General features: G+C 39.0%; 3 protein-coding genes and 1 pseudogene across 20 annotated transcripts in view; 1 reads left to right on the top strand and 3 right to left on the bottom strand.

Annotated features, from left to right (window-relative positions):
• The window catches only part of LOC144309681 (ankyrin repeat domain-containing protein 26-like), a 157200-nt gene extending 153830 nt beyond the window's left edge, over nucleotides 1-3370 (bottom strand). For 9 of the 13 annotated variants that reach the window (XM_077890769.1, XM_077890780.1, XM_077890770.1 and 6 more), the window contains exons 1-2: nucleotides 3218-3369; nucleotides 2887-3060 (exon numbers count right to left, since the gene is read on the bottom strand). In XM_077890769.1, coding sequence (XP_077746895.1) covers nucleotides 2887-3060; nucleotides 3218-3292 — 249 coding nt within the window. In that variant the 5' untranslated portion in view covers nucleotides 3293-3369. Of the gene's footprint in view, nucleotides 1-2886; nucleotides 3061-3217 lie in introns of all 13 variants that reach the window. The other 4 variants (XM_077890777.1, XM_077890781.1, XM_077890778.1 and 1 more) reach the window with 1 other exon arrangement.
• Nucleotides 3371-34548: 31178 nt separating this feature from the next.
• LOC144309683 (DNA (cytosine-5)-methyltransferase 3A pseudogene) lies at nucleotides 34549-39643 on the bottom strand (annotated as a pseudogene).
• Nucleotides 39644-50566: 10923 nt separating this feature from the next.
• On the top strand, nucleotides 50567-79196 carry LOC144309684 (WW domain-containing adapter protein with coiled-coil-like). Its single transcript, XM_077890783.1, has 9 exons — nucleotides 50567-50679; nucleotides 51242-51354; nucleotides 55657-55965; nucleotides 68289-68534; nucleotides 70034-70156; nucleotides 71284-71432; nucleotides 74745-74863; nucleotides 76334-76520; nucleotides 77501-79196. Exons 1-9 carry the CDS (start codon nucleotides 50570-50572, stop codon nucleotides 77618-77620), a joined length of 1476 nt encoding a protein of 491 aa, XP_077746909.1. The 5' UTR covers nucleotides 50567-50569; the 3' UTR covers nucleotides 77621-79196.
• On the bottom strand, nucleotides 71646-135081 carry LOC144309685 (homeobox protein Mohawk-like). 6 transcript variants are annotated; one of them, XM_077890785.1, is made up of 5 exons: nucleotides 134792-135081; nucleotides 127442-127595; nucleotides 126695-127030; nucleotides 94901-94992; nucleotides 71646-71866 (listed from the first exon to the last, which is right to left on the bottom strand). In XM_077890785.1, the coding sequence occupies exons 1-5, from the start codon at nucleotides 134906-134908 to the stop codon at nucleotides 71846-71848; spliced, it is 720 nt and encodes a 239-aa protein (XP_077746911.1). In that variant the 5' UTR covers nucleotides 134909-135081; the 3' UTR covers nucleotides 71646-71845. The 6 variants fall into 6 exon arrangements, with proteins under 6 accessions (XP_077746911.1, XP_077746914.1, XP_077746913.1 ...); XM_077890787.1 differs by lacking the exon at nucleotides 71646-71866 and adding an exon at nucleotides 83908-86416; XM_077890788.1 differs by lacking the exon at nucleotides 94901-94992 and having other exon boundaries at nucleotides 134792-135079.
• Nucleotides 135082-144179: the final 9098 nt, after the last annotated feature.

Here is a 144179-nt window from a genome sequence, read left to right as displayed (position 1 = left end):
ACTGTGATTCACCAGCACAAGTCTAGCTGAGAACTAGTACAGTACACAACCATGCCAGTCTCCCCTTTCACCTATGTGGCCAATTCTCCCTATCACTTGAGGATTCAGCCAAAAACAGAAATGAGTCACTTATCAAACCTGCATTCAATTTCCATGGCTAGAGGTAGAACAAGGTCTAGTAAACTCAAAATGCAACTTGATTCCATTATTTACACACTCCTTACTTCCTTCCCATCAAGACATTCTAGATTTGCAAGCAGAGTTTAGACTCGTATCTAAGTGGCTATAGCTGCAAAATACTATACTGTGTTCTTTCCTCTGCTTGTCCACTTTTTGTTTTTTTTTTAAGATTTCTATTTATTTATTCATGAGAGTCTGAGAGAGAGAGAGAGACAGGCAGAGACATAGGCAGAGGGAGAAGCAGGCTCCTCCATTCAAGGAGTGCCATGTGGGACTCGATTCGGGAGACCATGGGATCATGCCCTGAGCCGAAGGCATATGCTCAATCACTGAGCCACACAGGCGTCCCTTTTCGTGCCCATTCAACCACCAGTTTACTGCCAATCTGATGTCCTTAGAGTCCTCCTAGAATTGATCTCTATATAAGTTTACAACACACTCACGGGTTCGTAAAGTAAGAATTATTATCCCTGAAAATTGAAGACTCCTTACCTAAACATAAACACTGAAGAAAAACAAACACAATCCAAAAACCTTGTCTTGATATTTCCCCTCACTTGCCAAATGTCTAAATCGCTCTGCATGTTCCTGACTGCTTTCTCCTTTTCCCCTCTTTTGTCCCTCTTAAGTCAAGGCTGATAAAAGATAAACTCCGACCGTGTTAATAAATCACTTTTTGATCAAATAGGAACTTCTCAACAGCAGCAAGATTTGATATTGTAAAATACACTTGTTTTCTGTTTTAAGTCAAAGCCTATTTCCAAGGCAAATTTTGCTTTCCTCTGTTGTTTGACACTAAATAAGAAACAAACTGGGTGAGAAAACATTTTTGAAAATAAAGTTTCAGAACACATTCTGTGTTCTCATAAATATTTGCCATAAATACATAAAAGAAACTTGCCTTCTCTAATGCTTCTTTAGAGGTATCATTATTTAGGGGCAACTGAGTGGCTCAGTCCGTTGAGCATCTGACTCTTGGTCTTAACTCAGGTGATGATCAGAGTTATAAGATCCAGCGCTGCGACAGACTCAGCGCAAAGTCTACTTCAGATTCTTACTCTCTTTCTTTTCCCTCTGCCCCCACAACATCCCCTGCTTGTACATGCTCGCTCACTTCCCCCAAAAAAATAAAATCTCACGGCTGAGTAATACTCCATTGCGGACATATACCACAGATTACTCAACAATTAGAAACAATAAATACCCACCATCTGCTTCAACATGGATGCAACTGGAGGGTATTATGCTGAGTGAAGTAAGGCAATCGGAGAAGGACAAACATTACATGGTCTCATTCATACGGGGAATAGAAAAGAGTGAAAGGGAATAAAGGGGAAAGCAGAGAAAACGAGTGGGAAATATCAGTGAGGGGGACAGAACATGAGAGACTCCTAACTCTGGGAACCAAACAAGGGATGGTGGAAAGGGAGGTGGGTGGGGGGTTGGGGTGACTGGGTGACGGGCACCAAGGGGGGGGCACTTGACGGGATGAGCACTGGGTGCTGTGCTCTTTGTTGGCAAACTGAACCCCAACTAAAAAAATTTTTAAAAAGAAAAAACTAAAAGATAAAATAAAATAAGTACATAAACCCCAGAGTGTGAGGTGAAAAAATAAATAAATAAAAAAGCTTAATTAAAAAAAGGAAGGCAGGAAGGAAGAAGTATTATGGTAAGCCTGGGGGGCTCAGTGGGTGAAGCATCTCTCTCTGGTTATGGTCACGATCCCACTCCTGACATCAAGCCCCGTGCATCAGGCTACCTGGCTCAGTGGGAAGGCCTCTTCTTCCCCTACCTCTGCTCTTTCCTCCCTACTCATGTTTGCTCTCTCTCATATAAATACAATCTTCAAAAATAAAAAGTGTTGTTATTTAAAGCAAAAGCTTAGACAGTTATTTCAAAATATTTTCATCCAGGAAATGCTTGAGCTTCCAAATATGAAAAATCGACCCTATCTATGGCACACAACAGTGTTTCTGCAAGGGCAGTGACTGAATGTAATGCACGTCAAAGAAAGCACAGGGAGACTGGCAAGTGTGGTCATCACCAGCTCCCCATGCACACCTACCACCCTACTGAGGAACTACATAGGCTGAGCAGGAGCTACTCTCTGGAATGGGAGGCCTCACCGTGGTACATGGCTGGCAGAGTGGCTACCAGCACAAGCAGATACCACCTGTAGGATGTCATGACCTGATCCCCCTGCTCTCATCTTCTGAACCTTAGGGCCTAGAGTGCCCAAGGCCTATTACAACCTGCTGCTTTCTCCTCCCATTTACATTCACCCAAGCTACTCCTCTGGGTCACGGTCTCCTACTCATCCCCAGAAGCATCCATTTCCTAAGCCCCTGCACACCTTTCGGCCTCCATCATCACCACACTCCCCTCTAGGCCTTCAATCCTTTGTGGGCTCTGAGGGTACCATCTACTCCCAGGCACAAAGGGGAAGATTTTCTTTCTGGGGTGGAAAGGTTGCTAGCAGACAAAATGTTGCCTTTCTACAGGCATTACTTTTCTCTTTCCCTGCCCCTGCCTTAGTTTTCCAGTTGTTTCCAGGATGACAGGACCTGCTGTATAAAATTCAGTGCCGATGTCTTCATATATATATGTACATATACAAAGAAAACTTTTGCAGCTATTTTTATTTACTTATTTATTTATTTATTTATAATGTAAAATACGTTGTAAAAAAAAAAAGTTGACCTGTACCTTGTTTCTGATCTCCATATTTACTTTCTTTAAAAGTAGTTTCTGTGCTATTGTGACATTGTCCCCTAATGCTGCATAATGGAGAGCAGTGTTGCCCTTGATGTCTTTTAGATCAGGATTAGCACCATGTTTCAGCAGAATATCTACACATGCCTCATCTTGGGATTGTACAGCCTGTGAGCATTACAACAAGAAACAGAATGTAAATTCTGGGAACTGAAAGGAAACATGCCACAAGTTTCACCAATGAGTTATGTTTAAATGCAACAAATGTTCATTCCAAGGACTTCAATCCAATCCATCTCAGGCAGATATACCTGTCACCACGCACCTTCAGTAGAGCGGTCGTGTTTTCAACATCACGGAGGTTTAGCTGGCATTTCCGATCTACCAGGAGCTTCACCATATCTTCATGGCCATTGGCACAGGCCAAGTGGAGACAACTCCTGTGAGTGTGAAAGGGCTTGTCAGGATTACAGTGTACCTTTTCAAAAATTGCTAATCAATTCATAGAATTGTAAATGTTAAATACTGCTTATTCTCATGACTCCAAAACAAAGAATTAGTTTACTTCAGACTTCTCTGTCCCACCTTCTCATTACTACCTCATCATCATTTAGTAATTTTTTATATTTACTTCCACTGTTTAAAATACTATGTCATATCTGTCTTCCGATTGGACCCAGACTAATATAGAGGCCAGGGAGTTGCACTCTTTGGATTTGTCTTCTAGAGGATCTACCATAGAGAGCACAGTTGAACTGCAGCTCAAAATGTAGACAGCTGCTACATTTTCATATCCACCGTAGCACTCACACCAAGGCCTTGTGTCTCTGCTAGGCTGTGTCCAGCCAATGACTTAGCACAGAAGGAATACAAGTCATTTCTGTCTCCCGTAGGACCCCTCTACAGGCAAGCTTCTGATGGGGACTCAAGATCAGAAAACCCCGAGGGCCTGTGCTCTGATTCTCCAACAGGGGCTTGCCCTGAGATCCACGGTACAACTTTTCCCCACCACTGACACCATGAATAGCATAGGGTCTACTGGATCCTGCGACCAAAGCAGTGAGGACTCCTAAGCACAGCCTGCACCTGCTGCACAATTCATCTGCTCTGAGACCACTGAAGTCTTGCATTCCTTAGTTTCACCAAGGTGTATGGATGAAACGAGTACTCAATGTAGGACAAGGTTTCCCAACCTTGTACCATGGACATGGTGGATTGTTGTGGAGGCCTCTCTTGGGTATGTTTACCAGCACTCCTGACATCGACCCACTAGATGCCAGCAACATCCTCAGTTGTGAGGATCGGAAATGTCTCCGGACGAATCTATTGTTAGCAGTGTCTATAGCTAATAATACTGCATTGTATACTTAAACTTTGCTAAGAGGGTAGAGCTTATGTTAAGTGTTCTTACCAATTAATTAATTAATTAATTAATTAATGAGACCAGGAAGAGACTTTGGGAGGTGATGGGTAGGACTATGGCTTTAAGGCATTGATGATTTCACAGAGGTCTATACTTATCCACAAACTCACTGAATTCGATACATTAAGTATGTACAGCTTTTGACATGTCAAAAAACAGGTCTCCAGACACTGCCAAATGCTCCCTGAGGAGCAGAATTCTTCTCCCACCACCCCACCCCCAACGCATTGAGAATTAGTGGCGTAAAATATGCTACCTCCAGAACCCAAAGAGGTCTCCCAGTTTCTGTCTTTGTGAAAAGGTATTCAAAATGTGGCAATTTTTCTTTCACTCCTGCGAGAATATCCTGGCATGCCCACTGGATGCCTCAAAACTTCACGGATATGTCAATTCATGCCGTCTTACCAAGGGCCCAAAGCGTTATAGCCTCTTACTGATCCTCATGTCAAATTAGCATGGTGTCAATATGATAGGCCAATGAGATATTCTGGGGATGTTCAAATGGTCTAGCTCCATGAGTTAATAAAACGCTGAGGCAAATTAAATGAATGAACACTTTGCCTATACTCTATGAATATGAACTATTTCTGATTCACTAGCGGACTAGAAAAGAATGCATTTGCCAAATCAGTGGTGACACATACCATGTACCTGACGTCTTATCAATCTGTTCTGGAAGCAATAAGAGGCGCACAATAACTATGACTGGAATTACTCTTTGTTTAAGTTGACAGTAACTACAGATATTTGCCACAATCTATCTTGTCTCTGAATGGGCCAGACTAGTGAATCAAGCAGAAATGTGATAGAGCTCACCAGCCTTTCATCCTTTAGCACTATCCCACTGCACCTCTGCTAGGGTTGTTTTTGGTATACCCTACCAAATGAAGGCTTGGAGACAGTTTCAGAGGTTTCTGCTTGGACTCTCTAAATTTTTTTTTCTCAGTTATATTTCCTTATTCAGGAGAGACACAGAAAGAAAGGCAGAGACATAGGCAGAGGGAGAAGCAGGCTCCCTGCTGGGAGCCCTATGTGGGGCTCAATTCCCGGACTCTGGCATCAAGCTCTGAGCTAAAAAAGAAAAAACTCACAATTTCAACAAGAAACACTTTTAGCTACTGTAAAATCATACAGAAAAAAAAAAACTATTGCAAATGACATCAATCTATATTACAAAGGATTCTGAATTATACTATACAATGGGGATCCCTGGGTGGCGCAGTGGTTTAGCGCCTGCCTTTGGCCCAGGGCGCGATCCTGGAGACCCGGGATCGAATCCCACGTCAGGCTCCCGGTGCATGGAGCCTGCTTCTCCCTCTGCCTGTGTCTCTGCCTCTCTCTCTCTCTCTCTGTGACTATCATAAATAAATAAAAATTAAAAAAAAAAAATTTATACTATACAATGTTCTTCACCTTGTCCTGTCAGAGTAATTGTTTTCTACCTAACCGATCACATGCTGACATTTTTCACTATACTTATAAATACTCTTCTTATTAATAAGTTAAACTTTCTGCCTTGAGAAATTGTTACCACTCTCGACCAAATACTAAGATTCACCAAAAAAAAAAAAAAAAAAAAAAACCTTATCTGTTAGTGTAGTCAACTGCATTTATATTTGCTTCTTCTAATAAAAATGCCACCATTTTCTCTTTTTTTTCATTTACAGCAACTAGAAGCAGTGTGAGGCCATCCGGTAGGAGTGCAAACAAAATTTATAATTTACAAAATTACATATTTGGATAATGAATCGTAAAAATTCTGAACGATCCTGTAACTTAAACATGTAACATAGAAAGTAAATAAAATTAGCCCTTTCATTCTCAGCCCTCCATGGTTTCACCAGCTGCTCCTTCTTTTTAAAATACTGCTTTCTCACGGAGCGTGGGTGGCTCAGTTGGTCAAGCATCTGCCTTCAGCTCATCAGCTCAGGTCATGATCCCAGGGTCTCAGGATGGAGTCCCACCTTGGGCTCCCTCTGCAGCAAAGAGTCAGCTTCTCCCTCTCCCTCTGCCCCTCCCCTCCACTCGTGCTCTCTCTCCTGCTTGCTCACTCTCTGTCTCTCTCAAAAACATAAAGTCTTTTTAAAAACTAAAATAAAAATAATAAAATAGACCTCCTCTTCCTCTTCAACAGATTACCTGCAGTCATTCCACAAACTCGCTTCAAACATTGCCTGGCTCCAAGAATCTTTGCTTCTCTCACAATATATATCATGGTATACCCTAGTTATTTTATTCCACACCATCTAAACCAAAAGATTCTAGAGGGGAGGGGTTATTTTTTATCTCTGTATCTCCACTCTCTAAAACATAGTAGTAAATATTTAAAGTATCGTTACTGATTTTAATGGATATCTCCGGAGTAGTGTTTCTTCAATTATATTCCAAAGAACACATGATTTGCAAGAGATACTGTGCCCCAAAAGAAAGATTCAATGATTGGGATCCCTGGGTGGCGCAGTGGTTTGGCGCCTGCCTTTGGCCCAGGGCGCGATCCTGGAGACTCGGGATCGAATCCCACGTCGGGCTCCCTGCATGGAGCCTGCTTCTCCCTCTGCCTGTGTCTCTGCCTCTCTCTCTCTCTCTGTGACTATCATGAACAAATAAATAAAATCTTAAAAAAAAAAAAAGAAAGATTCAATGATCATCTATGTTTGTGAAACATTACAAAACTGCACTATACATCTAGCACAAATGAACCCCATTTACATTTGCTTATCCCCATTTGACAATTCCTTCTTTTGTAGCAAACATTAATACTTGAGAAACAAGAGTTCCCAGGGATATAGTTTTAAGAACTTTCCAATAAAGGTAAGGGTTTTCTCCAGGTTGTACAAACTTGCTGGATTCTCATCTATCAATGGTATGGGGATCCCAGATGTCAACATAAAACACTCCAGCTCCAAATGAGTCACTAAGGAGATGGACTCTGAATGAAAAGAGCTAGGTTTCAGGGCAGCTGGGTTGTGCAGGCAGTTGAGGGACGCTTGGTTTTGTCTCAGGTGTGATCTCAGGGTCGTGGGATCCAGCCCCACATTGGATTCGGGGCTCCCCTGGCACTGAGCACCAAGTCTGTTTAAGACACTCTCTCTCCCTCTCCCTCTCCACCTCCCCCACCCCCACAAGCCTGTGCATGTGTGTGCTGTCTCTCTAAAATGCATAAAGAAACCTTTTAAAAATTAAAAAGAAAAGTAAATAAATAAAAATAAAAGAAAGAAGCTTCAAATGAATTTTGACCACTTAATACTAAATAATCTTTGGTTAAGGTGGGCCCACAATGAGATGAGCACTCGGTGTTATTCTTTATGTGGGCAAATTGAACTCCAATAAAAAATTGTGGGTTTTTTTGTTTAAAATAAAAAATAAGAACAATAAAATATTAAAAATAAATAACTAAATAAATAGTCCTTGGACTTTCTCCTATTATACCATGATAAAGTTTTTTCTTAACTGTTAGAAAGCTCAGTATGAGATTTTTCTCATTTTTACCCTTTTATTCAAATTCAGTTCCATATAACATACTATTAGTTTCAGAGGTAGAAGTCAGTGGTTCCTCAGTCTTATGTAACACCCAGGACTCATTCCATCATGTGCCCTCCTTAATGTCCATCACCCAGTTATCCCATCCTTCCACTCCACCCCTCCAGTGACCTTCAGTTTGGCTCCTATGATTAAGAGTCTCTTAGGCTTTGTCTCCCTCAGTCTCTCTGGTTTAAGTTTTTCTCTTCTTCCCCTTCTCCTCTGTCTTGTTTCTTAAGTTCCACATATGAATGAGATCATATGATAATTGTCTTTCTCTGACTGACTCAGGGTATTACGCTAAGTGAAATATGTCAATGAGATTTTATTCTCAACTATACTCATTCTGAGAACCTAATGCACATCTACTTCTAAAAAAACCGGTTTGTATTCTAGTTTCTATTATCATTGCTATTTTTGATTATTTATAATTTAGACTAAGTGTAAATCAGAAATAAAAATGTCATGACTTACCAATAAAAATTCTAATACTAGATGAGCACTGGGTGTTTACATGTTGGGAAACTGAGATTAAGTAAAAACTATTATTCAAAAATTCTAATACTGCTTTATACGGATTATTTTTAGTATAATAAAAGCTACTATATAAATTGCGTATTTAGGGAATAATACCAAGGAGAAAGAGAATACTGTCTGAAATATGCATAATCTATCCAAGTAGAACCAGGATTAACTTCACATGGCTTGCAGATATTCCAAAAGGTACATGATTACTGTACATATATAGAAAAAATGTTTGTGAAAAAAAACGACTTTCAATTCTTAACTTAGAAAATTCATCCCGAGGCCCTGGGTGACTCAGAGGGTGAACATCATGATCCCAGGGTCCTGGGATCGAGCCCATATCAGGGTCCCCATAGAGAGCCTGCTTCCCCCTGTGCCTAGCTCTCTGCCTCTCTCTGTGTGTCTCTCATCAATTACTGAATAAAGTAATGAAAAAAATAAGGTGACAAAGAAACAGAAAATTCAATCCCAATCCTAAGAAATTAACATAAAATACAAAATATATATTACAAATTAAATATGGAGTGTCTTGAAAATCTTGAAATCTTTGTCAACATATACCATAAAACAGTAATTGTAAACTCAGTGCTTATGGAGGCAAAGCAGGTGACACGAGTCAGTGAAGAACCTAGGCGGGGACACGAGCAAACTGGAGACACACGCCTCCTATAAAGGGACAGCCTCTGCACAGCATACCAAACAGCAGCATGGGCTCAAGGTACCAGAAGTGATCTGTAAGAAAAGCTCAAAATCCAGAGTTCTACATGCGTGCCATAATTTTAAGTGTTAGCTCAACTGACAGTGGAAACTAAATACATCCGGGGGCCACATTTAGTCTATAGCCTACTTGTGTTTTTCTATTTGCTGTGACTGTTTCCAATGGCCGTGCGTAAAACAAACACTTGGACATCAAACCTTTCCTAAAGCATCAGGATCATGTTTTACCAACAAATTAGGCCCCACCTTCTAAGGAAAATTGCTGTGAAGACTCATTAACACCTACTGTCAGAATTTTCCAATGCTTGTTTCAACTACAATCTATTTGTATTTACTTCCCTCACATTGCTAACCGAACAGACTGGAGTTCAGAGGAATGCTGAAGCAAAGTTATTAAAACAATTACCATCTGTATTGTCACTAACTACATGCTGAATGTTTAACACAGTAGTGATTATGCACTATGCCAGGGCCCTATGAATTTGAAAGACATCCTAAGATAGTCTATCCCACAGCTTCAACTAAAAAAGAAGGTTCACGGATTTCTACTGCTGCAATTGGGAAAACCCTGCTTGTAATAATCAGAATGGTAGCAAACCACGTAAAATCTTTAAAGGGTCAGACTCTACTTATTAAAAGACTACTCATAAAGACTTCCCATCTGGGTGCCGGTGAATGACTGATAGTTGGAAGAAAAGGTAATTATTTTTCAAGCCAACAGAGATGACCAATAATTTTCATCTGTAATTCTCAAAGAGATACAGACAGATGAAAGGCTAATGTTGGAGAGAGTGGAAGGAAGTAGCCAGTATCCAACTTCAGTTAAATCTCTTCCAGAGATTTAATATTTTTACATCTCTAAATTTGTATATGTATACCTACCCATTCAGTAGTTGTTAGCCAAGAGTTGTAACAGAATCTCAAAACCCTATTTCCAAATTTCTGCGTACACACGTTATTGGATTCACTCCATCGAAATCTTCACGGGACAGTTTAGGCTTGTAAATTCTTTTAAATTCCCTAGTTGACTGTGATTCACCAGCACAAGTCTAGCTGAGAAGTAGTACAGTACACAACCATGCCAGTCTCCTCTTTCACCTATGTGGCCAATTCTCCCTATCACTTGAGGATTCAGCCAAAAACAGAAATGAGTCACTTATCAAACCTGCATTCAATTTCCATGGCTAGAGGTAGAACAAGGACTAGTAAACTCAAAATGCAACTTGATTCCATTATTTACACACTCCTTACATCCTTCCCATCAAGACATTCTAGATTTGCAAGCAGAGTTTAGACTCGTATCTAAGTGGCTATAGCTGCAAAATACTATACTGTGTTCTTTCCTCTGCTTGTCCACTTTTTGTTTTTTTTTAAGATTTCTATTGATTTATTCATGAGAGATGAAAGAGAGAGAGAGAGAGAGAAAGAGAGAGAGACAGGCAGAGACACAGGCAGAGGGAGAAGCAGGCTCCTCCATTCAAGGAGTGCCATGTGGGACTCGATTCGGAGACCACGGGATCATGCCCTGAGCCGAAGGCATATGCTCAATCACTGAGCCACACAGGCGTCCCTTTTTGTGCCCATTCAACCACCTGTTTACTGCCAATCTGATGTCCTTAGAGTCCTCCTAGAATTGATCTCTATATAAGTTTACAACACACTCACTGGTTCGTAAAGTAAGAATTATTATCCCTGAAAATTGAAGACTCCTTACCTAAACATAAACACTAAGAAAAACAAACACAATCCCAAAACCTTGTCTTGATATTTCCCCTCACTTGCCAAATTTCTAAATCGCTCTGCATGTTCCTGACTGCTTTCTCCTTTGCCCCTCTTTTGTCCCTCTTAAGTCAAGGCTGATAAAAGACAAACTCTGACCGTGTTAATCAATCACTTTTTGATCAAATAGGAACTTCTCAACAGCAGCAAGATTTGATATTGTAAAATACACTTGTTTTGTGTTTTAAGACAAAGCCTATTTCCAAGGCAAATTTTGCTTTCCTCTGTTGTTTGACACTAAATAAGAAAACAAACTGGGTGAGAAAACATTTTTGAAAATAAAGTTTCAGAACACATTCTGTGTTCTCATAAATATTTGCCATAAATACATAAAAGAAACTTGCCTTCTCTAATGCTTCTTTAGAGGTATCATTATTTAGGGGCAACTGAGTGGCTCAGTCCGTTGAGCATCTGACTCTTGGTCTTAACTCAGGTGATGATCAGAGTTATAAGATCCAGCGCTGCGACAGACTCAGCGCAAAGTCTACTTCAGATTCTTACTCTCTTTCTTTTCCCTCTGCCCCCACAACACCCCCTGCTTGTACATGCTCACTCCCCCGCAAAAAATAAAATCTCACGGCTGAGTAATATTCCATTGTGGACATATACCACAGATTACTCAACAATTAGAAACAAAAAATACCCACCATCTGCTTCAACATGGATGCAACTGGAGGGTATTATGCTGAGTGAAGTAAGGCAATCGGAGAAGGACAAACATTACATGGTCTCATTCATACGGGGAATAGAAAAGAGTGAAAGGGAATAAAGGGGAAAGCAGAGAAAACGAGTGGGAAATATCAGTGAGGGGGACAGAACATGAGAGACTCCTAACTCTGGGAACCAAACAAGGGATGGTGGAAAGGGAGGTGGGTGGGGGGTTGGGGTGACTGGGTGACGGGCACCAAGGGGGGGGCACTTGACGGGATGAGCACTGGGTCCTGTGCTCTTTCTTGGCAAACTGAACTCCAACTAAAAAAATTTAAAAAGAAAAAACTAAAAGATAAAATAAGTACATAAACCCCAGAGTGTGAGGTGAAAAAATAAATAAATAAAAAAGCTTAATTAAAAAAAGGAAGGCAGGAAGGAAGAAGTATTATGGTAAGCCTGGGGGGCTCAGTGGGTCAAGCATCTCTCTCTGGTTATGGTCACGATCCCACTCCTGACATCAAGCCCCGTGCATCAGGCTACCTGGCTCAGTGGGAAGGCCGTTTCTTTCCCTACCTCTGCCTTTCCTCCCTACTCTTGTTTGCTCTCTCTCATATAAATACAATCTTCAAAAATAAAAAGTTTTGTTATTTAAAGCAAAAGCTTAGACAGTTATTTCAAAATATTTTCATCCAGGAAATGTTTGAGCTTCCAAATATGAAAAATCGACCCTATCTATGACACACAACAGTGTTTCTGCAAGGGCAGCGACTGAAGGTAATGCACGTCAAAGAAAGCACAGGGAGACTGGCAAGTGTGGTCATCACCAGCTCCCCATGCACACCTACCACCCCACTGAGGAAATACATAGGCTGAGCAGGAGCTACTCTCCGGAATGGGAGGCCTCACCGTGGTACATGGCTGGCAGAGTGGCTACCAGCACAAGCAGATACCACCTGTAGGATGTCATGACCTGATCCCCCTGCTCTCATCTTCTGAACCTTAGGGCCTAGAGTGCCCAAGGCCTATTACAACCTGCTGCTTTCTCCTCCCATTTACATTCACCCAAGCTACTCCTCTGGGTCACGGTCTCCTACTCATCCCCAGAAGCATCCATTTCCTAAGCCCCTGCACAGCTTTCGGCCTCCATCAACACCACACTCCCCTCTAGGCCTTCAATCCTTTGTGGGCTCTGAGGGCACCATCTACTCCCAGGCACAAAGGGGAAGATTTTCTTTCTGGGGTGGAAGGGTAGCTAGCAGACAGAATGTTTCCTTACTATATGCATTACTTTTCTCTTTCCCTCCCTCTGCCTTGGTTTTGGAGTTGTTTCCATGATGACAGGACCTGCTGTATAAAATTCAGTGTCGATGTCTTCATATATATATGTGCTATAGTACAAATATATCTACATATACATGTTGAAAAACCTTTTGCAGCTACATTTATTTATTTATTTACTGATTGATTTACTGATTTATTTATTTATTTATTTATTTATTTATTTATTTATAATGTGAAATACGTTGTAAAAAAAACTTGACCTGTACCTTGTTTTTGGCCTCTATATCTCCTTTATTCAAAAGCAGCTTGCGTGCTATTGAGATATTTCCCTCATAGGCCGCATAATGGAGAGCGGTGTTGTCCTTGAAATCCTTAGTATTTACATCAGCACCTTTTCTGAGAAGAATATCTACACATGCCTCTTCTTGGCATTGTACAGCCTGTCAGCATTATAACGAGAAACAGAATGTAAATTCTGGGAACTGAAAGGAAACATGCCACAAGTTTCACCAATGAGTTATGTTTAATTGCAACAAATGTTCATTCCAAGGACTTCAATCCAATCCACCTCAGGCAGACATAGGTGTGACCACCCACCTTCACGAGAGCTGTCCTGTTTTCTCCATCACGGAGGTTTAGCTGGCATTGAGAAAGTACCAGGATCTTCACCATATCTACACTCCCAATGGCACACGCCAAGTGGAGAGCCGTCCTGTGAGCATGAAAGGACTTGTCAGGAAATTACAGTGTACCTTTCCAAAACATTCAAATTAATTCACAGAATTGTAAATGTTAAATACTGTATTATTCTCATGACTCCAAAACAAAGATTTAGTTTTCTTTGGAAGAAAGTACAATATTTATTAGTGATTCTTCACCGCTCTATTAAAAGAGCAGCCTATCTGTTTAGGAAGAGCATGACCTCAGGAGGCAGCTCAACCTGGGTTTGATTCCCACTTTAACTCTGTCGCTTCACAGTGACCATTTAGCCTTATCGCAATTTCCTCATCCACAAAATGGGCATAAAAATAGTTGTCTCAGGTCGCCTGTCTGGCTCACTCTGAAGAGCATGTCACTCGATCTCGGGAGCCAGGGGTTCGAGACCCCTGTTGGTTATAGAGGTTACAAAACAATAGTAATAATAAATAAAATAAAAGGTACTTATCTCACAAGACCTCTTGTCGTGATCCTTAAATGAGGATCCATGCAAAGTTTTAGAATACTAGTTCCTAGCACAAATATTATTATAGCTATTACTACAACTTACAAAGACCCACTACAATTAGGGAAAACAATCCAATTATGCCCACTTTGCAGCTACGTTTAAGGATGAGCAAGAATACTCTATTTCAATGATTCCAAGATGCTCATTTTGTCACCTTTTAATATCTCTGACATCGGAATCCAATTTCTAATTCAAAATGTCTTAAAACTATAACTGGCATGATTTCTAAAAATTTCTTCTTGGTACATAAATAGTGGGGCATCATACAATCTACGGTGTGTCTTAAGTGAAATAATAGTGACATATACAACAGGTCTGTTGCACTTCTAGTCCTATGCTTGGAATTACATTGTTCAAGAGCTAAAATAATTTTCAGTAGTTGAAAGCATTATGAGAAGAGAGGACTAAAAGAACAAAAGAATGTTTTTAAAGCAACCCTTACTTTAAGTTTCAAGGGATTTTAAGTCAAAAGAAACTCAGGATTCAAATAAACGGGGAGAGTTCTTTTATTTTTGGGGGGGGTGGTGGGAAGCTCATTTTACTAAGCATTTTAATTAATAGAAAATGTTTAGATTCATAGAAATCAAGTATTTTCAATTACCAATATTAGTATTTAGTATTATTGCAATGTCAAAAGGGCAGGTAAAGGTAATCTTTTACAATTTCTGATTCAGAAATGTTTTCCTTTGACAGGAAGTTCCAAGGAAAAGCTTCACGTGAGATTAAGTCCTAATACTTCCATTTAAAATTTCTCACCTAGGGGCACCCGGGTGGCTCAGTTGACTGAGTGTCCAACTTTTGGTTTTAGCTCCGGATGATCTCACGGTCATGAAGACAGACGCCCACATTAGGCTCCATGCTCAGGGTGGATTTTGCTTGAGATCCACGCTTTCCTTCTATTCCTCCCCTCCCATGACCTTCTCTTTTTCTTTTTACAATAAATACATCTTTTATCATATGTATACAATGGAATATTACTCAGCTATTAGAAATGACAAATACCCACCATTTGCTTCAACGTGGATGGAACTGGAGGGTATTATGCTGAGTGAAGTAAGTCAGTCGGAGAAGGACAAACATTATATGTTCTCATTCATTTGGGGAATATAAATAATAGTGAAAGGGAAAATAAGGGAAGGGAGAAGAAATGTGTGGGAAATATCAGAAAGGGAGACAGAACATAAAGACTGCTAACTCTGGGAAACGAACTAGGGGTGGTAGAAGGGGAGGAGGGCGGGGGGTGGGAGTGAACGGGTGACGGGCACTGGGTGTTATTCTGTATGTTAGAAAATTGAACACCAATAAAAAAAATAAATAAATAAATAAATAAATAAAAAAAAATGTAAAAAAAAAAAAAAAAAAAAAAATACAAAATAAAATAAAATCTCTCATCTTAGGAGTGCCTGGCTTGCTCAGTCTGTAGAGCATGTGTCCTTAAATGTCCAGCCCCATGATGGGTAGAGAGATTACTTAAAAATGAAAGCCTTAAAACCTAAATACATAAAATTTCTCATCTTGCTCATACTGGGCAACATGGAGTCTTCTTTTTTAAGATTTTATTTATTCATGAGAGACACAGACAGAAAGCACAGACATAGGGAGAAGCAGGTGCCTCACGGGGAGACCAATGTGGGACTCGATCCCAGAACTCTGGGATCACTCTCTGAGCCAAAGACAGATGCTCAACCACTGAGTCACCCAGGAGTCCCTGAAGTCTTGTTAAAATTGAAAAGATCCTGAGTAGACTATGTCTGCTACATAACTTGTGTTCAGGTTTGTCTGAGAAATAAATGGACTGAAAGAATACATAAATTTATTTGGAGAATATAAATAATAGTGAAAGGGAATAGAAGGGAAGGGGAAAAAATGGGTAGGAAATATCAGAAAGGGAGACAGAACATGAAGACTCCTACCGCTGGGAAACAAACTAGGGGTGGTGGAAGGGGAGGAGGGTGGGGGTGAATGGGTGACGGGCACTGAGGGGGGCACTTGACGGGATGAGCACTGGGTGTTATTCTGTATGTTGGCAAATTGAACACCAATAAAAAATAAATTTATTATTAAAAAATTCATTTGGAGAGCTCTGTAGTTTTTAAAGATTTATCTATTTCTTGGAAAAAGAGAGAATGCAGGAGTGCGGTGAAGGGCAGAGGGGCAGAGAGATAGGGAGACAATCTCAAGCAGCCTCCCCATTGAACATGGAGCCCAACAGGGTGCTCAACCCCACAATCCTAACATCATGACCAGAGCCAAAATCAAGAGTCTGATGCTCAACAAACAGCCACCAAGGCACCAAGAAAGTTCAATATTTTTAAAGAAAACTTTTGTGAAGTAAACTAATATTTTTGAAATAGCAATAAAATGTGTATTTGCTATTTTTTAATTTTTTTTCAGAAGAGGGATACAACAAAAATTCTATAAGGTTTTGCAATACCATTTGTATTTTTTATTTTTTATTTTTATAAGGATTTAACCAAAATAAAATCATTAACCGTTCACTTATTAGATGTTATAAAGCTGCACATAATAAAAACATATGTATAGGTCATCCCCCGTGGCGCAGCGGTTGAGCACCGCCTGCAGCCTGGGGTGTGATCCTGGAGACCCAGGATCGAGTCCCACGTCGGGTTCCCTGTAATGGAGCCTGCTTCTCCCTCTGCCTGTGTCTCTGCCTCTCTCTCTGTGTGTGTCTCTCGTGAATAAATAAATAAAATCCTTAAAAAAATAAATAAAAATAAATAAAACCGTATGTATATATTTAATGTATGCGTAATACAACCTACAATACAGATAAAAATATTCCCCTTAGTTCTGAAGAGGCTAAAGGTTGTTAGAAAATACCAATCCTCTCCCATCAATTTTTTTTGAATAGGAAGAGGGGCGCTTAGGTGACTCAGTTAGGCATCTGCCTTTGGCTCAAGTGTAGGGGTCCTGGGATCGAGCCCTACATCATCAGGCTCCCTGCTCCATGGGTTTCTGCTTGTTGTCCCCCTGCCCCTCCCTGCTGCTTGTTTGCCTGGTCTCTCTCTCAAATGAATCGATAAAATCTCTTTAAAGTAAATAAGTAGAAACTATTTTTTGTCTACACAAGATTCATATTCTTGTTCTCCTGGATTAGTTCATTGATAATAAACCTTTCTTAGAATTTTTATGTATCTTTCCTATAGAAATCACAGATTTTAAGAAAATGAAAAATCCACTTAGAATCCAAATGTTTGAAGATAACTAATTTTATATTTGCACATCTTTTTGGCTAACTCAAAACCATTGTCTGCTTATATGTATGTATCATCAAAACAATTTTTCACTCATTTAATGATCCAAAGTACAGCTTTGCATGTTAATGTGTATCAATTATCTCTGCCACATTCAGTGGTCACATAGTAGTCCAGCCTCTGGATACACTGCCATTTACAAATACAGGCCATTAAGTGACTCCTTAATACACTGCTATTGTAAATAGTGCTGAGAATAGCATATTGTATATTATTTATTTCTAATTATTTCCTAAAGATATTTTACATCAATAAGCTTCATGGCTCAAGGAAATACTTATTTTTCAATGTGGTACATAACCACCAAACTATCTGAAAAGTCCAAAACAACTTAAATTTTAAGTAGTATAAGTAACATCATTCCTTATCTTCACAAAGCTTGAGATGGAAAATGGGATTTTATGCCTCTTTTTAAAATATTTTATTTATTTGAAATTAAGAACACCAGCAGAGGGGAGGGGGAAAGAGAAAAGCAGACTCTCCACTGAGCAGGGAGCCTCACCAGGGGCTAAGCTCCAGGACCCAGAGATCATGACCCTGAGAGGAGGTCAGAAGAGGCCAACTGACTCAGCCATCCAGGGGCCCCTATCTCATTCCTGTAATAACTTCCCTGTAAAACGAAGATGTTCTTTTTCTCCAAAACATATGTTGTAAATATTTTGCAAGTACATTCTCTTTTATTTTGCTAATATTACTTTCTGATTCAGAGGCGTTTTTTTTTGTGTCTGTGGCTGAATCAAACTCCAGAATTTTTGCTTTTAATGTCATGAGCCCCTCTACTGCTCGCCCCGACTCCTCCCGCCCGCCTCAAAAGCCCTGTTACCTGTTCTTCCTGTCCCTTTTATTTAAGTCATGTAAACCAAAAACCAGCAACTGCTGTATCTCCTGCATTTTTTCTGTATCGCCCTCAATCACAGCTCTGTGGATTCCCCGGAGATCTTGATATCTGATGTGGTATCCGGGACCGGGGCTGTGGAAGCTGTCAACAGTCATAGTCATAGGTGGCGACCTGACCCTCAGAGGCCTGAGGTTGAAGCCGAAGCGCAGCAGGCCCCACCCATTCCGCGCTGTAGATCTCTTTTTCATAATGAAGCCGACAGGCTTCAGTGACACAGGTTTCACCGCCTCTAGTGCGATACACTCCCGCGCCAGCAATAAGGCAAGTGGGCCTCGCCTCAATGTCTCAGGGACTAAGCCCAACGACTTAGAATCTTCCTACGCAGAACCAGTGTAACCTAGCAACGCTGCTAAATGCGAATGCGCCTGCGCACCTCAGAAGCTGGCATCCCTGCGCATGCGCACAGAGGGCAGTGGCCAAGGGTGCCCAAAGCATATATGCGAGGAGGCCCAAGCCTCTCAAATCTCTGAGATCCCCTGTGAGCTGGCTGGCTTCCCTTTAGAAGTTGGTGGGATGACTGAGAATTTGGGGACATTTGCAAAATCCTCTGGGGTGTGGAAATGTAGTCTTCTGGGCCTGTGAGTGGCTCAGTGGTTGAGCATCTGCCTTTGGCTTCGGTCATGATCCGGGGTTCCTGGGATCAAGTCTTGCATCGCACACCCCACAGGGAGCCTGCTTCTCCCTCTGCCTATGTCTTGCCTCTCTCTCTCTCTCTCTCTCTCTGTGACTATCATAAATAATAAAAATTTTTAAAATTTAAAATAAAAAAAATAACATCACTCATTGAGCCCTGCACCACGCAGGGGGCTGATCAGCTCCCCCAAGTGCCCACACCTGAAAGTCAGCACAAAGGCCCCTCCACCAGAAGAATTGATATCAATCAATTAATAACCAAATTAATAACCAAATTTAAGACATACTTAGATAATAATACACTTATACTTGGTGACTTCAATCTAGCGCTTTCTACATTTGATAGGTCTTCTAAACACAACACCTCCAAAGAAACGAGAGCTTTAAATGATACACTGGACCAGATGGATTTCACAGATATCTACAGAACTTTACATCCAAACTCAACTGAAAACACATTCTTCTCAAGTGCACATGGAACTTTCTCCAGAATAGACCACATACTGGGTCACAAAACAGGTCTGAACCGATACCAAAAGATTGGGATCGTCCCCTGCGTATTCTCAGACCATAATGCCTTAAAATTAGAACTAAATCACAACAAGAAATTTGGAAGGACGTCAAACACGTGCAGGTTAAGAACCCTCTTGCTAAAAGATGAAAGGGGAAACCAGGAAATTAAGGAAGAATTAAAAAGATTCATGGAAACTAATGAGAATGAACATACAACAGTTCAAAATCTTTGGGATGCAGCAAAACCAGTCCTGAGGGGGAAATACATCGCAATACAAGCAGCCATTCAAAAACTGGAAAGAACTCAAATACAAAAGCTAACCTTACACCTAAAGGAGCTAGAGAAAAAACAGAAAATAGATCCTACACCCAGGAGAAGAAGAGAGTTACTAAAGATTCGGGCAGAACTCAATGAAATCGAGACCAGAAGAACTGTGGAACAGATCAACAAAACCAGGAGTTGGTCCTTTGAAAGAATTAATAAGATAAACCATTAGCCAGCCTTATTAAAAAGAAGAGAAAGAAGACTAAAATTAAAATCATGAATGAGAAAGGAGAGATCACTACCAACAGCAAGGAAATACAAAGGATTGTAAAAACATATTATGAAAAAAAAACATATTATGAATAGCTATACGCCAAATGGACACATTTCTAGAAAGCCACAAACTACCAAAACTAGAACAGTAAGAGATAGAAAACCTGAACAGGCCAATAACAAGGAAGGAAATTGAAGCGGTCATCAAAACCCTCCCAAGACACAAAAATCCAGGGACATGTGGCTTTCCCTGGGGAATTCTATCAAAAGTTTAAAAGAAGAAATCAGGGGATCCCTGGGTGGCGCAGCGGTTTGGCGCCTGCCTTTGGCCCAAGGCGCGGTCCTGGAGACCCGGGATCGAATCCCACGTCGGGCTCCCGGTGCATGGAGCCTGCTTCTCCCTCTGCCTGTGTCTCTGCCTCTCTCTCTCTCTCTCACTGTGTGCCTATCATAAATAAATAAAAGTTTAAAAAAAATTTTTTTAAAGAAGAAATCATACTTATTCTACTAAAGCTGTTTGGAAAGATAGAAAGAGAAGGAGTACTTCCAAATTCATTCTATGAGGCATCACCTTAATTCCAAAACCAGACAAAGACCCCACCAAAAAGGAGAATTATAGACCAATATCCCTGATGAACATGGATGCAAAAATTCTCAACAAGATACTAGCCAATAGGATACAACAATACATTAAGAAAATTATTCACCATGACCAAGTAGGATTTATTCCCTGGACACAAGGCTGGTTCAACACTCGTAAAACAATCAATGTGATTCATCATATCAGCAAGAGAAAAACCAAAACCATATGATCCTCTCAATAGATGCAGAGAAAGCATTTGATAAAATACAGCATCCATTCCTGATCAAAACTCTTCAGAGTGAAGGGATAGCGGGAACCTATCCAGAAAAGACCATATACTGGGTCACAAATCAGGTCTGAACCGATACGGAAAGATTGGGATCGTCCCTGGCATATTCTCAGACCATAATGCCTTAAAATTAGAACTAAATCACAACAAGAAGTTTGGAATGCACTTTGCAATATAATTCAAATTAGAAACCAAAGATGCATATCAATTTCGTTAACTAGTGACACTCAAATTTTTGTCTTCTGTAGAATTTGTAACATACCAATTTAAATGAAATTTATAACTAAAATTTATTCTTTTCCCTCATTTTTTAAAATAAATTTATTTTTTATTGGTGTTCAATTTGCCAACATACAGAATAACACCCAGTGCCCATCCCGTCAAGTGCCCCCTCAGTGCCCATCACCCATTCACCCCCCCCACCTCCCCTTCCACCACCCATAGTTCGTTTCCCAGAGTTTGGATTCTTTATGTTCTGTCTCCCTTTCTGATATTTCCCACACATTTCTTCTCCCTTCCCTTCTATCCCCTTTCACTATTATTTATATTCCGCAAATGAATAAGAACATATAATGTCTGTCCTTCTCCGATTGACTTATTTCACTCAGCATAATACCCTTCAGTTCCACCCACGTTGAAGCAAATGGTGGGTATGTGTCATTTCTTTTTTTTTATAATAAATTTATTTTTTATTGGTGTTCAATTTCCGAACATACAGAATAACACCCAGTGCTCATCCCGTCAAGTGCCCCCCTCAGTACCTATCACCAATTCACCCCCCCACCCACCTCCCCTTCCACCACCCCTAGTTCGTTTCCCAGAGTTAGCAGTCTTTATGTTCTGTCTCCCTTTCTGATACGTCCCACACATTTCTTCTCCCTTCCTTTATATTCCCTTTCACTATTATTTATATTCCCCAAATGAATGAGAACATATAATGTTTGTTCTTCTCCGACTGACTTACTTCACTCCGCATAATACCCTCCAGTTCCATCCACTTGAAGCAAACGGTGGGTATTTGTCATTTCTAATGGCTGAGTAATATTCCATTGTATACATAGACCACATCTTCTTTATCCATTCATCTTTCGATGGACACTGAGGCTCCTTCCAGAGCTTGGCTATTGTGGACATTGCTGCTAGAAACATTGGGGTGCAGGTGTCCCGGCATTTCATCGCATCTGTATCCTTGGGGTAAATCCCCAACAGTGCAATTGCTGGGTCGTAGGGCAGGTCTATTTTTAACTCTTTGAGGAACCTCCACACAGTTTTCCAGTGTGGCTGCACCAGTTCACATTCCCACCAACAGTGTAAGAGGGTTCCCTTTTCTCCACATCCTCTCCAACATTTGTGGTTTCCTGCCTTGTTAATTTTCCCCATTCTCATTGTGGTTTTGATTTGTATTTCCCTGATGACAATTGATGCAGAGTATTTTCTCATGTGCGTGTTGGCCATGTCTATGTCTTCCTCTGTGAGATTTCTGTTCATGTCTTTTGCCCATTTCATGATTGGATTGTTTGTTTCTTTGCTGTTGAGTTGAATAAGTTCTTTATAGATCTTGGAAACTAGCCCTTTATCTGATATGTCATTTGCAAATATCTTCTCCCATTCTGTAGGTTGTCTTTGAGTTTTGTTGACTGTATCCTTTGCTGTGCAAAAGCTTCTTATCTTGATGAAGTCCCAATAGTTCATTTTTGCTTTTGTTTCTTTTGCCTTCGTGGATGTATCTTGCAAGAAGTTACTGTGGCTGAGTTCAAAAAGGGTGTTACCTGTGTTCTCCTCTAGGATTTTGATGGACTCTTGTCTCACATTTAGATCTTTCATCCATTTTGAGTTTATCTTTGTGTCTGGTGCAAGAGAGTGGTCTAGTTTCATTCTTCTGCATGTGGATGTCCAATTTTCCAGCACCATTTACTGAAGAGACTGTCTTTCTTCCAATGGATAGTCTTTCCTCCTTTGTCGAATATTACTTGACCATAAAGTTGAGGGTCCACTTCTGGATTCTCTACTCTGTTCCATTGATCTATGTGTCTGTTTTTGTGCCAGTACCACCCTGTCTTGATGACCACAGCTTTGTAGTACAACCTGAAATCTGGCATTGTGATGCCCCCAGCTATGGTTTTCTTTTTTAAAATTCCCCTGGCTATTAGAGGTCTTTTCTGATTCCACACAAATCTTAAAATAATTTACTCTAACTCTCTGAAGAAAGTCCATGGTATTTTCATAGGGATTGCATTAAACATGTAAATTGCCCTGGGTAACATTGACATCTTCACAATATTAATTCTGCCAATCCATGAGCATGGAATATTTCTCCATCTCTTTGTGTCTTCCTCAATTTCATTAAGAAGTGTTCTATAGTTTTTAGCCCACAGCAAATATAATTCTCAATGGGGAAGCACTGGGAGGCTTTCCCCTAAGATCAGAAACAAGACAGGGATGTCCACTCTCACCACTGCTATTCAACATAATACTGGAAGTCCTAGCCTCAGCAATCAGACAACAAAAAGACATTAAAGGCATTAAAATTGGTAAAATTTATTCTTAAGGCTGACCGTGAAGACCATTTAATTTATTAGCATTTGGCTGAACTAAACACAGAAAGGACAAGGAGAAAAAAAGAGTTGTGGCTGCAATACTACAAAAGAAAAGAAATCCTGCAATCTGCAAAGGAAACAAGTTACAATTAAAATGCTAATTGCAAAAAAAGTGAAATGCTAATTGCATATGTAATACACTGTTTGATACATGATAGGTCACTTCTTTTGGCTAAAAAGGATATAAATCAGACGATATGGCGGGGGTGTGTGTGAGTTACATGTTATACTTTGATACTGAAAACCCTTGCTTGTTAAGTCAAAATAAGCTCATGAAATTCATTAAGAAAACAAAGGAATCTGAAAGTAACATAGAGATACTGGCCCTCTGTCTTATTAGTGCTGAGAGAGAACACGAAATGGACAAGGTCTGACCCAAGATGGCACACTATCCTGCTATTATATTACTCCAGAATAATCACATCAAAAAGTGAGATCTGGGGATCCCTGGGTGGCTCAAGGATTTGGCGCCTGCCTTTGGCCCAGGGCGTGATCTTGGGAGTCCTGGGTGATATCAAGTCCCACATCTGGCTCCCTGCGTGGAGCCTGCTTCTCCCTCTGCCTGTGTTTCTGCCTCTCTCTGTATCTCTCTCTCTCATAAATAAATAAATAAATAAATAAATAAATAAATAAATAAATAAAATCTTTAAAAAAACCATTAAAAACCAGTGAGATCTTTTAGTTCATGCCAGCCTTTCTCAGGCCTCACCCCAGCAGTTAGAAGGGGAGTACGTGTCTATCAAGAAAGACCTAATAAAAGATACATAGTTTTTTACAAGAACATAAACCTTAACTTTTTACAGTGCAACTCCCAGACCAAGAGCAGCCACTTAAAAAGAACTACATGGAAAGTTAATTACATCTGCTTTACCCTCTACATCACTAAGCTATACTGTCAGAAAAACAGATTTAAAATATAACATGGTGAAGGCACTCATCAGAATTAAATAGGGGAACAATGGTCATAAACAACTCGCAAATGTTAGTGGCACGTGACACTGGAGATTGATTACCTCACTCCTACTCTGTGGACACATGTCCTCTGGGAACTCTGCTCCCCATTTCCACACTCCTGGGCCCCCGTGCGAGAGCTTCTACCATTTGGAACAGCACCTGTGACCAACGGGGAGTGCACGGGTGGAGAAATGTAGCAGACAGTGCGCTGGCCCTCAAAGACTTCTGCCTTGCAGTGACACACTTTACTTCTTTTCACATTTCATTGACTAAAAAGTCACATGACCATAAGTAACATAACCTTATATGTGTCTGTGAACAGCAAATATCAGACAGTATACAGCAGGATGGATAGATGCTTACAACAATATACAAAATTCTTTTTCATTCCAAGTGAATCGTCTGAAAGAAATTTTAGGTCATACACACAAAAGCCTATGATTTCACTTCTGGCATGCAAGGTAGGTACCACTATTATCATCATTCACATATAAGGAACAGAGGTGCCACGAGGTCAGACAATGAGGTATTATCATCACACTGTTGGCATGATATTCTTGGCACAGCCAGAATCCAAGTCCAAGCAATGTAGCTCCACAGCCCCGGCCCTGAACTACCACCACAGATGTGTGTGCACCAGAATGGAGAGCCCGGGGATCTGCACACACGGAATACTCCTTACTACACCCAATTGACCATATAGCTAAGGCACTCCAAGAGAGGTGACTAGACAAACATAATGACAATGAAATGACCTCAAGGATGAAAGACAAAGGAACAAAAGAAAAAAGAAAAGAGGCAGCGAAAGGTCCACACTTGACCTGGATGAATAATGAAAGGTGTCCTGGAGGTTGCAGGATCCCTCCCTCTAGAAATTACCTTTAGTGCCTTGAGCCTCACACCAGACTCTCACTCATTCAATGAGTGGTAGCTGAGTGCCTAAGGGACCAAACTAAACTTCAAGGAGTACTACTCAGTCCCTCCTCCACCGAAATCAAATGGAGCTGGTGACAAAAGTTCACTTGTAATTCTATGCTAGATTCTGGGACACATATTCCTGTGATACTGTGAATATGGTGGTGATGTCTCCAAGTCAGCCCATAAAAGCAGGTTTCAATCCATCCTATGAGGGGTGTCTGGGGGGCTCAGGCAGTTAAGCATCTGCCTTCAGCTCAGGTCATGATCTCAGAGCCTCAGGGAGGAGCCCCACATCAGGTGCTCAGCGGGCAGTCGGTCACCTTCTTTCTCTCCCTCTGCCACTTCTTACCTGCTCATTCATTCTCTCTCTCTCTCTCTCTCTCTCTCTCTCGTAAATGAATAAACTGTTTTAAGAAAAAAAATCTACCCTGTGAGATTCTACCTCAACCTTGACTTTTCTTCCAACAGAACTTGTGTTTCTATAGCCCTTTTCACACAACTCAGAGAAGCGTGGACCTAGCCTCTGTACAATCGCCACATCCCGTTCCATCTCGGCCCTGAGGAACAGGCCACTCCCTTTTACCATCTGGGTCCACAATGAATTGTGGTCAATGTACTCTGAGAACCAATGCAGAATGTCAGGCCCACGCTCATGACCAAACACCTTCCCGGCAACAGGACATGAACTACCACCTACCCTGGCAATAAAACAAGGGTTCTGAAAACCACACAGTCCAGAGACTGAGGAGATAACGAGAGATGAAGCGGGGTACTGCTAACGCCAACACAAGGCTCGGCAAGCCAGTCACCTCTGGTCACGTACAATCACCTGTAGGATGATTTGGCAAAGCTGAATACAGTGGGAGACACATGTTCATGCCCCAACAAATCCACTGTTAGGTAGAATAGCTCAGGAGCTTGTAACTTCCCTACTAGAATTCCTGGTCTCTGGAGATGGAGAAAAACAGGAATCACCTCCACAAGGGAAGTGAGAACTGCCTTCCTGCCTCCACTCATTCCAGGCAATCAACTACCTGCTCTTATGTGATGCTCAGGAGGAAACATCCCACGTGCATTTTTGTAGAGCAAATAGACTCCTGTTATTAAATTAGGAATCGATCCAAAAGTAAGGTGACTGTTCTGCAACGAAGCATGGTTGAATAAACACTTAAATCTCACACTAACTTTCAGAAGGCAGCTGATGTGTTACGCTGAACACAGACTACCTCGGTAGGAGACAGCCCCATCAAGCAACCATTTCGGGACATCTGTAAGAAGAGAAACTGAGCATTTCCAATGACAACCTGGCTCCTAATCACTCAGCCCCAGTCCCACACAGATCTCTAAGAAGGGCTACATATGGTCTCTGTCTTGAGAGTGTGAATTACAAAGGCAACTGTTTACTCAGGGTCTCAGGAATTCCTATCTTTGGCAGACTTTACCTGTTTCTGTGCCAGAAAAAAATGTCAACTATAACGTAAGAAATAAGGTTGTCTGCTTCCTCCAACACAGCTGGCTGAACAATTACCTTGGACTGCCCAAGGAGCATTACCAGCTTCTGATGCCCAGGTCTCCACTCTGTCAGACCAGGTGGCCATGGATCATTTGCAACATCTGGCTATCTTTTCCCTTTCCTCCCACCAAGGCAAATAGGACTGCAGAGGCAAGTAACATAACCACCCCAACCGGGTTACTCTGAACCTAACACCACCTCTCCCCTTTCGAACAGTACAATTTGTTTCTAACAAGCCCTGTACCCCCCCAAGTATCTTATAAAATATTCTTTTGAATCTCACTTACTACTATGTAAATCTCACCTTCCCTCCCCCACTACTTTGCTTCTCGTTGCTTCTAGACTCAAATAAAAGAGGAAACCAAAGGCCTGCACAGAAAATAAGTTTATAAAACCACTGCTCAAAACATGATCTCTCTGTCTTTCTCTCTCTCTCTTTCTCTCTTTAATAGCTTGGCTGTATCAATTATCTTGGAAATAACTTTTTTCCAAGCAACACTCATGGTGCTAATTAGTAAGAAAATTGGAATTACTGAAGGATGAAGATCACACATAAACTTCAAATTGGTCTTTCATTTTCTAATGTTTCCTACTTGGAAATATAAATATAAATAAATTCTTGTTAATAGGTTACCTTCTGAGCATCTGTTCAAGACTTACTTGTAGACTCAGACAAAGAAGACTTCCACTTTTAAAATTCTACCTAAATCGCAAGTATTAAAATCTTCACAAATTCACATGAATATCGAGATTTAAAATAAACTAATTATCCATCATATCTTCCTCCCTCTGGTCAACTACCCTGTCCACAACTTTGTGTGTTTCATTAAAAACAACATTCCAGGCTATCTTTTCCAAAGGAGAAACTGAATATTTCCAATTACAAATATAATTTGGCAGGGAGTTGGTATTCAAAATACACAACGAATTCTTTACAAACCAGCAATAAAAATAAGAACCAAATGATAAAACTAGGTAAAGCGAGACTTTTGGTTTCAGCTCAGATCATTAGGGAGAATGAAAGTCACAGAGCAAACTGCCTCTCGGAAATCAGAAAAAAACAGAGGAATAGAGAGATTCATGGCCAAGATCAGCTTAGCAAAGCAGAAGCCGGTGGAGCCAGAAGCTTGTAGGAAAACAAAAATGGTAACTCTGATGAATTGATGGTGACTGGATGCGGAAGTCTGAGAGTCAAAAACCTCCTGAGCCCCAGTCCTAGGGGAGGAGGCCCCTGCACGTTCCTTGCACCAAATTCTCATAGTGAAGACTGGAGAAAAATCCCCTTGGGTTTGCAATAGAAGAATAGAGAAACAATCATTTTGAAATACGTTAAGTCAAGAGCTTTTTCCGTAACCGAGGCCTGCCCTCTGAGAAAAGCAGCTTTAAATAGAGCCCTATTGGACCTGGGGAAAGAGCTGTAAGGTGAACTCCAGCCCCTGCTAGCCTTCCTGACCCAACTAAGGAAGGAGGGGAAAAAAGGAGGCTAAGAAATGCTTATAGGAGTCAGCAGAGCCCAGGACTCAGGCCCACTAAATAACGGACACTTAACCATCAAGATCACAAGAACAACTCCCCACCAACGGGGTGCCAGTGAAACCACAGTGGTCATAGCTGAGAGATGCACATCAAAGACCTCAAGAGAGTTCCTTAAAGAGCCAGAGGAGGAGGCAGGGAACGGGAGAGACACGAAGGTTTCCGAAGCCTCTGACACTGACAGCTATAGCAAACATTCAACACAACCTAACCTCTAGCTGGCTTAACATAAAAGCTCACACTAAAAGCTGGATTATATCAGTTCCTATTACCCAATAACTATGTCCAATTTTCAACAAAAATAATTACAAGACATGATAAGAGAGAAACACAGTTTGAAGAGATAAAGCAATCATAAGAATCAGACTCAGATATGACACAGATTTATGGAAGCAGGAGAAATACGGAGATTAAAATAAGTATGATGAATATGCTAATGCCTTAGCGGATTAATATGCTAATGTGAGATGGAAACTCAGAGAGAATTAAAGTGAAATGCGAGAAACCAAGAACAGTGTAACAGCAATGAAGGCTGCCTTTGGACGTGGCCAAGGGAAAAATCAGTAAGGTCGAAAATATGTTCATGGAAATTCCCAAAAGTGAAATGCAAAAAGAAACAAAATATCCAATAACTGTGGAACAATGCAAAAAGGATAGCAAACACATGATGGAAAACACCAGAAGGAGAACAAAGAGAGGAAGGAGAAGAAATATTCAAAGTAATAATAGCTGAAAATTCTCCAATATTAATGATAAAACACCAGACCACATACCCAGGAAGCTCAGAGAACACCAAACAGAATAAATGCCAAAAAGATCTACATCTTGCACTAATACTCAAACAGCAAAAACCAAAGATAAAGATACTGAAAAGAGCCAGAGGGGAGAAAAAAGCACCTTATCTACAGAGGACGAGGATAAGAAATACATCAGACACCTCATCAGAGATCATGCAAGCAAGAACAGAGAGGGTGCAGGTAAAAAAAGGTTAAAAAGAAAAACCCACCACCTAAGAATTCTGTAGCTGGTGAAATTGTACTTCAAAAGTGAAAAGAGGACCCCTGGGTGGCTCAGCAGTTGAGCGCCTGCCTTCAGCCCAGGGCGTGATCCTGGGAACCCGGGATCGAGTCCCATGTCCGGCTCCCTACATGGAGCCTGCTTCGCCATCTGCCCGTGTCTCTGCCTCTCTCTCTATCTCTCTCTGTCTCTCATGAATAAATAAATAAAATCTTAAAAAAATAAAAATAAAAAACAAAAAAGTGAAAAGAAATAAAAACAAAACACTCAAATAAACCCAAGGAATTTACTGCTCAGCAGACTTGTCTTGCAAAAAGTATTAAAACCAGCGTGCTGAGTTCTTAAGGAATATGACAAAGTGAAGTCAATTAAAGCAATGTTATAAAGGATGGGGAAAAAAGGAATTGAATATATTCTCCTATAAGGCAACTGCACTACCTGTGAAAAGGTGTAATGTTATTTCAGAGTGGACCTGGATTAGTTAGAAATGAATATAACAAACTGTAGGGCAAGCACAAAAAATTCTTTTAAAGAAGTATATGGGGATCCCTGGGTGGCGTAGCGGTTTGGCGCCTGCCTTTGGCCCAGGGCGCGATCCTGGAGACCCGGGATCGAATCCCACGTCGGGCTCCCGGTGCATGGAGCCTGCTTCTCCCTCTGCCTATGTCTCTGCCTCTCTCTCTCTGTGTGACTATCATAAATAAATAAAAATTAAAAAAAAAATATTTAAAAAAAAAAAAAGAAGTATATGGACAGGGTTGTCTGGGGGCTCGGTTGGTTCAAGCGTCTACCTTCAGCTCACGTCATGACCCCAAAGTCCTGCAATAGAGCCCTGCATTGGGCTCAGTGGGGAGTCTGATTATCCTTCTCTCCTGCAACTTCCTCCCCCTGCTCCTTCTCTCTCTCTCTCTCAAAACTAAAATCTTTAAAAAGAAAAAGTATATGAATATGCTAAGAAAGAATGGAATCCCATAAAATGTTAAACTAAAAGCAGAGACGGAAGAGAAAGAGAGGGTGATAAAAATATAAAAAAGAACAACTGTAATGAGTGAAAATCAGTTGCAAACATGGTGAATATTAACCCAACTACAGCAACAATTACCTAAAATGTGGATGGTCTAAATATGCCAATTAAAACAAGAGACTGGAGGTGCCTGGATGGCTCAGTGATTGAACATCTGTCTTCCGCTCAGGTCGTTAATACTGGGGTCCTGGGATCCAGTCCCACATAAGGCCCCCTGCTCAGTGGGGAGCCTGGTTCCCCTCTGCCTAGGTCTCTGCCTCTCCTTCTATGTCTTTGGTGACTAAATAAATTAAATCAAGCAAGCAAGCAATCAAACCAGAGACTGCAAGAGCAGATAAAAAGATCCAACTATATGCCGTCTACAAGATACCTACTTTAAATAGAAGTACAGGGATCCCTGTGTGGCGCTGCGGTTTAGCGCCTGCCTTTGGCCCAGGGCGCGATCCTGGAGACCCGGGATCGAATCCCACGTCGGGCTCCCGGTGCATGGAGCCTGCTTCTCCCTCTGCCTGTGTCTCTGCCTCTCTCTCTCTCTCTCTGTGACTATCATAAATAAATAAAAAATTTTAAATAGAAGTACACAGGTAGAAGAGAAGTAAAGGAAGGGGGAAAGAAACCAGGCCTACACCACCCAAAAGAAAGCTGAAGAACTCATATCAATTTCAGACAAGGCAGATGGCAGAATGAGGAAAATTCTCAGGGATAAAAGAAGGTATTACACAGTGAAAAAGGGATCAATTCTCTGAGAACACAGAACACTCCTTACTGTGTATGTATGTGCCTAACAAGAGAGGGTCAAAATACATGAGGCAGAACTGATAACATCCAAGGAGTCATGGATAAACACACTAGCACCTTTAGAAACTTCTATAGCCTTCTACACAATAATTGACAGACCCACTAGGCAGAACATCAGTGCGGATACAGTTGAACACAACAGCACCAACTAGTCTAACACTTCATCTAACACAGCACTACACAGTCTTCACAAACTCACGCAGAACCAGACAGACCACATCCTGGCCATAAAACACACTGTAACTATCTAAAAGAATGGAAATCACACACCATTAGCTTAGACCACATGGAGTTAAGTAAGAGAAATACAGCAGAAGAATCTCCATACATTTGGAAATTAAATGAGTTAAAGTTGAAGCACTGAAATTTTTAACTATTCTGAACTAAATGGAAATACAACTTATGCAAATTTGTGGAAGGCTGCAAAGGAGTGGTTAGAGGAAGATTTCAGCATTGAAGGCATATGTTAGAGAGAGAGAGAGAGAGAAGAGAACACTAAAATCAGTAACTTAAGCTTCTACCTTAGGAAACAAGAACAAGAAGAGCCAGGAGAAGAAAAGGAAGAATAAAATAGAAATCTGTGGAATTGAAACAGGCAAACATGGCTAGGTGGCTCAATCGGATAAGCATCTGAATCTTGGATTTGGCTCAGGTCATAATCTCAGGGTCATAAGACTGAGCCCTGAGTCAGGCTCTATACTCAGCAGGTGAGTCTGCTTGAGATTCTCTCTCTCTCTCTTCCTCTCCTTCTCCTCTGCTCATTCTCTCTCTCTTTCTCAGAGGAAAGGAAAGGAAAAAGGAAAAAGGAAAGGAAAGGAAAGGAAGGAAGACGCCCAGTTGGCTCAGCGGTTGGGTGCATGATCCTGGATTCCTGGGATCCAGTCCCACATCCAGCTCCCTGCATGGAGCCTGCTTCTCTCTCTGCCTATGTCTCTGCCTCTCACTCTCTCTGTGTCTCTCATGAATAAATACATAAAATCAAGAGGGAAGGAAGGAAAGGAAGGAAAGGGAAGGAAGGGAAGGAAGGGAGGGAGGGGAGAGAGAGAGGAAAACAATTGGGGAAAAAAACAACAAAGTCAAAAGCTGGTTCTTTAAGATGATTCATAAAATTGGTAAACCTACAGCCAGGCTAGCCAAGAAAAAATGAGAAAAGAGACAAATTACTAATACCAGAAATGAAAGAAGAGTCGTCGCTATGGATCCCACGGAGATTAAAAATTAAAGGTAACGATAATCCTATGCCCTCAAATTTGAGGATTTACATGACACGCACCAATTCCGTAAAAGACACAAGTAACAAAAACTCCTACACAAAGAGAAATAGGTGATCTCAATAGGCCTATACCTAAAGAGAAATTAAATCAATAATTAGTAACCTTCCTCAACAGCAAGCACTGAGCCCTGACGGCTTCACTGGCAAAAATAAGAAGATGACATTATACCAATTCTCAAACTCTTTCAGAGAAAATAAAAGAGAGGCTGTACTTCCAACTCATTCTATAAGGCCAGCCTTATCCTACTATCAAAACCAGATAAAGACAGCAGAAGAAGGAAAACTATAGTAGTCTATACTTTTCTATAGAGATATAGACTACTATATAGTCTATAGACATATAGACTACTATATCTCTTATGAACAGAGATGAAAAACTCTTCAAAAAAATTTGAAAAATTTCAAATCAAATTCAACAACATATAATATGGATGCTATACCAAAACCAATGTTTTTTTTTTTTCCAGGAATGCACAGGCTGTATAATATGCAGAAGTATTAGTGTAAGCCATCACTCCAACAAGATAAAAAATATCTATTTGATCATATCAACAGATGCCAAACAATTATTAAGAAAAATCCAACACGTATTCATGATAAAAGTTACCACCAAACTGGGAATAGAGGGGACTTCCTCAACTTGATAAACATGTATAAAATACCTAGAGCAAACCTACTTAATGGTGAAAAACTAGATTTCCCTCTAAGATCAGTAACAAGGCAAGGATATTCCCCTCTTACCACTAGTAAAGATTCAGTACTTAAGAAGAAGTCCTAGCTAATCCTCTAGGAAGGGAAAAGAAAAGAAAAGATTTACATATGGGGAAGGAAAAGGTAAAACTGCCTTTGTTCAGAGACAACATGACTATGTATGTAGAAAATCCTAAAGAAACACGAAAAAAACTCTGGGAACTAGTAAGTGATTATAGCAATGATTCAGGATGCAAACTTCATGTACAAATATCAATTACTTTCCTATATACCTGTGTTCTATGAAAGAGAGAAGAAAAAGGCTGACAAGTCCACCTTGATGAGAAATGGCTTCTTAAGGGGACTTATGGACAGAAGTGTGTCTTGGGAGGCTGAAAAATTAGTAGATCTCCACAACCCCACCTCCAGTGAGACCTGTTTTGGGGCCCAAGAAGCTGGCGGGTAACTGCTGGAAGCCCACCCAGGAGGAAATGCTTGAAAATCATAATCCTATCTCTAGAGCAGATGAAGGACATTCATGGGTGTACTTAAGGGTGTGACCAGACAAAAAGAAAGAATATGAGAGGGACCTGTGCTCCAGAAGGCTTCAGGCCACAGAGAGCCATCAGCATGGTGGGTCTGCCCAAGATAGCATTGTTCACACTGCCAATGAACAATGGGAATTTGAAATTAAAAACAAAATACCATTTACATTAGTGCCCAATCTAACAAAAAGTGTACAGAATCTCAATTCGTATAAAACTCAGCTGATGAGGAGCCCGGGTGGCTCAGCGGTTTAGCGCCGCCTTCAGCCCAGGATCTGATCCTCGAGACCCAGGATCAAGTCCCACGTCGGGCTCCCTGCTTCTCTCTCTGCCTGTGTCTCTGCCACTCTCTCTCTCTCTCTCTCTGTGCTCTCTGTGTCTCTCATGAATAAATAAATATTTTTAAAAACTCAGTTGAAAGAAATCAAAGATGATCTCCATAAGTAAATTCCATGTTTACGGACAAGAATATATAATATGATCAAGATGTCAATTCTTCCCAACTTGGTTTATATATACAACACAACCCCAACCCAAATCCTAGCAAGTTATCACATATATATGACAAACTCATTCTCAATTTTACATGAATAGGCAAAAAAAAAAAAAAACAGAACAGCTGACACAATATTGAGAAATACAAAGTCAAAGGACTGACACCAACCAATTTCAAGATTTCCTATAAAGCTTCAGTAATAAAGACACAGCAGTATTGGTCAAAGAACAGAAAAACAGGGATCCCTGGGTGGTGCAGCAGTTTAGCGCCTGCCTTTGGCCCAGGGCGCGATCCTGGAGACCCGGGATCAAATCCCACGTCGGGCTCCCGGTGCATGGAGCCTGCTTCTCCCTCTGCCTGTGTCTCTGCCTCTCTCTCTCTGCGTGTGTGTGACTATCATAAATAAATAAAAATTTACAAAAAAAAAAAAGAACAGAAAAACAGATCTGTAGAACATAACAGAGCTCAGAATAAAACCCACACGAATACAATCAACTGGTCTTTGGCAGAGGAGCAAAGACGATTCAGTGAAGAAAGGCCAGTCTTTTCAAATACTGATGCTAGACAACTGGATATTCACATGCAGAAAATCTTTGAATCTAGGCATAGAACTTATCCCTGTTCACAAAAATGAACTCAAATTAGATCACAGAACTAAATATAAAGACAAATCTGCACAATTCCTGGGTGACTTTGAGCATGGCAAGGAGTTTTTCCATGCAACTCCAAAAGCCCAACGTATGAAAGAGAAATTGCAAGGTTGGACATTATTAAAATTAAGAACTTCTGTTCTGTGAAAGAAACCGTTCAGAGAATGAAGAAACAAGCCACAGACTGGAAAAAAAATATTTGCAGAACACGTATCTAATAAACGACACGTATCCACAAAAGACAACTGTTAAAACTCAATGATAAGGGAAAAACACAACTCCCTTAAAAATAGGCAAAAAATGGAAAAGACACTTCTGTAAATCTAAGACTGTTCTAAAAAGAAGTCTACTATTTCAAAGGTATCTAATGAGAAAACTGTCCAAAGAATCCAAAAAGACGTTTCTGCAAAGATGATACAAAAATAGCCAATAAACACACAAAAAGATAATGAACTTCATCAGTCATCAAGGAAACGTAAACCACAGCAACAAGGAGGTATCATGTCCCACCTTCTTCTAGAAAGGTGAGAACAAAAAAGTCAAACAAAAGCAAGTGTTAGCTAAAACAAGTGTTGGTGGGGCACTTCAGCGGCTCAGTTGGTTACACAGCCGACTCTTGATTTTGACTCAAGTCATGATACCAGGGTCGTGTGAGATTGAGCCCCAAATCAGGGTCTGTGTTCACAAGGAGTCAGCTTGAGATTTCCTCTCTGCCCCTCTCCCTCACCACTGCCCACCTCCCTGCTCGCTCTCTTGCTCTCTCTCTCAAATAAATAAAATCTTTTTTTAAAAAATAGGGTTAAAAAAAAATAATAATAAAAAATAAAAAATAAATAAATAAAAAAAATAAAAAATAGGGTTGACAAGCATACAGAAATCAGAAGCCTCACACACTGCTGGTGAGAATACAAAACAGTGGAGCCACCTTGGGAAACTGCTGGTTCTTCTAAGTGTTAAACACAGACTTAGCACTTAACCCAGCAATTCCGCTCCTACATACATGGCCCCCAGAAATGAAAATATGTCCACATAAATACCTGTATGTGAAGGTTCCTTTTTTTTTTTTTTCATTTTGTATTTTTTTTTTTCTCCAGGTGGGGTTTTTAACGGTCACTTTCCCACACTCTGGATAATTTCTGATCCCACCACAAGGAGCCCTTGAATTGGCTAATGTGAGAAACTGGGAATGAAGACCCCTTTTAACTGCCATCTTGCCGAGGGAGTCTCCTTTTTTTTGGAAAAAAAAATCGAAAGGTTATTGCGTGAGCCTGGATGAATCCCACTCTCAACCCTCCACGGTCCGACCCACCCCATCTCACCTCATACCCGTTTTTGGCAGGGAGAAGCAGGAGTACGTGGTCCCGAATTCTCCTCCTTCACCTTGTTAAACACTAGAGGGAAAGCCCGCCATGAATGGCAACGATTCACCTTCAAGCTGCCTCCCTTCATCCAACGTTAAAACCCTTTGCACATAAGGCAACGTGGAAGCTGATGTTTTTACTCACCTCGCTGTTTTAAAGCACCATTATGAAGTCAGGTTGTACAGTAATTAACAGTACCTTTTATATATATCTCATATCTGTCATTTATATATATATACACACACACACACACAAACTGGAAGAGGTAACAGCAGCTTATAGAAATGGATCTTCTTCAAGGTTTCCTGTGTGGTAAGCACCTGAAATACTGCATAAAAGGGTCTTGTGTGATGTGTCTCCCTGCTGCTCATTGGGCTCTGTTCTGCATGACCAGGAATGGTGCTGGCAAGAGAGCTCAGCGGCTGGAAGGAAAGTCTGCTGCTGAGCGTCACTATTTTCCACCCCCTGCTTGTGCTCCTATCTGATCAGGCTAGAGAAGACAACAAAACATACATAGTTAGAAAAAACTCCAATATATAGATTTCTGTAGAATTTCCTTTTTTTTCCCTCCTGTCCTTCCTCTGCAAGGTATTGTTGCTATGTCCTGTTACTGGTTTTTGCTGCAATAAACCCTCTTTGTTTCAATCACAGCAAGAAACAAAAATCCAAACAGAAACCCCTCTGAAAAGAGTAGAAAACAAAAGGTTTTACCTACAAAAAGGGGAGGGGGAGACAGGAGGGACCTTGGTTTTGTTTTTAAAAAGGACTGAAGATTAACATTGAAAAATCAGGAGATGATGTGCAACCCTTTGTGCAAGGCAAAGCCCTCTGGTACTTCCGCCTCTGGTTTTGTTTTAAATTTCCTTTTTCTCTTCTGCGTGCGGATACTTCTCTCCATCTTCATGTTGTCAGTGTTTTGCTGTGTTTTGTGTTTTCTTGTTTAACTTTGTGTCACTACCTCAGTCTGCCCTCATGTCCCTTACACACAAACAAAACATTCCTTCAGCAGAGCGAAGAGGTGGCGGATGACCGGCACGCTCCACGACCGGCCCAGCAGTCTCTGCGTCGCCAAGTGGCTCATGTTGGAGACATCAGTATAGTGGACAGGGAAGCCAAACACCCTTTCCATTTTAGTGCACCGTAAGATGTCCTCTTTCTCATTCATGAAGACGGGGACATGCTGGTCTTTGCCCTGCTTTATGGAGTTCGACCTAGTAGTAATGGTCCTCACTTTGCTGAACTTGGCTATCCAGCCGTGCTCCAGACACTCCTGCAGCTCCAGCTTATCATTCACAGTGGATGCCAATGGCCTCCTGTTCATACCAGGAAGGTTCCCCCAGAAGTAGTGGGCCCTGTGTGCAGCTGACACTTCTTTGGCATTAATCATCATAGGGTTGGACTCGAGAATTCGCGAGATGTCCCTCTTGTCACTAATGCCCATGGCCACCACATTCTCAAAGAGCCGGAAGAAGGGGCGGTCATCGCCCTCCTTGGGCCGCGCATCATGCAGCAGGTGGTAGAACTCAAAGAAGAGCCGGCCAGTGCCCTCGTAGAGTCCTTTATGGGCAGGATTGATGATGGAGAGACCATTGCAAGGACTGCCCCCAATCACCAGATCCAATGGGCCCCACTCCTGGATATGCTTCTGCGTGACGCTGCAGACGTCCCCAACATACATGATCTTCCCCACCGTGATGGAGTCCTTGCACACCTCGGAGGCGATGTAGCAGTCCACCTGAATCCCCAAATCCTTCAGCACCAGAAGCCCTGTAGCAATTCCATCAAATAGAGACAGCACCCGGATGGGCTTCCTCTTCTCAGCTGGGACAGGCAGGTAAACCTTCATAGGGTCAAATTCCTGGTCGTGGCTGTTGGTGAAGAACATCTGGAGCCATGAGGGCCAGTCGTCCCGCTGCCGCAGTAGCCCGTAAGTGCCCTTGTGCCCACACATGTAGCAGTTCCGGGGGTCCTCCTTGATGGCTGCCAGGTGGCCCCCAGCCCCAATAAGAGATCCACACCCTCCACACAAAAACACCTGCAGCAGTTATTGTTCCCACACATGAGCACCTTGCCCCCCACCCCCCACAGCAAATGGTGTGGTAGGACTGGTAGCTGTCATCATCATGGTGATACGTATGCACACTCCAGGAAGCAGTTCTTACAGTTTTGGCACATTTCTCCAACAAAGAGAGGGTGTTCCAGGGTAACGTTGAGGCTCCCACAAGAGATGCAAATGTCCTCGATGTTCTGGCACTTCTGCCGCACTTTGTACACCAGCTGCTCTCTTGTGCGTTCATCAATGATCTTAGGCTTCTCAGTCGTACTCTTTCGGGGCTTTTTGGCTGGGGGGGGTGGTGCATAGGCAGCTGCCTCAGGTTCGACCCACATGTCTGTGTAAACTTCTTTGTAGGGGTTCTTCTCTTCTTTGGGTGGCTTCAGGCCCTTGGGGCCAGAAGGCTGGAACCCTCCGAGAGACCACTCGATCATCTGTTTGTTCTGCACCTCCACGGACTTGGCAGTGTCGCTCTCATCGCTGTCGTGGCACGCTGGGAACAACTTCCCCGCATGGCTACAGGCCACCTGCAGGACTTCATAGATGGCTTTGCGGTACATGGGCTGCTTGTTGTATGTGGCCTGGTGGAAAGCACTGCAGAAGGAGCTCAGCGGCATCAACTTCTCAACACACACCATCAAGAACTTGCCATCTCCAAACCACATGACCCAGCGGGTGCCTTCAGCTCCTCAGCTCCGGCCTGTCATCCACCAAGACACAATGCGGCCTGGCCACCAGGAGAAGCCCCGACGTTTCCCCCACACCAGCTCCCCAGTGCCAAAGCCCCGGCCGTCCTCGTAGGCCAGCTCATCATTGGCTGCTTTGGTGGTGTTCTTGTCCCCAGCATCTGCCCCCACGGGCTCAGGTGTGGTGGCCACAGTGGGGGATGCAGGGTTGGTGGGCTGCTGCATTGCAGGAGGACTGGCCTCCTCCACCTTCTGAGACTAGCCAGACCCCTGGTTTTCTTCCACAGCATTCATTACTGCGATCACCTTGGCTTTTCTTCTCAGCCCATAAGGCCACGTGCAGCCCCTCTATGTAAAGATTCTTAGCAGCATTATTCATCATAGGCAATAGGTAGAAATGACCCAAATGTCCAAAGCTGGATAAAGAGGTTAACAAAGCTGGTATATCCATAAATACTACTGGGCCATAGAAAGGTATGAAGTATTGCTACATATTATCATGTGGATTAAGCTAAGTGACAGGAGCCGATGGCAAACAAATCTACCCACCATATGATTCCATTTACATGAATTGTCCAAAACAGGTAAATAGAAACAGAAAGTAGATTAGTGGTTGCATAGGGCTGGAGTGAGGAAGGGTCAGAGGATGAAGGATTAGCGGTAGACAGCTACATGAGACAGGGGTTTGTTGGGAGGAGATGAAATTATTCTAGAATCGTGGAGGTGGCTGCATCACTTTGTGCGTACACTTCACATCCTTGCACATATACTTGAGATGGGTAAACTGTCTGATATATGTCTCAATAAAGTGGTTACAAAGAGTTACTATCTAAATGTTGATGACACCCCAATCAGAGTTGCGAGATTTCACAAAAGGAAATATAAAAAGACAGCACAGTTCATACGTCCACTAAAAAAATAAATAAATAAATTACTGTTTCTCTTAAGTTCAAATTAAACTGGATGCCTTGTATTTTATCTGGCAACCCGACTCCCAAGTCTATTACCTACAACCTAGAACTTACTAATTATCCTCAAGATCCACGTATCCAACTACACAGTAGGAAGTTCTACTTGGTTAACTGCCAAATAGCAAATGAACATAAAACTAAAATCACCTTTCTTATGAGAAGATATTCAATTATGTCAGAAATGGTAGGTCAGGGCTTGTGCAGGTCTCTGGAGCCCTCTCTCAACCCCCGATGGCCTGGCATCAACAATCTGGTGGTTGGATTAGTGGATGTGGTGTCTAGGAGCTGAGGTTTAACCAACACGGGGGAGGAGTTTCAATATGTTGAGAAACATCACCCTGATGGTGAGGGCAGGCTGAGCATCCAACTCCCTTTCTCAAAACAAAAATCACTTTCCTTCCCTCACCCATGGGTTCATTGCCATTGTCTTGACCTGGAAATCTCCAGGCCCATCCCATCTCTGTAGCAACTAAATTTTACTTCTGAAAAAAAAAAACCAGTCTGATATCATCATTCTGCTGCTTTAACCCTTTCAATATACTGGCTCCTACCATGGTCAAATAAAGTCAAAGCCAATTAAGAAGAGGTCTCTACCTGGGCCCCTGGGTGGCTCAGTTGGTTACACCCCGACTCCTGGTTTGGGCTCAGGTCCTGATCTCAGGGTCGGGACCCCGGATCCTTCACAGGGCTCCACACTCTGTGGGGAGTCTGCTAAAATTTCTCTCTCCATCTCCCTCTGCACATTCTAGCACTTGTGCGCATTCTCGCATACGTGCACATGTGGCTCGCTTTCTCTCTCTTGCTTGTTGACATACTTGAAAGTGAACAGAATGGGTCAAAAGACACACGTGAAGTTTGCGTGTGATAGAGGCTGGGAGTGGGGGGCAGCTAGTAAGAAACATAGAATGGACTAGAGGGGCACAGTAAACATTAAAAGCACATTTTACAGCAATTACAGGAAGATCCTTGTAATAGTACACATGCTACTGTGCCACTTAAATGCTAGCAACATCAATTTGTTTACTCATTGCTTTTCTAAAACCAGGATATCAGTGACTATGCTTCCTCGCCACTTACTAGTCACATTTACTTTGAAAAACCACCAAGCTTAAAACTCAAGAGCTAGTGTAACTAAGACTTTGAAAAAAAATTAGTGTCCTTTTCTTAGTAGAAATAACAACCACCTATCACTACTTTTTGGTCTTTCACGTGCTATAATTTAATACTAAATGCCTGCTTGTATTTGCCTAACCTATGTAACTATCAAAGAAAGAAGATCTTCACTATTGTATTTGAAACTCACAAACCACCTTGTTAACATTATAACATTATAATTTCCATTTTATAGGAAGGAAACAGTGGCCACATTACAACTAAATAGAGACACACATGCATGCATTGTTTTGGGCATGTCTGTTTAATGGTTAAGGGGTGCTGATGAACACAACGATACACAAAGGTACCGTGGCAATTCCATAAAAACTAAATCAAGCACTCTAGTCTTTACATGTATTGTTAGGAAAAATGCCACATCTCAACTTTTTCATTTCTTGAGAGTTGCTACTGCTTGAGGCAGGCAAATTTCAGCCAATTTGATGGAAAAAAATGGACTAAGATTTCTTCTAGCCTGTGAAGCAAAAGCACATTGCAAGTGGCTGATTTTCAAATACTATACATCAGTAACATCCTTCTCTCGTGACAGACAACCATAGCAAATTCACCTGAGTTTGGTTTTGGTGCAGATAGAGCTAAGGCACCACAGGTATCAATTTCCTACAGACTCAGGTAAGACTCACATCTTTTTTTTCAGCATCCGGAGGACAGACCCGGCACTTGCTGCCTCGGGCGACGTGGCCGGAGGCTCTCGAGCTGTCCAGGGACCGTCTGTCCGCCGCTGGCGCTGCCCTAAACACGAGCCGCTTCCGCCTGGGCCCCTGGGCCCTCGCCGCTGCCCCGCGGGAGCCGGACGCCGCCCCCTCCTCAGGCCCCGCAGCTCCTCCAGCCCGCCCGTCTCCGGCACAGCCCGCGCGGCACCCACGTCCCGGGAGTGCAGGGTCCGGGAAGCACCGCCGGCGAGGCACCCAGGCGCCGCGAGGGACGAGGCCGCCGCGCAGCCCGCGACCGGTCGCCCCGGCAGCTCGGCCCCCGCGGCTCGCACCTTCCTCAGCGCTGACATCCTCGGGCGCTCGCGGTTCAGCAGGCGCAGGGCGACATGCTTTGTGGCCCGTCTGTCCGCAGGGTCGGCTGGCCGTCAGTCCGGGGGACCGCGCTCGAGCCCAGTGCACGCTGGGAGCCCCTCGCTGGCGCCTGCGCACTGGGGCCTCACGGGGTAAACAACCCCCACTGAGCCCTGCACCAGGCAGGGGGTTGAGCAGCTCCCCCAAGTGCTAACAACTGAAAATCAGCACAATAGACTCTCCCCCAGAAGACCAGCGAGAAGGACAGGGGAAAAACAAGTTATTGACCAAGCAGCACTGGAAAGTTCCAGGGTAAGACAAGGGACTTGCAGGATACAGAATCAGACGATATTCCCCCTTGTTTTGTTGTTGTTGTTGTTGTTGTTGTTATTTTTTATTTCTGTTTGCTTCCCCCACCCCTTTTTTCTTTCTTTTTTTTCTTTTTCTTCTCTTTTTCTTCCTTTTTTCTTCCTTTTTTCTTTCTTCTTTTTTCTTTTCTTTCCGTCTTTCTCTCCTCTCTTTTTCTCCTTTTCCCAATACAACATGTTTTTGGGCACTCTGCACTGAGCAAAATGACTAGAAGGAAAACCTCACCTCAAAAGAACGAATCAGAAACATCCTCTCTCCCATAGAGTTACAAAATCTGGATTACAATTCAATGTCAGAAAGCCAATTCAGAAGCATTATTATAAAGCTACTGGTGGCTCTAGAAAAAAGCAAAAAGGACTCAAGAGACTTCATGACTGCAGAATTTAGAGCTAATCAGGCAGAAATTAAAAATCAATTGAATGAGACACAATCCAAACTAGAAGTTCTAATGATGAGGGTTAACAAGGTAGAAGAACGAGTGAGTGACATAGAAGACAAGTTGATGGCAAAGAGGGAAATGAGGAAAAAAGAGACAAACAAGTAAAGGACCATGAGGATAGATTAAGGGAAATAAATGACAGCCTGAGGAAGAAAAACCTACGTTTCATTGGGGTTCCAGAGGGCGCCAAATGTGACAGAGGCCCAGAATATGTATTTGAACAAATCATATCTGAAAACTTTGCTAATCAGGGAAGGGAAACAGGCATTCATATCCAGGAAATAGAGAGATTCCACCCCCTGAAATGAATAAAAACTGTTCAACACCTCGACATTTAATGGTGAAGCTTGCAAATTCCAAAGATAAAGAGAAGATCCTTAAAGCAGCAAGAGACAAGAAATCCCTGACTTTTATGGGGAGGAGTATTAGAGTAACTGCAGACCTCTCCACAGAGACCTGGCAAGCCAGAAAGGGCTGGCAGGATATAGTCAGGGTCCTAAATGAGAAACACATGCAACCGAGAATACTTTATCCAGCAAGGATCTCAATCAGAATGGAAGGAGAAAGAAAGAGCTTACAAGACAGGCAGGAACTGAAAGAATATGTGACCTCCAAACCAGCTCTGCAAGAAATTTTAAGGGGGACTCTCAAAATTCCCCTTTAAGAAGAAGTCCACTGGAACAATCCACAAAAACAGGGACTGAATAAGTATCATGATGACACTAAACTCATATCTTTCAATAGTAACTCTGAACGTGAACGGGCTTAATGACCCCATCAAAAGGCGCAGGGTTTCAGACTGGATAAAAAAGCAGGACCCGTCTATTTGCTGTCTACAAGAGACTCATTTTAGACAGAAGGACACCTACAGCCTGAAAATAAAAGGTTGGAGAACCATTTACCATTCGAATGGTCCTCAAAAGAAAGCAGGGGTAGCCATCCTTATATCCGATAAACTAAAACGTACCCCGAAGACCGCAGTGAGAGATGAAGAGGGACACTATATCATAATTAAAGGATCTATCCAACAAGAGGACTTAACAATCCTCAATATATATGCCGCGAATGTGGAGGCTGCCAAATATATCAATCAATTAATAACCAAAGTGAAGACGTACTTAGATAATAATACACTTATACTTTGTGACTTCAATCTAGCGCTTTCTACACTTGATAGTTTCCTAAACACAACATCTCCAAAGAAACGAGAGCTTTAAATGATACACTGGACCAGATGGATTTCACAGATATCTACAGAACTTTACATCCAAACTCAACTGAAAATACATTCTTCTCAAGTGCACATGGAACTTTCTCCAGAATAGACCACATACTGGGTCACAAATTGGATCTGAGCCGATACCCAAAGATTGGGATCGTCCCCTGCATATTCTCAGACCATGATGCCTTGAAATTAGAACTAAATCACAACAAGAAGTTTGGAAAGACTTCAAACACGTGGAGGTTAAGGACCATCCTGCTAAAAGATGAAAGGGTCAACCAGGAAATTAAGGAGAAATTAAAAAGATTCATGGAAACTAATGAGAATGAATATACTACCATTTAAAACCTTTGGGATACACCAAAAGCAGTCCTGAGGGGGAAATACATCACAATACTAGCAGCCATCCAAAAGCTGGAAAGAACTCAAATACAAAAGCTAACCTTACACCTAAAGGACCTAGAGAAAAAAAAAAAAAAAAACAGCAAATAGATCCTACACCCAGCAGAAGAGAGTTAATAAAGATTCGAGCAGAACTCAATGAAATCGAGACCAGAAGAACTGTGGAACAGATCAAACAAAACCAGGAGTTGGTTCTTTGAAAGAATTAATAACATTAATTAATTAGAGGTATTGAATAATATAAATGGTGAAGTAACCTCGTACTTGGAATTTAAAAAATTCTATCAGATGGTAGCGTGGAAAATACAGAAAGGAAAGAACAACTAGAAGGCTATAAAAGTGTAGGTTGAATCCAACAGATTTTGCCTTGGATATTTGGGTGATCATCCTACCTTAATCAGATTTGAAAGGTCTTTGAGACTGATTATTTCTTACCCCTTCTTGAAACATTGTGGGTAGTACATTTCCAAAGAAATTCAAAACATAAATGATAGATAGCATTTTCATGAAGATAAATTTAGAATAATTTTAAATACTGTAACAGAGTCTAGGTAGGAAAACAAAACATGTTAGTTATTTTAGCACAGAAAATTTGACAACACAGAAAATTTTACATGCAGGATTGGTTAAGCACATACTGCCTGTTATTGAGGAGTGGAGAAACCAAAAAGGAACACTGAGGTAACACACATACAGTATATATATATTTACCCTGAGAGCTGAAGTATGGTAGGAAGAGGATGTAGTTATTAGAACCTAATGGCTTAAAGGAGGGGCCCTGCAGAACTGGTGATATAGTACCTGCAAGCGGTGTGATGAAGCTGGTTCTGGCTTGGGTCAGATAACAGAGAACTGGAAACTGGAGCTGTGGCTGCTAGGTGTCTCCTTGTCCTGCCTCTCAGTGTGAATTCCAGTGCCTCCTATGGGCAGAATCTAACAGGAAGCTAGCTGACTAAACAGCATTATTTGCAGTATCCCAGTCCTAGTAGCATCACAGTAGAGAAGGGGGTGGTGTTGAGGCTGAGACAGCAGCTTAGTAAACCTTAATAGTTGTTGTCATCAAACTACTTGTAATGAGTTATTTCCAATAAAGTATATATTCAGGATTTTAGAATGAATCTAATTTCGTGGAAAGTGGCCTTGTTAATTTGCAAAGTAACAAACTCTAAAGTGCCATTTATCATTACAATTTCAATTTGGTAGTTCTTTGCTGATAGTTACAGTGGCAGGCCACTTGGACATTGTTTTGGCTTTTTAAAAAATCATAATTCAGAGAAAACTAATTCTGCTTGTTTTGATTTCTAAGACATGGGCTAAATGTAGTGAAATCAGAAAGAATAAATAATGGGCATGTAAGCTTGATGGACCCAAATCATAAACGGTGTCAGGGGATTTCATTTTATGGGTGGAAGCTGAAGACTGTTACCTGAATGGATTAAGTGTTACGTGTTTTCAGAATCAGGATTTCCCTTTCTATAAATTTCAAGTATAGGTATATAATCTCCGAGTAATGGTCTTTTTCATTATAATGCACCCAGTGCTGTGAGCATAACACCTAAATTATTTATAAATTACAAATTTAATCTTATCTGAGATGTTAGCTTTTGAATCTTTCTGCAGGTTACTGTAAACTCACTTTGTCTTTAAATCACTTTTAATGGAAGTTTTTGAGTAAAAATTTTAAAACATAAAATTAGTTTTTATCTAATATTTTCATAATGAAAGAATAAAATAACAGATGAATAACGTAGGTCAAGACATTATTTTAACCTAGGTTTAAGAAGTTATGGAATAACTTTTTTTTAAAAATAGTTCTTTTTTCTCTTTGAAGTTTTCAGACTTTAAATCCAACTTTGAAAATCAGTAACAATATTATCTAGTTATCTACATAGACATTTGGTTGTATGAATGATTTATATGTATCAAACGTTGATGATGGTCTAGTAGAAGTTAACCTTATTTTTTCAGTATTAGATTAAGATACTCACATGTAGTTCCCTAAGTCCCGTGATGAACATTTATTGTGATTTAACATAGAACCTAGCCTATGATAAACTATTTAGGAAAAACTTTTTTGAATGTCTCTTCCTTCCTAATATAAATCATAATAAGACTTACAGATCACATGTAGCTTGTTATAGATTAGTTATGCATATTTGTGATTTTTAAGACGCCTCCGAATTGCTTCATTTAGAAAAAAAATTATTCACATTTAAAGAGTTAATTGATATCTTCCCTTCTACATATCTACCAATTTTGATTTGCTGGGAAGTTCTTTAAATTCAATCACAGATGACTTTGCATTTATATTCCAGCACCACTTGTTATCCCTTAAATATCTTCTGCATTTTTTGGAGCTTTTCAAATTGAGGCTCTCAAGATCTACTTTCTGTAACCAGTCTTTGCCTGAAGATATTCTACTTAATTTTTTAAAATATATAAATTTATCAGAAAACTCTTAGGCCCCATGAATTTCTTTGTTATAGTAAATGCCTTTCCTTGATGTTGTAGATGTTATTCAGTGAACCATTCCTTATTAACAATTCATCAGTTAATTTCTAGGATTAACTATTTTTTTTTCCATCTTTTCACTTGGGGAAGAAGTAGTAGGATTCTGTATTTTAAGGGAGAGTGCAGAAAGGGATATACACTTTTTTAAGAGGAGAAAAACATGGTTAAAAGACATTTTGAATTGAAGGAGAGCAGATGGGTGCCTCTTTATTTGTTTAGTACATTCTTTCAGAGCAGTCCTTTTCATCCCTTTTGGTCTCAAGACCTCTGTCTCTACAGTCATGAAAACTGAGAGCTGTTGTTTATCTTCTACCAATATTTACCATATTAAAAATTAAAGCTTGATAAATGAGTCACTTGGGTGACTCAATCAAACATCTGCCGTAGGCTCAGGTCAGGATCCTAGGGTCCTGGCATAGAGCTCAATGTCATACTATTCAGTGGGGAGCCTGCTTCTCCCGCCGCTCCTCACCCTTGCCTAAGAGTGCCTGCCATGTCCCCCAACTCAAAATCTTTATTTAAAAAACTTGATAACTATGAAAAATAATTCTAAAATCAGTTGATTGTAAACCCTTTAATGTTAGCTTATGTAATGTTTTTATGAAAAATAATTATAAAATTAAAAAAATAGATCTTGAGTATCTCTTTAATGCCTCTCTTAAGAGGAAACTTCAGATGTGCTCTGCATTCAATCTTCCATGATAACATACTTTTCTACAGCATCTGGGAAAACTCCACTGTTTTTGTGGTAGAATGAGGAAGAAAAAGACCATCATATTAGTGTTATTATGAAAATAGTTTTGATCTTTTGAAATGATTTTGGGGTCCCTCAAGGGTTCCTGGACAACACAAGGAAAACTCCTGCCTTAGTATATCAAGCCTAAGCCAGCAAATTTGAAGTGTTTGCAGACCTTTTTGAAGTTTAGTTCTTCGCTTGTTGGTTTTTTTTTTAATTTTTTAATTTTATTTATTTATTCATGAGACACACGGGGGGGAGGGGCAAAGACACAGGCAGAGGGAGAAGTAAGATCACGCCCTGGACCGAAGGCAGGTGTTAAACCGCTGAGCCACCCAGGGGATCCCTAGTTCTTGGTTTTAGATACTCTTTTTTTTTTTTAATCAAATTTAACAACTTTAAGATCTAATGTTTAATATGGTGATGGTAACTGGTAACACTATATTGTGTAATTGAAATTTGCTGAGATGAAGACTTAAATGTTTTCATAAAATCTGTTAGGTGATGATGTGTTAATGAACCAGATGGGTGGAATCCTTTCACAGTGTCAAATCATCACAGCATACACTAAATATCTTCCAGTTTTGTCAATCATACTTCAATAAGGTTGAAAATACACAATGAAGAAAAGCATTGTAACACCTATTGCACAACAGTATTTAAATATTTCCCATTACTAAAAGGTTTCCCCCCCACAACCTTTTTTTTTTTTTTTGAGTATGGAAGTGGGGTGGAGAAGATAAACTAGAGTTATTAGTATGTTGTTGTAATGCTGTACGCTGAAACACATTTTGTTAAGTAAGACATTAAGTTATACTGAGCTAAGATTTGGTGGGCAGAATCCACACAGTGTCATAGACTCCTATTCTTCAAGGTTCTGGCCTGTAAACTTTTAACTGTCCTGGAGTTAACCTGGGTGTAAATTAACTGTCATTAAATAATATACCATTTACTTGAGCTGGAAAAAAAAATACCCTTTTTTCTTAAAGTGAGACTTTGACAAGGAAAAAAGTATGTTGATATAATTTTTTTTTTTTGATGCATGCTCCTTATCCCCTGCAGAACAGGTAACAATTCACAAAGCCATCGCTTTGAAGAGCAGTGGTGTAGATCACTCTGCCCTGCTCTGATGTCCTCTCATCCACCTGTCTCAAATCTTATCTACCTCTCCAACCAGACTAGTTATCATAATCAATCTCATGTAACCACCTTCCAAGCAACCCAAATCTTCCAGATACATGCATAGAAGTATTCAGTTTGGGGCAGCCCAGGTGGCTCAGCGGTTTAGCGCCACTTTCAGTCCAGGGCCTGATCCTGGAGACCCGGGATCGAGTTCCACGTTGGCTCCCTGCATGGAGCCTGCTTCTCCTTCTGCCTATGTCTCTGCCTCTCTCTCTCTCTCTCTCTCTCATAAGTAAATAAAATCTTTAAAAAAAGTATTCAGTTTGTATAATAATTTAGGTACAGGGAGTAGTAAGTGGTGAAAAAGCTTTTAGAACTTGGCCTTCTGTGATTGGGTTTCTGCAACTTGGTTGTAGCCTACCTTTGGAAACTAGAAGGATTGAGAATTAACTTTCTGTATGAGAGGTTTGGAGGCACAGGGCTGATTGCCAATAGCTTCATTATTTTGAGGCATAATCCCAAGAGCATAAGTGTGACAGAATCTGCAATATTTTTTCATCTCTTAAAATTATTGCAGCATTTTGAGAATTGGTATTGATTTGGTGGCAATAATGGGCATCCTGAAACTTAAGTTTTTATCCTTTTTTCTGTCACCAATTAGTTTTATGGCGTATGGATAACTCTTACGACTATCTCTAGGCTTGTTGCCTACTTGGCAAAATTAAAGCTGAGTCAGCAGGGCATGAAGGTTCATTCTTTTCCTCAAGCTTTAAGATTGTGTCACTGTCCACTGGTGAACCAGAATTGTAGACTACCAACGTATAACATTTCATTAATCTCAAAGCTCCTTTGAGGAAATAGTCCAGAAATTCATCTAGAAGTAACTTGGGATTCTTCCAGATTCCTGGGGCCAGTGCACTTCTTTAAATTTTACACTTTTTAGATCAGTAGCATGGAAATTGGCCCTCCTTTCAGATTTCTCTAATTTCTTTATAATTTTACTATACCTATAAAATACCTAAAGAGAATGTATCTGAGAGTTTTTGAAAGGCTAGTTTTTGTTACAGGGATATGAGTGATGCTGCTGACCTCATATATTATGTGAGACAAGGTTTAGCTTGCCCAATCTCATGGATTTTGAAGGTGAAGCAAATATATGGCTTTTAATTAGCTCTGTGTTTATAGTTTTATTTTTAAATTCTGTGGGTTTTTTTTTTCTTCACTAAGTAACAGTGAATACAGACCAATTGTTCTTGGTTACTAATATATATGAGTATTATTGTGCATGAGTTTAAAATTGATACACCATCATGTCATGAAATCAGTTAAGTATGGGTTTTCTAATCTCCACCCCCCCCCATGTGACAGGATTTCAGCAATTAAAATTATGTAATGGGGAACTTTGGTAATGCTTTTCCAAAGTCAAGATGTTAATTTTGCATTTCTCATTCTGTGCTTAATAAACTAATGTATATGAATCTGTTTTAATTTCGTATTTTACCGGATTTTCCATTGTTATTTTTGAAGGTTTTCATAGACTAAAGTCTCCTAAGAGATATAGATAGATATCTACACACACACACACATAGATAGATAGATATCTACACACACACACACACACACACACAATTACATTTTATATCAGGGTACATTTTTTTTATGGTCTTTTCCCTTATATGTGCTTTGAAAACCATTGACTGTTGAAGTTTCATAATAAGTGGTTAAATAGTATTAATATTTTCTAATTTTTAAAAATGTATTTTTAAGCCTTATGATTCTGCAGATGACTGGTCTGAGCATATTAGCTCTTCTGGGAAAAAATACTACTACAATTGTCGAACCGAAGTTTCACAATGGTTTCCCAAAAGAGTGGCTTGAAAGGTATTTGCTCTTACTCATTAAAAAATACTTATTATTCTTGACTACAGCTTAACATCTTAGAACTTTCTCAGCTTAGGTTTCTTAGTGAAACTCCTCATTCCCCCCTTCAATTGCAATAGTTGGCCCATTATGTTTTCTATAATTTCTCTTTGCTTAAAAAAAAAAAAGAAAGAAAGAAAAAACTTGGATAAGTCACTGTCCACAAGGACCTTGTAAACCATCAGTATATTTAAGATTTTATATCAACCTATATTATCATTTATAATGAACATTTTCATAATTTAAAGTATATTAATGTTTCCTTCATATGTGTAGAATTAATATTGGGGAGTTTTGGTTGTAGGGTTTAATGGTGTTATAAACAATTGCTATAATGCTATCACTGAGAAACATTAATGTTCTGTTAGCTATGTTTCATCTCCCATACCAGTTGATATTATGGCTATGTTCAGTTCTTTTATTTTCCATATAACATTCTGTTGAGCATTTGGTCAGAAGTGTCATATGTAAACTCATTGTACCTGATGTAATTTTTATGAGTTTATCTATGTTTTATTTTTAGAGAACAGAGACAAAAAGAAGCAAACAAGATGGCAGTTAACAGCTTCCCAAAAGATAGGGATTACAGAAGGGAGGTGATGCAAGCAACAGCCACTAGTGGGTTTGCCAGTGGAAGTAAGTATTAATTTTTTTTTTCTTTGAAACAACATGATGTTTAATTCACTCCTATAGTTTGTATGTTTATATCCATATGCATAGCTGTTTACATATGTAAACTAAAATAATGTAAATGTATAGTTTCTTTTATGTTAGATCTGTCTTCCTAACCTCCACCATTTTGTTTCCTGAAAAGGAAAAGAGTTCATGGAGGATTAGTACACGTATGTTATTCTTCACTACTCATACTGGCTATGATGCAGTTGAATTGGTGGAAAACAAAATCTCATATTGTGGATTGACTCTTAAAACAGGAGTTGTTTGGGTTTTTTTTCCCCCCTTTGCTGAATTGTGTCCTGTTAAACTGGACAGTGAAACTTCTTCCAAAACTCATTGAATGTTTGAATCTAACAATTGAATTGTAGCCACACACAGATGGTAACATTAAAGTGTCTCTTGGTGTTTTGTGTTTATCAGTGAGAAACTTTTTTACCTTTTATCTGGGAACTGATTACATCATCATAGATGTGAATAGCATCTCTATACTGTGAGCATACCTTAAAGGTTTTTGAGGTCACATTTTGTCTAAGTGGGACAATATGAGTAATATGCATTTATTTCTTAATTCAAATTAAATTTGAATTTGAAGCTTTTAGTAAAGGTCCTCTATTCCCAGTGGCTTCCTTTTGCCCAGAATAGAATTTAAATGCCACCATAGACTTCTTAGGCTTTTTATTAGATTTTGAAATTTGGAAGAATTTTTAAGATGTGTTCAGGGAATTCTTGGACATCTTCTTCCTGTAACTTACATAGAAGGTTGTATTTGGTCTTAGCAAGACAGTACTGCTTTTTTGATGGGAAAAGTTTTAAGATGAAGCAGATAGTAAAGTAACATAATTCTTCACTGAATTTTTAAGATATGTTCCTTTGAACATTTAATTTTTTTGTACTAGTGAAATTGTATTTAATTCTTACAAAACAATGATTTAGTGTACTGAAGTAAGGAAATTAAAACTATTTTTGAGACAGAAGACTTGGGTCCTGGTTCCATTTTACTTAATATCTTGAATAACTGTTACTTCTTGCAAACAATCAGAAATAAGGTAAAGGTTTTCCTCTCCAGGTTTAAAAAAAAAAAAAAAAAAAACCGCACCCAGCTTGTAGTAGTTCTGTCTGAACAAACTGCAGAAGGATATTGAGAAGATATGGTGGAGGAGTGGCAAATGGTTGTAAAAAAAATAGTCACTTTTTTTTTTTTTTTTTTTAAGATTTTGGGCCAGGCCTCTCACTTAGTGGGTGATAGTTCCCAGAGAGGGAAAAAAAATAGCCTAGTGCGTCAGCTTTATTCTTTCCAAAATACCCTATCATTTTAAGTCTCTTCTCCTCTCTTGAAGTAAATGGAAGTAAATAAAGATCTGATGGAAGTATTGATGAAAGTGAAAGTAGTGTTTTTTTGTCTTTCTAATAAACCATCTTTAAGGAAATAAAATCAGAATTGTGTTTTTAAATTGTGTGCATCTTTTTCTTTCACAAATGAAGGAGTTCCTTCTCTTTTTTCTTTGTAATTTCAAAAGTGAAGCATGTTTGTTACTAAAAAATAAAAAGGGGATTTTTTTAATTTCATGAGCCAAGAACATTTGGGGACATACACTTTTTTCTGCGTGTATATAAATGTGTATTAAAACTACATATGTGTGTGTTTTACATAATGGCATTATATGTTACTATTTTTAACCTTTTTTTGTTCATTAATATTTTGAGGAAATATTTCTGTGTCAGTTTAGAAATCCCTGTGTGTTAAAATTACATGGTTTTCCTTTTTTTTTTTTTTTTTTTTTTTGATGTGCCCTCATTTATAGGTAATCATCTGTGGATACTTGGGTGGTTTTTATCCTTTTCCTACTGTCAGCAGTGCTGTGATGTCTATCTTTGCCCATTACTTCCTTAGTCACATTCCTAAAAGTGCAAATGAGGAGTCAGTAGGTCTCTGTGTGTGTTGAAGTACAGTCATGTGTCTCACTTTTTCAGTTTTAAGTGATAATTAGAAAAAAAAAAACCTTAGCTATATTTCTTTTTATTTTTCCTTAATTGGTCAACTGAGTTATACCTAAGTGTGGTAGTAATGAAGTCATTGAGTCATTTAAGTGCTTAACTTTTTCTGTCCAAAAAGTATTGGCAGAATTTTCCCATGTGTCCAGCACATTGGTGTTCATGTTGGGTAAGACCTAAAGCTTTGCAGTTTGAACTGCTAATACAAGGTATGCGTGTTGGTGGGGGTGGGCAGATTGAAAGATTTTATATGAAAGGAGAAAAAGGTAGAAAATCAATTTATTTTATGCACTACAGCAAATAATGTTATCTAGAACTTGACCTTGAAAACTTTATGGATAAAATTTTTAATTTGGTTTTACTGCTACTAGATTATTTTCATTGTCTTTAATCTGTGCCTTACAGAATTATTGCTCTATACTTAGAGAAACCTTAACTTGGTGTTTCTCAACTGTAGCACCAATGACATTTTGGGTTAGGTGATTCTTTGTTGTGGGTTGCTGTCCTGTGTCTTAGGACATAGAGTACTGTACCTGGCCTCTACATGCTAGATGCCAGTAGCACACCTCCTCTCTTCCAAGTTGTGATAACCAAGAATGTCTCCTTACATTTGCCAAATGTCTTTGTTGTGGAGGCGGTGTGCAAGTAAAGTCACCATGTTAACTGTTTCGTCTAGAGTTGTGAATCATAGAAAGCTGTTGTAGCTACAGCTTCCTTAGTTCCTATAATGCTGCTGCCACTGTAAAGCTTACAAGTGTCTGAAGAAGTATCAACTTTAATTTTCATCTGAATACATTTGCTTGATACTCTTTGACTCTAGTCTTACAGAAGTGAGATTTTTTTCTTGGTGTCCAGGAAATAAAAGTTATTGGTAATCAAGTGACAGGATTGGTGGGAATTGGGTATGGTATTATTTCTGTTTTATTCCTAAACGTTTCTGTTGTAGCAGTATTCTTTTCAGGAAGAAATTGTAGAATAAAATTTAAGTTCCTTGTGCATGCAAATGGATAGTTTACTGATGAGTTAATATCATGCAACAGATGTTTGTATTTTGCTGTGATTAGCTCAATCTGTTCACCTTTTTCTGTTAAGGTTAATATATGTGTAACTTACAACACTGAATTTCATTTATTAAGTCAAAGACTTTGTGTTTTGATATAACTAAAGCTTTTTGGCAGTAGCCAGTACATTCTGTTTAGTATAACATGTAGGAGTTGTACGCTGAAGGTTTGGAAACTGACTTGTAGTTTAAGCATACTTCCTTCTTTGTGCTGTCTTGGTTTCTAGATTCAGAGGAACCATGAATTGGGAAAAAAAAACCTAAAATACTCAATGGGGAGGGCATCTTTTGGTAATATTATTATTACATATGTGCTTGAATCTTAAGATATTTCTCTACTTGAAAGTTGTTTTAAGTTTCAGTTATTGATTAGACTTATAATTTTGGTTAGAGATTTTTTGATAAATTTTATCAAGATTGGAATTTTCCTTATTTTTTTGTGGAAGCAGAAGTATTTCTGAGGTTTAAATGTTTTGTGACCAAATTGGAAGAGGATGTTTTTAATATAACTGGTAATAGCAAGTAGATTTTTCTGACTATGCTGCTGGATGTAGGCCTTCTCTGTTTTCAGATAGCATTATCTATAACTTGAGCTTATTACTAACTTGTATTGTTAGCATTTTCAAAAATATGAACTGATTTAATTACTGATTGCACAGTTCATCATAAATTCAGCCGTCCCATTTAAAGCCCTAGCACAAACTACTTTAGAGACCACTAATTAGCTACTTCAGTATTCAGAAAAATCAGGCTAATAAAGCTAATATTCCTTTGCAGTTGAACCACTGTGGATAATTCAATTATTAGAACCCATGGCCCATATTTTCAAAGAATGGACCATTTGCTTTTTATATTTTTAAAATACTTTAAAATTTTTCATTTGAGTGAAACGTTAAAACTCCATATATGGACTGTTTGTTTGTTTTTTTTTTTCCAGTGTTTTGTTTGAATTGTGGTGTGGTTCTAAAGAATCCCCAAAAGCTCATAGCTCATTTGAAATCTGAGTATAGATTACTTAGAGTTGAGGCTAAATATCCTCTTTCAGTATTTGCTGGTGGTAAAACTGCAGATACTAACTGGGCTTGCAGTTTTATAACAAGATATAAGTATGTTGCTAAATTAGCTGATGTTATAGACAGGATTCTAACGTAATCTTTTTTCTTCCCCCTTCTGTCATTCCAACATCTCTTTTTTCGAACTGTGAACTAAAGTGGAAGACAAGCATTCCAGTGATGCCAGTAGTTTGCTCCCACAGAATATTTTGTCTCAAACAAGCAGACACAATGACAGAGACTACAGACTGCCAAGAGCAGAGACTCACAGTAGTTCTACGCCAGTACAGCACCCCATCAAACCAGTGGTTCATCCAACTGCTACCCCAAGCACTCTTCCTTCTAGTCCATTTACGCTACAGTCTGATCACCAGCCAAAGAAATCATTTGATGCTAATGGAGCATCTACTTTATCAAAACTGCCTACACCCACATCTTCTGTCCCTGCACAGAAAACAGAAAGAAAAGGTATGCCATTATTACTAGATGCTGCACGTTGAACTGTAGATTGAGTTTTTTTTATTATATTACAGTATCTCCATTAGCTTGAATAAGACTCTTAATTATAAATTCTTTTTAAAAGTCTTTTAAATGTTACTGCGTAGATTTAGGTCTAGAGTTAGCCATATTTAGCTTTTTCTTTTAATTTTAATTACTAAGCCTTAGCTGTTTTGCCTTTGACACTTCGAAGTCAAGTGCTTATTAATTTATAAGTTAGTAATGGTTTAAAGTCAAAGGACTGTCCCATCATATTTGTGTAAAAGTAATTTTTGTTTTTTGTGATAATTGTCATGATGGTTTAGTTGAGATATTGTCTCAATTTTCTGTTAATTAAAATTTGATATGAATAGAGACCTTTTAAAACCTGTTATTTCTGCACAACATGCAACTATTGGTTTCAGTTTGTGAATAAGAAAACTGTGTCCTGGGCCAGAGGACAAAGAGTCTTAAAGTCTGAATTAGAACTTAAATCTGAAGGGTAGAAGTTAACTTCAGAACTCCAATTGTGTTTATCCAGCTCAGTGCTGATAACCGTAGCATGTTAAAGGAGAAAAATTGTGGCTACAACTACTCAGGAGATAACATACAACAGAAGCAGAGTGATGAGATAATAAGTTTATTTGCACAGACCACTCACAATTCTAAACTTAACACATTATAATGTGTTTTAAGAAATGAAGGAAATTAAAAGACAATAGGCAAATAAATTATAGGCAGACCCATTAGCAGCCTAATTAGCAGATTAGCATGAGTAAATTCTGAGAAACTTTTAAATGTCCTGTGGGTTTAAGAGATGTTACAGGGAGCTAATGAGTCTTTAAGCTTTTAATCTATGGTTTGATTCATTATTTCACATTGATTTAATTTGCTTACAAAGGGTTCTCATAGATTTCTTTGCTGCTTGTTTTCTTTTATGCATGTTATTTGAATTTCTTCTGTAAGTACTCATTCCATATTTAAACCACGTACTTTGGGCCGCCCGGGTGGCTCAGCGGTTTAGCGCCGCCTTCGACCCAGGGTGTGATCCTGGAGACCCGGGATCGAGTCCCACGTCAGACTCCCAGCATGGAGCCTGTTTCTCCCTCTGCCTGTGTCTCTGCCTCTCTCTCTCTCTCTCTCTCTCTCTCTGTCTCTGATGAATAAATAAAATCTTTAAATAAATAAATAAATAAGCCACGTACTTTTGTCATCTGGTGCTTAATGCATCATAAACAGATCGTCCCAAATGTTGTCAGATTCCCCTAAGATAATTTGTACCAAAATCCATATGTTGAAGTCATATTTACCCTGATGCAGAATTAAATTTGTAAAGAGAATTCTTGAGGGAAATCTGAATTAATGCAGTAATTGTTAATGTGGTAGTACTTTCTAAAGGATGTTAACGGTTTTTCAATTTTTATAATTTTGATTATTTAGTCACAGAAATTCTTTTAAAAATCATTAAATCCTGTGGCCTTTTAAAAGTCTTTATCTTGGGGTGCCTGAGTGACTCAGTTAAATGCCTTTGGTTCAGGTCATGATCCCAGGGTTTTGGGATTGAGCCCTGCAACCCTCTCCCTGCTCAGCAGGGAGCCTGCATGTCCCTGTCCCTCTGCCCCTCCTCCCTACTTGTGCTCTCCCTCTGTCTCTCACACCTTTTTTTTTTTCTCTCATACCTTTTTAAAATCTCAAATAAATAGAATCTTTTTTTTAAAAAAATATCTTTATCTCATTTCTCTCTTGTTAATTTAATTCTTAGCTCTTACCTCCTTTTTGAAATTCTTTCCATCACTGGCTTCTGGAATAATGCTATTTTTCAATATTCTAGTTCTCTTCTTGCCCCCTAAATAACCAGTATTGTTCATCCTTTTACTGTTTTCTTTTTTTCTTGCTCAGTATGTTCTCTTTTGCCAGGCAGTCTTATCTACAAAAGTGACTCCCAAATCTTTATTTCTGACTCCTACCTTTTATCTGCTTTATTTCAATAAGGACTTGTTGTGTCCCAAATGCCTCCCTTTCCCCACAGCTTATTCTCAGATTCTTGGTAAGTAACTACACTGTCCTCCACTGTTTCTTGTTCTTTAGAATTTGTCCTCATCTCTGTCTACTGACCTATCAGCAGATCTTGGATTCCGCCTTCTCTATCCTTTCTCTGGTTGTCGCCACTACTATGGAAACTCCAGGCATCTCTCTTGAAAAAGCCTTCTAATAACTGTTCTGCATCCTTCCATCCACACTATTCACTGACAGTTGTTTCATTATAAAATTTAGATTGGATTGTGTTACTTCTAATACTTTTCCATTATCCACAGGATACGTCCATACTTCTTAGTGCCTGACAGTCTGCTTGCAGCCTGTTATATCCTGGGCATGTTATATCCATTCTTGTTGTGAGCTTTTGCTGAAAAAGGACATGCTCTAACATTCCATCCTGTTGAGCTCTTTAAGAGGCAGCTCCAATGCCCTTGGGTTCTCAGCGTCAGTTATGCTCTCTTAGTCTGTGTTTCCCAAACCTCTCCCTGTTATATTTATTTATTATTATAGCACCTATCATATTGTAATTTTAGTTGACTTAATTAAACTGTTTAGAGTTAGGTATTAATTACATGTTGAACTTGGTTCACCTATACTACCTTCTCCCTCCATGCTTCACCATTCCTGACAAATTTTTAAAATATCATTAAAAAATTTCTTTTAAATATTTATTTATTCATGAGAGAGCGAGAGAGGGTGGGGGGTGCACAGACACAGGCAGAGGGAGAAGCAGGCTCCATGCAGGGAGCCCGACATGGGACTCAATCCGGGGTCTCCAGGACCACGCTCTGGGCTGAATTCTGCGCTAAACCACTGAGCCACCAGGGCTGTCCAAATACCATTAAAAATTAACTGTGTACCAGGCTTGGTGCTAAGTGTTTACTACATATTTTAGTTTATTTTTTAAGACAGTATTGCAAAGATGGTGTATCTTTTAGATAAGAAGAACCTGAACATTGCCACTGTTTAAGTACATGATGTTAGAGGCAGCTTCTCCAAAATTCATGTTATTTCCATAAAACCCTAGGGTAACGAAAGACACAAATCTATATATTTTTTTTTAATTTTTATTTATTTATGATAGTCACAGAAAGAGAGAGAGAGAGAGGCAGAGACACAGTCAGAGGGAGAAGCAGGCTCCATGCACCGGGAGCCTGATGTGGGATTCGATCCCGGGTCTCCAGGATCGCGCCCTGGGCCAAAGGCAGGCGCCAAACCGCTGCGCCACCCAGGGATCCCGACACAAATCTATATTAATTTGAACCCCAGTAATTAAAAATTGGTAACAAATCCTAGATGATTCCATTTTAATACTACAAAGTATATTTGCTAATCACAAACTTTTTCTAAAACTTTTACATATGGTAATTTTAAACTTACAGGAAGAAACTTGGTTACCTTGCAGTTGACTATTGAAATAGGAAAAATTGTATAATTTTCCCAAGTATTCCTTGTGTATAAATGAAGACTACTATTTTCAAACTGTTCATTAGTTGGTCTAAATTTGTGAAGTGTCCATTAATTTGAAATATTTTTTTTCTCTCAGGCACATCCATGTTCTTTAAGTTAAGCCTTTTTATTGACTGTTATCAATATACTGATTTCCTTGTTTGAGTTTTCCTTAACAAATAATTTATATTAAAAGGCTGATGATTGGGTAATATCAGACTTTTGGACTCTTGGTTGTAAGTGCTAATAGTATGGCTAGGCTCTATCTGGGGGTGTCCATGGTAAGATGCTGTGTTAAATAATAGCAAGATCTTTGTCATTATGACCCACTGCTCTATCCCTAGTTCTGGAAAAAATAACAGACCATCAATACTTGTAGATGGATAAGTAACAGAGAATGGTAATGGTGTGTGTGTTAAGGGCTTGGAAAGCACTTGCAGTAGTTCATGGTTTAAGAAATGGATTTGGAGAAAAAGAAAAGTATTATAATTGTTGTAAACCTAAAGATTTAGATCTGTTTAATGCCAGTGTGCCTTTTGAGAAGAAGCAACTAAATTAATTAATTTAAAGGATAAATTCAAAGTCTGTGCTTGCTTGAGAGACAGAGTGTGGAAAATCTGAAGCTCTGGTTTTGTAGGAAACAATCCTGGTGTTAGGTAGGGTGAAACAAGGTCAGGCATCTTCTTTTAGATCTGTATTTGTTGTTAGGATAACATTTGAACATCTCTTGGCATATTACTTTATTGGACAACCATATAACAGAGTGATAGAGACAATGATATACTTAAACACCTAAAACTTGGTTTTTATCAGTTGGTATCCCATTAACCATTCCTCATATATATATATATGTGTATATGTATATATATATTATTTATTTATTATACAGCGCAAGAGAGAGAATATGAACTGGGGGACTAACGGGGAGAGGGAGAAAGAATCTCTAGCAGACTTCCTACAGAGCATAGTGCGGAGCCTGACAAGGAGCTTGAGCCAAAACCAGGAGTTGGAAACTGGAACCTGGATGAGAAGTCATCCAGGAGCCTCTTCAGTCCCCCATAGACTGTTCTAAATTGTATCTAACTCTACCCTTTCTTCCAGATTCATGAAATGACAAAATAGGCAGGAAACCATTGCTTTGGCCAAATAACTGCCAGAGTGAGAGGAGTTTAATGACCTTAATTAATAAGTTTCTTACTTAGTAATTTTAGAGTTATGATTTATTAGCATAAACAAACTTGAAAAGTAAGGCAAAATAACCAAAGAAGCAGACCTATTCATTGAGTAATGCTAATCTGCTGAGGGCTAGTTTGCATCTAAATCCTTAATGTGGTTACTTAATTCCGCACTCAATCTAACAGGAGGGGGGATTAGTCATTAATGTGAGGTGTGAGTCACTTGGAATAAACTTTGCTTTTGTGTCTTGATGGTATGTAGACTGAGTGAAATTTAAATGAACCTGAAGATTTCAGTATGCATTAAGGCAGTACTAGCCTTTTATAAGCTAGTGTAGTAGGTCATTAACTAACTTGAGTGGGCCATGTTCAGCCCTCGCTCCTTTGCTTTACTTTATAATAATTTTTAGGATTACTAAACTCTTCATGAAAATTAGGAAAACTGGTTACAGATGTGTTAGTGACTCAAATTTTTTTTAAGATCTTAAAAAATTTATTTGACGGAGTAAAAGAGCACAAGCAGGGGAGAAACACCCCACCAAGCAGGGAGCCTGATGCAGGGATGCAGGGCTGGATCCCAGGGCTCTGGGATCATGACCTAAGCCAAAGGCAGGCATTCAACTAACTGAGCCATGCAGGCCCCCCATGATTCAAATTTTGTTGAATAACTGAATACGTTAGTAGAAGAATTTAGTCTGTATTAGTCTGTAACTTTAAAATTATGCTAGTTAATCTAAGATGGCACTTTTAACAATGGGACGGGGGAATAGCTGTGATGAAAGAATATACTATTTATAATTTGAGGGGTGGGGAAGGGCTTTTTAAATCAAGATCCAGTATGCCTTTGCCTTTTAAAAAAAAAATGTTGATAAATTTAAACACAAGACATATCTCAAATTGGTAGAAAATACTTGCAACACGTATAGCAATATGTTAAGGATTCATTAAGAATACATCAAAATAGTAGGAAAAAAGACAATCTAATAGAAAAAATAAGCAGTAGATATGAACAAGCAGTTATAGAAGAGGAAATTAAAATTGCCAGCCTTGGCTTACAGCTATAAAAGTTAACTCAAAATGGATCAAATACCTAAAGTTAGGAGCTGAAACTCTAAAAACTCTAAGAAGGAAACGGGTGAAAATTTCTGTGACATTGGATTTGGTAGTGATTTCTTAGATGTGACACAAAAAGCACAGGCAACGAAGGAAAAAGATAAAACGGACTTCATCAGTATTAAAAGCTTTTGTGCATCAGAGGGCACTCTAGAGTCAAAAGGCAACCCATACAGTAGGAGGAAATAAATTGTAAATCCTATATCCAGTAAAGGATTAATATCTAGAATATATGAAATCCTATAACTGAGCAATTAAATGAAACAAGCTAGCTCAAAAATGGGCAAAGGACTTGAATAGACGTGTTCTCCAAGGCCAGCCAGTAAGCACACAAGGCATTCAGCATCAGGGAAAGCAATCAAAACTACAGTAAAAAAAACATTTCACACCCATAGGATGATTATTATGAAAACAAACAGCAATGAAAATAAATGTTTTTGAGGATGTGGGAAAAATTAGACCTCTTTTTTTTATTTTTATTTTTTAAGACCGCTTGTACATTGCTTCTAGGAATGCAAAATGATGCAGCTCCTGTGGAATACAGTTTAGCAGTTCCTCAAAAAATGAAACCTAGAATTACCATAGGATCAAACCATTCTGTGCTTGGATATATAACCAGAAGAATTGAAAGCCAGGGAATCAAACCGGTGGTTATACACTGATATTTGTACCATTGTTATTTAAAATAGCCAAAAGATGGAAATGGTTCAGGTGTCCATCAGCTGTTACAGGTTTTAAAAAAATATATATTAGCTAGACATACAGCCTTAAAAAGGAAGGAAATTCTGACGCATGCTGCTGTGACATAGATGAAATTGAAGACCTTATGCTGAAAGGAGGTAGTATAGTGGCTACTAAGGAGTGGGATGATGAGCCCTTGTTTAATTGGTGACAGAATTTCTGTTTGGAGAGATGAAAAGGTTTTGGAGATGGATAGTGCTATGTGATGTTTGCACAACAGTTTGTAAATACTTAATGGCCCTGAGTTGTAAACCTAGAAGTAGTTAAAGTAGTAAGTTTTATGTTATATATATTTTAGCAGGCTAAAAAATTTCAAGAGAAAGATTATCAGTGCATATTGGAAATTAAGATTAAAATAAGATTTTTCACCTTTAAGATTAGTGACAGTTAACAGCTGGATGTGGGGAAGCACAATTGGTGGGAATGTGTATGTCGGTTATTAGAGGAATCCCTTTAATAAAATCTGTTAAAAGTTTCAATACGGGGATGCTTGGGTGGCTCATGGTTGGGCACCTGCTTCGGCTCAGATCGTGACCCCGGGATCTGGGATCGAGTCCCACATCAGGCTCCCTGCGAGGAGCCTGCTTCTCCCTCTGCCTGTGTCTCTGCCTCTCTTTCTGTGTCTCTCATGAATAAATTTCAGAGTATGTTTATCCTTTACATGTATAGCATAAAGATTTCCTCAGTTGAATAAAAAAGCAAGGTGCAAAAATATATCTTAACATATTTTACATCACCATATTTCTGTACGTTTGTAAAATGCAAAGAAAAGGTTCTGGGTGGTGGATATGTGATTTAACATATTCATGAATTATCAAATTAAAAATAAGTGAAAATCACAGATTATATACCAGGTTACTGCCACCTAGATACCTTATTATTACATTTTTTTCCTACTACTTTTGAATACTTTGTTTCCTTTGTAACTTCCCCATGTTGTAATCTTCAGTGTAACACCATTACTACAAAACAGAACAAAACAAACTGCCCTTCTTGCAACAGTAGTTTGAGCTTTGTTCACATGTTCCCCTGAATATTATTACAGCAACTCTCCAAGCATCAGAGGAAATTAATGATTAGAAATGTAGTATGGTACCTTTTACCCTTTTTAAGTGCAGTGTCTTTAGATCTTATTGTAGATCTAGAAGGAATTCTTTGGCGTGCCAGAAAAATGTAGGTCAAAAATAGATTTTGACTTTGGTTTATGCTCTTGGATATTTTGGATGGGGGCCTAGATTTAGAAGAGGTGAATATTAACTTTAAACCATAAAAGAATTAGGGTATAGTAACAGATTTTTAGGTGACTCTGAAGTTTAGTCTTTAGTAGATTATGGCCCCTACTGGTAAGCATTGGAAATGTAAGTGAATAATTCATACAAGTATAAGGGGAAAGAAAAATTTTGTCAAAGCATATATACCAAAAATGAGAGGATAAAATTTTAAAGTTTATAGTAAAGAGTTGGTTAGAGATCTGTAAGTCTTAGAAATAATCATAAGGGAAAGTGACTTAGTTTAAGTTTAAAATAGGTGTGTAAGAGATTGAAAAAAATGCTCAAAGGAACCTAGATTTGCTTGGGGAGAGTTTACATTTAAGGAATGAGACTGGAGGATGATATTCTTTAAAAGTGGAAGAGCCTATAGAAATGGCTTTGTAATGCAAAAAGTGTTCTTTTACCTACATTTACTTCTTGGTCTTTATTTTGAAAGACCCAAGTTTTTATTTGTTTAGTTTGATAAAAATATATATTTGATGACATTACTGTTTATTCCAAATAGTTCCATTTCCTCTCTGTGTTTTTTAAAAAGAAAGGTTGAGTATTTTATAGGGTTATTTAAAATAAGCTTAAATAAGTTAAATTTATCTCTAAGACTACATATAGTTCCTTACTTTTATGAAAGTAGCATAAAGCTGTAATTGTCAGTTATTTAGGATGGAGATCTTAGACTTTCCTCCGTATTATCATAAATTCTATACTTAGAGATTAGAGGGAGAATGCATGTACGTGGACCTGGGCCTTTACTGCAGGATCAGGTACCCATTCAACAAGTACATGTTGATGCCATCTTGGTGTCATGTCCTCTCGTACCAGGGCTATAGAGATAAATACAACAAAATCCCCCTACTGAAGTTGTTAAAGTTCTGCAAGAAAGGAAAGACAATAAACTATATAATAGAAGATACTGGGTAACGTTAATAGATCTCTTTTAGGGCATTCAAAACACAGGAGAGGTACCCAACCAATACCTTTCTTTAGTAATATTTTAAGACTACCTTACAGAGTAGTATTTTATATCTATATTATTAAACTCAGTACATTGTTCTCAGTTATATATATAGATTGAGGAAAGTAATATGTAAAATGTTTAACATGTAACATGTTTTGGAAGGGCATTTGTATGGATGTGTCTTTATAGGGAGACAAGGTGAGTGGAGCTATTATTAAAATAGTGTGGAAATACTTATATATGTGAAGAGTCTAAAAAACCAAAACCAAGTGTATAGATACAGAGCACACAGCTTGGTGGTTGCTGGGACGAAATAAGTGAAGGAAGTCAGAAGATACAAACTTCCAGTTATAAAGCAATGGGGACATAATGTGCATAATAATACTATTGTATATTTTCAACTAAGTCTTGAAAGTTCTCATAGCAAGAAAAATAATTTTGTAACTGTTTGGAGATCATTTTGCAGTATATATAGATAAGAATGTTGAACACCTGACACTACTAGAATGTTGTATGTCTGTTATACCTCAATGGAAAAAATAGGAGACCTACCTGGGAAAAATGATTTAGCTTTTCTGTCTTGCATCTTATCCTTAATTCCACTCACTCCTGTACCTTTGTGCTATGCTGCTTTGTTTTGGTTTTGTTTCCTTTGGTTTTTAAGGTGAAAAGCAACCTTGAAAGCTCTAACCTGTTTTTTCAGAATCAACTAGGGTGTCAGAATCACCTATAGAATTCTTACAACTTCAACATATGCCTGGGCCTCCCCAGGTTCATTAGAGTGGAGCCCAGGTATCTGTTTTGTTTTGTTTTGTTTTTAGCTTTATAGATAATTCTGATAAGCTTTCTGCTGAAAACTGATACTCAAACCTTTTAATAGAAAAATTCTGGCCTTTAAAGATGTTGCCTGTTCAAGGGTCTCCTAGATATTAAGCAGGATCACCTGGTTTCCATACTACTCTTCAGTGATCTTTGACAGAACTTCAAAAGAAATTTATCTTAGAGTAAACAAACTTACTAAAACTAAGAGTTAAGGATATTTAGTTTTTGTTACTTTATTTCTTTATGGTAATATGTATAGTTTTCTTTTCTGGGGTGTTTCCTTTTTTTGGATTAAAGGGCAGCACTCAAGAGTTTTTTAAGCTGTGCTTATTTTAAAAATGTGTGGATAGATTGAGCAGCATCAGAATACGTTAAAAAACAGAAGAAAGCCACAATAAAAGTAACAAAAGAGTAAGGATCATTTCAGAGGTATGTAAGCACTAATTTGATGGTTCATGCAGAAAGTAAAAATGCAGAACTTGTTTTCATTTTAAACATTAATCAGGAATGCCCCTAAGCTGACCCTTAAGGAGTATGATCTGGAGAAAACTGTCATCATAAAATGTAAGAACTGACAGGTTTTCAAAGGGGAAATTTTATTTCTTTCAAGTTTCTGTATACTTGTATATGAATCCAGAGCAACAAAATTGAACGTGATAGGCAATCTGCTAAACTGAATAACCCTCTTTAAAATGTGTGCTTTACAAAAATTCAGATGTTACACTTTTATCAATTTTGATCATAGTTGATCAACATAGCCATGAAATATATTTTAAAGCAGCTGTGAAGTCCATACTTCAGAGAGCTATTGCCCCTAATTCTTTTGACTATTATAGTAGTGGTATAAAAAGGCTGATAGAGGAGTCCTTTTTCAGTAAGTTTACTAGTAATTCCCAGCTTCTGTGGGGACATGAAGATTAATAAATGTTTAGTTCTTAGAATTGGAAATGAGGATTTGCAGTTACTAGGTAGCAGTGTAATATTCAGATGCAGTATTCCTGCAACTTTTATACATCATATAATAGTCTTAATTTGGGATATATATATATATATATATATATATATACAAACTTGAAAATCTTCAAGAAATAGGTGTGTATGGAAAATTAAAGATTTTTAGCAAATCTTCATATTTAGGCCAGTATTGTAAGCATATGCATGAACATCTTGATTAGTTGTTTTAATATTTTTATCCAGAGGTCCTCTGTTCCTCTTTTTTTCTTTCTTTAAAGTTATTATATTAGTAATATTCCATGGTATGAAAATACAGTGTTCATCTTTCTGTTGGTGAACATTTAGTTTGTTTCTAGTTTTGTGCTAAAATAGAAACAAGCATTGTATTATTATAAAAATTGTAAAGCCATTCCGGTTTCTTCTGGGAAATGTCTTTATTTCATCTTTTGTTCATTTTTCTTTCGTGTAGTTTGTCTTTTCTGATTATAGGAGTTCCTTAGAATACTTATCTGTGCTTTGAATGTAATTGGTTTGCTTTTTGTAGTTTTCTGCGTCTAGATGTCAAAGATACCTTCTTGTTTTCATCTTCTAGTTCTAAAGACACATAACAGAAGTTTAATCGACCTTATATTGGTTTTCTTTCAATTGTGAGTTTTTATACTGGCAAGACACATTTCACTAGCTGTGTTCTTTTTTTTTTTTTTCATGAACTTCATGGCCGTACTAGCCCTTACCTTTTTCTTTTTTTTTTTTTTTTAATTTTTATTTATTTATGATAGTTACAGAGAGAGAGAGAGAGGCAGAGACACAGGCAGAGGGAGAAGCAGGCTCCATGCACCGGGAGCCCGACGTGGGATTCGATCCCGGGTCTCCAGGATCGCGCCCTGGGCCAAAGGCAGGCGCCAAACCGCTGCGCCACCCAGGGATCCCTACCTTTTTCAAATAAGTTAATAGAATCAACTTCTCAAATACTGCCAAAAATGCTTTTGGAGTTTTGATTGCGATTGCATTGACTCTATATATGTAATTTGCAATGATAGCTTTCAGATAATGACCATTTTCCGTGCATGTTTTATTTATTTATTTATTTTTGGTTTATTTAAAATACTGAATATATGTATTGTGGATGGGTTGCTATTAAAAAAGCATCATTTCTAGTGCTAATAAGTTTTAAATGTGACAAATAGATATATTTATAGAAGGAAAGTATGTAATCTGGAAACTCAATTGTTAAGTATGAAAGTTCAAAGTTGGAGTTTCATTCTTCTGATCTGTAGCCTATATTGGAGGTGCTCGCCATGGTGTTAAATCCTGATTTGTTTTCTGGTCATTGTCATGTTTTGGAGGGCTGTTACTGTGGTCATAAACATTTTCACCTTAAATTAAGTCCAGGAGAATTGTATTGTACCTTTATCTTAATAGAAGCTTATTTGAACGTGTAGTTAATACATAACTAACTGTGTTTGAAACAGCATTACCAGTAAACAGAACATGAGACTTTTAGAATCAGACATGAATATAGCAGAATCACTGCTTTACCAAGTTTTGTGATTTCAAGCAAGTTACATAATCTTTCTTGTTTAGTTTTCTCACCTGTGAAATCGGGATATAAAAATACTTAACCCTATTATTCTAAGTAGGTAGATCTTTACTGAGCCCCCTCCCTGTGTCACCTTGGGAAGATGGAATGAAATTACTTGAGTTGGGTGTTTGGCACATGAAAGTTGCTCTTTCGATGTTGGTTCTAGTTTTCTCCAAGTAGTTTTTTTTCAGCCTTGTTATCTCCTTTTTACTTAGAGTCTACACCAGGAGACAAATCTGTATCACATTCTTGCACAACTCCTTCCACATCCTCTGCCTCTGGACTGAATCCCACATCTGCACCTCCAACATCTGCGTCAGCAATCCCTGTTTCTCCTGTTCCACAGTCACCGATACCTCCATTACTTCAGGACCCCAACCTTCTCAGACAGCTGCTTCCTGCTTTGCAAGCCACACTGCAACTTAATAATTCTAATGTGGACATATCCAAAATAAATGAAGGTAAATTGGTAACAGTTTTATTATTATTATTTGCTTCGTGTCGTTAGTAAATTCCCCAATTTAGGAGTGGTCTTTTGTTTCATTTTGAAATTCACATTTGAGCGTCATTCTTTGAAATTCATATCGTAACCTCATGGTTGTTGAAAGCCTTTGGTATTGTAATTGAGTTAGTAGTACTTGGATTTTTCCTGTATATTTTTCTTTTTTTTTTCTCTCTGTATATTTTTCAAGACTTGCTGTGTACGGTATTTACCGGAGATAAAGCTATTCTGTCTGCTTAATGTGTATAATAAATCTCTTTTTTTTAATTAAAATTAAATTTTTTTAATTTCTAAAAACTGATATAAAAACACTTAAATTCTAGCATATTGTTAATTCCAACTTTGCTTTTCAGTATGCTGTTTAGCTAGCAACATCAAAGAAGTCTGAATAAAAGTGGATATAGTTTTAATTGACAAGCTATTCAAATTCAAACAGTCTTAAGAGCATTTTAAAATTTTCTGTTTAGAATAGTCCATTTCAGTATGTGTACATTGTTACATAATATATTTAACAGTAGTGCTAAATGGTTAAGTTCTTCCTTTATCTTAAAAATGGAGCTATTTCACGCTAGTTGGTCAATAATTTTGTTCTTACTGTACTTTCTTGCATTTTGATTTTATTCTCTTAAGATAACTGTGCCATTCTATTTGATAGGTACATGTTTTACTAGGGAAAGTAGGACTTTAAGCAGTTTGAAGAGATGATAGCATAAGAAAATGTCAATAATAAAGGATCTTGTGCTTTGAAAATAAATGATGTTCCTAAATTACCTAGCTTCTTTTATTTAATGTCTGTTCTTTAAAAGATTGTTGGAGTGGGTATTAATGTAGGGTTTTATTTTATTTTATTTTTAAAGATTTTATTTATTTACTCATGAGAGGCACAGAGAGAAAGAGAGGCAAAGACACAGGCAGATGGAGAAGCAGGCTCCATGCAGGGAGCCTGACATGGGACTCGATCCCGGGTCTCCAGGATCATGCCCTGGGCTGAAGGCAGGCACTAAACCGCTGAGCCACCTGGGCTGCCCTAATGTAGGGTTTTAATGGTCACCTTGTTTAGTAAAGCATTCACATGAAATAACTACCCTTTATCTTTTTAATTTCAGGTAACCTACAAAAGCCCTTTAGCTATTAATGAATAGATTTCTGGTATAATCAGAATTTCCAGGGAACACTCTTTACTGTTTTTAAAAAGTCTCCGGAGTTTCTTAAATTGAACACAAATTTTAATGCAAAGGAAAACTACTGTTTTCCTTTACAAAAAAAAACCATTAAATTTCTTCTACCTCTGATCATTTCCTATCTCTGGACCCATTTTATTACCATCTTACAGATTTTTATTTTGAGAGTTCTAGTTTGAAACACTGCAGTTTCTTTGGGGTTTTTTTAGTTTTCAAGTTGTTACTAATACCATACTGTGCCACTATGTTTTTATTTTAATTTAAGATATGTGTTTAGTTCTTACAGCAGCTGTGACACAAGCCTCATTGCAGTCTATAATTCATAAGTTTCTTACTGCTGGACCATCTGCTTTCAACATAACTTCTTTGATTTCTCAAGCTGCTCAGCTCTCTACACAAGGTATTCATTTTCTTAGGTATTGTGAGAATTGTATATTAATTTGGAGCAGGGGGTTCATGGTAAAACTTTTTGGTTTCTGAAGAGACTAGCTATAACAATTTGATGTTTGTTTTACAGGATCCTGTAATTTGTTTTTAATTTTATTTATTTATTTATTTGAGAGAATGTACATGAGGGCGGGGAGAAACAGACTTTCTGCTGAGCAGGGAGCCCAATGTGGGACTCAATCCTGGGACCCTGAGACCATGACCTGAGCAGAAGGCAGATGCCCAATCTATTGAGCCACTCAAACACCCCTGATGTTTGATGATTTTTTTTTCTAACACTAGTATATACAGTATTTTTTTTTCCAGATGAGGCAAACATTGACATTTATCTTCCAGTATTGCCATTAAATCTGTAATACATATTTAATTCAGACTTTAAGTTGTCAATGTACTCTAAAGCTGAGTGTAAACTGATATAAAGCTGAGTGTAAACTGATAGGTCCTCAATTTTTATGAAACATTGAATATATTTTAAGTGTTGGTTTGGTTCACATTTGATGTTTAATGATTTTTGACTGACCACAGGATACAGAAATGCTCAAGTCCTGTCTTAAATTACCTATTTCTCTTCTCCATGAAACATCCAATGGAAAGAGGCATATATAGGAACAAAGAAGAAATGAATTGGTCACTTTGACTTGTCCCCCTGCCCCAATTCTGAAAACTAATAAACTGAGCAGAAACACTTATTCTGAAATTGAAATATAATAGTGCAAAGACTTAACTCTCTGGTTATCCTCATGAGGCAGGAGATAAAGGGGTATAACCAGGCCTAAATATAGAATAAGAAAGAACAAATAAGAATGGTGAGGATGCCTTCCATGTGAGAATAGTTCAGGCTTACCTTCTTGCTTCAGCCTAAAAAAACAGGTTGGAGGAGGCATACATTGGATGTGCTTCTCTAATTCACAGCTCGTTTTTAGTCCGTGACTCCAGTGAGTATTTCAGATTCTGACTTTAAACAGTTAAGTGTTCTGTCTGGTGTTCAGGGGGCATGTAGAGGGATGGAAAGACCTCTACATATATATTACGGAAGTTTTGGTTTATTTGGAATTAATTAATTGCTTTACTTTTTCACAGCTCAGCCATCTAATCAGTCTCCAATGTCTTTAACTTCTGATGCATCATCCCCAAGATCGTATGTGTCTCCAAGAATAAGCATACCTCAGACTAACACAGTCCCTATCAAACCTTTGATTAGTACTCCTCCTGTTTCATCACAGCCAAAGGTATGTTGCTTTTGAGGGAAATTTGGAAAAGAAAGCACGAAAGCACTCACTTCTGGAAAAACAAGTTTAATGTTTTAGACTCTCTATTGTAGGAAAAGCCCTCTTTGAGAACGTGTAGTAGTGGTGGAGTGAATGATGGGTCAGCTTAGATGCAGGTTAGTCTCAGTAAATTGAGGACTCTAGAGGGAGTTGCATCTATGCTACTTTTAAACATTTTTTTAATTAAAAAATTATATTTATTTATTTACAGAGAGGGCATGGGGGGGGGAGGGCAGAGGGAGAAGCAGACCCCTTGCTGAGCTGGGAGCTCACTGGCGGCTTGATCCTAGTACCGGGAAGTCAGACACATAACTGACTGAGCCACCTAGGCACCCCCATCATATGTGTTACTTTTATACGCTGATTGTTTTCTCTTACTGGCTGAGATTTGTGACCTGGAGGAAGAGTGGGATAAAGAAGGATAAAATAATTGTCTTAATATTTGTAGAGTTTTTTAACTTTTTAAAAGATATAACCTGTTTTCCAGTGGCTTTCCTCCCATACTTTTATTTTAGAAATGAATCCATTTCTGTGCTAAGAGCTTAATAGTATTATATTTAACTTCACATCATGAGAATCAACTACTATTTGCTTCATTTAATAGATAAGAGAATTAAGCCTTCAGTTAAATCCAGTTTTTGTGGTGGAATCAGAATTTAAGGCCTAGGTCTTTCTGAACACAGAATCCATTTTACTAAGCTTATACTACCTGTGTTTCTCCAAGCAAAAGTTTGCATGAATGGCTCCTCAGAGACAGTTAGAAAATTGCTGGTCTCTTCTTATTGGAATATAAACCAGACCTTAACAACACTGCCTTCAGATTTTATACTATATCATTTGAGTCTTGCCCAAATTTTTTTTTTTTAAGATTTTATTTATTCGTGAGAGACACAGAGAAAGGCAGAAACACAGGCAGAGGGACAAGCAGGCTCCATGCAGGGAGCCCGATGTGGGACTTGATCCCAGTACTCTGGGATCACACCCTAGGTGGAAGGCAGACGCTTACCTGCTGAGCTACCCAGGTATCCCTTACCCAAAATTTCTTAAGCAAATCTTAGTCATACTCATTCTTTGCTTTGTAGTCCTATTACCAGCAAAACATTAAAAGATTTGGAAGTTGGTATATGCACAAATTGCAGTTTTTTTTCTTAATGGTAAATTTAAGAAATTCTTTTTAGTTAAAAAGTAGGCTATTTCAATCCTTCATGCTGAAGATTTTTTTTTTTAAGAAGGAACTTTTTTTTTTTAAGAATTTATTTATTTATTCATGAGAGACACAGAGAGAGAGAGAGAGAGAGAGGCAGGCAGAGAGAGAAGCAGGATCCATGTAGGGAGCCCGACGTGGGACTCGATCCTGGGACTCCAGAACCAGGCCCTGGGCCAAAGGCAGGTGCCAAACTGCTGAGCCACCCAGGAATCCCCTGAAGATTTTTTTTTTTTTAAGATTTTATTTTATTTTATTTTATTTTAATTTTTTATTTATTTATGATAGTCACACAGAGAGAGAGGCAGAGACGTAGGCAGAGGGAGAAGCAGGCTCCATGCACCAGGAGCCCGACGTGGGATTCGATCCGGGGTCTCCAGGATCACGCCCTGGGCCAAAGGCAGGCGCTAAACCACTGCGCCACCCAGGGATCCCTAAGATTTTATTTTTAAGCAGTCTCTACGCTTATCGTGGGGCTCGAACTCACAACCCTGAGATCCAAGAGTTGAATGCTCTACCTACTAAGCCAACCAGGGGTCTTGCCAAAATTTTATATTGAAATAAAGTTAAGGCTTAAAGCTTTAGGCTTTTTCACAGAAGCCTAAAAATAAAAACGTATTGAAAGATAACTTGAAATTGATGCTAGGACAGCTTTTAGGTCTTCCTTAGCTTATCCCTTCCCTATTTAAGTCATTTATCTAAACTCATTTTAGGGTCAGTCTGGATTGATACATTTAACTCAAAATTTAAAAAGAAATTAGTCTATTCTGCAATTTCATACTGTTTGCACTTTGTGAGAGAAGGAAAAAATTGTTTCAACAAAGGAGATCTTCTTAGAGCTTAAAACTCGTCAGGGTGTAGTATCTTAGGAGTACAATAAATAATGACTAAAAGTGATTGTAAAGTTTTACAATCAGTTATAAGATTAGCATTTCAAATCCCTTATGTATATGGGCATCAAATTTTTTTTTTAATTTTATTTATGATAGTCATACAGAGAGAGAGAGAGAGAGGCAGAGACATAGGCAGAGGGAGAAGCAGGCTCCATGCACCGGGAGCCTGACGCGGGATTCGATCCCGGGTCTCCAGGATCACGCCCTGGGCCAAAGGCAGGCGCCAAACCGCTGCGCCACCCAGGGATCCCCATCAAATTTTTTTTTAAGTGGGAATTCAGTATTAAGTAGACCTTATAAAAATGCTTATAAAAATGATTTTTATGTAGCCAGGCTATCCAGATTTGTTTGGGGGAATATTAAAAAAAAAAAAAAAAGGAAGAAAGAAGAAAAAAACAAAACTATTATTGGAGGATGTGACTTAATCACAAATGGCTGTCTGCCTTCGTGCCTTAATTCGGGGCTTGTGTTTAAAAGTACTTGTTTTCTTTTTCTGTGGCATGTAAGTATGTGTAGTGTACATATCCTCACTGACAATCATGGTCCTCTTGTTCCACCTCTGTAGGGTAACATGTCTTTGAAGACCACTCCAGTGTTGACTCATTCACTGGTAGACCAATCTATACGCTCTGCATATGTGGTTTAAATTTGAGCAGCTGTATTTGTATGATATAGTAACATTAATTTTTACTGATATAAAAATAACTGAATCAGAGGAGCTATCTTAGTGTATTAGAAAGAAAACTGGGCTCAACATTAGAGAACTAGTTTGTGTTCTTCTGCTTTACAAAAAGTAATCTTAAAGTCTTCTGGGCCATTTTATGAAGAAATTCTATGTTAGTCTCAAAATGAACGTGGCTCTTCTAACTGTGAACTTTGGGAAATTAATCTGACTGCAATTCTTGAAGTCTCTAGATTTTTCAGAGTTTAAGACTATCCAACTAGATTTGGAGGGGTGTGTGGATTTGGGGACCTGGATGACCATGATTTACACAATTAAATATGTCTATATCACTAATAATTATGAAACAATTAGGGGACAGCTCATGTTATCTTAAAAATTACTAAAGAATAGAAATAAGAGACTTCACATTGATAGTACTTTTGGTTTTATGTACTTTCCATGGTATTTATGTATATAATAGAAGCCTGTCTCACCAGATTTTGACATTTCAGGTTAGTACTCCAGTAGTTAAGCAAGGACCGGTTTCACAATCGGCCACACAGCAGCCTGTAACTGCTGACAAACAGCAAGGTCATGAACCTGTCTCTCCTCGAAGTCTTCAGCGCTCAAAGTAAGTTCATGTGTGTTGAAACATTTTTTCCTTAATGTTGCATGCTGCATTGTTTGAATATTATAAAAATATATGTATAATAGAACTTGATCTTGTAAGAATCCATGGTTAGCCTAAGTTTTATGTATTATAAGATTTACAAAGGCAAATCTTACTCCAAGTAGGTTGTTGTCTCTAGTAATGAAGCCAGCTTATTTTTTGAAGAAAGTCATTCTTCAGATTTTACTTAATAGAATATGATAGGAGTAACAATATGTCATACTTGTACAAAGAGGGCACCTGATTTTATAATACTTGTTGGAAATGACATCATTTTTTAACCTCCTCATAGCAGTTTTAGATATGAGTGTATTGCTGAATCCAAAAATGGGAAATACTATTTCTCAACTGGTATGTGTCAGGTTTTCCTAAGAGCTTCAATTTTGACCCCTGTGTGGAGTGCTTGTCAGATAGGGCTGTATTGTGTTACATGTTTCTTTGTTAATTAACAAATACAACTTTAAATGATTTTCATTTGATTGATTTTCCTATTTTGATTTCTTGCTATGAGGTAGCAAAATAATTCAACTATTGTTTTTATTGTTGTTTTCTAAACAAGCATTTCAGAACTTTTACATCCAAATGAGAGTTGTTCCCTTCAAAATAATCACCTTGGGAAGCTGTCTACTTACTCCAGCAATGTTGCCATTGCTCAGAACATTTTTGGGAAATACTTCTTTTAAATTGTCTTTAGAGGCTGCAGTATTATTTTAAATATCCTCAGTGATGAAAACTCTTCATCCTTTGGGAGATTTAGTTTTTGGAAATAACTGAAATTCATTCAGAGCCAAGTCTGGTGAAGCAGGTAGGAAATCAACTTGGGTGATTAAAGTTTTGGTTCTTACCACCATATCCCCAAACCCTAGCCAAACCATACAGTTTTAAAAGAAGATAACTTATCTCAGAGTGTTATTTTGGGTCTTATTTTGCCACTAAACTCATTTGTTGCTGTCCAATAAAATGCCTGTATTTTGCTTCACATTATCTACCCTCTGATTCAGTATTTTGTTCTGACACTAAACAAAGGCAATAGATTTTTTCCCCCTCTTTATCTACATGTACTTAAGATGCAATACTCAGTTGTGCCTTATATCTACAACTGTTAAAATATGACCATTTCTTAGTTACATTCTGAGTAGTGTTTCTGGTATACAAAATCACAGGTTCTGCTGTCAAATTTGAAGAGCACTATTAGTTTAAATTTAACTGACATTACTGTTCTTAGAAGGGCCCTTTTTCCTCCCAAAAGTGTGTTTAAGGAGTACATGATATATAACTACACTTTGGATTTTAAATTCTATGTATTTGATGTTAAAATAACAGATTTTTCTTAGGAATTTGGATATCTTTAATTTAATAGAAGATATTGACAATTTTTAGGTATCTCCTTTTAAAAATATACTATACATTCAATTCTTTTTTCTCTTCCAGTAGCCAGAGAAGTCCATCGCCTGGTCCAAATCATACTTCTAGTAGTAATGCATCAAACGCAACAGTTGTACCACAGAATTCATCTGCCCGACCTACATGTTCATTAACACCTACGCTAGCAGCACACTTCAATGAAAATCTCATAAAACATGTTCAAGGATGGCCTGCAGATCATGCAGAGAAGCAAGTATGTTACATGATTCATAGCAGATGTTTTACCTTTGGATGAATGACAAAATATAATTTCTTCTAGAAAATCTAATCTAGATCACTGAATTTAAGCTACATTTAAAGTAATGTCTAATTAGATTGTCTATAGTCAGTGCATTAAATTAAATATTTGGTAAGCACTTATTTTAGGGCATTTATGAGATAACTTTTTATGGTTTCACATAAAATATTTTAATATACTCAGCATTTAGCACTGTGCTGAGTGCTTTATTTTCTCCACTTCTCAAAACTGTTAAGCAGTGCAGATGAGTTCTCCCATTTTACCATTGAAGACCCTTAAGACCAAATAAATTATATACCAAAGTCACCCAGTTAGAATAGTTATGAGGCTTAAAGCCAGGATGCTACTCAGCCAGCTGCTCTGATAGTTTTAGAACTTGTTCATACTATTACTCTTCTATCTCTCCACTAGACTAGCAAGTAGAAGTTAGAAAACAGTTTTGCTTTGGAATGAGGGACCTTTGGACATTCCAATTAACTGCCATTGGCTTCTCCCTTTTAGCAGCTTACTGACTGTCTGAAATTTTCTCTAAGTTCACAGAGGTAATATTGCATATCTTATGACATCAGAATACAGTGAAGTCCCTTTTAACATTGTTACACCTGAACTTTACTCTGGCTGACTCAGCATCTTATTAACCACGAATCATGAGCTCTTCTATCCTTAGTGCTATGCAATACTAAAATTGGAAATACTATATCCTCCAGAAGTTGAAGGGGGAAATCTTGGAAAAATACCTTCTTTCCACCATTAGACAGTTTTTTAAAGAAAATCCTTTTTCTCCTTTAGATTCACTATCATTTTTGTGGATTTAAAGGCGGATTGTTCTGTAATCTTGGTACAAAGTTGTCAGAAATTTAATGTTTTGGGGTTTTTGTTTTTTTTTTTTGTACGTGATTGTGGCATGTATGTGATCTTTATTTCTTTAATTATAGGCATCAAGATTGCGAGAAGAAGCCCATAATATGGGAAGTGTTCACATGTCAGAAATTTGTACTGAATTAAAAAATTTAAGATCTTTAGTCCGAGTATGTGAAATTCAAGCAACTTTGTGAGAGCAAAGGTAAGTTTTTCACTGACAAAGTTTTTGTCTTAGTATATCTTAAATCAGACTGAAGAATATAAATCAAATTTCATTTCTGAAATTTAAAGTTCTCTTTGATAGAACGTGTTCCATAACACTGTAACTGCATTTTTAAAAAACGATTGATTTAAGAGAGAGAGTGAGTGAGGTGGGTGGGGGGGAGCAGAGGCAGAGAATCTTTAAGCAGACTCCCTACTAAATGTGGAGCCTGATAACACGTCTTGATCTCTAGACCCATAATAAGATCATGACCTGAGCCAAAACAAAGAGTTGAACTCTCAACCAACTGAGCCACCCAGGTGCCCCACACTATGATTACACTTTGTAATTTAATAATAATCCTGGTGAATGGTAATGGCATCTAGATTTTAGTTCTCTAACCCATGGTAGATGCTTCATTAGACTTTTGTCTTCTAACTCTGTAAAGTACAATAGTATTTAAATAGTGAAATGTTATAACACTGTTAACATATAATGTTAACTAAATGTTAACAACAACTGTTAACACAGTTGACAGCAACTAATTATAAAGGGTCTCCTCTTCAATTGAGGGTAGTATTTGGTTGCTGGCCATACTTGTTTCAGTTGAAATTTCAAATCACTGTAAACATTGTCTTTGGATATTTCCAAGATCCCTTGGAAATTTAATTGTCTAGCAAGTATATCTGTTTCTGAGGTGTTTTCACTTAAACTCTTCTTGTCTCTCAGTTTTTAATCTAGTATCCTACTCAAGCAAGGATATCTACATCCAAGTAAATAGGACAGATATTTTTTACATGTGTCTTATAAAATCAAGGACAAATTTTTAAGGGCCTCTCACATCCTATCTTTATAAGTCACTGGGTCACAAGTAGAGTTAGTCTTAACATGAATCTACAAATATTTAGTAAATACCAAGTTGGCATTTATAGTAAAAATTGAAAACTGTTTTTGTCTAATCCTTTATTAAATTCTCTGGAGTTGTATTTTGAATATCAACTGGGATTTGTTTATGATTGCTCTGAAAGTACTTCAAACATACATAAAACTTGACTACATTTTGGCTTAATAAGACAGGTGATTTGACTTTTAGGAAATTATTTGCTGCCCCAACTATTGACAACAGTATACACTGATTACCAAGCTATAAATACTATATAATTATGCCTATTTCACTGGTACAGGCAGTAAATATCATACTCCATAGAAAAGAAGGGTCAGAAGTTCATGGAAGGTTTATGAAGTTCATGGAAACCTAGTTAGCCGTGGAGTTTATTTTATTTTTTGTTTTAAATATGCTTGTTAATTGGAATTTGACTCAGCTTTCTTTATGAGCCTATGTTTATATTGAGAATTTGTTCTTCAAAATGATTAGCCTCTTGCACCTAGTTTATTCTAGGCTTATTCTGTTGTGGCCTAGAAAACATATTTGGCTCAGGTTGTGATCCCGTGGTACTGGGATCAAGTCCCACATCAGGCTCCCTGCAGGGAACCTACTTCTCCCTCTGCCTATGTCTCTGCTTCTGTATGTCTCATGAATAAAGAAATAAAATAAAATATGTGTCTCATATTTAATATGTGCTGCCTTTTGTGTGTATCTGTGGTGATACAGTAAATGACATTTTAAAAAATCAGTCTTTATAGTCAAATTAATTGAGAAATTGTTAGAAAACCAGGAGACATTCTAACTTTTGTCATCCTAGTGTTTCATGCATTCACTGGTCATTTTGTCTTAACTCTAGACTAACACATTTATTTATTTTTAAATATTTATTTATTTGAGATGGGGAGGGGCAGAGGGAGAGAGAATTTAGAGCAGACTCCCTGCTGAGCACAGAGCCTGCCATGGGGTTTGATCTCAGGACCGGACCTTAAGATCATGACCTGAGCCAAAAGCAAGAGTTGGGACACCCAACTGACTCAGCCACTCAGGTGCCCCTAGACCAATCCATTTTTAATTTCTTAGTTTTAACTGTAGTTATTCATTTTATCTTTTTTTAAACATTTTTAAAAGATTTTTTATTTATTTAAAAAAATTATTTATTCATGAGAGAGAGCAGCAGAGACAAAGGCAGAGGGAGAAGCAGACTCCATGCAGGGAGCCTGACGTGGGACTCGATCCCGGTCTCCAGGATCAGGCCCTGGGCTGAAGGCAGAGTTAAACTGCTGAGTTAAAACTAGACCTGCCCTACGACCAGCAATTGCACTGTTGGGGATTTACCCCAAAGATACAGATGCAGTGAAACGCCGGGACACCTGCACCCCGATGTTTCTAGCAGCAATGTCCACAATAGCCAAACTGTGGAAGGAGCCTCGGTGTCCATCGAAAGATGAATGGATAAAGAAGATGTGGTCTATGTATGGAATATTACTCAGCCATTAGAAACGACAAATATCCACCTTTTGCTTCGACGTGGATGGAATTGGAGGGTATTATGCTGAGTGAAATAAGTCAATCAGAGAAGGACAAACATTATATGGTGTCTCATTCATTTGGGGAATATAAAAATAGTGAAAAGGAATGAAGGGGAAAGAAGAGAAAATGAATGGGGAAATATCAGAGAGGGTGATAGAACATGAGAGACTCCTAACTCTGGGAAATGAACAAGGGGTGGTGGAATGGGAGGTGGGCGGGAGTTGGGGTGACTGGGTGACGGGCACTGAGGGGGGCACGTGATGGGATGAGCACTGGGTGTTATGCTGTGTGTTGGCAAATTGAACTCCAATAAAAAGAAATTTTTTTAATTTTTTAAAAAATTAAATAAATAATATAAAAATCATGTACTATGTATTTCCCTAAATTAAAGTGGAGTGAGTCAGAGCTCCAGGCGCTTGACAACTGCATCCCCTCACACTGTGTCAGTTTTGGGGCCATCATTGGAGACAGCCATGGTTCAGTGTGTTTCTGATCGCAGAGGTCCATGAGTCCCCAGGACACCAGATCAATTTTTGGAATTATTTACATACTTAGAACAATTGAGATAAAGAATAAGACTCTGGTGAACCAGGCAGATGGAAAACCTCTCTGAAGGTGACAAAAAGCCAACAGCTCTAAATCTACAGGAGCTTACCCCAAATGGACACAGCGATTCCCTGGGGCTCCCTGCTCCTACCTCCACAGTCTCTATCTTTATCTCCCCCATACTAGATCCAGGCGGGGTCACACACATATACATAAAGATTGGTTGGTTCCACAGTGACTCTACACTTCTTTCCTTTGAAGAATAGCATATGCTGCATGTCTCTAATAAGAAAGTAATACAGGTTCACTGCAGAATCTGGGAAAAAGTATAAGAGAGAAAGTAAAGGAAATTTAGGGAAAACTAATATAACATTTGGTTCTATGGCTTTCCAAACAGGTTTATATGTTTTTTAAAATGGGGTCATGCTGTACGTTTGCTTTTTCACTAAATTTCTACGTTTGCCTTACACCTTGTTAATAAATGATAATAATCTGCCATTTGGTCTTCCCTGATGTGAAAATGCTTTTTGCCTGTGAAATATAAACAGATTGAAAGAATTCAAAATCCAGCTTCATCCAGTTTAAACTTGAATATTGAGAGACTCAAATGTTATGAGAAGGGGTTATCTTTAGAATAATAATTACTAACTAACATTCATTGGATGCTTATTCTTATGTTAGGCATGATGCCAGGAACTCTAAAATGTTATCTGGTTAGATGCTTACAATAACCCTGTAAAATAGAATCATGGCCCTTATTTTCAAATGACACAGTAGCATAGAGGGGTCCAGAAACTCGCAAAGGACTCAGTTTGGCATTGGGGGTGGTGAGTCTTAGTGCCATGTCAGCCAAACTAAAGGTCATGTTTTTAACTACTGCATTCAATTATTCAAGTGGTCTCTATCGATAAAGTCATTTCTATACACTAACAATGAGACTGAAGAAAAAGAAATTAAGGAGTCAATCCCATTTACAATTGCACCCAAAAGCATAAGATACCTAGGAAAAAACCTAACCAAAGAGGTAAAGGATCTATACCATAAAAACTATAGAACACTTCTGAAAGAAATAGAGGAAGACACAAAGAGATGGAAAAATATTCCATGCTCATGGATTGGCAGAATTAATATTGTGAAAATGTCAATGTTACCCAGGGCAATTTACACGTTTAATGCAATCCCTATCAAAATACCATGGACTTTCTTCAGAGAGTTAGAGCAAATTATTTTAAATTTGTGTGGAATCAGAAAAGACCCCGAATAGCCAGGGGAATTTTAAAAAAGAAAACCATATCGGGGGCATCACAATGCCAGATTTCAGGTTGTACTACAAAGCTGTGGTCATCAAGACAGTGTGGTACTGGCACAAAAACAGACACATAGATCAATGGAACAGAATAGAGAATCCAGAAGTGGACCCTCAACTTTATGGTCAACTAATATTCGATAAAGGAGGAAAGACTATCCACTGGAAGAAAGTCTCTTCAATAAATGGTGCCAGGAAAATTGGACATCCACATGCAGAAGAATGAAACTAGACCACTCTCTTGCACCAGACACAAAGATAAACTCAAAATGGGTGAAAGATCTAAATGTGAGACAAGATTCCATAAAAATCCTAGAGGAGAACACAGGCAACACCCCTTTTGAAGTCGGCCACAGTAACTTCTTGCAAGATACACCCACAAAGGCAAAAGAAACAAAAGCAAAAATGAACTATTGGGACTTTATCAAGATAGGAAGCTTCTGCACAGCAAAGGATACAGTCAACAAAACTCAAAGACAACCTACAGAATGGTAGAAGATATTTGCAAATGACGTATCAGATAAAGGGCTAGTTTCCAAGATCTATAAAGAACTTATTAAACTCAACACCAAAGAAACGAACAATCCAATCATGAAATGGGCAAAAGACATGAACAGAAATCTCACAGAGGAAGACACAGACATGGCCAACACGCACATGAGAAAATGTTCCGCATCACTTGCCATCAGGGAAATACAAATCAAAACCACAATGAGATACCACCTCACACCAGTGAGAATGGGGAAAATTAACAAGGCAGGAAACCACAAAGGTTCGAGAGGATGTGGAGAAAGGGGAACCCTCTTACACTGTGGGTAGGAATGTGAACTGGTGCAGCCACTCTGGAAAACTGTGTGGAGGTTCCTCAAAGGGTTAAAAATAGACCTGCCCTACGACCCAGCAATTGCACTGTTGGGGATTTACCCCAAAGATACAGATGCAATGAAATGCCAGGACACCTGCACCCCGATGTTTCTAGCAGCAATGTCCACAATAGCCAAACTGTGGAAGGAGCCTCGGTGTCCATCGAAAGATGAATGGATAAAGAAGATGTGGTCTATGTATACAATGGAATATTACTCAGCCATTAGAAATGACAAATACCCACCATTTGCTTCAACGTGGATGGAACTGGAGGGTATTATGCTGAGTGAAGTAAGTCAATCAGAGAAGGACAAACATTATATGTTCTCATTCATTTGGGGAATATAAATAATAGTGAAAGGGAATATAAGGGAAGGGAGAAGAAGTGTGTGGGAGATGTCAGAAAGGGAGACAGAACATAAAGACTGCTAACTCTGGGAAACGAACTAGGGGTGGTGGAAGGGGAGGAGGGCGGGGGATGGGGGTGAATGGGTGATGGGCACTGAGGGGGGCACTTGACGGGATGAGCACTGGGTGTTATTTTGTATGTTGGCAAATTGAACACCAATAAAAAATACATTTATTATAAAAAAAATAAAGTCACTTTTGGAGACCATGACAAGGACAAGGCTTAACATGCTGTTTACTAGAAACCCTACTGAATGACAACCTATTAATCTATTAAGAATCTTTTTTTTTCTTTTTGTTAGTATTTTAGACCACAGAGATGCAAAGAGACTTTGTTTCCAGCTTATGATTTAATCTGTAAAGTAAAAAAGTCTATCCAAATCACAGAATAGGGACTCTAAGCTCTCTTGAGCTCTCTCCCATGCTTTAATTAGATTGACATTTTAATAGATGTGATATCCTTCTAATCACTCTTCTATTGCCCAGAGTGAATTACTGCTAAATAACTCCTAGACAGCTGTGGCTACATCACTTTTAGAAGAAATTTTTGTGGTTAGCCTCTCTTTGGGGTAGTCAGAGCTTCTGAATGAGTAATGATAAATCATTCTAAGTGATGTTTGCCTCAGCAGGAAGGAAAAAAATACCCAACAACCTGCAACACGTATCTGTTGATGACTGAACTGCTTCTTCCAGATCCACTATGACCAGAAGTGAGTTCTACTTCAAAACGTTAGCATGACAGGAAGAGATTGCAATTGAGCTTGGCGAGTATCAAGGACACTGCTTGCAGAAGAGTTATTGAAGACTGAGTTTCGACAGCCTTGAGACGAGGGAGTTGTGCAAGCTTTCTGAATAGTGAGAATTATAAAATGAAACCCACCTCATCTTCATGGATAGAGTTACAATTTTTTCCCTTTTGCAATATGCTAGCTAAATTATTTATCCTGAGGCCTTAAAGAACGAGTGGCTTCCAAAGTCATTTCAGAGTTTGAAGAAAAATCTTTTCCAAAAATTAAGCCAGTGTTTCCTCCAGCCATGACTTCCACCATCTGGCCATAGATTCTTTTCCTTCCTGCTACCTCTCATGTGGGCTGGCCCCTCACCATGGCTAATGATGCCCAGATGTCCTGGATCCACAGGGTCCCCACCTTCAGCTGCCTGTCAATGCATCATCTCCTCTAACTCCTGCCAGGAAATAAAAATTAGAAACCACATTCCTCTCTTCTGGACCAATAGCAAAGAGCTCCCTGGTCAGGGTAGGGTAAGTTGACATCTCAAAGCTTTCAGGGTAGGTTATATTTCCATTAAGAACAACAGAATATCTTTATTTTTCCAGCAGTACCCATGAAGGCACAGACCCCAGCAGTCTGTGTGCAAACCTGTGAAACTGTTGCTTGGCTCCTTATCAGTTAGGGAGTCTAGCCTTGATGGCTTTCCTTGCTATGCAGAGCATAAGAACTTGAGACTAATGGCTCCTTGTTAATTCCAAGTGGTACCTTTGTTATTGTAAAATGCACAGGTATTCTGACGCATCAATCTAGGCTGGAGGACTAAAGGTGAAGGAAGTGGGACTTATAATTTGAAAGGAACTTTTCAAATAAGCAGAGTACCACCCATCTGTCATGCCTTAACTTCACTTTCAATCTTTTTCACTAAATATTCTTGATGCTAAATTGTTCTGCGTAATCCCAATCTACCAAGATTGCTCCTCTGTGATCTCAAAGGTTCCACCTTTCCAAAGTCTAAGACTTTCACTTTGAAACTTCACTTTGAAAATGAGAATGCTGTCTATGGGGAGGAAATTGTTGGTGAGTGACCAGAAAGGGGGTTTGGAAATGTTAAATATTCTCATTTCTGTCCTTAGTTCATTGTTATTAACTACAAGGCTGGTCTAGTGTGAGGCGCAGAGACAGTTTAGTGCAGTGGTTGGAGCCCAGACCCTGGAACCAGACAGCAGGAGTTGGACTCTTGCTCTACTACTTACTATCTCAGCTGGCCAGCCGCTTGACTTCCTTGTGCTTCAGCTTTCTCACCTATAATGGGTCTAATAGCACAAGACTCATAAACTTCTTTTGAGGACCATATGATTGAATATTTTCTAAAACAGAAGAGAGCTTGAGCACTTACACCAAGCACTATATAAATCCTCATAAAATTAAAAAAAATTAACCTCCTCTCACTTTACTTTTTACATCTAGAATATGGGGTTGAATGTAGTCACCCGTAAAAGAGTATTGTTCAGAGATTTAATAAGAAAACCATTATGTAAGAACAAAATATTTTAACTCTGGGCAAAGTCCATCAGCTCAGATTAATGGATTAAGTGTGCAGAATCTATCATCGTCAAGGACAAAATGATGCTACTTTGTGCCAAACTATCACAACATGCCAAGACCAAGAGGACTGGAGCCACATGAAAGAAGAGCTGCAAACTTGAAGTGTCTAATGGATGTCGTTACTTCATTTTCGCAAGGGGAATATTGGAGATGTTACCCAAAATGTTTCATCCATGAAAGCTACGTTTCCAGCCAAAGTCTCAGAAAATGACTTCCTAACTATGCATGAATAACTCCCTGTGTGTTGCAAGGAGCATTAATTGTTTATAAAAGCACTCCATTTACATTCCAGTTGGGCTACTAGTTTTGAAAACTGGATGGACTTACCAATTCTTAGCTAACCCTTAATTCTGGCCCAAAGTTGACATTGATATTCATCCTCTAAGTTCTTCAGTAGCACAAGAACTCTTTTTCCCGAGATCAATGATATAGCTGCCACACTGCAGTTCTAGAAGGTTGACTTGTCAAATGAATGTGTAGCTGCATAGTGTTAGGTTGTGAAGTATTAATAGGTCTATCTTCAATAAAAAGAAATGGAAAAATATGCATTTGTAATGATCTAGAAACTGGCTGGAGAGTCTGGCTCCATCCATGTATTTTCTTTTTCTTTTTTTTTTTCCATCTATGTATTTTCAAGCTCTTCAGTATCTCTGAGAAACCATCAAAAAGTATTTTTCCTTTGATATATGAACTGTAGTGTATCTTTGAATTGGCTCACATTTTTGCCATGCTTTTCAAATTCCTCAAATTACCATCTCCAGAAATGGCACTAGAGACTAGGAGACCTTGCTGTTAAACCTGTCTGACTGCATTAACAGCAGAAATGACACAATAAAAGAGATGACGTTCACAAACTTCTTGGATCTTTCCGAGGAGTAGCAAATGACAGCTTCTCTACTCACAGTTCATCTGCTGTATTTATTAATAGAAAAGAAACATATTTTAGACACAAGATGAACAGGATTACTAGTCCTTCTACTTTTCAAATACATTTCAACGTTAATACATTTAAAATGTTAAAACTGTACTTGGCATGTCAGTGTTCTATGTTCACACATTTCTACATTTAAAGGTTCTGCGATTTTCTGCTTTTCATTTCAGAAACAGTCATTTAAAGTCTAAAGTGGAGTAGGGATGGGCTTTGAAATGAAGATTGGGAAGATTTTTGCTGATGGTATTGAAGGGCATGAGAATTTTAAGAAGGAACTAGGCATAAAAGGAAGATAAAATCCTTCTGGTGCCTTGGCTGTGGCTAGAGGTTCAAGAGCACTAGTCTAAAGGTCTTCTGATGTCCCATTTCGATGAAATCCCACCACCACCACGACCACCCCTCCACCTCTGCCATTTAAATCTTGCCAGAGGTATCCACTCTAAATTTCATCCAGAAATCTACATCCCAACACATTTATTAAATTCCAAAAACATACAGATCCTAATCCACTATTATCACCTAAATTTAGAATACAAGAGATTTATAGGGAAAAAATGGGAAAAATTGCTGCATGGTAATAAGTTGATCTGTTTGAAGGGAAAACAAAAACATTTTATAGATCAAAAAACCATCTTTTTGTATCATAATTTTTTGAAGCACAAGATATGTCCTGGGACCATAGGAAAACAGCCGACTCACCAGGCATGCAGCCTTGGGCAAGCTATGCACACTGCGTCTAAGTGTCTTTCCCTACAGAATGGGGACAGCAGTAACCCTACTTCCCTGGGTGGCTGTGAGGGTTAAATGAGGTAGTGAGTACTGAACTCTTGGAACAATTCCTGGTCCATAGTAAAGGCTATGGCATCATGATTCCTGAAGTGAAGAAGCAATGCTGTCACCCTTCACCAGCCACAGGAGCTGCTCCAAGTTCCACGGAGGTGCTAGCCCTATATGTGCTTTCTGCTATCACACCCTAGCCTCTAACCTGTCTTCTTGAATGCTGTAGAGAGGAGAATAATACACACAGGGAACCTCTCCAAAGGGCAGGCTCCTGGATCCCGTCTCTGAGACTGTGACTCCATAGGTCATAGAGATGCCAGAAATGTGCCTTTGAATGAGTTCCCCAGGTGCTCTAATATATGGCTGCCTGGGGAGAAAAACTGCTGCAGAGCATCACAATATGTGCTGCCGAAGTGAGCACTGCTGCAGAGCATTAGAAGTGGTTGTGTTTGGTGCAGGAATTTCTGGGTTTCACTCAAGTGTAGCAGCAAATGTACAATTTCTTCAGTTTTTCTCAAAAATCATTATGGATTCTTAATGTTCCAACAAAGATCAAATAACAGGGCTGTATTTAACAAACTAAGTTCTTGATTCTATCTTCATGTGAATAGAAGATATAACACTATTGTTGGAAAATATTTTTCAGAAATGGGTGCTCCAGCTTCAGAGATAGTTTTCATTGCCTATTTTTACTGAAATATGAATATAATGCCACTAAAAATGCCTTTTTTGGGGGAGAGATAAAACATTTCACTTTACTTGCATTGTTTTTCCCCAGTTATTACAATTTTTAATATACTATGACATATAATTCAGGGATAGTCATTACAAATACAAACTAGAGAAAAAAGAAACCCAAGATTTTTGCTGTAATATATTACAGAATACTTCAGAATAATCAAATCATCCTCTTTCTTCTAATTGGAACAGTGATGGTAACAATATACTGTTATAAGATCTGTGTTTTCTGTTTTGAAAATAAACATGTTGGCCCAACTGTATATTGCTGTGGTGGTGGGACCTTTTATTTTTGTAACCCTTGTATTTTTTTATCTTTCCTTTGGGAAAATAGGGTGACAGATAGTAATCCACATGGGATGATTAAAAACTAATTATTCAACGTAACATAGATTTTTTTCTTTCTAGGGTAGGATAATATGCTTTTAAAAACTAAAGTAAACTTAGTTTCTGCTGCTCTTAGTAGAATGTTTTATTCACGGCTGCCTCAAAAAGAACAGAGCATTGTTTTATTATACATCAACATAGTGATGAGGTTTTACAAACAGTTTTTGGTCGTTTTTAATGTTATTTTTATAACAGCCCTGAGACATAACTAGAGCTATATGATCTCTAAAGAGGAACAAGGTTAAGGGTACAGAGGGCGCCTGGGTGACTGAGTTGGTTAAGCATCTGCTTTCAGCCCAGATCCTGATCCCAGGGTCCTGGGATCGAGTTCTGTATTAGGCTCCCTGCTCTGTGGGAAGCCTGCTTCTCTCTCTCCTTCTGCCTGCCACTCCCCTTGCTTGTGCTCTCTGTCCAATAAATAAATAAAATCTTAAAAGAAAAAAGGATATAAGGTACAGAACCACTATGCAAAAAGCGGGCTACCACCAAGGCCAAAATCACTGAAATTGAATGCAGTGGAAATGATGTTGAATGTAGCTGTGAAGTAGGATTGAGAGAGTCCTGTCCAGGCCTGTGGGTGGCTTTGCTCTTGAACAAAGGCAAAATGTCAGAGCATCTTCTTGGACCAAAGGACCAAGAACCAAAGTGCAAATGGTGGTCACCTCAAAGCCACCTAATGGTTGATGGGCAGGCTGAGAACAGAGAATGGCCCAGGTGTCTGTGGAAGGGTGAGCTGAGAATGTTCCTTTCCAGAGCATGTAGACCCATCCTGTGCTGAGACCCAACTGCCAATGGCCTACCAAAATTATATATAGTGAATAAAAAGGGTCACTAAAATAATAAAGTTCCATACCACAGCCTTAAGAAATGTAATATTCAGGAAAGGTACTTCTGTGAGCTTCACAAGATATTAAAAATATAGAACTTAATCATGGAAACAAAGAAATGATAAAGAGAAAGCAAGCACCCATATACATCAAAAAACAAAACAAAACACAACACCAGATCTCAATGACCACCAGGGAAGAAGGAGAACAAATATAATATACAGAAAAATTCTTGCAAAGCCATTTCATGAAAATTTAAGTACAAAAGAATGGCACATTTTCATGATTTAAATATATTTAAATGCAAACAGCTGCCATACATATTGTCTTATAAATGTTATGTGCTGTGGTTTGTAAATAAGGCACCTTAAAAATAAAAAGAAAATATTTATTTTATCATTAAATATTATTTAGAGAAAAGAACAATGAAACTAAAACTTTCTCAAGGCTAAAAGTAGTCCTCTGCCATTCCTTATATTTTCTACCTTTTACCATAATTTTGAGACTTTAGAAAGAAATGTAGCATTTTAACAATCAATAACATAAATCAATTTTAAACAAAAGAGAGAAAGGGAGGGAAAGGCAGGGGGCTGTGCAAAAAGAAAAAGAAAGCAAAAGTTACATTTCCAGAACAAACTAGATCCACTTACCCACATTTTTGTTTCTGGTGATGGAATACTCTATATACATTCTCAAAATGATTTAAAAATTAAAATTTCCAATTCTAAATTCTCTTCAGACATCCAGAATTAGATGGTGAATGAGCAACGAGAAACAGTCATTATTGCCTTGAATCAAAATGATATAAAAGAGTCTGGCTTTCCGGTGGTCATCAAGACAGTGTGGTACTGGCACAAAAACAGACACATAGATCAATGGAACAGAATAGAGAATCCAGAAGTGGACCCTCAACTTTATGGTCAACTAATATTCGATAAAGGAGGAAAGACTATCCACTGGAAGAAAGACAGTCTCTTCAATAAATGGTGCCAGGAAAATTGGACATCCACATGCAGAAGAATGAAACTAGACCACTCTCTTGCACCAGACACAAAGATAAACTCAAAATGGGTGAAAGATCTAAATGTGAGACAAGATTCCATAAAAATCCTAGAGGAGAACACAGGCAACACCCCTTTTGAAGTCGGCCACAGTAACTTCTTGCAAGATACACCCACAAAGGCAAAAGAAACAAAAGCAAAAATGAACTATTGGGACTTTATCAAGATAGGAAGCTTCTGCACAGCAAAGGATACAGTCAACAAAACTCAAAGACAACCTACAGAATGGGAGAAGATATTTGCAAATGACGTATCAGATAAAGGGCTAGTTTCCAAGATCTATAAAGAACTTATTAAACTCAACACCAAAGAAACAAACAATCCAATCATGAAATGGGCAAAAGACATGAACAGAAATCTCACAGAGGAAGACATAGACATGGCCAACACGCACATGAGAAAATGCTCTGCATCACTTGCCATCAGGGAAATACAAATCAAAACCGCAATGAGATACCACCTCACACCAGTGAGAATGGGGAAAATTAACAAGGCAGGAAACCACAAAGGTTCGAGAGGATGTGGAGAAAGGGGAACCCTCTTACACTGTTGGTGGGAATGTGAATTGGTGCAGCCACTCTGGAAAACTGTGTGGAGGTTCCTCAAAGAGTTAAAAATAGACCTGCCCTACGACCCAGCAATTGCACTGTTGGGGATTTACCCCAAAGATACAGATGCAATGAAATGCCAGGACACCTGCACCCCGATGTTTCTAGCAGCAATGTCCACAATAGCCAAACTGTGGAAGGAGCCTCGGTGTCCATCGAAAGATGAATGGATAAAGAAGATGTGGTTTATGTATACAATGGAATATTACTCAGCCATTAGAAATGACAAATACCCACCATTTGCTTCAACGTGGATGGAACTGGAGGGTATTATGCTGAGTGAAGTAAGTCAATCAGAGAAGGACAAACATTATATGTTCTCATTCATTTGGGGAATATAAATAATAGTGAAAGGGAATATAAGGGAAGGGAGAAGAAGTGTGTGGGAGATGTCAGAAAGGGAGACAGAACATAAAGACTCCTAACTCTGGGAAATGAACTAGGGGTGGTGGAAGCGGAGGAGGGCGGGGGGTGGGGGTGAATGGGTGACGGGCAATGAGGGGGGCACTTGACGGGATGAGCACTGGGTGTTATTCTGTATGTTGGCAAATTGAACACCAATAAAAAATAAATTTATTATTAAAAAAAGAGTCTGGCTTTCATACATAAGAGTAAACAAACTACATATTTTTGTCATGAAAGTACAAAATAATTGTGTTTTTGGGTGGCTGGGGTGGAGAAGGCTAATGACAGCCAGGAAAACCATACATTCCTTCTAGTATCCCCAAGCTCTTGTAGGTAAGTTAGGTAAGTGGCCTTCTCCCCTTTTTAATAGGATGTGGTAGTTCTAGTCACTTTTCCACACTCAGGCGTTGGAAGCAAGAAGAGGGATTGGTATTCAAGGGAAGACTAGTTTTTTATCAAAAACAAAGAGATGGGTAGGCCTCTGCTCCTAGAAGAGTGCCATAGCACCATTGTTCATGACATTTCCTATTGTTTTGGATGTCTATCTCCTTAGACGCACACCCAGGTAATGCCCAGCATGAATGCACCACTCTTTGTTTTGCATACAGTTTGCACATAGGTGCACAGCCAAGGGAGCTGAAGGCATCTACTGAGCATAGGAGGAGTAACAATCCTTCTCAGGCCACCCAGAAAGGGAGCTGAACACAAGACATTACAAAACACATATGAAGAAGTGAGCCACTGTTTCAGGCCTCAGGGCAGCAGTTAATTACACAGACCTCAGCATAAGATGAGAACAGGAGGTGAGAAGGTGGAGTTGGCAAGTAAGTCTTTTTAGAAAAAGTATTTCTTTTATTTTCCAAACTTGAAGTATCTGGATACATTATCTAGTTGATTTTCAGCCTGCTTTAGGAGGCTTATAAAAACCATTCTATAAAATAATTGTTTATTAGACAACATAACATATTGATTCTTACTCAGACAAGAAGGTGGCCAATAATACTCTCAAAGTGAAATTAGTAAGGAATCTGTATTTGAGTTGACTTATAAGAGTCTGTAGGAGAAGAATAAAGAAACGAAAGATGAGCAGTAATGAAGAGCCCTTGGTAAAAATACATTTAATTATTCATACAACTAATGATTGTAAAAATAAAAATTGGCAGGGCTAGGAAAAGCAGAAAGTGGGCCTAGAAATAGAAAAGAGATTATCTTATACCGAAGAAAAGAGGAAGTAATAGGAGTTGCGTGGGGCAAGTGTTGGAAGCACCTATCAAAAGGTTGCTTTAGAAATGTGAGTCAGAGTTCATGACTAATTGAAGAATTTTTCAAATGGAATTTCAAGCTAATTTTAGAAATATTTGAGGCACAGAGAGAATAACCAATTAGTTGCTCAATTCGCCCAGCTGCTTTTAATGGGATTTGTGCCTTTGTTTTGGTTTATCATGAATTGAGCACACCTGTTCTCTGCTAATAGTACAAACTGTGAAGGATAGACTCACTTAACCACACTTGATTCCCTCAAAAGTAAAGTACACTGGAAAAAGGATAGATTTAGAAGCAGAGAGCTTGGGGTCTGAATCCCAGTTCTGTTGTATATTAGCATGTGGTCTGAGACAAGTTACCTAATCTCTCTAAGCCTCATTTTTTTCATCTGTAAAATAGATACAAAAAAATACTGAACAATGAGGACTATTGTAGAAATTATAAATAAGCACTGTAAGACATAAGGCACCCAGTAATACTTAATACATAGCAGTTATAATTATTCCACAATTGGAAATACTCTGCAGTGGCAGCAACCTTTTGTGAATGTTGAAGATTTATCTTGAAGTGGAGCAGATAAGTAACAGAACAATTTGAAATAGCTTTTGTATTTGAATTATCTAAGCTAGGTCAAGGGCAGCCATGTTATGTCTACGATGCTCAAGTGTAGAGAATTCTCACAGGAGCAAGGTTGCATATTATGAAGGCTTCGGTTTTGCAATGTCTTGGAGACTATCACTTCAGTTGCTTGGTAGCCATAATACTCAACACTTGAGGATGGAATCTTTGGTGAGAGTGAGAATGAGCATACCAAGACAAATTACAGGATTATGTCAGCAACTGGTCTTTTGCTGCTCATTTTGGGGTTGACGCATGTAAGCTATTGGACCAGTGGCTTATATATGTTACCCATGTAATCATATAGGCATGTTGGAGTATTTACTCTTAAATGCTTAGAGAAAGTATTACATGTGAAGACCCTTATTCAAGGTAGACTACAGCACCTAAATTTGAGAAAACAGCTTTGGAAATTCCTAATTCTTATAAGCTACTTCCCTAATATTTATTATTAAGGATTTCCTATGAAGATATAACTAACTAGTATATCTGTCCTTTTCACAAGGAATAAACTAATGACTTACATCATATTTAAAAGGCCTTAACTGTATCACTGCTTCATCTTAACTATACTTGAATCCTTAAATTCTTGATTGACTGGAGCAAGAATATATAGATTATTTCAAATACTCTTGATATTTTACAAAGAGACTGATGATTATTAAAAAGTTCTTCCCACTAATGACCAAATGAACAAAATACTTATTTTTCTTGAAATTTTTTTGCCATCTCTGAATGGTTGACACTTTGATAGAGAATGTACAACTACACTACAGTGAATCTGAAGTTATCCAAGTGAAAACCAAATTATCTTCTTGTACCAAATGTAAAATTATACTTTGTACATATTATTTTATCACCCTAAATCCCCCCTGCCTTTTGGGGGCATAAGTAAGGGCCAGGTTAAGTGAACACAATTCAGGTGATGATAATGTTAACTGAGCATCTTGCAAGTTGTAAGTGTGCAATTTATTTCATTTCCCTTTTGTGTGCACATATCATTTCCTTCATTTATAATATAGAAATTGAGACTCAGAAAAAATGACTGTCAAGTCCAAGGCCAAGTTGTTAGTAAACACTAGGACTAGTACTAGAAGCCACATCTTTTAAGCACAACAGAATTTGCTCTTCTCCAAGTTGTCTTTATTTACTTTTTCATGAGTCCATGGTTCATACAGCAAACATTTACTGAATGCATCTTATATGCCAGGCACTGTGGTAGGCCCTAGAAATACGAATCACCAATGAATCTCATCCCTAAGCAACTCACACTTTGATAAATGAATGACAACAGCTCCTTTTGCCAAGTGCTCTGGGAGCAAGGAGGAGGAGAGAGCAAAGGCAGGGGTAGGAGCTGGTGGTCCTGAAAGGAAAAGATATCCCTGAGCAGCAGATAGAGGCCTTGGGCAGCTGCAGCTGCAAGCAGTCTCCTCTATTCACACTAGCATGCCCAGCCAGTGTTATCATTATCTGAGTACCAAGTCCCAGAAAAGATGGGAAAAGGACAGGCCCGGGGAAAGATGAGCAGGAATTACTCAGGTGAAGAAGATGGGGGAAAAGCATTCCAAGGGAAGGGAATGGCTGCTGTATGAAAGCACGATGTCATGACATTATATGGCTCCTTTGGGAGACTCTATTTGGTGTAGCTGAAACGAATGAGGTGGGCGGCAGGGCAGTAGGGAAGTGAACCAAGAGAGATTAGCAGAGGCCAGGCACTGTGAGGTTTATGGTTTTGGGTGCATCCTGCAAGGTACAGGAAGTGAGTGAAGGGTATTTACCAGTGGTATGATCAGATGTGGATCATAGAAAGCTCCCTCTTGCCGTAGTGGAAAACCAGATTGGAGGAGCCAGGTGGGATCATGGCAGGAACCTAAGGCAGAAGTGAAGAGTCCTGGGATTAAGGACGGAACAGTGAGGATGACAAGCCAAGATTTGAGAGATAGGGGGGCAGACTTGTTGAATGTCTAGATAGGTGTAGAGATGGGAGTCAGGAGTTTGAGATGTCCCTTAAATTTCTGACTGGGATGAATGGATGGACAGTGATGATATCCTCTGAATTTAGGAAGAAAGGGAGAAAAGGAAATGTCCCTTTAGAGGAGGAGGGACATAATGAGTGATTCTGACATGCTGAGTGTATGAGGTGCTTTGAGGACTTACAAGTGTGGATGCTGGGTTGATGCCATCCTTAACATAGAACACTGTGTTTCTGGATGACTTACAGAAATTTTTTGATATTTTCTACTCAAAGCATTTATTTTAACATGGAAATTCATCAGCATATAGGAAAAGCAGCTATACAAATAAATAAGGATGAGTCTTATATGAATCTAACTACAGAATAATATTTTAGCACATAGATCTAAACATTTTCCCATTTGTTAATATTTTTCAACACGTGATTTAAAAAGTCTAAGATACCAAAGTCTTAAAAGATAAATTATTTAAAAATCTTTATTAGTCACACACCCTTAAAACATTTGCATTTGCTCTGAGAGGGAAATATACACCCAAAGGGTGAAGGAGAAAAAAATAGTTTCCTTAAGTGAAGGAATGGGAAGAACAGAAGATCTATCTGGCCACTTGCCAGAGAATATTGAAAAGCTGGACATTTCAAGACAAATCTCCACTAATCCATCTTTTACCAAAGTTCTCACTTAAAGTCCACTTTTTGACATGAAATATTTAATAGGAACTTATTTTAGCCACAAAGTGCCCTTAAAAAAATGTAATACTGGGCTCCTTACTCGGCTAAAAGAAGAAGGTATGAGAAGAAACTTGCATTTAAAAAAAGGAAAAAAGGGACTTGAGGAAAGCCTTGACCAGTTAATGAGAGTTTCTATTGAAAACTGAAAGTTAATGACAACACAAAGTTTCTTTGCTATTTAGGACAGATGTTTCTTAAAGAATGGATAAATCAATAAAGTTCATTTTCTATTGGCATCTGGAACCACAATTTTAATCTGTTGAAATGGCACAAAGACAAAGAACAAAATACAAATAAACACAAAAAGGTTTTCTGTAGAAAGGAGCACCTTTTAATTGGCTTTCACCCTCAGTTTATATTCAGCTCCCTAATGGGGAATAAACTCCCTCAGGAAGGTGACTTTTTGTTGGGTGCGTGCATGATGTTCATTTGTCTTGCATCTAAAAATTAGAACATAACAAGCTTCTAATCATCACCTGTTAATTCAAAACAAAAAGAATTCTTTTTTTTTTCCATTGAAAGCAGATTGTAGTAAAAAAAAAAAAAGGGCAGCATTCTCCAAGGTCATATGCTGTTGGCAAAGCTCAAAAAAACCTTGTAGTCCAACTTGCTTATGTTCAGCTGTGTTTACTTAGACTTAACATGACAAAGTCTGCCTCTGATTATGCTGTGCAGTCATCTGCCCACAGATAAATAGGTATTACACAAACTTTTGGAGAGAATGACATTTGGCCTCCATAATTTTGGAATAATTTACTATGTACCTTCAACTTAAAACACCAAAATGATCCACAATATGTTTTTGGGAATGAAGCATAAATATTTCATTTTACAAAGGGAGCAGTCTCCATGACCTTTATGGATTTTAGGTGATTTACTAACAAAGTATGGTACTGGTTTGGAAGGTGTGGGGTAGCTCTGCAACAGGCAGTTTGAGGCAACATTTATTTCAGTCTTTTCAATAACCATCAAGATTTCAAGGAATTTCTGTAAACAAACTGTCACTTAAAGAAAATAACTTTCCATCATTTTTTGCAACAAGTCTCCAGAACAGAACATGCATATAAAAATAAGAGTTAACTAAATTATTTCCAGAGACTGCATCTTGGAGTAATGTTTACACTATTGGTAGAAAGCAAAAGCTCAATGTTTTACCACCATATCTTACAGTAAATGCAAAATTTTGCTTTTGGAGTAATGTAAACCATTTCCACAGCATACAGTCTGTTCCTGATTACCTAAGAATTGATTCTGACCCATCATATTTACTTTGCTTGCTGTTGTATTTACATAATAAAAGATACACAGACATTCATCTCCAAACTAAGATTGTTTCAAAGGTGGAAGTACTTATTATATTCCCCAGCTATCAATCAATAAACCAATCAATCAACAGATCTTTACTGTATTTTGCTAACAGCTGGTAATACAGTAGTGAACGAGAGGGAGATGGTTCTGTCTTCTGAAAATTATCTAATGAGAAAAATGATAAATGGAACACGTGCTGTCACTTTCTGGGTTACCTAGTTTAATTTACATAATTATGAAGAGTTTTCCTCCACAGAAATGAATATATTTTCAACCCTGAGTCTTGTTTTATTATTGAATTAACTTAGGAATATAGCCCTTCATTTAGAATGTGGTCTGTCAAGGGAGCCATGAATATTCAGCTGTGCCAGCTCCCTTTACCAGTTCAGGACACATCTGTAAAAAGGTTAGTTTTGACTGATTCATTTGATACTTTCTAGTTTGACCTTTATTCTAATTTACTGAATTTGCTTTGATACACACTCTGTAAAGTGAAATAAGGTAAAGGATGGCACTGCTACTCTTCTAGCAACTGCCACTTACATTTAATAAGCAAAGATTTCCAAAAGCCTTTCCCTCTAAAGAACTGAATAGATCTATGTACCTTATGCCACATTCCCCCACTGTTTTCTTACTGACTTTGGGATTCACAAACAATGATTTTAGGAATACACACACACACACACACACACACATTCATATATGCATATGTTTTCAAATGTGTATGCCTTTAAGGTTAGGAAACAAATCCATAACATGTGCTGGAGACTAGTGTCCTGCTCACACCAGTCTCTACAAGAGCATATATGTAGGCCTCATCAGCTTTATTTTTTTTAAGATTTTACTTAATTATTCAAGAAAGACACAGAGAGAGAGAGAGGCAAAGACATAGGCAGAGGGAGAAGCAGGCTCCATGCAGGCAGCCCGCTGCAGGACTTGATCCCAGGACTCCAGGATCACAACCTGAGCCGAAAGCAGATGTTCAACTGCTGAGCCACCCAGGCGTTCCAGGCCTCATCAGCTTTCAATGCAAAACTGCATCCACAATCATTCTAGAAAGGGCAGATTCCCCAGATTCGACGTGTAGTCAGAGAACTGAATCCAGGAAAATGAGGGAGTATGAAATTCTCTTCTGAAGCCCAGCCACATGACCAAGCCACTGATGGAACAGCAAGCCCAGTGAGGAAGGCTGCTGCTCTAGAGAGAAAGAAATTACTTTCACAGCTTGATACCTAGGTCCTATGATAGCTGCCTCAAAGAGGAAGGTAAATGATGTTAGAAAACATGGGGGATGTACAAATGACCACAGTTTACTTTCCGAGCATGGGAGCTGTGGGGCCAGTTGATATATTAAAGTAATGAAAACCCTTTAAGTTATGCAGCCACTTGCTGGGGGATTTCTTATTAAGGAAAAGTAAATTTGCAAGTATTAGATTGGACCAAGACATAACCCTGCACAAAAACTAGCACGAATTCCTTTTCATTTTAAAAAAGGAATTTGTAAGTCCTATATGTGCAAATTATCTGACATTCAGTCAGGGCTATCAGGCAGCAATATTATGTCTAAGAAAAGAATGGCAGACATCAGTATCTCCACACATGCAGTTTGCTCTCTAAAACACCGAATTTAACACAGAAGAAAATGTTAGTTAGCAGATCACTTGACGGGAATTAGTTTGCAGAAGATATGTAGTTGAATCAAACTTATATGGCTCTCTCAATGTTAACCAAAGTTGGAAGAAAAAAAAAAAAAGGAAAGCTTTCACAACCAAAAATCTTGAAAAATTTCCTATATTTTCTGGTTTCATTTTTCCCAGAACTGAAACACCACAAAATAACATCACCTCAGTGCACTCACTTCTAGCTCAGCCAGGAAGTGCTGAGGTACATAAACATTTTTTATTTCACTTTTTTACAAGAAGGTGACCAACATTTTCTTAGCCTTCCAAAAAGCTTCAGGTTTGGAATACATTTTGGTTAAATGTCAGCAAAGGAATTTGCTCATCGTTCAAAAAGCACTTTTTCTTTCCAACTTTGGAATATATGTAGAAACTGTGTTGTGAATGGAATTACCAAAAAGGCTTGGAGCCACAAAGGGAAATCTAGTTTTACAATTCCGAAAAGAGTTGTGTAGGGAAGCCTTCTGTATGGGAGGAAACAGAATGAACAAAGGACATTCATATAGCACAGCTTGTCAAGTGCTTTCACAACCATTAGCAACAGCTCTGGGAGGTAGGACATTTTCTCTCCCTCATTTAAAGATATGGAAATAAATCAGAGAAGTTAAATGATTTATCTAATGTTTTTCAGTTAATGGTAGAGAAAAAATATCTGAACCCAGATCTTCAAAGTCTAAGGCCATAACTAGAAGGCGCAGATTGAAAACCAAACGCCAGCATTGTGCATACTGGGAAAAAGCTAGAAGTCTTGCCAAGGTGTATCATCATCACTATTATTTAACACTGTATGTAGAGGTACAAGTCAATGCAATAAGCCAGGGAAAGAACTCATGGCAAAAATTTCAGCAGGAGGTAAAACCATCACTGTTTGCATGTAATATAACTGTATTGCTAGAAAACATAAGAAAGTCTACTAAAAGGCCTACAAAAATAATAAGCAAATTTATTGCGGTAGCAGAGTATAACAACATATGCAAATCAATGGCATTCTCATATAAAAAGCAACAACCAGTTAGAAACATGTGATGGAAGAAAGGACTCTACTTACAACAACAAAGCAGCAAAAAGATAAAATGCCTATGAACAAATTTAACAAGAAATATGCAAGACTTATTTAGAACATTTTAGAACCCTCCTAATGGCAGCAAAAGAAGCTATGGACAGACATATCAAGTTTTTGGATAAGATGATTCTACATCCTAAAAATATCGATTTTCTGTAATTAATTTGGAAATATAACACAATTCCAATAAAACTAACAAAATAGTTCTTTTTAGTAGACAGGTTGATCCTAAAATTAATATGGAAAAACAAGCAACAATAGCTAGAAAAACTGAAAAAGGAGAAATGAGAATAAACACAGCCATATATTAAACGTATTCTAAAGGCTCACTAATTAAAACAGTGTGGGACTTTCTAGTAAAAGAGTAAAAAAAAAAGAAGTCAGTAGAGGAGAATAGAGAGATAAGATAGGCTCAGTTTAAAATGTGGTATTCCTGGGGATCCCTGGGTGGCTCAGCGATTTAGAGCCTGCCTTTGGCCCAGGGTGTGATCCTGGAGTCCCGGGATTGAGTCCCACGTCAGGCAACCTGCGTGGAGCCTGCTTTTCTCTCTCTCTCTCTCTCTCTCGAATAAATAAAGAGAATCTTTAAAAAAAAAATAAAAATAAAATGTGGTATTCCCATCAGGGAAGAAGGAAAAAGACAAATGGATCAATAAGTGGTATTAGGATAACTAAGTAGCTGTATGGGAAAAAAAATTGAGTAGTTTTTCACATTGTATGATACCATATGTCAAATTAAGATGCATTCCTAAAAGATTTAAGGTAAAAATTGAGACCCATAGAAATATTGGAAGAAAACTCGTGACACCCCCTTTAAAGCTGTGAAGGGAGGAAGTTCTATCACTTAAAATCTAGAAGCCATACAGAGACAGATTATTAAATATAATTACAGTTTTTTAAAGACTACATGAGGAAAAAATCAAAATGAAAATAAACATATGTAATTAATAGAGACAAAATATTTATTACTCACAAGTATCTCCCTACTCCATAAAGTGTTCTTCAAATTAATAAAACATTATCCACAAGAGAGTCCCATAGCAAAAAGAGTATGAATATATATACACACAGGGAGAATGAAATTTTGTGACTGTCTTATTTCACTTAAAAAAATGTCTTTAAGGTTCATTCATTTTGTAGTGTGTGTCAGAATTTCCTTCCTTCTTAAGGCTGAATACTCTTCCATTTTATGTATATGCCACATTTTCTTTATGCATTCATCTGTCAGCAGACACTTGAGCTGTTTTCACCTTTTGGCTATTATGAACAACACTTCTATGAATGTGGGTGTTACAAACATCTGCTTGAGTCCCTGTTTTCAGTTCTTTTGCATATATATATCCAGGAGTAAAATTGCTGGATCATATGGTAATTCTATTTCTGCTTTTCTGAGGAACTAGCATACTGTTTTCTATAGAGGCTGCACTTATTTTATATTCCTACCAGCAGTGCACAAGGGTTCCAATTTTTCCACATCCTTCCCAACACTTGATTTCTGTTTTGTCTTATTTATTTATTTATTTATTTATTTATTTATTTATTTATTTATCTTTTTTTTTTTTTAAATAGTAGCCATCCAATGGGTGTGAAGCAGTATCTCATTATGGTTTTGACTTGCATTTCTCTAGTGACTAGTAATGTTGAGTGTCTTTTCATGTGTTTATTGGCCATTTGTGTATCTTCTATGGAGAAATGTCTATTTAACTCCTTAGCCCATTTTTTAATTGAGTTGTTTTTTGTGGAGTTGAATAGTCTTTTATATAAAATAAGGGAAATAATACTTTATATTCATATTTGCTTATAAATATTAAGGATTCTCTGTAAGGGTATATTAAAAGTTAAATATTTAAATAATGTACTTAGATGACATTCCTCTGTTACATATTTATAGTATCCTGTATTTCTTTGTAGTATTTGGCATACTGCTTCGTTCAATGCTTATCTCCCACAATATGCTGTCTGTCATGCTCATTGTTTTAGCTTTAATACATAGCAGAAAAGATCTCAAGGATTATTTGCTAACAGACTCACTAACTGATGAAGAGAGTAATTTATCACGTTAGAACATATTATGCTATTAGGATGCTAGACTGTTAGATTACAAAATAGTAGTCTTGTTGGAAAGCAGAAAGAAGGACCCAAGGGAGTTAAGCAGCAGGCTCGGGGCTGCATTATGATTTTTGTATGCTCTAGGGCCTTCTGTCTTTGCATACTCTTTCCTATATAAAAAAAGGTTAAAATTGTATTTTATGATTACATCAATAGGTAGATGTATATAATTCACATTTGTTATGTATTCATTACTATTATGTTCATTTTTCTTTTGATTTTAAAAGAAGTAAGATAGAAGTATTTCCATGGGTCCTAGCCATTGTGCTACTGTTTGGAAGTTAGCCCTTGGAGAGGTAACCAAGGAATAAGTAGTAGATGTGAGGTATTTCTTAAAGAAAGCAGGCCTATGATGCTGTGATGCTATGACCAAAGACTTAATCCTGGGGGACTGAGAGGCAATATGAACACATGTGAACCAAGTGTGCATGAAAAGAAGTAAAAGGAACATACAAATTCAACCATTTTGAGGCTTATCTTCTCTGCTTCTGCACCACTGTTCTCTGCCCTCTCTAACAACTTGCTACAGTAGTTGGCATCCATTGGCATTAAACAGGGGTTACTTCTGTGAAACTAAGTTTTGAATTTCAAGGACAATGAAAAATAAAACAACTTTCTTCTCACCCTACTCTAAAATGTTCTTCTAGTTAATTCACTTGAAATTTCAAGAGAAATTTATCTTTAAAAGAAACTAACTCTGCTTTTCTAAATGGAAACTTACAATCTATAAAAAATTGTCTTCTTTTGTTTGTTTGTTTTTTTTTTTTGGTGAGCATAGTGAGATGAACATAGTGACTCCTGTTGTACATATACACACACACATTATGTTTTAGAGAGAGTGTGTACACAAGAGGGGGATGGGGCGGGGGAAGGGCAGGAGAGAGAGAGACTCCCAAGCAGACTCCACACCCAGAGTGGAGTCTTACAGGAGGCTTGACCTCATGACCCTGAGATCATGACCTGAGCTGAAATCAAGAGTCAGATGCTTAACAGACTGAGCCACCCAGGTGCCCCCAAAATGAATTATTGTAATAAAATATTTTCTTATCTCAATATGGTCCAAAATATTACCATTTTAACATCTAATCAATATAAAAATTGATGATATATTTTCTGTGTTGTTTTCCTCCACATATTTAAACATATCTCAGTTTAGACTAGTCATATTTTAAGTGTTCAGTGGCCTCATGAGACTAGAGGCTAATATATTGGACTGCACAGTTCTAAGTGACTCTAGATAAAATGCACACATGAACCACTCTATGACCCATCTCTTAATTCTCATAGTGAGATAATGAATCCTGAGGAATCTCTGAAATACTGAAAATGTCCATAGTTTCCCACAGCATTCCTGTGAAAGCAGAGATTTCTAGAGTTATCCTACAATGAAAAAGTTGAAGATAAGACAGGGCTTGACTGTAGCATGTATTTTGCTTTCCATTCTTGATCCCTGGTTAAAGAAACCTCTTATTCACTACTAATTGGTCATGATGACCATTTCCTTTTACCACATCATCTTCAGTTTCTGTATTAGCACAAGGAGAAAAGATTCCTTGCTGTTGCTGACTTCATGCACACTCTTTCCCCCTTAAGAGTACTTTTTAATCTTTTTTATGGGATAGTGGGAGAAGACTGAACGAGGCTTATAACAGGCTTATACATAAGCCCCACAGTACTCAATAAGTAAAGAATACCAGTTTAAAGACTCACCCCACACTACTCAACATGGAATCCACAAATTCCTTCAAGAGTCTCTTCAGGCCTAATTTGTCAGTAATTCCTGGTATTTAAAAATTCTCTGGTCCTTTAGCATACAGACCCTGATCTGGAAATAAGAGTCATTCCCTTATCCTATTATGATTTTCTTGTCTTCTTAGCTCTCTCCTTTCTCAGTCCAATGAACTTTTCAAATGTTCTTTTCCCACATCACTATGAAATATTTTTTGGATGTTTCTCTTCTAGTTTTTCTTTCCTATTACACATTTATTCGGTCTTTCAATTTCTGACATCATTATTTCTTATAATCACCACTATACTTTCTATTTTTCTAGATGATTCTCTCTCAAAATCAGATTCTCTAGCTCTTTATCAAGATAGAGCTATCCGACCTATAGTCAAGTATTAAAACAGCCCTTCCATCCCAGGAAAGAAATTTATATATAATTTACCTCAAGTACCCAAGTTTAAATGACCAGTGGTTAAGATAGAGGTGAATGAAATGATTTTTGATTCTGGCTGAGTCTTTCAATGGTGGCAGAAAGCACTTGAAGAGAAGTGTCTAATTGTGATGAGCTGGCTAAAGAAGGTAAAATGTGTCTAATGTTGCTCCTTTGTTTTTTTTTAAGATTTTATTTATTTATTCATGAGAGACACACACAGAGAGAGATAGAGGTAGAGACACAGGCAGAGGAGAAGCAGGCCCCATGTAGGGAGCCTGATGCGGGACTCCATCCTGGAACTCCAGGACCATGCCCTGGGCCAAAGGCAGGAGCTAAATCGCTGAGCCACCCAGAGATCCCAATGTTGCTCCTTTGATTTAACATCCTCCCAGCTTTTCTCTCGTTAATAAATCAGAGAGTAAGCCAAGGATTGGGGATCACAGAAGGTACTCCAGTGCTAGAAGAAAGCATGGTCAGGGCCTAACTTCCACTTTGAAGATGTCTACCTCTTCAACACAACCTCAGAACTCTAGGGGTTATAATGACATTTCTGGCTTATCCCTAACTCCATACCTCTGCCAGTTTCTCAACATATGTGTTTACTGGTGATATTTCTAAGTCATATCATGGGACTAGATGGGAAGCTTCTCTCAGAAATATGATAAACTATAGCCCAATAATATCACTGCTTTGAAATAAGATAAAAATCTTTTTGTCCTGCACAATCACATGTAAGAACAAAAGTATTCATGCTAGAATACCCTAAAAATGGAAATAGAATGAAAGCAGCAGTGCTTTGAAATCATAGACCATCACCAAGGAGAGGACCATCATGGGGAAAAAAGAATGTGTCTCTTAGAATAACATAGTTTCAAATTTAAAACAAATGGAAGAAATGATCTAATTATCTAATTGACTCCTTTCCTAAAATCACTATCCACTTTTTAATACCAATTTCTATTCCTCTATCATGTTATTCACTTTTCCTGATAATGCATGTATCATTTTCTTAATAGAGCACGAACATAAAACAAAGTATTTTCTGGTGGATTTGTTTTCTTTTTTCCCAGAAGCTTCAAAGCCACCCTCAGTTTCCAAACTGGCCAGGAAGATGGAATGGACAAGTCCATTAGTATGGGCTTCTGAGCCCAGAGATGACCTCTACACTAACTGTCCTGACCTGGATTCAACTCTGCAGAGGTTATGAGAGCACCCTGCCTAACCATCAACTCTGCTTCAAAGAGGAACCCCAAATAAGTCCTAAACTCATAGTCCCAAGAACACTAGAAACTCCAGAACTATCTCCAAATGGGGTTACAAACCTAGGTGGAATGATGGTTGGGTTTTAGGGAATCCTTGAAATCTTTAAAATTATAAACACGTATAACTAAAGAAAATAAGTTCCCATTTAACATCACAAATACCTTATAAAGAAAGTGAAAGTAATAAACCATGAGGCCCCTTAGGTTTGTTTAGCATCTTGGGGGGCAGGTTAAGTATGCAAAGGTAGGCCTGGAACAGAGTTTGCAAGCTGATGCTGGAGAAAGCTGGATTCTACTACACTGAGTGAAAAGAACTTGGAGATTTCGAGACAATTAGGAAACTAGCGGGTGAATAGGAGAGGGTGGAAGGCAGAAACTTGAACTAGTGAGATGCTGTGAGGCTGGGGGACCACATCAAGCATAGCAGGAAGAGTCCCATGTGGAATGTCTAAAGGACACTTAAGAACAGGGAAAAATAGTGCTGCACATGAAACTATGTGAACTGCTATAATATAAGGCTCTCCTCCGTTCTCTCCAAATTTTCCATAGTCTACTACATTTCTGCATCTTCTGAGTGGAAGGACATGCTGGCATTTGAGGAATAAAGTACATTTCATATCTGAATCTTTGTGATGCAGAACAGGGACAACATATGTGAGATGGCAGTGCAACCCAAAGGTTGAATGTAGCATGGAAAGTACATAGTGACATATGCTTTGAAGACAGAACCCTCAGGCATAGTCAGAAATCCTCAGAAGGAAGGGCACCTGGGTGGCTCAGTGCTTGAGCGCCTACCTTTGGCTCGGGGCATGATCCCAGGGTCTGGGATTGAGTCCCACATCGGGCTATCCGCAGGGAACCTGCTTTTCCTTCTGCCTATGTCTCTGCCTCTGTGCCTCTCTTGAATAAATAAATAAAATCTAAATAAATAAATAAATAAATAAATAAATAAATAAATAAATAAATTCATTCCTCAGAAGGGCCCGACATTCCACAGCATGAATAAAGTGTCCAAGAGAATCCTATTTAGATTTAAGGAATCAAAGATACTCCTTCTACCATCTGGGTTACACTGAAGTGTCAGGTAAGGAGAATGGATGCACATTCCTCTGGACAAGGATCCAAAGCTTTCTATCCAGTTTTCAAAGCAGCCCATATACAAAAGGAGGAACAGCTCTAAATAAACTAAGAGTCACTGTTTGGGAGACTTCTACTCCATGAATGATTTTTTTTTTATTTTGAATATACTTAACTAGAATGGAAAACACCGTAAAATCAAGTGGAAAAAGCCTGAACGAGGAGCTGAGAGACTCAACTTCTCTTTCTGGCTCTGTCATTAAGTAGCTGTGCACCAGTGGGTCACTCCTTCCCACCCTGCAAGAAAGCAGGGATAATTATCCTTATTTTTACGTCATAGAGTTATAATGACGATCAAATAAAATAACAGATGTTCATGTACTTTCTAAAGTACATAGAGCAACACAATGTATTAATAGATCTAATCTGGCATTAGATTTGCTAACCTAATACCAGAATAGTAAGTACAAAAAATGACTTTAGTAAAAATATTTTTACAATTCAATCATGGATATTATACCCTTTTCTTGCCATAATAAACAATGGCATTCTGCTTTAAAGGATATTTTTATCGTTCATCCAACTTTCGGAGTCTCACTGTGTTCTAGCCTCACTTTACAACTTCTATTTTGTGACTTTTCCTACCTACTGCCTTGTTCCTCTACAGGCAAGCACATCATACTTATGCAAAGGGAAAAGAGGCTTTGCTTGCTGCTTCTACACATGGCAATGGACATGACATTTGATCTTAACATAGGGATTAAGTCATTCATGAGTACAGCTCCAAAAAAACAACTAGCCTTGCTGGTACTACAACATCCAGAAATTCAGAGTTGCTTCTGGTACAGTTACAATTTGTAGTCTGTCTGGCACTGAGAAATCCAACTGCAGTCTCTGTGGTTTAAATAAAATGTATCTACAGCAGCTTGGAGCCATGTTTTAAAATTTTCCATGTTATTTTAGTTCAAGGACAAGCTTTCAAAATTAAAAGAAAACTTTGGCTTTAATTATAGATTAAAAATGAGGGTTTTTTTTTTAAAGGAATGCTATTGTGTCCAACTTTTGGAGAGAGCATTCAAAATAAAAAAAAAATTCTTCCCCTAAAGTAACAATCTTCATTAATATAGGAAGATCAAAAACTGAGAGCATACACTCACACATAAAGACAACATTTTTGTGGCTTTAAAACTATGATAGTCACAGTTCATCTACTCAGTATGATATTTTCCAGTAATTTCAGTTACATTTTACAATCAGGATGCAATACTTTAATAGGCATTACTGCTGACACAATGACAGGACTAATAAAAGGCAGTTGATATTGTTGTTTAACCTCAAATGTAAGAAAAACCTAATATCTTAGAATATAAACTTAGGAAACATAGAAGTTGAGTTATATCCTTCATATAACCAAAGGATTCAATGCAGGAATATTTGAAGTCATCAAGTCTCTACACTGTCTTTAAAATTTGATTCAATTTAAATCTAATGTTTGTGGAATGTATCTATTCTGCAATTCAAGGCACAGCTGTATTTTCTGTGGATTTCTATAGAGTGGCTTGAAGTAGAAGCCTGAAGTCAAATTTACCAGCAGAGGCTGTAAGTGAAGCCTTAGACCCCAGACTCTAGACAAGTGCCAGCTCCTCTCCTGCCCTCAGTGCTCTGGGGCCACTCAGGATGCTACAGGAAAGAATCTGACTTCTTTTCTCAACAGATTTGCTGCCCCCTCCAAGGGAAAAGCTCCCCCTAATAAAGGGCCCCATCACCCTTGTTCTATATGATTGCTTTATCTACTTTCTCCACAGCTTGGGCTCCACAGCTCTCAGGAAAATTGCTTTGGGCAGATGTTTGCTTCCCTATGGCCATTGTTATGTCCCTGGATCCCTTCTCCTTTCTACAGAGATGCTCTGTACTTCCTCCTGGAAGTCTATGGCCTGTGTGCCATTGCCTGTCCTACAGAGAAAGCTCTGTCCTAATTTGTCCTAATGGCATCATCTCCAGCCTTAAATACTCATTCATACTGGGACTCTGAAAAAACTTGCATTACTACAAAGGAAGTGATGAAATAAATTCTGGACTGAAGGTTGTAATCAAAGATGAAGGAGTGACAAGGCTGATAATAATCTTCTGGAATGGAGAAATGATTAGGATGGCCCAGAGGAGTGAAGGGGGCTCCTTTGATACTCTCTCACACATTCAATCATTTAGAGACCTGCACGTTCTGCTTTCAAAATACTGTGTGGGAAATGGGGATGATAGGTGGTACTTACCTCACAGGGTCGTTATGAAGATTAAGTAAGAAAATGACTGGCACTTGGTAAACAGTGCTCAATAATTACCAGCTACTATTATTGTCATTATTATGCCTAAACTATTTTGACCATGCTGTTTTCCATCACCTCACAGACATCAGCTGTCCTAAAATAAAGTCCTGCAATTTTTAATGGCGATTCATTTACTATAGAAGACAGAAGGGGTAGACAGAGTACCTACTATGATTGGTGGGAGGCTGAGCACAGAGCAAGGACATAGGCTCCTTAGGAACCAGGAGGTAGAATAAATCTTGGAAAATGAGGTGGGGGGATCTCTCAAGATATTACCATCTGTGTAACTTTCCCTAGGTTTGGGGAAAAGTAAAAAAAAAAGGGGGTCCAGAGCAAGGCTTTAGAGTCAAACAGATCTGAGCTTGAATTCTAGCTCTGCAACATCACAGCTTATGTGGACAAATTTTATATAACTGTTCTTTCATCGTCAAAGTAAGGATAGTAAGACATATATCACAGAGTTATTGTGGGGTTAAATAAAATAGCACATGAGGGTAAAGCACAGTGCAAGGCACATAGTAAGCACTCAATAAATGGCAACTGTTGTTACCATGTGCAGTAGATGTTCACCATCACACTGGGAACCATTTAGGAATCTACCTTAGAAATACATTGTCAGGGATCCCTGGGTGGCGCAGCGGCTTGGCGCCTGCCTTTGGCCCAGGGTGCGAGCCTGGAGACCTGGGATCGAATCCCACATCGGGCTCCCGGTGCATGGAGCCTGCTTCTCCCTCTGCCTATGTCTCTGCCTCTCTCTCTTTCTCTCTCTGTGACTATCATAAATAAATAAAAATTAAAAAAAAAAAAGAAATACATTGTCAGTTGTCTGATGGTTGCATGTTTGTTAAAATGCCAGCTTCAGGGCAGCTGGATGGCTGTGGTCAGTTGGTTGAATGTCTGACTTTTGGTTTTGGCTCAGGTCATGATCTTAGGGTTGTGAGACTGAGCCCTACATTGGGTTCCACACTCAGAGTAGAGTCTGTATGGGATTCTCCTCCTCTCTCTCTCCCCTTCTGCCCTCCCCTTACTCACACTCTTTCTCTCTTTCTCTCTCAAAATAAATAAATAAAATCTTTAAGAAACAGCCTCATGTTATGAGCTAACATTATGATATTATTATGATAAATATATGTATCATTAAGGAAAGCAAGACTAATCAAATATATAAAGAGAATACATAATGTGCAATTTTTGTACTCATATGTAACTAATTATGTAAATGTCAACTAATTTATTTAGACAAGATTTGATTTCACAAAACCTATCCATAGCAAAGCAGTATACTTTTCATACTTTATAATTAAAAGATCACACTAATTATAATGCTTATTGTCTAAACTTTTGAGATCGAATGGGCAAAACCTTACTTAAATCCCTCTAAGTGATCTCTTCTGGGATAGGCAATATTTTGCCCCTGTGACTTTTTCCCCAGTGTCACATCTGTGAATCTGTTATGTTCCATATTAAAAGTGGCACTGCAGAGGTAATTAAGATTACCAATTAGCTGACCCTAAACTGTGGAGATTATTCTGGATTATCTGAGTGGGTGCAATTTAATCACACATGCCCTTATACTCAGAGCTTTATTCTGTGGGGATACAGGACAGAAAGATTAAGTGTCAGAGGGGAGCAATGTGCTGTTGCTGGTTTGAAAATGCGGAGAACCAGTGAGGGGATCAGGCAACTTTGGTAAGCTGAGAGGCAAAGAAGTGGGGTCCTCAGTCTTACAATCACAAGGAAATTATTTATGCCAATAGTTTAGACAAACTTATGAGTGTGATCTTTCCCAGCGCCCCCAGATAAGAGCCCAGTGTGACTGACACCTTGATGTCAACGTAGTGAGACTATGAGTAGAGAATCCAGTCATGAATGCCAGACTTCTGGCTTATAAAACTCAGAGGTAATAAATGGTATTAAGTTGCTGTTGGTGGTAATTTGTTATGTACCGATATAAAGCCAATACATAGGAGTAACAACTATTCTGCACTTTATAACCACAGTTGTCCCTTTCAAATCCGTCATGGTTAAGTATTAAAAAATACTCCTTTTCTGTCTGTGGCATATGAGCTGTCTGTTCCTAGCAATGTATGTTCCATGATCTCAAGCTGGCTTTCCAGCATTTCTTTCTTCTTCTTCATTTCAAAGCCTTCATTTAATATTTTCTTAGAATAAGTGCTTGGATATATTGCTGCCCATTAGCATCTCCCACAGAGGGTATGCAGGTTTGTTGGAAAAGAAAGCCCTTCAAATCCCTATATTCCAGGAAAAAAAAAAAAAAAAAAACCCTTGTGAAGGGATTTGCTGCAATGTCCGGCTAAAAATTAGCTCTGATATTTACTGTTTATTCTTTTTGCCCAACAGCATATCAACCAGTGATAATATGTAAAGCCCTTGACCTCATCGAAATGATTCTAGTGCTTCAAAGGATATACCAAAGCATTTGCTATATAATCCAGAGAAAGACCCACCCCATAGAGCAGATATTGCCTAACATCATGACAATAAAGTCATCACAAGCAAAAGACTCTGGAAATGTTAGGTCCAAATAAAAGAGGGTGCTACTCTAGGAAAGACATTAGGAACAGTGGCCTATTTTAAATTAATTACTGTATAAATAGCACAGTCTCCACATGTTGACAGCTGGACAATCAAGAATATCCCTGAGGGAAGAAAGAAAACTCATAGAAAAGTATTCTGTGGTCAGTCTACCACTGCCCAGAGACATGAGAATGTGGTGAAATATTCAGTCAGCTTAGCCACAGTCGAACAAACTGAGGAAGAATCTGGATAGCAGAGCCCTAAATAAAGATCATGCATTTTACTCTTTAATAAAAAGAGAGAGAGAGAGAGACTGGAGAAGGGGATTGAAGGAGGAGGGGAAGGTAGGGAAGGAAGGAAGAAAGGAAAAGAAAGAAATTAGAGAAAGTCAAGATATTCTGACATTTTCAAAATAAATCAAATATGTAAATTTTAATATGCAGCTCTTTAATATGATATTTTTGAAATATGATAACAGTTTCTCTCCCATGGCATCTCTTTACTTTGATATATAACTTTAATCAGCTATATTTATAGCAATAGCTAAAAATTATTAAGTAATCCAAGTACAAAAGAGTAAAAAAAAAAAACCTAACAATCTGAAGTATATGATTATTCAATGCTCCATTAATCGATTTGCTTGACGGAATGATTGGGGAAAAGGAATGGAATTCTTAGCCACTTTTTTTTACTTAAAAATTCCCAACAGTACTCACTCACAAAGAACTTAGGTTTTCCACTGGAAGGGTGAAAAGAAAAGTTAGTTCTAGCAAGTCCTGCCACATGCTCAACTAGAGGGTAAAATAGTATCCATTCAGATTTGAAATGGATACTATCACATTTCAAAAAAAATCACATTTCAAAAGTGTAGCATTTATTAGGTCTATGACTACCAACTACTACAATATCATGTCATAATTACAAGTATTTTTTATTTAAATTATATTTACCTTTTTATTTCAAGCACTGAAGTTTGGAAAGTCTTATCATCATAATGTGTCATGTTTATGTACATGAAACCCAGCAAGATTTTTCCAGGAGTTCCCATGTTCCATTCTGTATGAAATTACTCTTTATTTATTATTCCTTTGATATTCAAAATCTATACATAATTCTGAATGTGTGTAAATTCCCACTAAAAACTATCAGCAACAAACATCTTTGAGAAAAACATTTACTGACAACAGTCTATATTACAGAGTTCCCTTTAAGATGGTGCACTGAAGAAGCTTTACTTATGTCTCTCAAAATCCCATTGAAATTATGGGATGTAAATTTAAAAACAAGTGCCTAGCAATGCTTGAAAACAATAAATGGCACCACCATCAAATCAGAAAAATTGAGAAATTCACAAAAGATGAAATGCAGACTAAATTGATGAGGAAATCTACACAGAGAACTACAACTCAAAACAAGTGGCAGAGTGTGGTAGAGTGTGAGCTGCTTTTCCCAACAGGGCACAGAAGACACTACAAGCCAGGAATTTATAGAGAACAAAGTGGGCCATGGGAAGAATCATGAAGGTTACCAGTTATAGAACAGACATCAGAAGAGCTAGCCCATGCTTTTCCTTGCTGAGTCTGTAGAGCACCTCTAGATTACCTGAATCCAGGACACAGTTTCTACAAATGTTCTTTAAACAAGTTAGGGGACCTAGCAAAGATGACTCCTAGCAAAGGCATAAAGGCCATTAAGAGATGCAGAGTAGAGATTCAGATAACTTCTGATCTCTACAGGGGTTATGACTGCTATGAAAAAGGAGTGATAAGAAAAAAAATGATGTTCTTAGAAAATAAAAAACAAGACACCAAAATTAAAAGAAGTAGAAAGGCTGACCAATAGAATGGATGGGGCAAAGCTGATGACCAAATGAGTGATCTGGAAGATAAAGCAGAGATAATTGTTCATGATATGGAGGGAAAGATGAAGAGCATGTGAGAGAAAGTAGAGAACCAAGGGATCCCAGGCCAAGATGATTTCATAGATGAACTCTTTCCAATCCTCAAGATATACAGAAAAACTAATCCTTACGTTGTTTAAACTTTTCCAGAGTAGGAAAAGATGAAGTATTTTCTAGCTCATTCCACAAGCCTGGTATACCTCTAATATCAAAATTGTGCAAGGAGAGTGTTAGAACAAAAGAAAATTATAGATAAAGCTCACTTGAGAATTTTGATATAAAATGATTAAATAAGGGCAGCCCTGGTGGCTCAGCGGTTTAGCGCTGCCATCGGCCTAGGGTGTGATTCTGGAGTCCCAGTTTCAAGTCCCACATCGGGCTCCCTGCATGGAGCCTGCTTCTCCCTCTGCCTGTGTCTCTGCCTCTCTCTGTCTCTCAGGAATAAATAAATAAAATCTAAAAAAAAAAAGAAAAAGAATTCAAGGAGGTTAAACCCTAAGAAACTTACTCTACACAAACAGATTAAAAGAGGACAGTCAAATGGTATTAAAAATTGTGGAATTAGCATCTGATCATTATAATAACCTATTTAGTTATGTGTACATTTTGGGAGTGGGGAGAATCTCTTATTAAATAATCTAGGAATGGAAAGAGAATCCCTTACCTTGACAAAGTGATGACATCAGAAATTTTCTGCAAACGTTATACTTAACAGTAAAATATAAGAAAAATTCCCTTTGATGCCTGCCATCACTACTATTATCCAACATTGTTTTGGAAAATTTGGTCAATGGAATGTAATAACTGGAGGGAGGGAATAAGGGCAAGAGAGAAAAGAGCAGAATAAGTACATAAAGCTGTTACTATTTGAAAGTTGGATGTTTATTCATCCTCTGACAATCAGGTAAAAGAAAATATAAGATGGTATAAGAAAAATACACAAACCTCAACAGATTTCCTATTATATATCAGTGATAAATATGATAATATGTAATAGATTGGAATTCATCCACAATGGAAACAATAAAAATGAAAAAATAAAACATCTAATAATTTAATGAGAAGTATGTAAACCTTATGTAAAGAAAACTATAAAAATTTATTGAATATCCTGAAAAATAATCAGCATAAATGGAAAGACTGAGTGGAAAGATGATATAATAAGGATAGAGATATTCCCCAAATTACTATATAAATTCAATGCAATCCCAGATGAATTTCCAATGAAATTTTTTAAATGAAACTTGTCAATCTTGTCCAAAGTTCAACTGGAAAAGAAAATCTTAAGTGCCTTGATGAGAGTATTTTGAAAACACGGACAGCAGACATTCCCTGCCATATGTCAAAATGCACAATAAGGCTCCAGTCACAAAAACAGTGTGCTACTGATGTAGAAATATTTTAAAAGTTTGGTGGAATACATTAGAGTCTAGAAATAGACACATTAAAAGGAAGGTAAGGTATAATAAAGGTAGCATTTCAAATATGTAAGGAAATGTGGAAGTACTCAGTAAGTTGTGTTGGGACAAATGGTGTTGAGGAAAAAACAGAAATCAGATCACTACTTCATATAATTTACAAAAAAGTTTAGGTAGATAAATGTACAATTTATCTTTATCTTTTTATATACTTGTACAATGTACAAGTATATAAATGTACAATTAAAATAATAAAAGTTTGTTTTTATGTTTTTTTGGGATAGGTCTACCTAAAAATGACACAAGACATAAAGAACACACTGACATATTTAATCATAAGCCCTCTCCACTCTTGGCATCCTAACCTACCCTTAAGGTACAAAACCCTCCCTGGGCAAGGTCCTTTCCTACTACCATGGGGGCTCCTGTGGCCAAGCTCCCTGAAGCTCCTTTGAAATGTTCCTGAGCTCAGAGTCCAAATTTGTAGTGATAAAATGGTATGCACTTAACTATGACTTTGTCAACTGTAGCCTTCTTTTTCTCCCTCTACTTTTTCGCAGAATCTCAGATTTTCAAAGGTATAAAATACTTATGCATCCCCATTTTACAAGTGAAGGAAAACCAAGGCCCTGGTTAATAAAAGAACTTGCCTTGGAACACATACCTAGCTGCTAGCAGTTCAGCTGAATATGGAGCTCCTGGTTTCAAAGGCAATTGGTTTCTGCTCTTTCCACATTATAACTTCCTGTGGCCTAATCTACAAGTGGCTAATTTTCAGGTCAGGTATGGAGGCTTACTACAGAGAAAATTTGAACCCAATAAAGTCATTTTTCAAACCACATATGAAACAGTAGGAATTTAACTATAGTCAAAATACAGATTAAACTTGTATTGTTTCCAGAGTCCCTACTCATTTATACCATAATTTTAGTTAAAGTACCTGAGAGACAGGATGAGATCAAATAGAACATAGATCATTTGCCTTTGTCTTTTTGTTCTGAGCTTCCTATTAGCATTTCACTGAGTGTGTATGTCAGAGGGTGGGAATTAGGAATGGTATTTAGGGGTTGGTAATATGTCATGAAATCATAACGTTGAGATTTTTTATATTTTCCTAATGAGAGGAAAGTTATTGTAACTATAAACTAAATTTTACTGCTTCAATCATAGTAACCATGAAATAGTCCTCAAACACCTTTCAAGATAGTTGAAAATTACTATTCCAGATGATTTATGTTTGTACTTTTTAAAGCACATTTTAAGAAAAAATATAAATAAAAAACCTCCTGAAGGAAAAAAGAACACAGGTTAGATAAACCAGAGGCCCCATGGGTTATGAGTAAATCTGAACTGGTGCCATTTTTCTGGAAAGGTCTAAAGTAAAGGAACCCAGGAGACACAATAAAAACTAAGACAAGACCAACTGCACTACTGACAAGGTTGTGAAAAAATTCCTTGATCCAACTGGATAGATTTAGCAGCTCAGAAAGAATTGAGGAGTGGGGGGGAACACCAAGAGAGATAAAATGAAGTCAAGACAATGATAAAAGAAAATGCAAAACAATGGCAGTCAACCTCAGTTGCAAACTAGCAAAAGCTATGTGGGTTCTCAAGCAGCCACAATATTATAACCATCTAGTTTTGTGCTCAGGCGAAGACATCACACCAAAGGCACTTGGCACCAAATAACTTCTGGCCAGGGATTTTACATTTAGAAATGTAAGACCCAGTAACATTTAAGGAATTCCCCCTCTTGCCAGATAGCCATCCTCTTGCCCTGAAGCCATGTGACAAATGATCCTGAATACCACGTTGCCTTTTATGCATCTGTTGTCTAAATCAGTGTAGAAACTGGAAGGAGAGACTGAATTCTGGCCCTTAGCAAAAGGCTACATTTTAGTGTCATAATGACAGTCTTGGCAGAACAGGGCATTCTTACTTGAAATGTCTCTGCCATACTAAGAGCTTTGTCCACCATAACCTGAACCTGGCTTGATCGAAGGGACTATCAGTTCTAAATTTTAAATACACAATCAACTATGTGAAAATTTAAAAGAAGCAAACTGTTTCTTGGAAATCTCACTTCATGAATGATTGTCTCTGACTACTTTTTAGCACTTGAAAAGGTTTCATTTTCATTTGTGTTGTTTTCTGTTTTTATATCACCAAAATATTTCTCTCAAAATCACCACTGAAAACTTTTTTTTTGTTCTTTTTATTTAATGACACTTGATCAAAGGCAAAATTGCTTTTGTGTACTCTGTGTGTGTGTGTGTGTGTGTGTAGTGTAGTGTATAATGGCACCAAAAAGGGAATACATTCTTTCTGTCAAAGATGTTCATCTTGGTCACTGTATCAAAGATGCTCTAAAGCACTGAAGCCGGTAGGCAAGAAACTGTTTTTAATCCTCTCTGAAGTGCAGGATGGCAAGAGAGACACAACATGCACTTGAGAGCATCCTGGCCACAGTGCCATCACTTCAGGGTTGCCCAAATCTGTGAGTATTTTCATAGCTTGCTTTTCAGACTGGAAAGATCTAAAATTGTTGGAAATAGATGAGCAATGTTGTGCTTAAACCTGAGACTAGTCTATCTTCCCCAAACCATTTTCAATTTGGGTTGTTATTATCACTCAAGTTTTTTTCTGGCCACTATCAGGTAAGGATTCAAGGTCTCCAGTGTCCACACAAGGCAGAAGGAAGATACCACTGGTCATTTTGAAAAGCCACTTTGTTTTCCTAACTACATCCAATTTCTTTCACCACTATGACTACACACACATGCAGACACACACACACAAACCAGCAGTATTAAGTTTCAGGCGTTTTCTGCAAACTATTCATATTTCCCTTAGTAACCAAAGGATGACCCCTAGGTAACGATGCCTATTACAGCCTGCAGTCCATAAACATATGTAAAGATCTTTCCACTGCAGCCATTAAAATAGAGAACGTTTTTTAAATGAACATATACCCTGCCTAAGTTCTCAAAAGTTCAACAAAAAATGACTTAAGTATTTACTTTTATTTAAAAGTAAAAGTCAATTAAGTACCTGAAATTGCCCAAAGCAATCAGACTTATTGTACCAAGGATCTGGATCATATCTCCAAACAACTAAGCAACTCATCCAAAAACACTAACAATTTCAATGCCTAGAATAGAGCCTAAAACAATTTTCTAACCTGCAAATTCAAGAATTGAACTAGAGGAGCCATTAAAGTTCACTCTTGGATTTATAAAAATATCCTTGACTATTTCCTTCTTTAGTACAGTGAAAATGAGAGAAATTGGGTAACAAAGTTGTTAAAGAAGAAAAGGAGAAAAGGGGCATTATGCAATTGTATTTTAAACGGCCTTCCTTGACCTAAACTGAAAACTAAGAGAAAAATTCAAAATTTGTAAAAGAACCATTTCTTTTGTGAGTGAACAAAATTGTTACTTTGTTGCTTCCTCAAAACTCACAACTATAAATGATATAATTTCTAATAGAAAACAAGAACAGGAGTTTCCAAAATTTAAAAGTACCAAAATTCTGGTCTGGAAGAAAACACGTATTTATTCTGAGTAAAAATTCTGTTACATCAACAAGACACATTTTGACATAGAAAAATACCTGTTTAATTTTAGAAACAAAGTAGGGAGGCAGAAGGGAAAAACTAACTGCAGTTAACCAAAAAAGAAAGAAAGAAAAGAAACCACTTCCATATTCATTAAATAGAATGTCTTGTTATTTTCACAGACAGTAAAAACTTTTTGACATCCTTTTTAGTCCCAGACTGGAGAAGTGTCAATGGATCTTATTTGGTCTCTTCTTCAGTGTGTAGAGTTTACAAGCCTAACCAAATTTAGAATTAGTGGGAGTTATGCACTTATGTTCCTTATACATAAGAGAAGAAAAAAAGGCCCTTTTATGCCAGCTTTGAGCTGGGCTTGAATTTTTATGACTTATTTAGAAGCCCTAGGGAATGAAAAAAAAAAGTTTCTTAATGGAAATACTGACACAGTCTTAAATATAGTGACATGAACAAGCACTTCTATGAAACAGCACCAGGATGTGACTGACCACTCCAGCAAGTTTGAAGTGAAGACAGTTGCAGACAATTGATGATAACTGACTGAATGACATTAGGAAAGTAATGGCAAGCTAGAAAAATCAAAATTTCCGGTTGGTAAACTTGTTTTTAATAGGAAAATATGTAAAATGTATGGGATCTTTACTCCAGTAAATGGAGGAAAAAGAAAATGTAAAATTTTTGCATAGATTTTCTTCAATTGTTACCGGATTAAAAGTAGTCATTCTTAAAAAGTCAAAGCTGTCATATCAATCCTGAGAGATGTAGCGAAGAGTTTAAATCAGTGGATCTAAATCTTGGTTTCTCAGATCTTACAAGGCTATGTACTAGATAGAGATATACAACAAATACTTGTTTTTTGTCTACCTGTTACACTTTTCATTCTTTGGTGGATTTCTAAAAATTAGCTAGTCTTTTCCATTTATCATCATATTTTCCAGAAAGTCACTTATTTACTTGAAAATTGGGTTAGTTTCATTTTATACTTTCTAAATTACTATGTTGAATCTCTTAAACCTCTCGAAGTTTTCAGCTACATTTTGTTTAGCATTTTCCTCTGGCTTTAACTTTTTTCACAATTGCCTCTTTTTAAAAAAGCTGTTTAAACTTATTCAAGATCATTTTTTTTCTCTTATCATGTTCAGGGACACAGATCAACATGTATATGTGTACATTAAAATGTCCTTTATAGTTTGGAAGGCAAACAGACCAGATCATTAAAACACTAACTCATTTAAGAAACAGTTACGGGGCAAATATGGGAAAGACACTGTATGAAGTGCTAAGGGGGCTATAAAATGTATAAAACACCACTTCAGGACCCCAGAGAACTTTTAAACACATAAGGCAGTGAGTATCAGCACAAAAGAGAGACAGAATACCGCTGTCTTTCAGAAAAACAGTGTGTCTAACCTTCCCACAAATGTGTATTAGTGTTGCTATCATACTTAGGTATCGGATAGAAGAAATGTAATATTTGTTACAATGTAAAATGTTCCCACAAATGTGATTTAGTGTTGCTATCATACTTAGGTATCAGATAGAAGAAATGTAATGTTTGTTACATTGTAAAATGTAAAAGGAATGCAAAACGTACATTTTTAACAATGTAAAAGGACAGAAAACATTAGGACTAAACATAGTTCTAAAAAATGTGTATATTTTCTAAACCAAACTGCCATAGACTTCCGATTTGTTTGCAAGCCATATGGTATAGGGGCTTTAGGTCTCAGTATTTACATTTATGGTTTTTCAGACTCTCATGTAATACCAAAGAACAAAGAAAAGTGAAGGAAAAGTTACCCCTGAAGAAATCAGAAGAAATCAGAAAACTGCTCATGCCAATAGTTGTTCTTTTTTTTTAAATTTTTGTTTGCCATTACTCTCTCAGTTTTTAACAGTAGATGGAACACTTTTGCAATTTCATTTAAATTTTGCAAGTGAATTCATAAAGGAAATTTAATTTTAAAAAGCAAGCTACTGTTAAATACTCCATATGATGTATTTGGCTTTCATCATCACTGATAAACATTTACAAATCTATGGTGTTTAGAATATCGTGCTTAAGTTTGAATGATTCTGGAGTAACCTCACGCCTACCCGAAAGTCAGAACTTCTGTAGATATCATTTATAAGATTACTGCTTTGGAATAAGTAATTAGGAAAGAACCCTTTTCAAATGGCTATGAGAAAGACATCATTCTTTATTCAAAGATATTAGGGGCAAGTTTAGGATTGTGGTTAATTCTGAAACTACTGATTTGAAAGGGTGGAATATATAAAAAGCAATAGGAGGAGGTAGTTTAGAGAAGAAAGGATATTGAAGCACACCCCACATGCTGTGTTTAATATTATCATCTTAGGAGAACAGACAATTCTATATTTTTAAAATCAGTACTTAAATTTCTACTTGGAGATTTCACTTATGATGGAATACCTCATTCCCAGATGGTGTTTGATAGGCAAAGTATTATTGTAGTAAGGATACAAGACAAGAAATTGGATAACCTTTCAAGTATCCTTTAAATGTCACTAACTGGGCTCGTGATAGAGGGTTTTATTATTCTCCGCTGAAGTACATGAGCAGTCATTTGCATGCCAGGAAAAGAATGTCTGGAATAATCCAAAAGGGCAAAGCTTAGCTCTTTCACTAAAAATAAGGAAGTGACAGGCACAAAAAGGGAAATAAAAGAAGATAAAAGTATCCAAAGCAGACTTACTAGTCAACAAATCCCATAGAGAAACTACTATGTACACAGAAACATACTATTTTAACAGCTGGCTCTTGACAAAGCCTTCTCTTGACTACCATGAAGCTTTCTTTAAGCTACTCACAAATACAAAACCTAAAATTGATGAAACATATAAATTAGTAGTGATTATTCACTGTTGAAAAAGATCTGCCAAGACAGCCCTTTAAATCTTTCTTCTGCTTCATGTAACTATGGTTTCTTTGTTGAGCAGCCTAGCACAAAGCACAGGGCTCCAGTGAGCCTAGGATAGGGCCTGTGTAGAGTGGCTCTTAATATTTTTGTACATGGAATGAATGCATGAAAGAGCACCTCATACATGAGAGAACTGTATCTCAGAAACGTACCTGTGAAAGTCAGCTTTCCGAACTGGGAGTGCACTTCTTCAAAGAAGCCATTCTGTATAAAGTTAAGGTTAAATCCCAGGCTAATTCAATGCTTTTTTTTTTTTTTTAAGATTTTATTTATTTATTCATGAGACACACAGAGAGAGGCAGAGACAGAAGAAGTAGGTTCCCCACAGGGAGCCTGATGTGAGACTGCCCCTGGACTCCGGGATCAGGTTTTGAGCCAAAGGCAGATGCTCAACTGCTGAGCCACCCAGGCATCCCTAACCCAGTGGTTTTACTGAACTCCTGAGCATACCTGGGTTTTTACCACTGATAATGCCCTTTACATTCTAAAGTACTTGTGTATGTAGGAAGAGAGAAAAAAGAACATCATTAGCTGAGAGGAAATGTTTGAAAATGGCATTTAGCCTCTGGCATCCTCCCAAACTTATTTTCTACTTCCTATTTCCTCTTTCCCTAATAACCAAAATCCTTAGTTCTGTCATTTTGCTCCAACTGTGGCAGGCCATCCAAATGGCCTCTACCTTCCAAAAAATTCCATGTAGCAAATAAATGACTTCTTTTTTTTCTCTCAATCAAAATCTCCATTTCTTCAGGGATATTCACCTCAGTCAAGTGGAGGGGAAGCTAATCTAATTAATTCACACTACCATAGGAAAAGAGTTCTATCGGCCTGTATGTTTTTGCCACACCACATGTGTCTAATTAAGAGGGATTTTAGACAGTTTAACACGATGAAGTTTAAACATTCAGCCTGTGGGAGCTGGTTAAATTTATGAATTATATACTAGCAGAGCAGTGGGGCTCAGAGAATAAGCATTCAAATGTACTAGCCATTTATAAGTTGATCATTTGTGAGCTGCAAAAAGAAAGAACATAACAGGGATTTGTTCTCAAGCCAAGCAAAAGAAGGGGAAGAAGTCTACCCGTTTTACTTCAAGACTTGCCTGATTTTTCCCCTTGTCAATAGACTTCTTAGAAACCTCTCCTTTCTCCTTCAGTAAAGAAGGAAATTTGTTAGGTTTTTGAGGATAAATCAAACTGCAATGCAAGTTAGGAAAGGCTCCAGTGAGGACTCACTGTAAGGTGGCACAGATGGCACATAGCTCCTTCATGGATGGTCCCATCTGGAGAATATCAGTACTGATTCAATAGAAATGGAGGTGGATATTAAAGCTAGTCTTCATCCTGATACCTCAGAGAGCAGACTCACTGAGGGACTAGAGGGCTCGAGGTCAGTTTGTCATGGGGATTCACTCCATCACATACCTGAAAATTGTCATCCATTAACCTAACATGATGAACAGTAAGATGAACAGTATTGTAATTTTAATTTAGACATAGACAACACTGAGTGACTAAGTTTTCTCAAGTATTATTTAGCTGTATTTAGAAGCAATAACCTTAATAATTCTAGTCAATTCTTGTTTAAAGATTTTATTTATTTATTCATGAAAGACACACAGAAAGAGGCAGAGACATAGGCAGAGGGAGAAGCAGGCTCCCCAAAGGGAGCCTGATGTAGGACTGTATCCCAGGACCCCAGGATCACGACCTGAGCCAAAGGCAGATGCTCAACGACTGAGCCACCCAGGGGCCCCTAATCAATTCTAATGTTATAATTTCTGCTGTTAGAAAGAAATATTTTAGCCAATACTTATTGAAAGCCTATTTTGTCCCCTGGGGGAAAAAATCTTTTTTATCCCTTGCATGATGGGGAGACTGTAGATTACAAAAAAATGTTTAATGTCTACATAAAATCAACAAAAACATGTTTGCATCTACTTTGATGTTGTCAGTCAAGTGGAGAGGAAGCTAATCTGATTAATACACACTGACATAGAAAAGACTTCTATCCACCTATATGTGTTAATTATGATTACTACTTTATAATCTAGCAGGCTTCACCCTCCTAGAATTTACAAGAACAGGTGAAATGAAACTCAGTGATACATTATCTTTCCACACACCAACTCTTTCATTTGGCTTTTTTTTATTCAATTATCATTAATGGAATGAATCATAAGATACTAAAAATGGGTGAGGAAATGGATACAATTCTTTTTTAGCATAGATAAATTAATACACTATGTTTAAAGGTGATCTAGTCTTGAAAAAGAATTTAAAAGATGAAATCTTTGCACTAGGGACACCTGGGTGGCTCAGTGATTGAGTGTCTGTCTCTGGCTCAGGGTGTGATCCCGGGGTCCTGGGATCGAGTCCTGTATCATGATCCCCACAGGGAGTCTGCTTCTCCCTCTGCCTATGTCTCTGCCTCTGTGTGTGTGTGTCTCATGAATAAATTTTTTAAAAAATCTTTAAAAAAAGGACAAAATCTTTGCACTACTATAAAACTGGGGTGGAGGAGGGGAGTGGTATTTAATAGCAGATTGAGAGGATTTCTTTTTAGGCAAAGAAAGAAAGATATAACCAGAAGGAATTGAAGGAATTCAGAATAAGCCTGTATGCCAGAGAAAACCATAGCAGTTGCTCAGAAAGTATTTATTGAAATCCCCTGTTCTACTATTTATGCTTGAGTGGTAACCCAGCTACAACTGCAGCAACGTTGTCGCTCGGTTCCCCCAGAAGACAGCCATTTATTATTTCAGGCTGAGATTTAGCAGACGAGTCTTAGACCACCAATCTTTCTCAACTCTCTATCCACAAAACCAAAAAATTTATTTCGTTCTTTTTAAAGTTCATACTCATGCATGCAAAACCAGAAGTTTACATGTCTAGGTTGCTTTCTCATTGTTTGCATAACTAAAAAATAGGCTTTTATTTAAAAATAGAACTTGGCAGATGAACAGGCCATTGATTGGATATTTTAATAAAAATAAATGGCCAAGATACTTAATTTCGAGAAGTATCAACTATACAGGCAAGTTTCCCTCTTTGGTTTTCTACTTTATCACCTTTGAAAAGAGCATGCATTTTCAGAAGATTCATCACAATGTGTAAATTTCAAATTTGTTTCTACTGGGTAACATAAAGAAATTTATAAGAAATTTCACAAAATAATAGATCTTCAATTATTCCACCTAATCAAAATTAATCTTCATTGTTTCAAAAAATCTTCCTTGTTTTTGTCTATATATATATTTGTACTGTCATAACTGCATTCAATGTTTCCACAATTTTAAATTGTTTTCCACTTAACCTTATGCTATCAATATTTCTCATGTTGCTTTAAAGTCACTATCAGTATTATAAATAAAAATGTTGATTTTTATGCTATTCTAATCTAGCTTTGAATTAGAATAACATTTACATTTTTAAAAACTGACATACTTCCCATATTTTTATATGTTCCAGAAAAATGCATGAAGGATGAGAATTAATTATTTCTTCAAAGTTTGGGGGAAAAAATCCAACAAATCTATCAAATCATATGTTTTGGGAACAGGGTTTACTAAAATCCTTGACTTTCCCTGAATTAGTGATCATTTATAACTTTTCTCATTGTAATTTTATAATTTACTTCGTGTGGATATTACCAATTCATTTCATCTGCACATTTATATATAGTATATTGTCAAATAACTGTGCATAATACACCACAATTTTAAAAAATATTTTTAATGACTATATATTGATTGCTATATCTCCTTTCTCATTTCCAACTTTAATCTCTGCCAAGTTTTACCTGTTTCTTTTAGTATTGCTTTCAGAGTCAACTCTTAATTTATTTTTCAGCTTTCCATGTTAACTTTTTCATTTTATTTTTATTCTTTTTTCAATTATCTGTACTTGCACATTTTGACGTCCTATCCCTTTCTATCTCTGTAAATAAAATTAATGAAGCTCTGAATTATCTCCAAGTTCTGCTCTGGTCACATTAGTTAGATGTTAGTATGTAATTAAAAAATTTTTTTTTATTAGCTAAATAGTCTTTATTTCATCTTTTACTTCTTACTAGACCCAATTATTACTTACAAGACTAATTTTGTATGTCAGAGCATTTGGAGTTGTTTTCAACCTTGAAGTTGGAGATGCAAACAGAAAGTGAAGTTAAGTCTTTAAAAATGTATTGAGATTTTCTCTGAATCCTTACAGATAATATATCTTTTTTTAAAAAGATTATTTCTTTATTTATTCATGAGAGACACACAGAGAGAGAGGCAGAGACACAGGCAGAGGGAGGAGCAGGCTCCCTGCAGGGAGCCCGATGTGGAACTTGATCCCGGAACTCCAGGATCATGCCCTGAGCTGAAGGCAGACACTTAACCGCTGAGCCACCCAGGTGTCCCACAGATAATATATCTTGTACACATTTGTAGACACTTGAAGATTTCCAGTTAAATAATCTGAAAGGTATATTAAACAGACCAAATGTAATTCTTTTATAAAGACCTATTGCCCACATATCAAGCTCCTTACAAGGACTACACTCAGTATCATTTGTGTAGTGTTTAGCAGAGGGCCTAGAATATCATAATTGCTCAATAAATGAATTGTGGCAGTATATGTAATAATTAAGAGTTATCATAGTCTTGTAGTAGTTATGTTCCTCCTACCCCTTACACAGGCTAAGCTGCACTACTGATCCGGAGAAGAGTTATTAACTTGTGTTTTTGGTCTGGGTTTTCTTATCTATGATATAACATGGCAGGACTAGATGCTTTCTAAAGTTATTTCCAACTCTAAAATTTCTAAATCTCATTTGTTGGCATTTTCAGGATCTGGACTCTATCTGCACCAGATGTAGGTCACACATATCCTTTGTTCTGAAGCAACTTGCTCAAACACACTCTTTACGAGCAAAACTCTGGAAACTGAAGTGAAGATAGAAATTTTTACCAAACTCACTACTCCATCAGAAAGTTCCGGACAGGCAGAAATCAATTCATAATTTTTGGAATAAAAGTAAAAATTTCAAAGCTATTTATCAGTCTTACTTGTGCTTTCCAGGAATAAAAGTAAAATTTCCAAAGCAATTTAAGCCCGATCTACACTTTTCCTTCACATGAGTCTTGGCACCCATGCTAATTTGTGTTCATTTTCCATCACTATTAGCAATCAAAGAATTTAAGAGAAAAGATGGAACACAAAGTGTTTGCATGGCTGGCTATAATTCAGGGCATTCCTCCTCCAAGAATGTATATCATTGAGATTAAAAATGAGCATTAAGAATGAAAATTCTCATCTTTATTACTAAGAGTGAAAAACCCAAGTAGACCATCATCTACTAACAAGTACATCTGGTAATTAAAAACAAAACAAAAGCTTTCAAATTAAATTATGAGCTATATGTGAATAATCTCTTATAAAAGCAGTAAAGATCATGCCATTATACCTGTTGAATTTGCTGCAGTTTTAGTTCTATTTTAAACAAGGTGTCATGAAAAGCACAGACTTACCTGTACGGTAGACAAAGTTGCCTTCGGTTTCTGATGATGAGGGAGACACCAATTCTTCCTCAAATTCATTGGAACTAAAAGATCCCGAATGGTTTCTTTGCCTTGTCTTTCCCATCATGGCAGCATTTGTGGCCATGACATGTCTCAAGGAGTCGTTAAGGTAACGATTCAATAAGCTGCTCTTGTATTCGGGGGGTGATACGTAGTCCTCACTGGCCTGTGACTCTGGCCTCACTCCAGCTTTTATGACTGAGCTTTCACTTTTAGTCACAGGATGATGAACTGGATTATTATAGCCCCCTTCATTTATGTGGTTTCTTGGAGGATTTTCTCCATCTAAGGGAGAAAAATACCAATAGGTAGTACTTACATATACTATTCCCTGTTATAGTCAATCATTAAATATATACATAAATAAAGAATATTTAAAGTATATTAAATTGTCTTTGATACCCCAGGTTAATTTTTAGGGAAAGGAAGCAGGAATCTATGTAATCTCTCCCTATGGTATCTTAATTTTAACGAATTTCACAGAAAATGTTATTCTGACACATGATAAATCTATAAACAAGAGGAAGCAGCCATATTCTGTTGGTCATTTATAGAATTGTAAAAATGAAGTTACTTCACGCAATAAAAAAGAATCATTAGAGTACCATCATATTTAGTGGAGTCAACCTTAAAAAACAGCACTTGGGGTGAACTTCTTATTAATAGAGGGAAAGCAAAATAAAAATATTAACAAACCTTCAGAACATGAATCATCGCTGCTTACACTAAGTCGCTCAGCGTTTCCTTGAACATACTTGTTGTACAGTTTTATTCGTAAAGCCCAGCTTAAATCTGGCTGTCGAACGGTATTCTTAAGCCGACGTCTTGCATTAGCAAACCAATTTGACACCTAAAAAAGTTTTATTTTTCAATTAACAAAACAAAAAATATTACCCATCACATATTACTTTCCCACAAGGGACCTAAGCCTCTCACAGTATCTCTGATCATTAAATATTCTCAGAATGCAATAGTACTAGACATTCATTCATTCATTCAACAAATGCTGAGCACTTACTACAGAGACTGAGCACCTACTGTGTTCTAGGAATAATAATAATTAAAAAAAGAACAGGCTTTGCCATCAAATGCTCAGTCTAGTAAGAGGTAGGATAGTGTACAAATAACTTTAGTATAGGAAAGAATGTGATTGAATGGCTTAAGAGGCATTAAAATAAAATGATACAGGAATCCAAAGGAAGAAGGGGTTACTTTCATGTATGACTTAAGACTTCATGAGGAATTAAGTGAAACATTGAAGGAGTGTGTCAGGTATAATGGGTAGGAAAGTGTGTTCCCAATAAAGAGGACTTGAGAACAAATATAAGTCAAATTCCAGAGACATTGTGGTGGGTGAGGAAGAGGGAAAGAGTTAAAAATGACCTTGAGCCATTCCTTTGTAACCAAGAGAAGGACAATGCCATTTTGAGAAGGAAAGTAGAACTGTTTATGGGTGAAATGATGTGCTTGGTTTAGGGAATGATTAGTCTGAGGTACTGGAAAAGCATACAGGTGAGATGTGAAGGAAGAAAGCAAAAATGATATCTGAGACTCAAGGGAGAAGAAAATCAGATGTGGGTCAAATGCACAGAAGTGTCGGCGGCAGCTTTGAGTAGTCAGGGAGATGGCTGAAGACCAAACCCTGGAAACCTCCAGAGATCAAAGAGACAGAATTATAACAGAGAAACTAGCACAGCAGTCAGATACAGCAATCAGAGAAGTAGAGAGAGAGAAATGCCAATAACACTCAGCTTTTTTTTTTTTTTAACACTCAGCTTTAAGTTGAAAGTCAAATGCTTCCAAAGAAAATAGCTGAATGCAAAGAAACAAACACTGCAAAACAAAAGAAAGTTACTTCCATTTCTTTTTAATAGATACTATTGTATTTCTGGAAGTTAGAATGGTGCTTGAGATTTCCTTGAAAATATCTGGCTATCATCAGGAAAAAATATATGTAAATAACCCAAAGGGCCAATATTTGCTTTTAAAAGAATGATATATGGAAAGAGAATTACGTCTTTCTGCCAATTTTTTTCTAGAACATGAGTCCACATTACAACAATAGTTTGTGTGGCAGTGCTTACGTTGGAAGTTTCTTTTTTTTTTTAGAGATTAATAATATAAACCTACAATTTTTACATATTTCTCAAGACATAATTATTGAATGGGCCTATGGTGAATCCTACTTTTTAAAAAAACAGAACTACATTTTTTCCCTCTTTGACTCTACAAGTTTTTAAAACATGGTGGTTTTTCCCAATTTACATACACACACATACACATGCACACACACATATATACAGAAAATATATCATAGGTAATATATATCCAATATTAATTACCTTTGAGTCTTAAGTAATAACTGTCCCCTTAAATTTATGTGCATTGATGTAATAACTCACCATGGCATTCCAGAAGTTTTAGTTTTTATCAAGCCCTCTTCCTATCAAGTTGTGCTATTATACTATGATTTAATATGGCTTCAATTTTTTTAGTCTTCTCCAACCTCTAGACAGACACCTTCTGCAAATACTCATTCAATAAATATACATTGAGTAGTTCTTGTGCTCTAGCTATGGTGGTCAGTGCTAGGAATGTTAAATATTAGGATAAACTTCGTCCCTGCACATATGGAAGGATTAGTGTGGAACTATGTATTAACTGAAATACATGGGTGAACATTTACTATGGAAGCACAAAATGCCTGGTCTAGTCTTCAAACCTTCCTCTACTCTCCAAGTCATAGCCGAAGTATTTATTCAGGTTTTTGTTAGTAGTAACTGGGAATTTTAGAACTTTTTTTTTCTGGATTTCTCTATCTTCCATTCTATGCACTTGAATGAATCTTAACCATCACCATCAACTTCAAGTGTTGATGTACCATTATGATTTAATTGCTTGACTTCTTCAAATCCTCATCAATATCTTGTTATCCTATAACTGTGGCATAATGTTTTCCTATTCTGAATTTGCCAAAATCAAGTGTGAATCTACAGAAGTCACTTAACTTTTCTGAACTTCAAACCCTTCATCTATAAAATGCATTAGATGGTTCCTAACATCCTTGCCAACTCTAAAAACTAAGATCTGTGAAATACAGTCTAAGCTCTCCTACAAAAGTGTTAATTTATTCCTTTTATAGTTGGTACTAATCTACCTTCTGCTTTTGACCACTGCCCTTTTGGGGCAATCAGACATGTGTGTTTATGTCTTAAACTTTAGCACAACCATCATATAGTACAGTGTAATCCAATTCTTACGTGACTCTGCATATTTTTATTTAAATGCAATGGCCTTCTAATTTCCAAGGACATTAAGACTATAATTCTAACATACAAAAATTGGGACCTTTGAATATCATGGTGGGATTACAGTTTTTCAAATACAGGGGTCATATCCTTTTTATGTTTTATATAATTAGTTCTTACCATAATATATTTATCACATGTTAGAAGATTTTCCAAAAAGGTCTGCTGATATCTAAGATGAGCTGTCTGTAACCTGATTTCATAAGTTTGACTGGCAAGCAATCTGCTAATATATTCACTCTGCCAGTACTTTATCACTAGAAATTTACTGTACAATTTAAGGTGTTTAATATCTGCTTGCATTGTCATGTAAACAGCAAACAGTTGGTTAACAAATTTGCATAAATACTGTTTTTCTTTTCTTTTTCTTTTTTTTTTTTTTTTTTTTTGGTCCTGATGCACTAATGCAAACTCCATCTGTTTCACAGAAGGTAAAAATACCAGTTCAGATTTTTCTACCTTCAACTTACTATGGATTCCTTCAGGTTGTCATGCAAATCTCATTAAATTCTATTTTACACGAAACAGGCCTCCTTACTATGGATAGGTTCTGCAACATCATTTTGATGTCAAACTCAGAGCTTAAGAAACAAGGTATTTTATAGTGAAAACTTGGAGAACCAAATATCTAGAAGTTGGAAGAGAAAAACTAGTAATTTTCATCCCTACTTTAACCAAGGTGTTTACATTCATCGTATTGACAGAGCAATCATTATAGTAAACCCAAAGGGATAAGCCAGCATCTGTCCACCTTTGAACATACAGAATTAAAAAACTTATTCTGAGTTACCCAACTGAAATATTGACAACCTCATTTCTATTCCATATAGTATAACACTTGGAATAATGTAGAAAGACCAATTTGAAATTTTGTTGAAAATTTAACAGTTGCTATAATCCTTGCAGTTGATAACTACATACATATTCCGGCAGAAGCACTCACCAAGCAAAAATGGAGTTATGTCAACAGAAGGGGCAAAATCTTAGAACAGAGCAGTTTTAATCAATGGTACATTGGTATGTTTAGCCATTATCATAGAAATGTGAAACTTCTATAAGTAAAGGAAACATTAACACCCAATCATTAAACATAATCTCAAGCTCAATGTGCATTGCACTCTGCATTGGGATCATGAAAGAAGTCAACTCAAGGAGACAGTTCACTCTTATAATCCAGAAAAAATATAATAACTATGTTTTAAAATATATACACATGAACAATGGGCAACACTGAAACCAGATATAGCACCCATCTGTCCTTCTCTGAAAAACTTCTTCCAAGGCAATTATTCTGCAGTATGCTCTATATCCTACAATAATATAAACCCTAAATGCATGCCACTTTATGTCATTCCACAATAAAGCTCTTCACATTTTGATAATACAGAGTATATTTTTTATAATGTTTAAGCAATGGGCAGCCACAGAGATTAAGCACAATGGAATATTTTGGTTGGTTAAAGTACACACACACACACACACACACACACACTACCTGTTAATTTTATGGAAATGTGTATATCTCATTAGGTAGTAAGATGTCAGGTTAACAACAAAGAACTCTTTTAGCTTCATTTGTCAGGGATAAATAAAATATAAGTGTAGATTAATGTCCTTAGTGCTTCTATTTATCAGAAAAAGTACCTTTTGAGGTGCTAAAAACATTTCCTCCACTAAAGTTTCAATTCTATGCTTCTAGGTTTAGTGGGACTGCTGACCAGGTTTTATGTTCTTCCTTATCAATTTAAGAGTAACAAAACAAAGCAAAAATATGTTTTATGGAAAGCTTAATGGCCTGATACACAGCCAAAAGGAAAATGTTAAATGTGAAGGAAATTATCAAAATACAAGACACTCTAATAGTTAAGGAATAAAAGTTATGTTAATTGCTTATTAACATCAGTTATAGAAACAGAGACAGAAGGTACTGCAATAAACAAGAAATAGGAGTTTGGAACTAGAAATAAGGGGAACACCCCATATTTATTCACAGACATTAAAAATATGACATATTTCCAGACATACTGAAGATGATAAAATGAGTTACATTCATGCCGTTGTATGGAACCATCATATAGCATTAAGGATAATGAGCTGCTCCCTGTGTATTCAATGGAATGGATTTAAAAACTAGAATATCTATAAGATTTCAAGACATTCTCTAGTTTTCAAAATGATACTTTGGAAAGCCACATGGTGATTATAGCGGTATTCCCCAAAAGAACCTATTCACTCTACAAACATGTATGAACAGTTTATGGAAAATACAGTGCTGGATAACATGGGGAGTGTGAAGATGAAAAAGACATGATCACTATTCTCAAGAAACCTGACTCCACAGTAGAAATTTGTTCACTGGGAGAACGTGATTCATTAAATAGGGCTCTAATTTGCAGAGATCAAAAGCTTTATTCAGCCCATAGCTTTCTATTTTTCCTCCAGAAGTGTAAAGTATTTACATAATTTATTTGGTTTCCCAGAGAGTCAGAATTTGCTTGAATGTTGAATGTATGTCTGACTTTCACAAACTCCCCCATACAATGCAATATAAGTGCAGCTGACCCTTGCACAACACAGGTTTGAACTGCATGGAACCACTTATGCACAGATTTTTTTTTCACCAAATCAGTAGTATTGTAAATGTATTTTCTCTTCCTTATAATTTTCTTACTAATATTTTAATTTCTCTAGGTCACTTCATTATAAGAGTATGGTATATGATATGTATAACACACAAAATATGTTTCTATCGACTGTTCATGTCATTGATGAGGCTTCCAGTCAACAGCAGGTTATTAGTAGTTAAGTTTTTGGGAAGTCAAAGCTATATATAGATTTTTGACTTGCAGGAGGGTTGGTATCTCTAACTCTTGGGTTGTTCAAGGGTCAGCTGTAGATAGATACGTATGTATACATACACACACACACACACACATATATATACAGATATTCTTACATGGATATCTTATTATGCCTCATTGAAAATAACTGGACCAAAATTGGATTATTATACTTAAAGTCCCTTGCCTATTCCACACATTTTTATTTTTTCTGTTAATCACTATAAAGTTCCAGAAACCAACTTCATTTGCTATAAAAATTTGAAAATCATTAAGCAGGAATCACTTATTATTATAAATAATTATCTTCGCTTCACTTAAAAATCAAATAATTTTGTGCATTTTTATTTTCTGAGGAGTAGTGTAAGAGAAAGAAAATACAATGAAAATATAAAGTATAATTAGAAAACCATAATAGAGTTACCAAGCTCTTAATGCAGAAAGAATGGTTATTTGCATTTGAGCTATCATTATAGGTAGAAAATAATTTGGTTCTGTATTAAAATTATGACTGCTTGCATTGCAACTCAACAGTACTATTGTACACAAAACTTTAAATGTCTCTGCTAATGACAATGTTACTTTTCATAATTAAAAAAAGTCTAAATATGCCATATGCTTTCCGTATAAAAGGACGGCAAGCATTAAGTATGGAACTGTATGATATACCAAATTAATCTAATGTTTTATTGCTGACATCATTGTGAAGTATTCAAATAGTTCTATAAACTAGTGTATTTTCAAAATAAATAGCATACCTGTTTAAACTGAAATTTGAGCATATGTATTTATTTTCACGAGTCAAGTTTTTCTGACTAGAATCACTGAAAATTCATAGTTTTATGTTAAACAGATACTGAGCCAAGAACACTAAATAAATTTTCCCCTCCAGTGCTACAGCAAATCACTATTAATACTATTGCCTGTTAACATGAAGCAAAACAGATGTTATTCTCTACAATTGTATTCTGAATATAAGCAGACAAATGCATATTATAGTTTTAATAAGCTTGAATACAAGTCAACTTTCATGCTTTGTCAAACTTTCCAGCAATTCCTAAAATGTCAACCTTCAATACTCTGGAAAGCAAGTTTTATTTTATCTAGTAGTTAAGTATTATCTTTTATTTGGGGCCTCCCTCACTATAAATTTAATGGAATGACCAAAACTTCACAAATGCAGTAATGTAGTTGCTACTATCATACATGAAACTTCTCAGCTCACTTACCTCCTCCTCCTGTTTCTGAATAAATTTGTTCTGTTTGCATGTATAAAAGTTCATGTCACCACACTTATTAAAGAAGTCTGTGGTGCGTTGGAAAGAGCATTTGATCTGGAATTACATTATTTCCAAGACTACTTCTATCCCTTAGTAACATTTAACTGCCACAGTGCCTTGGTCACATCACCTGTAAAATGCTCATTACTGCTCTAACTCACCATATTTTGGGGGAATATCAAGTAAGATTACGTACGGAAAAGTCAAATATAAAGAAGTGTTGTTCACTAGAGAAGAAACAAACCTGCACCCTTTCTCTGCACTTAACAAAGTGGTAAACCAACCACTTGAAATTGGCCTCTTCTCAACCCCAGTAGAAAGATACCAGCAGCAAAATTGTGTGGATTCTAGCTAATGCTCGGGATGCCTCTTACTTAATAAAATAAATACAATTAAATTAAATTTTAAAAAATCCACCTCTTGCTCTTCCTCTCCATCTCTTGGCTCTATTAGTCAAGGTAATTCTGAAAGTCAGCCTGTAATCGACCTTTCATGTGGGGCCCTAATGTGTAGTGCCTTTGTTTGTACACGGTTCTCAAAGTTTCAGCCAGGGCCAGCAACTTTAGTATCCTGAAAACTTGTTAGAAATGCAAATAATTGACCCCACTCCAGACCTACCCCTGAATCAGAAACTCCCGTGTGGGGCCTAGCAGTGTGGGTTTGAACAAGTCCTCCAGGCGACTCTGATGCACGCTCACGTCTGAAAATCACTGCAGGTCGTCCCATCCTACCCATCTATGCATGGCACCTTGTCATAACTCGCAGGTGACTTTTCACCTCCCTCCTTCACAAAGCACCACGCGTCCCTCCTGCATCGAGCACGAGCACTGAATCGACAGCTCAGATTGAGGGGAGACCCAGGGCAGGAGCCCGAGCCCCAGGACGGGCCTCCGCCGACCCCGTCCCACCGGCTCGGCTCGGGAGGCGTCAGGCGGGGGTTGGCGCAAACACGCCGCGGGCCGGCTCCTCGGCCGCCGTTACGTGCACGAGCGTCATCTGCGAGCCGAGCGCCAAGAGGATCTTCTCAGTCTTGGTGGGGTACGGGTTGTCACGGTGCTTGTAGAGCCACTGCTTCAGGGGCCGCGCCATGTCTTGCAGGGCCTGCCGCTTGTGCCTCACCTTCCCGCCATTCTGCCTGGCCCTGAGCATCGGGGGAGGGGGAGGGGGAGGGGGGAGGGGGCGGCCCGGGTGAGCGGCGCCGCCCGGCCGCTGTCCCCGGGGCCCCGGGGCCCCCCGCGCCTGGACGCCTGGACGCCTGGACGCCTGGGCGCCGTAGGCCGCGCGGCCCGCTCTCGGGGGCGTCGGGCTCCGAGGGACGCGCCCGCCCCGCGCCCGCCAGCGGAGGTGAGGCAGGGACGGAGCCGCACTAACGCGCATCTCGCTTTGAAATGGCCTGCTTGCCGCCAGGGGCACGTGGCGGCAAGGACACTGTCTTGAAAGGCGGGAGAGCTTGGCCAGCGGCCAGCGCCTAGAGCTGGAGGGGACCGGACGGTTGTTAAGCGACCTGAGGGAAAATGGTATTTAGGCTCCGGATCTCGCAGCGGGGCCGGCCCCTCTCCCCCGCGCCCGCCCTAGGGATGGGCCCGGTCAGGGTGCTGCCAGCTCTCGAACGTTCCCGTGGGGAGCTCACGCCTGCCTCTCCCGCCTCTCGGGAGCTTCCCGAGCTCAACCACTGGACGGCGGGAATAGAGCAAGGGATGCTGGCGGTCCTGCCGCCCCCGCTCTTTCCCACGGAGCTATTTTCTTTGATCCTCTGGACAAAGGGGAAATTCTCCACGCAAGTGTTTGTGGAGGAAGGACGCAGAACCTTAACCCCCCCCACACACACACACCCACACACCACCCCAGGGGCCTTTTCCCGACTGAAGGGAGACTTTAAAAGGTATGGAAAGCTCGGTCCCTGAGCAAAAAGCACGTTCAAAAAGGGAGGGAAGAGGCTGAAGCAGCGCGGAGCCCTAGGAGGCTTCGGCGCTGCGCTCCCCGGCGGCTCCGGGAGGTGTCGCCGCGCGCCGCGCCCTGCGGCTCCGGGACGGTCGCGCGCCTGCGCCGCAGCTTCCAGGACTTTCGCCTCCTGAAACACTTTGAAGTGCAACTCAACGCGAAAGGACTGGTAGTGACATTTCCACGAAACCTAATCTCTATTTCACTAACCAGCAACGCCGCAGAGCAAGCAGCTGATGCAATCTTTCAGGTGGAGACGGCCAGGACGGCCGCCCCTCTCCCGCGGGGCGCTCGGGGAGCCGCCGCGACGCCTCGGCAGCCGGAGGGAGCTGCCGGCCCACCCGCGAGTTCCCGCTCCGCAGCGGCCCCTCACCCCACCAAGCCGAAACCCGGCGCGGCAGGCCGGCCGCCTCCACCCCCCCCCCCCCCGCCCGGGCTCGCAGCGGGCCCCGCCGAGCCGCGCGCGCCCGCGCCCGCGCCCAGGGCGCCCCGCGCATTGGCGACCTTGCCAACACCTTCGAGGCAGCTCCGAGGCCCCGTCGCGACAGAAGATGGGGAAGGCCACGGGGCCGGCCTGACCCGGGACGCCCTGACCGCTTGGCCCTGCCCTGTTCCTTGGCATCGCGCTCAGCCCCCTCTGCCTAGCTCTCAGCCGCGTCTGCACCCGTGGGCCGGAGCGGGGCAGGCAGCCCCCACCCTGAGATGCAGGTATCGGGGCCCGAGGGGCCGTCCCAGGTGTTCTCACTTTCCAACAAGCCTCTTGTGAGCTGTCCTGATGAGCTGATTCCCCTATATTTCGAGAAACTAATGCTCGAGACCAGGGGCGGAGACCTTCCCTCCCGGGGACTCTGGGTCTCTAACCCAGGGGCCTGGCTGCCACTTGCACGCCCCGCGCCGCTCACCGCTCCCACTGTCCCGGCTGCAGGCGGGCGGGGGTCCCGGGAGGGTGCGCGTACCCAGTCCTCCGGTGTCTCAGGCCGAGGTTGTCCTTGAGGGGCGGGCCGTCCGGAATGCCCACCTCGGGGCGGGCGTGGGCACTGTCCAGGACGCCACCATAGGGCCGGCTGCCCCGTTCCCGCTCCGCAGCACCGCGGTCCTCAAAAAGCACGGCGCCGCTGAGCTTGTTGAAGACGATGGTGTTCATGGTGCGCGCTGGCAGGGGCGCGCCGCGCGGCCGCAGCGCCTCGAGGCCTGGCCGCCGGGAGCTCCGCAGGGCTCGGGTTCTAGACGAAGAAGATGCATCACGTTACTCGCTCAGTGCTCACGGCCCAACGCGTCCCGAGCCCCGGGCTTGGCCGAGGCTCTGGGCCCGGGAGCCGAGGGGAGGAGCGGGGCTGCGGCACCTGGACACGGGAATCCTTGCTCTCCCCACCTGGCTACACCGCTAACCCGCCAGCCTCCCCTCCCCCCCAACCCTGCTCGCTGGGGGGACAGGTCCCTACCCTCCTTCTGGCCCCCCGACATCGAGTTCCCAAGGAACCTCAACCAGGAATAATTTACCTGCGTTGGCAAAGGAAAGTAATTCCTAAACGAGTTCTTTTCTTGGTTTTAATCTGGAAGAACTGCAATCGGGTTAGCGGAGCCCGAGAGGCGCGGGGAGGGGGGTGTTGGTTCTTCAGGCACACGGAAGTCTAAAGCATCGCGGAGCTCCCACTCGGGTTAGAAGGAGGGATTGGAAGGAAGGGAAATTTGGGGGTAATATGAACGACTACATCTGCAAGTCCCGGTTAATGAGTCCCAGGCCACACTGGGATTCCGGGGATTTTCATGTTTTCTAGATCCTGGATGGTTTGGCTGAAACCCCTGCGTTCTAATTCTGGCTAAGGTCCCTGGGGGTAGGGGTGAGGGCAGGGAAAGTCAGCTCACTCCAGAGCTAGAAAGTTAAGTGGCGTCAGAGGCAAATGCACCACTTTGTGTCCCTCCCCCCCACCCCCGCCCGCTCCAGGACGCGCAGGGTCCCGGCGGGTCAAAGGCGCCGGAGACCCGGGCCTCCCGGAACCCGCTGTCAGTGCGGTCCTCTTCCTCAGCGCGGGTGTGAGCCTGGAGCTCGGAGCCCCTCCTCACTCGCCCCTCTCTGGAGCCTCGGGGAACCATTTCAGAGGTTGCATAGGTGTCAGGAGCGGAAGGAGGCATAGCGGTCCGCGCACCACCGAGCCTGCGGCTTCCATCCTTGGAAAAAGCTTGCAGCTCACCTCCGGGGTCGCGGCGGCCCCGAGCCTCTGGCCGCAGAGCGCCGGCCTCAGGTTCAAGCGCGCGCCGCGGCGGAGCAGTGGAGTTACCGCCCCCATCACCCCGCCTCGCGCCTCGGGGTAGCTCCTGTTTCTCCCCAGCCGCCTCCGCACTCCTGCCAGCGCCCCCTCACCCCGCCCCGCCCGGGCCGGGGCAGCCACCCCAACACCGCCAGATCTTCTGCCTCGCAGAGCGCCCACACTCGCCAACGCCCCCTAACCCCGCCCTCCCGCCGCCACAGCAGCGGCCACGCGCGACACTGAGGACCGTGACCACAAAGATTGAGAGACGGCTACCGTCAGGATTCCTGGGGAGGTGCAGCCAGCCTTCTGCGGAGTGCTCAGTGCACTATAAGGCTGAGTCCTCCCGCGCAGGCAGGTACGTGTCTGGAGTGTGCCCACAGCCTCGGCGAAAAGTGTCCAAGCAAATTTCCGTGCTTGCAGCCCCTGTTCTAAGGTCAGGACTAGCCTTGGTGGTGGTGGTGGTGGTTTTTTTTTTTTTTTTTTTTTTTTTAAATCAGTGCGCGTAGTGCTTTGCGTTCACGCTGAGATGTTTGTCCAACACACCCTTTCCCACTCCGACTGTGTCTCTCCGCCCCGTGGTCCCATAGTCAACGGCGAGTTTTTCCAGGCGACTCCGCCGTGAGGTTTGCCACCCCGGACCTTTTCCTGGCTGTCCCAAGCCCACGCAGAGGTCGCAGCCACAGACACCCGGCGCAGTCTGGGTCTGCAGGCTGCAGGCGAGTTGGGAGGGGGCTGCAAGGGTCCGAGAGCCGGGTCCGGAAGCGAGGGGTTCGGGGCGTGGGGCGTGGGAAGCGCAGCTGCCGGCCCTCACCCGGCGCCCAAGCGCAGTCCCCAGCGCCCCTTTCTGCTCCTGCACCCCCCACTTCCCCTTGCCCCGCCTCGCTCCAAACTGTCGCTTGGGGAGCTCCCTGCGTGTGGAACTACCGCACCCGACGCCCGCGAACAACTGTAAAGCCGCGCAGGAGCGGCCACCCCGGGGCGCGGACCTCGAAGCGGGGTGGGGGCAGGGCGGGGAGAGCCGAGGGCAGGAGGCAGAGGGAACGCGCCCCCCCCCCCCCCCGGAGCCAGGGCGAGCCGCGCGTCCCCCGGCGCCGAGCACGACGCGCGACCCGAGGGCTGTACCTGTGGCGGTGCGGCCGGCGGCCGGCGGCAGGGCGGCTGGCTCTCCCGCGTCGAGGCTAGGCGCGCTCCCATCCCCGCCGCATGTTCTCGGCGCGGGCTCCAGCGCGCTCACCGCAGCCACCGGCGTCCTCTCGGCTTTATTTACGCAGACGGGCGCGCGCGGCCCGGGCACAGGAATACCGAGGCCTTCTCATGTTTCTTGACTGCGCGGCCCAGCCGGCGAACATCCTGCGGGCGCGGTATCCACGTTCCCGGGCCGGCGAGAGGAAGCCTCAGCACCCTCCCGGCCGCGGGGACTGCCGTTAACCTCGCAGACGAGCCGCCGCTGTAGGCGCCGCCGGGGAGGCCCCCCCGGCCCCCCTCCCCCCCCGCTCGCCGGGTCCTCCCCAGCGGGGCCCGGCTCTCAGATCCACCGGCCCCGCAGGCGCAGAGCAAAAGGGGCTATTTCCTTCACACTTAGGGGAGAAATTGGAGAAGCCGCAAGTAGCGCTCGGCTCGGGCTCCGGGAGCTGAGAGACTGCGGTGCAAATCCCGCGTCTTAGCTGGCCCGAGAGCCGGAAATTTAGCCACGCGCGGCCAGCAGGAGAGTGCGCTGCGATGCGCCCTTCATTTGCTTCGCGATTAGCGGGAGAGAAGTTAGAGCTCAGGTTTGTGCCTCTAACGTGCGAGCATATCACGGGAGGTGCTTGCGCCCCGGGAGCTTCTTTTCTGGTGTCACCGGGCTTCTGAGGTCCGGGTTGTCTCGGATCCAGGCGCACGTCCCGCGTCCGAGGCCAGGGCTGGAGAGGCTGCGCTCGCCGTGGACACAGGGGTGGAGGGAGGCAAGGCTGGGGCGAGGCGAGCCCAGGTGCCCAGCCCACGGTGACCCAGGTAGAAAGAGAGGGCGAGCCCAGGGCCAGGGACCTGCATGGAGGAAAGGGCATGGAACTTGGAAGAATCCCGAGCTGGGACACAGTGCAAGGAGTCAGAATGCCTCTCAGATTCCCTTATTGACGATAGTTCTCTTCCCACCATCACCCTAAATATAAGAGTAGCGAAAGCTGTAATTTGGGTGCAACGGTGAAGCTCAGAGCTTCTGGCAGCCTTGAATATCCTCCAGGCGCCGAGCACGAAGCCGCCCGCGTACTCGCCGCGGGCCTTGCCGCCGCAGCGACACCTTCATCTTTTTGTAAGAGCGAAAGTAGATTTTCCCAAACCTGAAAGTTATGACATCATTATTCTTTTCTCCTTAAAGGTGGCTGGTCAGCTCTGGGGCAGAGGCCCACCTAAGCATCTTCCTTTTATGGCCCTGGAAGTGGTTAAATATATCTCTATATTAAAGCTACTATTTCCAAGACTAATCACACCTTCGAATTTTCCATTATGTTATCTCCCAAAATACGCGATGGCAAACCCGGCAGTGGCACAATCTAAAGCAGAACAGGACGAAGGTTTAAGTTTTTGCGCGTTAGGCAGATAAATATTATCATTTGAGCACATTCCCCCCTGTCCTTGTTTTCCCTTCATGTATAATTTGAGGTTGGAACGTTAGCATTTTGTCATTGGGGCCGCACTTGACTTGCTGAAGTGTGAATTCAATATACACATCGGTCTACAGAACTCGCTGTGGGATTTAAAGTCCCATCATAAAATTTCAGCCACAGACTTGCAGCGAATAAGTTTCACAACAATTGATAAATTGATAATTCACAGGAAGAAAGAGAGGGATTCTCTCCTATGGCTCTATGATGGTGGTCACCAGTCATTATAATGAAATCAGCTGTAAAACGCCCCTCTGACATCTATTTTGGTCAGCTGTGCTGTGTAAAGCAACAAGCATGTACTTGGTTGCTTGTAATTTCATTGTACAGTACTGAGTTAGGGAGTAGTATATACTGCATTTTGTTGTTTTAGTCTTAACTGCATTTACACAATTTTAAAATGCACTTAGAGGACTTTCATCTTAGATATATTTACGTATAAGATTTGTTTTCTTAAAATGTGATATAAAATATACAGCAAAATAATCTTTGTGTGAAACATTTTTTATTTGGTATAGGAATAAATATACACACCTTTGTCTTAAGTCACTGAAAAAGTATTGCAGAATTATTTTAGATTATAGTTTAGTAATTAGAATCCATTTTAAAATGAAAAAAAAAACAGTGAAGGGTTGGTTTTTAAATGAAATCATATGGAGGATCCCTCCATAATATACAAATGGGCATGTGTTTTCTGATAGACCAAAATTTTTATTTTTGCAAGTTTCATCCTCTGTGCAAGAATAAAGTTTCTTCTTTATTTTAACCCACAGTTCAGACACAGTTATCATTATATTAAATTCCACCTCTTCTGAAGATGAATTTTACTGAGCTTCTAATGCTATGTTGTAATCTCAGCATATGAAATGCTGCATTATAATCCTCAGAAGCAAACCTTCAAGTTTTAGAAAACATATCAGAAGACCTAAGAGAATATGTAGTTTGTGGGAGATGGCCATGTGCAGGTGAAAGAAAAAACAGCTTAGGCCAGAAGTCAGAAAATTTGAGTCCTAATCTTAATTTTGGTTAGTTTGATCTTGGTTTAGCCTGAACTTACTAAAGCATAAAAGATGAAGCTATTAAGTTTTCCACAAATTTGCCATATGCTATTATTAAGATTTTTTTTTAATGTGAAAGCAATATATTACTACTGCTAAAGCTAGAAAAATGTTAAGTAACAACATTTGGCAGAAATCTTGATTCATTCTGTTAGACCTAGAGTGTCATTATAAACATAAGCAATTTTCACTTTCTAATAAAAAAAAAGCCTTCATTTTAAGCATTTTGGTATTTTACCAAGGAGCCTGACAGTTCAGAACAAATATTGATTAAAGTTTTTGAAAATAAGGATTGCTTTTAAACTCTTTTTTTCTAGTTATTACTTATAGGCAATGATATAAATTACAAAGCCAGGGAATGACTGTCACTTCCCGTCCAAATGTTATAAAATAGTAAATTTATGAACAAATAGCAGGTTCACCTCACACTTGGCCAGTGTGACTTGTAGAGATACATGTCGAAGTGCATAAGGGAAACAGCGAAGCCCATAGTGAAAGCCACAGCTGCAGAAACGTGGTGGGTGAGCCAGCAGAAATGGGAGCCTCCAAATTTCTCACAAGGCATTTTTTGCTTTGTTTATGATTTAATTTTAATTGCATAAATAATGCAGGATAAATTCTCTCTGAGAGGGCCTTCTCCATAAATTCACTCACAGCCAAGGAACAGAGTACAAGTGAAAGTTCCTCGTCAGCCAGCTCCACCCAGTCACGTTCCTGGGTAGCAACCACCAAGAGGTGGCCACTGCTGATTTGATGTGCAGCCTTTGGCTCCTTCTTCTCTGGGTTCACATACATGAATGCAAGCAAATCATCATAGTTTCGCTTTCTGACCTTTTGAAATAAATGAGACCATAACTTATGCCCTTATATAAACATACACAGACACACAGAATTAAACTAAAACTCGCTTTTTCATTCGATTTCATAGAGAACTTTCATATTAGGACATATATATGTAATTCCGTATTTTTAAGTCTTACATGATGCTCCATAATCCATTTAGTCATTCTCCATCATCATTTCTGCCTTTTCAATTCTCACTATAATAAACATTAAACACCTTTGTTGGACTATTTCTGCACAAGTGTAAGCATGTTTCTAGGAATCGCTATACAGATGTGGAATTCCTGGGTTGAAGGAGACATGATTTAAAAATTTTGATAGATATTTCCTAATTTCCCTCCAATCTATGCCCCTAAAGTCCCCGTTTGCTGACGTGCTACATAGCATTTCATATATTTGGACATCATAATGTTTGCCAGTCTGATGAGTAAAATAGTGTCTTATTGTGTGAGAAGATTTTCATTTGTTTATAAGCCATTTGTATTTCTTAATTAAAGAAACTTGCTTATAATTTTATTAGATGCCTTGTTAATTTTATAAAGATCCTTTATAAATCATTTTTCCATGATATATATGTTTTATATAGTGCAAATATGTTACCTGGTCTGACATCTGCCTTTTGCCTATTTTGATTTTGCCTTATAGGGGGTTTAAAGGTGAATATAGGTCAATAGGTCTGCATTTTCCTTTATGAATTCTTGGTTTTGTGTCTTCCTTACAATTTTGTGTCTGTATTTTGTGTTTTTATTTTCTTCTAATGGTTTTAAAAAATTATTTTCACTTGGCTCTTTAATCCTCTTGGAATTAATCTGTATATGTTGTGAGGTGGAAATCTAACTTGATTCTTTTCTCTTCTTCAGTTGAATAGCTAGTTATTCCTGTGGTGTCCCTTAAAGAGTTTTCCCCCACTGATTTGAAATTCCTTTTCTGGTGTACATGGCGAATTCCTTTCCAATGTAGATTGGTCTAAGAGATGTTGCAAAACACCCAAAAGGCTGTAATAAATTTAATCTTCAAAATTTTAAAACCATCTTGCGCTCCAAAGACTTCCAATATTATTCTGTTTCTAATTTCAGAGCATGTCAAGTATCGAAATAGTAATATGCATGGCCTGGTTATGGTTCTAATTTAGAAGGCTAATTCAACACTGTTCTAGGACGAAGCTGCCTTTTATTTTGTCGTGTCCTGCTCGAAGCAGGAGAGCAGTTTCGGGCAGCCATAGTCTCCAGAGTAGAGGACGGCTGTACAGAGCTTTTCAAATGCATCACAT

This window comes from Canis aureus, unplaced genomic scaffold (genome assembly GCF_053574225.1).
Source record: "Canis aureus isolate CA01 unplaced genomic scaffold, VMU_Caureus_v.1.0 ptg000163l_RagTag, whole genome shotgun sequence".
NCBI lineage: Eukaryota > Metazoa > Chordata > Mammalia > Carnivora > Canidae > Canis > Canis aureus.
The sequence above is the reverse complement of the archived record's forward strand: the minus strand, read 5'-3'. Positions and strand labels throughout refer to the sequence as shown.

Coding starts and splice junctions, on each gene's coding strand:
- LOC144309684 (XM_077890783.1), top strand. CDS start 50,570: ATGATTCTGCAGATGACTGGTCTGAGCATATTAGCTCTTCTGGGAAAA. Junction 51,355..55,656: donor TAGTGGGTTTGCCAGTGGAA/GTAAGTATTAAT, acceptor TGTGAACTAAAG/TGGAAGACAAGCATTCCAGT. Junction 71,433..74,744: donor CTGTTTCATCACAGCCAAAG/GTATGTTGCTTT, acceptor TTGACATTTCAG/GTTAGTACTCCAGTAGTTAA.
- LOC144309685 (XM_077890785.1), bottom strand. CDS start 134,908: ATGGGTAGGATGGGACGACCTGCAGTGATTTTCAGACGTGAGCGTGCA. Junction 127,031..127,441: donor CGATGATTCATGTTCTGAAG/GTTTGTTAATAT, acceptor TTTCTCCCTTAG/ATGGAGAAAATCCTCCAAGA. Junction 71,867..94,900: donor CACATCTGATCATACCACTG/GTAAATACCCTT, acceptor CTCTTCCTCCAG/GTCACAAATCTCAGCCAGTA.